Raw genomic sequence first — 144,179 nt, 5'->3', positions numbered from 1 at the left:
ATACAACCCTTGGTTGTTGAGGTAGCATAGGTACCCAACCACTTGATGTAATTCCAGTATAACCTGAATACTGTTGTGAACTCCCGTATGGATACCCTCCCGGAGGGGGTAATGAAAGGGCATACTGCCCCCCATATAGTAGCAATCCGGAACTCAAGGGGATTGTTTGTCATTGGGGACTGGATTGCCCAAATTGACCTCCAAATGGATCAATCTGGCGAGTCTCAACATAAGAGTTGCCGGTATTATTCCGGATGAACAAACTGGAATGGACCACACTGTCGAAATAGTCCCTTGGTGGACTCCTTCTAGCGGTTGTGAGCTAGTCGGGACAGATGGTATGCCGGCAAACATTTTCGGAGTGACGGCAGGGGCTTCTGTTGTCGCTGTGTCGTTCGACACAGTCCTAGATGTTGACGATTGTTCAGACATTTTGAGTCTATCCAATAGATTTCCTAGCGATTCTACAGGAACTTCCACTTGTGGTGGACTAACTTCTGATGAAGGAAATAGAGTGACCCCGACTCCAAAATGGGTTGGAGTACTTGCTTGCGGATCCTCTACAATTTCCTCTATCGCAATCAAACTAGGTGGAAGAGGAAGACCGTCAGGTCCGTAAAATATTTCTGGTGCTGAAGAAGGGGTTGAATCGACAGCGACAGTTGTTTGAGGAGCAAGACTCTCCGAACCGGTCACAGATGGGACTGGTTCAGTAAGGCAAGTATTTGCCCCCAGACTAGGATCAGTGTTACTGTCCCTCTGTGGCTGTTGAACTTCTTCTATAGAGGCAGGGATTCCAGAAATGTTTGGAGTAACCGGAATCTCAGATGTTGTTGGAACACTTGTTCTAAATTTGATAGGAGATTTCGAACCGGTTAAATGAGTTCGCTTTGTCCGTACTGTTTTTGATTCCGGAGACAAAGACGGTTGACTCGTAAGCCTCCGCGAACGACGGGGTTTCAATTGACTTTCTTCCACGATTGTGGATTACTCGATCAACCAAAATACAAAAGGGGAAAGTGTGTTTCTGAATTAAATGAATTTTTTAGACGCTTTTAGACACAACTTGCTTTTTCAGTTTTAAAGAGTCGAGAAAAAGCTAAAGATGACTCTAGTCTCCTTCGATGTTTTAACGAGCCCGAAGTGACAAATGCTCGGATGGACTTTTTTCGTTATAGAGTCTGAAAAAGGCCAAAAGGAACTGCTCTGGAGTTCTAGGCAGAGGGTGTGCCAAACTTTTTGCAAAACCGCAGAATACTTTTTAGGGTACGGGCGGTCGATCTTCCTGAATGTTGTGTTCAGTGCATTGCAATCAATAGGGTGGCCGACACGGCTTCCTAAGGATAAAGGTTTTATGCCTATAGGGGTCTCCCAATATATACGCGACGGTACGTGGGAGCACAATCCATACTGGCGCTATCGTCCCTCAGGAGGAATCACCCACCATCCACGAGATCGACAGTCACCAGGCTTAACGACGCCGGAACACGTCTCTAGCCTAGACCTCTATGTTGTGTGTTATGTTGCAAAGCGTTGTTAAGTTCATTCAATTTATTTTAGGTTGATCTTTTTAGAAGTTTGCCTTTCAAGGTTCACCACGAGATGTATGATACAATTCCTAAATGCAGTCTAAAGATGATAAGCAAGCTTTATATCTTTTCAACTTTGAAAATCCTAGCTACTAAGGGAAAAGAAAGACACCATCTTTTCTCAAAGAGCAATCAGCACACTCTAATGCACTTTTTCTAAATCAAACATGCAAACTATCAAAATGCAAATGCACAATGCAGGTGTTTGTTTTCCGCTTTCTTAGTATTGATGCCTACACAGAAAGCTTTTTGTACAACTTTGAATTTGCTTTTAAATGACAAATACAAGCAAGTTTACTTTTTCGAAATCAGAGAGGGTAGAAGAGATTACAACACTTAACGATTTTCGAAATGAATACTTGTTTCGACACTTAAAAGAGACAAACTCAAACCAATAAGCAAGAGTAAATGTATAATCAATCTACAAACAGCCAATGAACTCTCTTCTAAGATCACAATCAACAGATCTGAATCAAGGGCTACAGGATGATTATTTCACTCATGCAAAGGAAAACTGTAAATGACGCCACAAACACATAAAAACACTCACAGTCTTTTTGTACAAAAGGAGGCGGAATTTAAGCAGAGAAAAGGAGTTATCAGACTAGTACCTATGTTGGTTACATGCTGCAAAAATCAGAGATCAAAACAAGGCAAAACAGAGCAGAGAACCCGAGCTGCACAAGGGCAAACTGGTTCAGCGCAACCTCAACACAAGGGTTTTGACATTCAGCGCAGGTAGCCTTCACGGGACCTGCGTTGAAATGCAGAATGCCTTCACTGCGTCTGCGCTGAAGGAGAAACTCTCGTTTCCCACAGGTTCTGGGTCACAGATTGCTATTTAATTCACTGTTTTAGGCCAAATAAAAGCAACAAGCAAGGTGCAATCAAAGGGATGCTTTGAGGGGGTACTAAGATATATCACAAAGGATCATCAAATCATTTTTGAGTCCATTGTTCAGATCATAGACAAGTCCAGTGATTGGATCAAAGCAGCAACTGTCTACTTTGCACCCGGGAATAGCAGATGCAGTTCGATTGTTGTTGTCAAGTCTATGAAACAAACAATGATAGAAACACAAATAAAATGACTAAAAAAATGTCCCCAGCGGAGTCGCCAATTTGTTGTGGGGAAAACTGCCTATGGAGGACGATCCTATCCACCTAAGGTGTGACAGTGCCTTAGCAACAAACAGAGACAGCTATTCTAGTTTCTTCCTTTATGAAATGTGAAAGAAGAGAGATAAAGAGACTTACCGATGTCTTCCGTTCGTCCCTCAATCCGGTCTCTCTTCTCTTTGGGAGTTCACAGCTACTTGCCTTCTTGCTTGTCCAGCTTCAACGGGTTCCTGCAAGATCACAAGAGAACAACTACTTGCGACAAGAGAAGAACACTACACAAAGACAGATATTCACATTCATAACTATTTTAGGATTAGAAATAAACCAAACATACTAATGCATTCGTACATCAAAAATACATCAGCATATAGGAGAAACCAAGATAGCTTTATTGATGAATAACAAGGTTCAGGAAGAGATACAACCCAGAGGGCTCCAATCCAGCATCTCCTTCCCAGCAAATGGAATTCCTATCTTCACCCCCTTCAAAGCATTAAGCACCCAATGATTCCAATCTCAAACCAACAACAATTCTTTGCAATAACAAAATTCCCGCCTCTAGATCTCATGGAGGAGAGATCCATATATAGATGTTTGGAGAGAGGATGAGTCAGCTTGAGATCTGACTAGTGTCCTCTCCCTCTGTCAGTTCTTGATTCCACTTGGAGGTTCTTGCTTCCACTTGGAGATTTGGAACCTCTTACTCATCACCAGTCGAATTCCCTAAGGAAAGTGTCATTTTGGAAGCTTCCTGGGTTTTGACACCTTGAGAAATGAGCTTGCCACATGTCCATTCTCGTTCAGCGCAGGTAGCCAGTGTTCCCTTTGACATTCAACGCAAGTAGCTAGTGTTGGCTTTGACATTCAGCACAAACAGCTAGTGTAGCCACTGAAATGATCCTGAATTGACTTGTTTTTTAGCAGTTTCAGGTGGAGAACTTCTGTGAATTGCTGTGGTTTGTTAGCCTTGTTCCTCTAGGGGTAGGAACAACATGTTTAGGGACTTTGGATCCCTTAGATTATGGACATTTCATGCTCAATGCTGTAAGGCACAAAAATGTCTATAACATGCACCTAATTTTGCTGACCTGCAGTTGACCAAAATCTGAAGCTGATCAAAAAGAGAAAGGACCGAGATTACTTTGGCAAAATCTTCAGCATTTCTTGCCACCAATCTTCTTTAGGCAGCTGATGTCTTTGTGTCTTTATTAATGTCTCATCTGCCTTGGTATATCTGTAAAAATTGGGCGGGACCTCAAACAAGTGATTGATCTCATGCTCAATGTAAAATAAGTTTTCCAGCTTGTCATAAAGGCTCTGTCCAGATGGAGGTCCTGTTTCCTCTGAGGTACTTGTGGATGCTGTAATCTGATTTGAAATATAATTATTCATCTTGGTAGCATACTGTTCACGGGTCAACAGTCTTCTAGCGCTGGTCAATAGGCTGGGCAATCCTCTGCTCTACAATGCTGCAAGCTTTAGCTTGAAATCATCTACTTCTGCCTGCATTTCATGACACTTTCTTTCTAGACTTTGGACAAAATTTCTTAGGGTCAGAACCTTTTTTGTTGTTAGAACAGTATCTGTCTTGTTACTAATGTCTAATGCTGCCAACTCTTCTTTGGTATGAGTGTTCAGGAAATTAATCATTTTACTAGCTTGTTCAGGCATATTTCCCAATGCTGCCCTAGCTCTTTGATTCTCAAATTGAGCTAGACCTATCAATTATATCTGTTCATGCATGGTTTGGATCGATTTCCATTGGTGACTGATTGATTGGCCAATTTTGACCCACAAAATCTTCTTTATTTCAGCTAGAGTCTTGTCCAAAGTCAGCTCCTTCTCCAAGGCTTTTATTTTGTCATTCAAGGCCTTAATTTCCCTTGTTTTTTCAGCTACTGTCATCTTGGACTTATCGTAGCTTACTTCCAGTTTGGCCAACTTTTCCTTGGCCTCTTTCACCTCTGACACCTGACCTTCTAGCTCTTTGACAGCTTTCATCATTTCTTCCATGCTCATGCTAGATTCAGGTGTTGTTGTTGTTGCTGCTGTAGCATCTGTAGTTGTTGTAGTTGCTGGGATAATAGGAGGGGTCACCGCTGCTTGTGTAGGAGGAATAGTAGCAACAGTTGGAGTTGTTTGAGGTGGCTGGGAGGTCGACTCTCCCTGCTTGCCTTGCAGTGCTCTCTCCAACTCTCCCTCCATCTGAATTATTCTCTGGTTCATTTGCATCAGCAGATCCATTGTATCCTCAGCTTCTTTCTCTTGCACAAGTTCTGTTGTTTGTGGGTGCATAGTTGAGGATAGCCTCAATTATTTTTTCAGTGCAACAATATCATCCTCTTTTTTCTTCATAAGGGCCTTGATGGCTTTGGCATCCTTCTTGGGATCATGCCCTAGATCCACAATGATTTCCTCCAATGTCTTTATCCTATTATCTTTGGTAGAGGAAGACATTCTTTCCAAATCCAACTGAGTGTTTGTGTTTTTCAATGATTCCTTCAGTTGATGAGCCAGTGTGGCCTTGTCTGCTAGTGTGGCATAGACCATTTCACCCGTTTGCTTGTGCAGCTCTATTTGGTCCATCGGGTGTATGTCCTTGGAGAGGAACTCTAAGATTGTCTTTACATAATCTGCAGCTGTCTGGGGCTGTGGTATCTTGGGCTTCAAATGACTCAAAATCATCTTTTCCTCCTTGAGGTCATAAGCTGCCATTAATCTCTGTTGTTTGGAGGGTGTTGCCTTAAGAAACTGATCATATAATTGTACTCTTAACAGTTCATTCTGAGCCTTGATATCCATAAAAGTTGATTTGATGCTACGTGGTTGTTTGGTTTGCTACCTTGAAGAAGAGACCTCCATACCATGTTGCCTCTCTTGTTCTTGTTGGAATGAGCTGGTAGCTGTTTGCTGGCTTGTTTCTCTTCTCAGGCTTTCTATGACATCTTCAGTGATTTCCTCCTCAACTTGAGGATCAACTCTTTGTCTTTTGGCTTCCCGTTGTGTTGTTGAGCCACTAGCTGGTGTAGTTTCTTCCCTATCTTGCGTCTTGCCTCTTTCTTCATTGGCATGAGTTTGCAATGCTGGAATTTGTGGAGGCTCAGTCTGCTGTGGAGGGGCTTGCCCTTGACTCTGATTCTTTGAGGTAGCAGGTTGTTCTGTCACTGTTTCCTGTTCTGCATCCATTGGCTCCTTGCCTTTTGCTGTACCTGTTGCTGGTGTAGACCTTTGTTGGGCAGCTTGTGAAGCTGCAGCTGTAGATGGGCCTTCTCCGACTTGTTGTGGCAGTTTGAAAGTCACCTAGTCAAAAGAATCCAAGTCAAGAGTTTTTTCTAGATCTTTGACATTTCGCTCCATAATTTCTTCTTGGGTAAATTCCTCAACTAGTGTCCCTGCCACCCACTCATCTTGGTTGGCATATTGTTCAATTTGTGGGATTTTACAATGCTCATAGGCTGTCAGCCTATATTTTACTTTTCTGGCACTGATAAAGCCATCTGGGTCATAAGGAACCCACCAGAAACTCCTTTTCAACTTGAGCTTTTGCCCCAATATTTGATCAGCATCTTGCCAACCTTCTTTCTTGTTCATAATAAAGGGGCCTAGATGGTCTTTAAATTTCAGGCGAGCTTTCTTCTTGGCACTATGAAAATGAGTGAGATCTGAATTAATGAGTTGCCTATAGTATTCCAAGGCAAACAGTCTCATTGGTACATATTTTGGGAGCCTGTAAGGACAGAGCTCACAACCATAGATTCTAATGACAGTGTGATTTTGGTAGAGATACCAATCACCTATTTTGTAATTCTTGGATAGCTGCAATATTTTCTGCATGTCATAGGATAGCCTAGGAGGAGGAGTTCTCATTAGGAGACAAGAGACTGGATAAACAAATTGGTCAATGAACTCACAGTAGGAATATGGGGAGTTTTGAACCTCATGAAAAAATGATGACCAAAAGATAACAAACCTTCTTTCACCCTTTGAATCCAACTTTTTGATGGGGCATTGTAAGCAGTCTGGCTGATAATACATGAATAGATGATATATATAGGATGAATATTTAAAGACTCCCTCCCTATCTAGTTTCACTAGCTGGTCATGTATTCTGTTGGAGATGAATTTGGCATAATTATACTTGACAGCAGGGGGCTGTCCTGGATTATATGCAGACAATAAGACTAGAATGGTTTCATCAATGTGCTCACTTGTTTTGAAACCTAGTACATAGGGGATCATATCAACTAGCAACTTGCCCACTTCATTGAAGCACACATTCAGAAAAGGAGGTGGTCATGTAGGCTGGCAATCTACTCTCATGAATATTTTGGCAATTCTAGCTATCTCAGAGCTGGAGAGCTTGGAACCTTCATCCAACAGGTATTTCATAGAAAAAGGGACTAGAAGCTGAGTCTGCTTGAAATTTAGCATTTGGTTAATGGAATCAGGAGTGATATGGAAGAGTATGCTCCCAAATGGAGACTTGATAGCTCTTTGGATTGGATCATAGTTCTCAGCACATAGATGTATTATCTCAGGAAAGATGTTAACAGAAGGGAGGAAGTAAAAAGGCAAATTAGACTCCCATATGCCATACATGTCACAGATGCTTAAAAAACCATTTCTCAACTGGCAAAAGGTCTGCAAGTGATTTTTGTCCCCAACCAAATCCTGAATGAGGTAGTCCTTATCAGCTAGAGGCATTTCTTCAAGCTCTTTATTGGGTGGATTGATAGGAGTAATGTTTAAAGTTGCTGGAGTGGCCATCTTGAAGTCTTTCTGTGCTTATATTTTGAATGAAGATTAGAGCAACAACAGACTGATAAAGCTTGCTTGTGAGGATTTACAAAGGAGCTGGAAAATGAGTTGAAATGAGGCAGTTCTTCACTGTCTGTAGCTTATGACAAAAAATACAAATTTACAGGGTTCAAACAGGCTTTTCTTCTGTTTGATGAATTCACTGGGTTAATAAGCTTGGGGGCAAATTGCAGAGGGAATGAGAAAGTCCTTTTTGAGCCAAATAGGAGGAATTTTGCAGAGGAATTTAGGCAAAAGGGGACAATGCACGACAGTATGAAAATTCTGCCGGCAACACGAACTTTAAAAACGATTTTTAATTGTGAAATTGCAAGTGGGCGCGGGTTCACAGGATTTTCTTCGAACAAGGGGTTAATCAGTGAATTTTAGGCAGAATTTAGGTGTATGACTGCCTTTAGTTTGGGAATTTGTAGAGTTTCAAGCAAGTGAAATGGAGAAAACGACAAACACAAGGGTAAACAGGTGAAATTTGGGAAAATACCTGGTTTTTATGGCGCCGAGGGTGTTGAGCTGGTTCAATGGCGAACAATGGAGTCAAAATTCTAGGCGGCAGCGGCTCGGATGATTAAATTTGAACTTGGGCGGAAGAACGATGTAAAACAACGAACTCAGAGCTCTCAATCTGACCAATGAAAATGAACAAAAATGGTCGAATTGACATATTTTATGAAAATTCGAGACTTTTGGCGCTTTTTCGGGATGAAGTCAACATGGCATCATTTGGTGGGTAGCGGGTACGGCACAGCGATGTGGCTGCTGACTCAGGCGATGACGTGGCAGAGGACATGCTGGCGGGGAGGTGACGCAAGCAGGTGAGGTGGTAGTGACATGGGGCAGCGGCAGGCCGATGCGGACATGACATCACAGATGATGTGGTGCTGATGTCAGGGGCGGAGAGCGGTTTGTGGTTTTCTCCCGCACCACCTTTGGCCCTGGGCGTTATTGGGGAGGGGGCCTCTGATCACAGTTGGGAGAGCGACGCGTGGCGGGGGTACGGTAGCAAAACCGCACATCCCCCGGACGCTAACCTCCAGCGGATCAGGATTTGAAATCAACAGCCCACCATTAGATCTGCGGCATGGAACATCGGACGGTGGACGGGGCAAGTGGAGCAACGGACGGTTAGGCGCGGGACTCGCCTGGACATAATATTTAAATATAAGCAGGGGGAGGGTTGAAAACTTTGGTTAGTGAGGGTTAATGTGGTTATGCGCGGGGATATCGTTTAATATTTAATTTAAACATTTGAACAAAACCTTAGGAATATGAATGCGAAGGGTATTTTGAAGGTAAGTTATGAGTGAAAAGGGGCAGGATGGTTATTAATTTAACCAGAGGTTAAATTAACTCCAGGGTTAGGACGCGGAAGGGTTAAAATTAGTCCCAAATGGACTAATATTTCCCAAAACTGTATTATATAGCTATAGTGCTATAGGGTAGGATATTTAATATTTTTTTGGGTTTTTATATGATTTTTTTGTAGAAATAGGGGTGGGAAAGTAACTTAGGGAGCTATACAATAAGTCAGAGTGTTAATATGGCTTTGTGGAGTGAAACTGTAAGGAGAGATGCTAAGTTTATTAAGTGAAACTTAGACATAAGAAATGAATGGAGTTTGGAATGAGGATTTTTACACAAGAAATGTGGCTTCTTTCTCTAAGTGGAGTCAAGACTCAACTTAGCATTTAGCATGAAACAAAGTGAAACAGGACCCTTGGGCAGATCCCAAGCTCCTTGAGGGGATGTTAGTAAATGATTTATGGGGGAATGAAGGGGAATTAGACGTGCTTCCATTGTTATGCAACCAAACAACTGCTATGGTACCAATGTCATTGATGAGATGAATCTTTCTTTGACAAGACAAAAACTGATCATGACCTTGCTTCTGCAACCTCAAGCTACCTACCCAGCCTAATACACCTAGCATTTTTTCTTCGTTTGATTGGGGGCACTTGAACTGGAAAACCCTGATTGTCCTCTTTTCTTTTGACTACCCTCCTATCTAAATTTACCCTTATCTCTTCCAAGGGCCCAGATTAAGCAGTTGGGCTCCTTAATTTCTCTACCTAGCTACTCATCTACCAAGCTTAAGCTGTTTGGATAGACATTCTTTCTCTATTCTACAACAACAATTTAAACATGGCATGGTCCAGATTGAACTGTTAGGACACCCATCAAGTGATAAATAAGAATAGTTACACATCTATCTGTATACCAAATATGGAACCTTTGCAGCATCAAATATGAACATATTTAGCACTTCCACTGTCAATCATGAAAAATGAAACTTATTGGTATAGGAACCTAACAAACTTTACACCTACAGGAATAGGAACCTTCATTGGTTTACTATCCTGCATATTAAACCTATGCAATATTATCTCGACATACTTCCTTTGGTTTAAACAGAGCTTCCTCTTTTCCCAATCTCATTTAATTTCCATGCCCAAAATATAGCTTGCAACACCAAGATCTTTCATGTCAAATTTGGAGGATAATTGGGTCTTCAAATCTTGGATAATTTCTTTATCATTTCCAACCAGCAACATATCATCCACATACAAGACTAGATAAATAACACGGTCACCAATTAATTTAAAATACACAAAGTGATCTTCTTCGCTTTTGGTGAAGCCAAGTCCCCGTATAAGTGTATAAAATTTCTGATACCACATCCTTGGTGATTGTTTTAACCCACACAGAGACTTTTTTAACTTTCATACTAGTTCTTTCTTACCGTTCATCGCAAAGCCTTTAGGTTGCTTCATGTAGATCTCTTCTTCCAGATCCCTGTGAAGAAATGATGTCTTCACATCCATATGTTCTACCTCAAAATCAAAAGCAAAAACAATAGATAAAAGTAATCTAATATAATCTACCTTGGCAACAAGAGAAAAAATATCACCAAAATCAATTCCCCACACTTGGAAATAACCTTTTGCTACCAACAGAGATTTGTATTTCTGCACCTTGCCTTCTACATTCATCTTCTTCTTAAACACCCATTTGTTGCCAATGGGTTTCCTTCCATCTGACAACTCCAGAGTTCTGGGATCATCATCAGTAATAGATAAATCAAAATTTGAACGAAAAGTAGATGGACTATACCTTTCTAGTTTCCTTCTTTCTCGAACTGGTCTTCTCATAGTTGGAGTTCGTGGCTCTTAATCTTCTAATTCCTCTTCTCCTGTAGAGTCTAATTCTTCCTCCTTTAGCTCAAACTCTTATCTTCTTAGGTTCCTTTAGTATGAATTCATGTTTAATAACATCTTTCACCTCTCTAAAAAGCACGTCTCAGTTGTACACAACCTTCCTTGTTTCTAGGTTCCAAAACTTATATCCTTTTAAAACATCCTTATACCAAATAAAGATGCACCTTTCAAATTTACTATCCATCTTTGTTCTTTTCTCCTCTGGAACATGTACATATGCATCATGTCCAAATACCATCAGATGTAAAAGAGATGGTTTCTTACTAGTCCATACTAATTGTGGAGTCCTATCCTCCAACTCTGATGAAGGTGATCTGTTCACCAGGTAACATGCAGTCTCCCCCGCCTCTACCCAGAATTCATGTCCTAACCTGGCTCAAATGAGCATGTTTCTTGCTTTTTCCATCAATGTCCTGTTCATTCTTTTTGCCACTCCATTTTGATGAGGTGTGTATGGAGTAGCATTTTGTTGTGATATAACAAACTTCTTACATAACTCTTCAAATTCCTTCTTACAAAACTCTCCACTATTATCTATCCTCAAAACATTTATCTTCTTCTCTATTTGGTTTTCCACCAGAGCCTTAAATTCTTTAAACCTGTCAAAGACTTCAAATTTCTTCCTGAGGAAATATATCCATGTATTCCTTGAGAAGTCATCTATAAATGATACATATTACACATACTTACCTAGTGATGGAATTGACACAACTCCAAACACATCATTGTGCACAAGCTCTAATATCTGTTTCACCATCTTAGCACTAGAGGGGAAACTCACCCGATTCTACTTCACATATGCACAAATTTCATACAAATCAAAATCCAGAGAGAAATTAGACATGACGTCTACAATACCATTACTTCTACTTCCACTTTTAGGAACCACAAAACTGTTGCACCCATTAGTAACATTGCTACCCTGAAGCTTATATAGAGTTCCAATTCAAACTCCCTACATCAATACCAATGCTTCTTGAACCATCTTATAGGTATCTTTCTCGAACACAATTTTTACACCTACATCATCCATCATGCTTACAGAAATCCTTCCACCTTCCACCTTGCAACTTCAACTTGACTTTTCCACGGCCGACAATTCTAGACTTCCTCTCATCCCCTAAGAAGACATCACCACCATCATATTTATCATACTCGCAGAACCACTCTCTATGGGGAGTGAAGTGAAAGCATGCGCCTGAGTCAATCAACCATGCCTCATGATCTACATGTGTACTTGAAGAAGAAGCCAAGTACACATCCCCACCTTCATCTGAGGTGGTTTTCACAACTACAGAAGGAGCATCATCAGATCCCTTTCCTTTCTTAGGAGCTTTATATTTACAGTCCCTTTTGAAGTGCCCTTCCTTTCTGCATTTCCAACACACTTTTACAAGTTTTCCTAGAGATTTAGATCTCCCACTTGAGGACTTATTTTTGCTTCTATTATGGGACCATCCTCATATAGAGGAGACATCACCATTATGGCCCTCCATATTTTTCCATCTCATCTCCTATGACAGCAAGGATGAGACTATTTCATCAAACTGCAAGGCGGCTACATTGCTACCTAATACAACAACCAGACTATCCCACAAATCTGGTAGAGAACACAACAAACTGATGCACTTATCTTCATTTGAAATTTTAATATGAACAGATAATAACTAACTTACGACAATATTAAAGGCATTTAGATTCTCTTTCCCTGAGTCTCCATCTTTCATCCTTAGGTTATACAACTTTTTCCGTAGGAACAATTTATTAACCAGAAACTTAGATTGGTACAAAGTCCCTAACTTGTCCCACAAAGCCTTCATTGAACCTTCCCCTGATACATTCAACAATACTGAATCTGAGACACATAATCATATTGTGCTCTTTTTCTTCTGATTTAAATTTTCCTAGTCCTCAGCTGACATTGTCATTAGTTTTGTATCGAGGTCTACTGTTATCGACTAATATTTATCCACCAGAATATCCTCCATCTTGAGTTTCCACAACTCAAAACTTTGACCATTAAATTTCTTGATCTCTGTCTTTCCACTGCTTTCCATCTTCTTTCACCACAAGGATCAATCCATTCAATCTCCCACTCAACAAGATCTACCATAGGCTCAAGAAAAATCCCCCAGTAGCAAAGGCATCCCCTTGAAGCCAAAACAAATCTGATACCAAATGTAGATTTAACTCTGTACAAAAATTATCTGCATACGAATTCTATAAACAAAAAATAAACAATAGAGAGAGCATAAAATTTAAAATAGATATACACAGATATTTTCCCCTAGATCCTAAAACCGGGACTACCAGATTGATTTTTCATCATATTCCTTTCAATGTTCCAATACATATATATACATGCTAAAGCATCCATAAACCCCAATCCATTAAACCTGGATTAGAACATAACCCTAGTTCCCTTGACCCAATCTACAAAATACCATGGACAAAAAACCATCATGCCCAAAACCATGTGCGAAATCCATGCACAAAATAATAGGTAGGTATGTCTACCTAATATAGGGTCCAAAAAACACACCCAATATTGCCAAGGTAGTCATGGAAGGAATATTACACACACCCAACATTGCCAAGGTAGCTTCTATTAGATTACTTTTATCTGTTGCTGCTGCTTTTGATTTTGAGGTAGAACAGATGGATGTGAAGACAACATTTCTTCACAAGGATCTAGAAGAAGAGATCTACATGAAGCAACCTAAAGACTTTCTGGTGAAAGGTAATAAAGAACTGGTATCCAGGTTAAAAAATACGCTATATGGTTACAACAATCACCAACGATGTGGAATTAGAAATTTGATAGATATATTCGGGGACTTGGCTTCTCCAAAAGCAAAGTAGATCACTGTGTGCATTTTAAATTAATTGGTGACCATGTTATTTATTTTATCTTGTACGGGGATGATATGTTGTTGATTGGAAATAACAAAGAAATTATCCAGGAATTAAATATCCAATTGTCCTCCAAATCTAACATGAAAGGTATTGGTGCTGCAAGCTATATTTTGGGCATGGGAATTAAATGAGATTGGGAAAAGAGGAAGCTCTAGTTAAACCAGAGGAAGTATGTCTAGGCAATACTGCAGAAGTTTAATATGTAGGATGGTAAACCAGTCAAGGTTCATGTTAGGGTCCTATAATAATAGGATTCATAATTTTGAATTGGCTATGGTTAGTCTTGTAATATTATACATACTTTTGCTTTCTGGAAAATGTTTTCCATATTAAAAATTAAAAAATGAAAAGAGGGTATGTCTTAAAAGAATAATCAAAGGAAAAAAAGAAAGAAAAAGATAAAAAAAAAGTAAAAAATATGAACACCAAAAAAGAGATAAAAATAGATCATGAAGCGTGCAAATTCAAATGCCACTCCTTTTACTTTACTTTTCAAAATAAGATTGTCTGCAACTGGTCAAAAATGACATAATCCATGATGGTTAAATAGTTTAATCTTGACTCATTCATGCTTTAAATTTCATGTTGATAGATAGAGAATAAAGATCTAGCCAAACTGTTTAATCTTGACAGATCAGTAGTTAGGTAGAGAATAATAATGAGCTCATCAATTTAATCTGAGCCATTGTAGGTTATAAGGTTAGAATTAGATAGTTTTCTTATAAAAGTAAAAGGAAATAAAGGGTTAGCAAGCTCAAATGCACCCATTAAATGAAGAGAAAATGCTAGGGTAAATAAAGGGTAGGTAGAAGAAGTTTTGCAAGTGCAAAAGGTTGCTACATCAAAAGGCACATTGATCATGCTTGATCCTATGTTTCATGTGCAGGAAAAATTGTGAAAGAGAAAGGATATTCACCAAGGCTTATTTACTAATTCCCCCTCATTTCACTAGACCCCCACATACTTAGTGTGCTAATTTCCCCTCATTATCACTTCATTACTTATAAATACCCTTTCCCCTCATTTTGACCTTTTACCCCTTGGTTTCACACATTTCCCTAGATATTACCCTTCAAGAAATCATTTCCCCTTCTCAAAACCTTATTCCCTAGTGTAAAACCCATTCCCATTACAAATATTACATTCACCCTTTATTAATTTCCCTTTTCCCCTTAAAAACCCACAAAAACCCTTTATTATAAGTTTTTCCTAGAGTTCCGCTTTATAAATATCCATGTTATAATTTCTCGACACCCTTTTTAACCCACCAACCCTTGGTGCAGTTAAAAAACCCCGCCACATAACCCATGGTCCCCACCTTTATGTTGGGTGTGGAGCCTGATTATCTTCTATAGTACCGGCATATTGGACCCCAGTTCAAAATGGGGCGGCAACGCCGCCCGTAAAATAATCGCTGCCACCCCCCCCCCCCCCTGGCGGGGGGTTTCGGGGGCAGCGCCCCCGAAGCTAAAAACAGCTGTAAAATTGCCTTGTAAAAGTATAGTAATTTCTAGTCAATCTGGGCCGTTCATTAGGCGGATGATCTGACGGTAGAACTTATGTTTAGTTTAGGGTTTTTTGCCCTAGAAGGCAACCCCTCTCTTTATATGAGGGCATTGTATTTGAGGTTGTGATATATATGTGTATTCGGTGAGCGAGAAACATAGAGGTGAGACTGTGAGAGAAAACAGAGGATATTACAGCGGTTTTGCTGTAGGTTGTATCTCTTCATTTTGCTGGATAATAGAAAGGAAGGACTAGCTGTTCGGGGTGGACGTAGCCCAAACTGGGTGAACCACGTATATCTGTGTCTTTCTTGTTTTGTGTGTTTTCTGTGTTTATATTTCTGCAATATTTTATGTGTTCCATTGCTCCGTAATATATAATTTTCTAACACTTTATTAACCAACAACTTATATTAAAAATCCCAACATTATTCATTAATTAATTACAATTCTTTTTAATTAAACCCCGAGCCCCACCAATCACTTTCCCAACTCTGTCCGTGAAACTTCACTACGTGATATCCCTCTGATCTCCCATCCCTAGATCTAATGATGCATAGCCATATCACGTAGATTCATCCTCTGATAGTTAATAGCCCAAGAGCATGCAAGATTCACAGTTTTGGTTAGGCACTGTTCTGCTACATGGCGACACTAGGTTATTGTTATCGGGAAATCTAGTGTCTATGCAGAGCTGCTAGTCCCACTAAGATGGGTAGCTATCTTAGAAACAAATAGATTAAAGTTACTTTCGTTTTTCTTTATGAGAAGTAGATAGGAGAGGATCAAAGAATACCAACCTTGATCTTTCGCTCGGTTCTTTGCTTGTTCCTTCTCCTCACCAACAGGTCCTTGCCGCTTCTCCCTTGACCACTCCACTTCAAAGAGTATCTGCAAAAGTCAAAGCAGCATAATACCTTCAAAGTGCAGATATCTACAATCATAAGCAATATAGGACCAGATATATATTGACCACACAAAGGCATATACTATTAGACATACAAGAATGTAGAGGAAAACTTGAATAGTTTTATTGATGTAAAGATTAGAAGAGAGGATTACAACCCATTGATCTGACCCAGCATCATCCTCCCAACATGAAAGCCCTTCTTCACCTCATGAAAATTTTATATCACCCAACACTATGATATTCCACCAGGAAACCAACAACACTTCCTTACAAGATACAAAATTCCAGCCTCTGGATCTTTGGGATGAGGGATCCATATATAGATGATTGCAGGGAGGTGAGTCAGCTTCTGGGATTTTGATTAGTGTCTTCTCTTTGATAGTTCTTGATTCCACTTGGAGATTGATGATCTCTTAATCATCCCTGGGTGAATTCAAAGAGGCAAGTGTCACAGGAGGAGTTTCTGGAAGATTCCATGATCATCCACCTTGCAAACTGTCTCTGCCATTTGTCCATTCTCGCCCATCGCACCCTACAGAGTGGATTTCCAGTATGCATCGCACCTTTTACACTGGGCAGGTGATATGCATCGCACCCTTAGAATTGAGCAGCCTGTATGGTCTAGTTTTGATCAGTTCTGAGCAGTTTTGTGTGGAGAAATTCTGGGAGATGATGTAATCAACTGACCTTGTTCCTTTAGGGCACGAAACAACACTTTTAGGGACTCAGAAGCCCTTGGTTTATGGACATATATGATTGCGGTTGTAGTGCCCAAAAATGTCTATAATAGTTTCCCCCTAAAACATGAGGTCATTAATCTTTTGATGTCAGGTGAAATGCTTTATCATGAGGATCCGAGGTTTTTCGAACTGGAAGGTGACCTATAATAAGATAAAATACAATACATTATCTTCATAACATTTTCATGATCTAGCTGAGGTGGGCATTCCCATGCTCAGCGTTATAAATTCATTTTCATGTACATATGACAGACAATCGTCTGTGTGGCAGACTGATGATTCTGATAGAGCCATCATCCTTTGATTCGGATGATCATCTGTGCACCAATGATGTACATTTGATGTCTCTATTTTCCTGAATATATCGTAGCCTGGATGGATGAAACTAGATCTAAGGTCTTCAGACTCATACAATCTTCGCCAGAAGTACAAGTCGATCCATGTGAAAAATGTTCTGGAGTCGAACATGGAAAGACATCGCCTGATTACCAGCCAATGATGTAAGTTGTTAATAGGCACAAGAGGAATCAGCGATAATGATGATGACCCTCAAGGTACGACAGTACAATTCGCATGGTGTGAAAATGAGACTTGGCGCCAAACACGATGCAAAACCTCTCGGTCGAAGGCCATTGATGTAAACCTGTCGCCGAAAGTGAGAAACTTGCTATTGAGGCATGCAAGCTTCAAAGTACTAAAAGGGTTGTTCTTAGGTCGACTTCTTGGATAATGAGCTGATGTCGATAAGAAGTAACTCGTCGTAGGAGGGCCTTAATGAATCCCACATCTATGACACGGAATGGAGCAAATTTCTTTTGGAGGTGAAAACGATCTGATGATACAGGGTTCAGGGTGGCGGTCATGAAAGAATAAAGCGTAAAGGTATTGCAGTGGATGAGACACAATATGGGTTGGTGAATTCTCTGATCGACTTCTCTTGAACATATTGGCGACACTCAAATGGATTGGTAGTGTTAACCCCAAAGATGGATGGTACAGTGGACCAATGGTAATATGACTGGTGAACAGAATAACCCAACCCGACTCAATCATGGTGATGGAGTGAAAGTGTCATGTTCAAGAGCGACTCGCTATCAATAAAGTTTCTTCAAGTTTTCTTCCCAATTTTTCCCCAGTCATTGCTGACTAGTACCTCTTTATTTTTATCAAGCTTGAGGAGGATAACATATGCTTGTTCTATAATTTGCCCTTCGGGCAAACCTGTCACTATGTTTTAATGATCCTAGCAACAGTCAAACTCGTTCTTGTCTGCATGGACACGTTTGTCGTTATTGGTTTTAACGAGTTTAACGACAAAGACAACTCGGTCCTTTTCCAATTTTAGAGAGTCTGAAAAGGGACGAAAAGGAAACTCCAGTGATCCTTTTTCGTCATGTAATCCCTTAAGTCCGAAAAAGTATAAAATAATACAAAAGGGATCAATTTTCGATAGTTTTAACAAGTCGAACAAGACAAGCGCTCGATATTTTTGTGTAATAACCCCTCAGGTCCAAAAACATTAAAAGCTAGAGGAGGGATAGCACTCCCGTAGATTTAACGAGCTGGAGAGGTCAACTGCTCGGCAATCTTTTCATATTTTATGAGTCAGACAAAATGAGCTTAAAGGAGACTCGCCTCTTGAGGAACGCGTGATATTTCTAGGTAGCAGCTGATTCCAGGTAAAGTTTGGAATTTTCCAATCATGGCAGTGTCACAAGGATGGCTAACAGAATCACTCTTCACAGCTATTCCTCAAAAGGGGTAAACAATCAAATGGAAGCGAATGATTAGCTAAAATAGAGTGGAGGTGATGGTAAGAACACGACCAGGGCTCAACAAGCTGATGATAATGCGTTCGCAATGGTTATTTATCGGAGGTTGGTTCATTTTTTAATGAGTTTAAACTCTGGGGGGAACATTTACTCATTGCTTAGGTTTAATTTTTAACGAGCTTGAACTTCACATAAAAACTGTTCATGCCAGTCGTATAATAAAGATGTCTCATTGATAGGTTCAATTTTTAGGGAGCTTGCACCATTCAAAACTTTGCTCTGCTGCCTCTTGCATGCAAGCTAGGAATGACCATCTATTGTCCTAGGGGTTAGTTAACTACTAAGGTCGGGTAGAATTTTTTTTCCTTTATTTCATCGGTGCCATTTGGCCCCTGCGAAGGCGAATGATCAATTCAACCACTCACCCAACTTAAGCAATTGACGTTAGCGAAACTATGGAGTTAGCGTTACGTTGGCCACTTTTCACTTGCGCACAAAAGGTTTGCATGACCCCAGGTATAGCGAAGTAGAGATTCCCAAGTTACCCCTCAATTTGCAGACAAAACAATTGTTCTATTGGAAAAGGCCTACCTTTTCTAGGTTACCCTTCAATTTGCAGACAAAACATTCGTTCTATCAGGAAAGGCCTACCTTCTAATAGAGGTAACTTATTCTGGTCTAATCCCATTTTCCTATATGGACAGGTGTGTCAGACTAGTCATATATCCTCCACAGAAACCTACCCTATACCTGAAATTTTTCTGCCGAAGTAGACCAGGGTGCATGCCCCCTGGGTTTCAGTCATGGCCACCGAATTACTTGCGTTATTTAGGTGGACGAACTGGAGATCGATGAGACATTTCTTGCATGAAAAGACCATTTAGCGATGGTATTTGACTATTAGCTATGTGCGAGCTGGGGAACGAAAGCTGGTCTACGAGCTAGACCACTCGACCTTCATGTGGAAAACACATTACTCGAAAGAGTGAGGAGACAATGGCTCCCATGCTATAAATATAGTCGCACCCAAGGAGAAGATTATAATCTAATGGTCCTTGGACTACCATTACGTTTAGATACACGGTTTTCCCTCTCAAGGTTATAGGCAAACTTGGAAGGATCCCTAACGGTTGACTGGTTCCTTTATCAAAGCCTGTTAGATTCCACATCTCAGAAAAAACTGATGGCGAACCAAGCACTTCCCAAGTAGTTGAGGAAAGGATACTCACAGAAGCCCCCTCATCTATGATGGTACCGACCATGACCATTCTGTAGGTTCGAACAATGATTCGGAATGGTACACTAGCTGGTAAACAGGGTCTACCTAGTAGATTCCAATCGAAGGAAATGACTAGGTTGCTCGGAGGTGGGACCGAATAAACGGTCGAGTATGACTCTGACGAACTTCCTTCCTATGGTAAAGGAATGGGTAGATTTCCCCCATGTTCAATGGGGTCTGTGTTTACGAAAATAATTTGAACAATGTCGTTCTAATTCTCTTCGGTGATTGTATCATCTAAAGATGGACCTTCAGAAGACAAGACTGGGTCAACTGCAACCTCAACGTTTTGACTTTACTCTAGTATGGATTCAGCGAGTTTATCTTCAATGATAGATGATTTGATCAACCACAAAGTTGTGTTAGTCATATTTTCAATTGAAGATGGACTCGGCAAGAGTTTCTTGTATCCAGGAGGAAGCGGCAATGGTGAAGCGGGACGGTTATACAAGACTCTTTTAGCTTCGTCCAGGAAGGGACAACGGTGGACGGCATGATTGCCCTCACACAGTTTGCAAGGAAATTTACATCTTCTTTTCTATCCAGTGACTTAATTTTCACTAGTTAATGGTGTGCTTTCAACATGATCGTCAGAGGTTGATGACACTGGATTGTGCAAACGAGGAGACCAGTCCCTTAATATCTGAGGGATACAAGGACAATCTCGATGATAGTGGTCCCCTTTGCAAATGACACATGGAGATTTAGGTCTGGACGTTGCCGTGTGTGAATTCTCCCTAGATGATGCCTAGTTACCCCTTTTTTCCTTTGGCTCCTTCTCCTTCTTTTCCTTCTTCTCCTTCCCCTTATTCTCCTTCTTAGTTACTTGATTTTTTGCTTTACCAGCTTCATCAAGTGAAGAGGAAGGAGGAGAGGGAGAAACGGATGAAGTAGAAGGTTGGGGGGTAACTCTAGTATCATCTAGTTGCTGACTTTATTGTTCAGGAATCACGGTATTCTGAATGACGGAGGTCGAGAAGAGCCATATTGGCAAGCCAATCGTCAATCCTGGAAGTGGCAATGTGGCCATATGACATGCACCAACATCTCCCCAAGAGGACAAAGGACCGGGATTTCCTCCAAGGGGAAATCCTTGGTTGGAGGACTCCATTTTCTCAACCTAAGACCAACAAGGGAACAATGATGTTATTCCGATTAAAATAAATTTTAGATGCTTTGACACAACTTGTTTTTTCAATTTTTAAGAGTTGAGAAAAAACAAAAGATGACTCTAGTTGCCTTCGATTTTTAATGAGCCTGAAGTGACAAGTGCTCAGATGGACCTTTTCCTTTAAGGAGTCTGAAAAGGAATGAAAGAGACTACTCTGGAAATCTAGACAGAGGGATTACCAAACCAATCACAAAACTGCAGAATACTTTTTATGGTACGACAGTCAGTCTTCCTGAATGTTGTGTTCAGTGCATTGCAATCGATGGGGCGGCAAACACGACTTCCTATGGATAAAGGATATATCCTATTGTAGTCTCCCAATATATACTCAACGGTACGTGGGAGCACAAGTCCATACTGGCACTTGTCGTCTCAAAGAGGAGGAATCACCCAACCTATGATGAAAGAAATAGTTACCAAGCTTTACGATGTCGGAATACGTCTCTAGCCTAGACTTCTAGATGTTGTGCGTTAGGTTCCAAAGTGTTTTTATGTTCATTGAATTTATTTCATAGTTGATCTTTCTTAAGAAATTTGCATTTCAGGTTCACCACGTGATGTAGATATATAATTCCTAAAATGCAATCTAAGATAATAAACAATTGTTTAATCTTCTTTTTGCAATGAAAATCCTAGCTACTAAGGAAAGAGAAATGAGATTCTTTCAACATAGAGCAAAGAGAACACACTAGATGCACTGTCCTAAATCAACAAGCAGTCTAAATGCAAATGCACATGCATGTATTTGTTTTCAGCCTTCTTAATGTGTGAATGACAAGAAGAATGCTAAGTACAAATCTGAATTATCTTTTCAAAGCGACAATACTAACAATTTTTCTTCAAAACACGAAAGGAAGATAATGACAACACTTTGCGATCTTGAGTTGAAAACTACTTTCGACACTTGAAAAACCACTAATTCAAATCAAATACAAGAGTAACTATATAATCGACCATCAAGAATGATAGGATTCTTTTCTTTGACTGAAAACGACACTTGCGACACTTCCAAATCAAAAGACGACAGTTTGATTACGCTACTTTTTTGTAAAAGAGAACTGTAAATGGTGCACAATACATAAAAAACATTCACAATTCTTTGTACTATGGAGGCGGAATCATGCAAAGGAAGGGAGTTTCCATAGTGGTATACTGATCACAGACAGCAAAACTCCTGAATAAAGCTGAAGAGAGTGAACAAAGAAACCAAAATCTAGAAGCAGAAGAGGTCTTATCTAATCAGCGCACCTGTAACACAGGGAAAGTGCGATGCAACACACCTACTGCACACGGGAGGTGCGATGCATCCAGATTCCCAAGAGGAGAAAGTGCGATGGTCCAGGGATGAGACTTCAACTTGGTTCTTGGTCACAGTTTGCAGCTTAGTTCAGGGATTTAGGCCGAGCAAATGATAGTCAGTAAATAGAAATCACAAGGGCTGATCTAATGAGGTTACTAGAGCCACCACTAGGGAAATTAGGATGTTTGCAAATTGATTGTTCAGTTTATAAACAAAACCTGGAGATAGACTGAAGCAACATTGATCTACTTTTCACTTGCATAGAAAATGCAGTTCGAAGGCTAGCTGGCTTAACTTCAGGCTCCGTCTGTAAGTTTATAAAGCAAACAAGTATAGACAAGCAAACAAGCTATTCGCTCCCCAGTGGAGTCACCATTTTGTTATCGGGAAATCTAGTGTCTATGCAGAGCTTCTAGTCCCACTAAGATGGGTAGCTATCTTAGAAACAAATAGATTAAAGTTACTTTGATTTTCCTTTATGAGAAGTAGATAGGAGAGGATCAAAGAATACCAACCTCGATCTTTCGCTCGGTTCTTTGCTTGTTCCTTCTCCTCACCGACAGGTCTTTGCCGCTTCTCCCTTGACCACTGCGCTTCAAAGAGTATTTGTAAAGTCAAAGCATCATAATACCTTCAAAATGCAGAGATCTACAATCATAAGCAATATAGGACCAAATATATATTGACCACACAAATGCATATACTATCAGACATATAAGAATGTAGAGGAAAAATTGAATAGCTTTATTGATGTAAAGATGAGAAGAGAGGATTACAACCCATTGATCTAACCCAGCATCATCCTCCCAGCATGAAAGCCCTTATTCACCTCATGAAAAGCTTAGATCACCCAACACTATGATATTCCACCAGGAAACCAACAGCACTTCCTTACAAGATACAAAATTCCAGCCTCTGGAGCTCCGGGATGAGGGATCCATATATAGATGATTGTAGGGAGGTGAGTCAGCTTCTGGGATTTTGATTAGTGTCTTCTCTCTGATAGTTCTTGATTCCACTTGGAGATTCATGATATCTTACTCATCCCTGGGCGAATTCAGAGAGGTAAGTGTCACAAGAGAAGTTTCTGGAAGATTCCATCATCATCCACCTCACAAACTGTCTCTGCCATTTGTCCATTCTTGCCCACGCACCCTACAGAAGGGCTTTCCAGTATGCATCGCACCTTTTACACTGGGCAAGTGAGATGCATCGCACCCTTAGCACTGAGCAACCTGTATGGTCCAGTTTTGACCAGTTCTGAGTAGTTTTATCTGGAGAAGTTCTGGGAGATGATGTAATCAGTTGACCTTGTTCCTTTAGGGCATGAAACAACACTTTTAGGGACTCAGAAGCCCTTGGTTTATGGACATATATGACTGGGGTTATAGTGCCCAAAAATTTCTATAATAGTTATATCACATGCTCACGAAAAATACTGCCCGCCATTCAAAAGCAGTGCGATATCACAAAACCACCTTCCCACCTAAAACCAAAACTACCCACTTTTCATTCAATAATACTCATGGAAAAATCTAACTATTATGGGTTAAAAGGCTAAAAAAACCCTAATTTGTTATTTTCACTCATTTTCACTGTAAACCTCTGCTAAACCAATTCTGACACCCTAAGCCTTTGAGTGACCAATTTAGCCACCTTTTTCCACCTGAAGACGATGTGGACACGAAGCTGAAGTAGCAAATAACCAGTTGAAGCCTTGGTACCTTCTGCAGCTGCCACATAAACCCATCCGCACACCAAACCATTAAATTCCAAGTATTCTTGATATAACAAAAACGACCCTGTAATTTGAAGTTATACACAGTAATTATCCAAGGTTAATTAATTAAATTAATTAAAAAACCTTCCTAAACTCAAAGAAAAACTTACTGTGCACCCAAACCCATTTTTACAGACTTTTATTACTCTCCCCATGGTTCTATACCTTCAAATCTTACCCCTGAAAGCCAGTGAAAGATAATTCATTTGAAGAAACTAAATTATGGCTTCCCAAACCTCTCTGGATGTAAGACCTCTGAAAACCCCTCACCTGGACATTGACCACCTTCCATTAGCCAACAAAGAATTTCAAATCAAGGACACTGCTTCCCCTACCTATTTATTGAAACTGCACTGCTAGAGTAAATACATGTTTTTGAGCCAGAATGATGACATTCACCTATGGGAGTCCAATTTTCCCATGTACTTATTCCTAGAAGTACACCCATTCCCAGAAATCATCCATTTCTGCAAAGCTTGCTATATTCCTAGTCAAACAACCATATTCACCCCTGACCAGCAATTTTTATTGGCCATTGTTGTAGAATCAACTAATCAAATGCTGCAAATCCAGCCAAGTCCCAATGAGACCCCACTCTCCATTGAAGGCTGACTTGAAATCTACATCAAGCTAGACCTTCCCGAGAAGGCTCAAATTTTCCAAACCTTCATCATAGAGGAGTCTCATACTCCAACAGATAGTCCTCCATATGTGACCACCATTTTTTTCAAGAAAGGTGGTGGGCTCCAGTATTATAGAAATAATGCTACAACTCCTGGAGCTTCCTATCTCTAATTTTATCAACCCAGTAGTTCGTACAAACTTGGAAGTGACGGTGCTGTATGCACAAGTACTAGCTCTTGTCGCAGCTGTCACTTGGTCAGCTGGCACAAGTCTGCTAGGGCTCAAGCCAACTTCTATATGCTCTCAGAAGAAGCTTGCTAAATGATGGACGAAGGCTATCTTAAAGGAAATTAATCTATTTTGCAACAATGAACTGAAAGCCAACCAAAGCATGGAAACCCTAGTAAACCCTAATCTGACTAGTTTAACCTCTATGATGCAATGGGTGGAGTGCAAGTGTCTGGAAATGATGCCATTACTTCTAATGATGTGAAATGCATGAACTTAAACTACTTTGATTGAAAAGAACATGTTTTTGGATTTTTGCTTAAATGGATGGAGTGATTGTGAATTTGTTTCTTATTAGGGTTTGGCTGTGCAGAGGTGGTGTGAATGGAAGGAAAGCATGGGCAATGTCAGGATGGCTAGGAGAGGTCCAAGAGGGTCCCTAGCATTGGTCCACAAAAGTCTACAACGTTCGGATGCTCGGCAACCAAGTTTGCAGGCTCCTACAGGATGTCTGCAGGGGATCCTATAGGAAACTAAGGAATTTCTACAGGAAGTCTGCTACCTTCTACAGGATGTGCTGTAGGTGGAAGTTTTGTGTGTTGGTGAAGTGATGGAACGGCTTGGGTGGATAGGTAAGGTGGAGATGGAACTTGTGATGGCTCAGGGGCAGAGAAATAAGGTAGAGAAAGAATGCATGAAGTCGGTTGGTGGATGGGAGAATGGGATCAACGAAAGGTCAAGAAGATGAAGCTACGTGGCAATGGATGAGTTGGAGGGTAAATGAGCTGGACAGAGGCCGAGTAGGTGGCTTGAGGAGAGATCAAGAAGAAGAAGAAGGAAGTGGAATGATATGGAGCAGTGTAAATGAAACAAATGACTTATGTCTTGCACCAACAACGAGGATTCATTAACCTATGATACCTGTTCCATTAAACCTATGAACAACAATGGAAAACCGAGAAAAGAAGCCGTGCATGGAATGAAAAATGTAGAAGTATGGTTCAATATCAAAAGTGCATGGATGGATCTTCAACGAAAATGACTATGTTGCAGCTTGCATGGAAGTAAAAGACTGCGTTTCTTTTTGGTGGTTGATATGGACTGCACCCCAATCCCTAAGCAGAGATAGCAGTGATCTCTAACAACCTTTTTCTTGGAGCTCCAATGAATTATAACTATCCTCTTCTAACCTAAGCAACTGGAAGCAAATTCACCATAAACTAATCCTATTCAATCTCATAAAAACTAAATCAGCAGACTGTAAATTCGAATTGCATGTCAAAGTAAAGAAACGAAGTGCTGGAACGAAAGGAAAATAACATTACAACACAGAGGAGGTCTATTGCTCTCAGGTTGGGCCCTAACCTGAGAGCTATAGCTCCCTTAGAAACTCAGAATGAGATCAAAATCTGCCTGCCTTTATTCATAACCAAAAATCTGATGTCATGCCAAAACTGGCTTACAAAAAGAACCAACACCGAGCTGTAGCTCGTACTTCGAAATTACAATAGTAATGCAAAAGTTCAAAAAGCTCCCATCAGAGGCTACGGCCTCAGTATTTATGAAAAATGATAATCCAACAGGTTTCCTTGATTTGTGGATCTCGGCTGTCCAACTGAAGGTTAAACTGCTGATCCTGTAGAACAATTGTAACTGTTGTTCTTGTAGAACGGTTGGCTGCCTCTAAGCTCGGTGGGGAGATTGGTTGGAGCTCGGAGCTATGGTGGGAATCACGAGGAAGGTCCCCAAGACTGTGGACATCCTCTCCTAAAAACCAGCAGTGCCACCTTACTGTCTCCTTGTCTCCTTTTTCGTGGTCTTTGCTCCCTTTTAATGCCAAAAACCTGAAATCATCATGTATTAATCACGTAGATAGAATGCCTACCCTTCTTCCTACAAACAACACGAATAAACCAAGAAATGAATGCGTAAGAAATAAAAGATGAATGGTTTGAGCAAAGCAAGTAGGCCAAATGAGCCCAAATTGTACCAAAAATTGGGGCTCATCATCACCCCCCAGCTAAACTATTTGCTCATCCTTGAGCAACTTTGCTCTGGCTCCTCGTCTTTGGCCGAGAACTAGAGCCCGGAGCATGCTCTTCCTTTCCTGTTTTTGGTGGCCCTACCTTTTCTGTCCCTGGTGGTGACGAGGGTGGCGCTTCTTCCCCCTTTTCCATTTCCTGTAGCCGGGCCAGAGTGTCCTGTAGAACATTTTCAGCTTCCTGTAGCTGAGTTTTTTCAGTCAACAGGTCTAACCTTGCTTGCCACGTATTTTTCTTTGGACTCCCCTTCTCGTAGGTGACTGTGATCCTGGAGGGTGACTTTTCCTTGGGAGAAGCAGGTGTATCCTCGATGACAATCGGGCTGCTGGACTGAGGCTGTGGCTTGCCCGTCTTTATCCTAACACTTCTTCGAGCTTTAAAGTATAGAGGGGTCTCCCTCTTCCTCTTTTCTTTTGGCTTAGGTGCCGTGTTGAGGCCAGCTAATACAGCTGCTGCCTCCCGTGCCAGAATATCCACCTTCTTCTCTTTGGGTTTCACCTTTTCGGGGCTTCCTGTAGAAGCCCCTGTTTTGGTAATTTTCGGGCTTCCTGTAGAAGACCCTTTCTCTGTCTTCGGGCTTCCTGTAGAAGCCTGTTTCTCAATGATTTTCGGGCTTCCTATAGAAGCCCCTTTTTCCAATTTCGGGCTTCCTGTAGAAGCCTTTGTCTCTGTTTTCGGGCTTCCTGTAGAAGCCTGTTTCTGCTTTCCTCTAGACACAGGTGTCTCCACCTTTGCTTGCTTAGCTACCTGAGTTTTGCTTTTTGCTTTGGTTGCAGGTGCTGATGAGGTACTTGGGCTGCTGTGGACCACCTCAGCTTTATCCATTCTGCTCTTCAGCCTCTTTTCTCTTGCTGACAAGATAGGTGTGCCACCTTTTTCTTTGTCATTCTTTTCCTCATGCTTCTTCTTTTGTTCTTTCTTCTGCACTGTGGTTGGGGTCTTCTGGCCTTTTTCTCTCTTTTCCTCGGCCACTGCTTCTTGTTCCTCACTGCTGGAAGAACCCGTTTCTTCAATCAACATTTTAATGTCTCCATCTCTTGTCAAATTCCGTAAGGATTCCCATGAGAGGGGAACCTTATATGAATGCAGCGCATCCTCCACAAGAAGCTTTATCAGCCCATGGTGGGTTATCTGATCTGGTATGCCCTCTTTTAGCTTTGTGGCACACTCAATTAGAGATTGCAACAAGAAATAAGGGATGCTCAGTTTTTGTTCTACAGGAAGATCAATCCGGTGCCTCAATTCAGTGAGCAACCGAAAGTGATATGCATACACGATGCTAAAACGGCCTTCACAAGTTATATATTTCATGATTTGCAAACTGACTTCATTCCATGGTGGCAACAGACTCGTTCTTCGCACCCCATTTTTGTCCTCCGAGAATTCCTCCTCAGGTGGAAAGAATTCTTTCTTGGCCTGCTGGCTCAACTTCCGTTCTTCCTTATCCCACGGCAAACCCATCGGAAGTTCAGTGATCCGACTGATATATTGCGGGGTGAGCTTGAGGCTTAGACCTCTGAAGTTCACTGTGGCCAGTGTCTTGGATTTCGGCCTCAGAGCCTGCAAGAATTCTTCGGCCACTTCATCATCGTAACCCTGCAGCTTATCACAAAAAGACATCCATTGAACCCGTGTGAAGAGTTCTACCACCTCCTGGTTTTCCCTTAACTTGATTGAATCAGTGGGTTCCCATCTAATAAACCCACCCGACATGATGAACACGGTTGTTTTAACTAAAGGTGGCAAATGTGAAAGAGATTTGGTCTATTGAGACAGAGCATGCACATAATCCACAAAATTCAACACAGTCTAATTACACTGACATCCTGTAGAACGACAGTATAGGCACAGCAAACAACAATTTCACCGATATCTTTATGACCAGACTGTGGACGATGATCCTGCCACCTTTGAAAACCAATTGCATGAAGAGTTTCAGGGTTACCTTTTTCTGTCACCTTTTTTTACGTGGGGAACCCGCCTTCTTGTAGAACTACGTCCCTATAGAAACTGTGTTCCTGTAGGAGCAGTGCGCAAATTTCGGGAAGGACTGTAGTTGGCCTGCGCTCGAGGTGTGCTTCACCGACATTCTGGTAGCCAAAAGCTCGGCGTATCAAAGTGCAGAAGAGATCAGAATAGCCACTCGAGTTTGAAGTGGTGGTTGATAAATGCATGCGCACAATCTAGCCGATTAGATTTTGAATCGGCGCAATCCGTGGCGCGAGGGGTGAGCTGTCCCCGCCGAACCGTTGGGCGACATCATCCATCATTCACCTGCATATTCACTTGCTGCCGCATCCATTCCCATAGATCTGCCACCGCCTCTTTCTGTTAAACTCATTGCTTCCGACGGGATTGTTCTCACGTGCGTGCTGCTCATTCTCTTTGTCGTGGCCGCCACCCAAACATCCAACTATACCGTAACTAGCCGACGTGGCCAGTCGACTGGCCATACAGCCGCTCAACCATTCACTTTTACGCTGTGTAAACAATTCAAAGTAGAATTCATGCGATTTGATGGAAGGAAGGGTCGAGACACTTACCTGCGTGGCTGCACACGATTTTTCCAGTTTTTGGACGATGGTGAGTGGATCTACCTGCTGCATGCGAACTTACACAGACCCGGAGGCTCATGGTTACAGGTTGGTGATGATGGAGTGGATGCTTTGGTTGCATGCGCCCGCGTTTCATTGCAGATGGCGGTGCTGTGAATGGTATCCACTCTAGCAGGTTTAACTGTTACAGGATTCCCGCGGGGTGTCTCGTAACAGTTCTTCCTCCTTGGGTGCATGCTGCACGACGGAGGATCTGGCCTTTCGATCACGCTCCCGGAGCTTCTGATGCCTGTGGTATGAGATCTTAGCACTTGTTTATCTTTGAAAATGGCTTTTCCCGCGAGAACTCATCGATCTGCTTTGCTGGTGCAGGGAACTTGGTTTCATGTCAACAAGGATGGTGGAGCAAGGTAACAACAATGTGCAAGGGTGCCAACAGAGGCTTGCATGCGTCCAAACCGATCCTTAGTCACTAGATCTCCTTTTAAAATGAATTCTGGGCCGTCCCAAACTTCTACAGGAAGTTTCCTGTAGAACACAGAGCTTCCTGTAGAAAGTTCGGGCTTCCTGTAGAAAGTCTGCACTTTCCTGTAGAAAATCCACGTCTTCTTGTAGAAAGACTGCATCTTCCTGTAGAAGATTCAAACCATGATAAAATTGCACATACCTTGAAAAAACATGGGTATCCTTGGAGGAGGTGCTGGTGAGGTCCCTTGACAGCATGATAAGGACTCTTGGCTTTGAGTTGAGAGGCTTCCTCTCCTCCATAGAACATCTGCAACCTGCATGCAATTTTACCATATTTTGCTTATTGTTTTTTGTTTTCCTCTTTTTTTTCTCTCTTTTTTTTTTTTTTGAAAGATAACAGGGGCGCCTCAAAGAGGTTTTCACCCGTGCCATCTGCCCTGAGTGCCTCAGAGAGGTTTTCACTCAAGGATCTTTTTCAAACCTTTTCCTTTTTTTTTTGAAAGACAATAGGGGCGCCTCAACGAGGTTTTCACCCCTACCACCTGCCTTGGGCGCCTCAGAGAGGTTTTCACCCAAGGATCTTTATTATTATTTTTCTCTTTTTTTTTGTTTTTTTTTTTTCTTTTTTTTAGATTCTTCAGGGTATGCCCAAAGCAGAGGCAGAACCCTTCTCTATGACCAACACTGCCTTCTCCATAGTTTTGATGAACTCTTGTCTTGAGGGAGGCTTCCTGTAGATCTTCAATCGATGCCCATTGACAAGAATGGGGATGGCTTCCTCATCAATGGTCCTAATAAGCACAGATCCATTGTCATGACATTTCTCCACTGAATATGGCCCTAGCCATCTGGTTCTCAGCTTCCCTTTGAAATCTTTGTATCTGGAGTCATACAACAAAGCCCAATCTCCCAGCTGAAATTGCTTGTCATGGAGATGTTGGTCATGCCATACCTTTCTCCGAAGTTGAACCACTTCTGAGTGAAGGAGGGCCTGCATTCGGTGCTCATCTAGGCCATTCAGCTGCAATAGCCTTTCTTGTTGTGCATGGCTGAGATCTAGGTCCAGCTGAGCTGCCATCCTCAAAGTGTTGTATTCAAACTCAATGGACAGCAAAGCTTTCTTCCCATAGACCAACTCATAAGGTGTGAAGCCGGTGGTGGTCTTCCAAGTGGTGTTGTAAGCCCATGTGGCTTCAACCAGGCAATCTGCCCAGTCCTTTCTGCTGCTGCTCACCACCTTAGTCAAGATCCCCTCCAATGCTCTATTGGTGACTTCCACCTGCCCATTTTCTTGAGGGTGATAAGGGGTGGAAGTCCTATGCTTGATCTTGTGATGAGCTAGTAGATCTTCAACCAGGTTGGAGGTGAACTGGCTCCCTTGATCGGTGACCAGCTCTCTTGGATAGCCAAACTTATAGAAGATGTTTTCTCTTAGGAACTCGGCCACCTTTTCTTCTGTTGCTGCTTTGATTGCTTTAGTCTCTGCCCACTTTGTCAAATAGTCAGTACACACAATGATGTAAGACCTTTGCCTCGAAGGAGGGTTGATTGGGCTCACAAAGTCCATGCCCCACTTCTCAAATGGCTCAAGAGTCACTTGAGGTTGGAGAGGCATCTCATCCCTTTGGGTTGGTTTCCCCATTCTTTGGCATTGGTCACACTGGCTGACATATCTTCTGACATCTTGATGAAGTGTGGGCCAATAGTAGCCTACCTGCAGGATCTTGAAGGCAGTTCTCTTTGCTGCAAAATGTCCTCCACAAGGCCCATCATGACAAGTGAGGAGGATATCAAACACTTCCTCCTCCCTTACACAACGCCTTAAGATCTGATCGGGGCCAAGCTTGAACAGATTTCCCCCGATCCAAGTAAATGAGGCACTTTTTCTGATGATTCTGCTCTTCTCTCTGGAAGATAGGTGCGGAGGGAACTGTGCTGAAACAAGGTAGTTTGCTATATCAGCAAACCATGGAGAGAGTACTGAAATAGCAAACAGATGTTCATCGGGCATCTGGTCATCCACTGTTCCATCCTCATCTGCAGACAAATCCAATCTAGATAAAAAGTCAGCAACAACATTTTCTCTACCTGGTTTGTCAACAATGGTCAAATCAAACTGCTGCAATAAAAGTAACCATCTAATAATACAAGCATTCACATCTGGTTTATTCATTAAATATCTAATTGCAGCATGGTTTGTATGTACAAAGGTCTGGTAACCAGTAATATAATGTCGGAACTTGTTCAGTGCATGGACCACAGCCAAGAATTCTTTCTCGGTTACAATGTAATTCAGCTCAGCTTTGGACAAGTTTTTGCTAACGAAGTAAATGGCATATGGAAGTTTTTGCTCAACCTGTCCTAAAGCTGCACCTATGGCTTTGTTCGAGGCATCAGTGTGGATGTGGAAAGGTAGGGCCCAGTTTGGACCTCTCAGGATTGGGGCTGACACCAACTTGTCCTTTAATTCATTTAAAGCCCTCTAACAATCGTCAGTCCATTTAAACTCCACATCTTTTGCCAACAGGCCAAACAATGGCGAGGCTAGCTTGCTGAAATCTTTAATGAATCTCCGGTAATATCCTACTAATCCCAAGAAACTCCGGACATCCCTTACCTTTTGAGGAGGTGGAACCTTCTTGATGAGAGCAATTTTGTTAGGATCCACCTGCAACCCCTGGCAAGAAATGGTATGGCCTAGCACGGTCCCTTCAGTCATCAGGAATTCACATTTTTCAGGACTAAGGGACAAGTTCATCTCAATGCATTTGGTTAGGACTTTTCCCAGGTTGGACAATGCTTCCTGGAAGTTGGCCCCATAAGGAGTAAAGTCATCCATATAGATTTCTACTGCATCATGGACCAGCTCTGAGAAGATGCTCAAGACAGCTCTCTGGAAGGTAGCAGGAGCATTGCATAGCCCAAAGGGAAGGACTCGGTAGGCAAAGGTACCCCAAGGACAAGTGAAGGTAGTCTTATCTTGGTCTTCCGGGCTGATTTGGATTTGGTTGTACCCGCTAAACCCATCTAGGAAAGAGAAGAACTTCTTTCCTGCCAGTCCATCCAACACTTGATCTATGAAAGCTAGAGGGAAATGGTCTTTCTTGGTAGCTTTGTTCAATTCTCGGTAGTCCACACAGATTCTCCACTTCCCATTTTTCTGGGGAACCAACACTAGAGGGGACACCCATTCACTATCTAAGATGGGGTAGATGAATCCGGCATCCAACAGTTTTTGCAATTCTTCCTTGACAATGTCCTTAAGGGCTAGATTCATTCTCCTCTGAGGTTGCCTAACCGGTTTACAATCCTCTTTGATGTATATGTGATGAGTACAAACCGAAGGATGAACTCCTTTCATCTCCTTATAGCTCCAAGCAAAAGCATCTAAGTGGCTAGCCAACAGGCTACACAGCTCCTTTTCCTGGGAAGGAGATAGGGAGGAGCTGATCTTTAATGCTCTCTCAGGGCCAAACTCCACATTCTTAACTCTGGGAGTGACAGGGTTGGTTGTACAAAGATCCACTAAGGTGCTAGCTTGGGCATCCTCCACCAATTTCTCTAAGGGCAGTGCACTGGAAGGTGGATTCTGGATCAAGGTCTCGATCAAGTCATCCCTGGAAACGACGCCAAAAATATGGTGGGCTCCAGTATTGTAGCAATAATGCTACAACTCCTGGAGCTTCCTATCTCTAATTTTATCAACCCGGTAGTTCGTACAAACTTGGAAGCGACGGTGCTGTATGCACAAGTACTAGCTCTTGTCGCAGCTGTCACTTGGTCAGCTGGCACAAGTCTGCTAGGGCTCAAGCCAACTTCTATATGCTCTCAGAAGAAGCTTGCTAAATGATGGACGAAGGCTATCTTAAAGGAAATTAATCTATTTTGCAACAATGAACTGAAAGCCAACCAAAGCATGGAAACCCTAGTAAACCCTAATCTGACTAGTTTAACCTCTATGATGCAATGGGTGGAGTGCAAGTGTCTGGAAATGATGCCATTACTTCTAATGATGTGAAATGCATGAACTTAAACTACTTTGATTGAAAAGAACATGTTTTTGGATTTTTGCTTAAGTGGATGGAGTGATTGTGAATTTGTTTCTTATTAGGGTTTGGCTGTGCAGAGGTGGTGCGAATGGAAGGAAAGCATGGGCAAGGTCAGGATGGCTAGGAGAGGTCCTAGAGGGTCCCTAGCATTGGTCCACAGAAGTCTACAACGTTCGGATGCTCGGCAACCAAGTTTGCAGGCTCCTACAGGATGTCTGCAGGGGATCCTACAGGAAACTAAGGAATTTCTACAGGAAGTCTGCTACCTTCTACAGGATGTGTTGTAGGTGGAAGTTTTGTGTGTTGGTGAAGTGATGGAATGGCTTGGGTGGATAGGTAAGGTGGAGATGGAACTTGTGATGGCTTAGGGGCAGAGAAATAAGGTAGAGAAAGAATGCATGAAGTCGGTTGGTGGATGGGAGAATGGGATCAACGAAAGGTCAAGAAGATGAAGCTACATGGCAATGGATGAGTTGGAGGGTAAATGAGCTAGACAGAGGCCGAGTAGGTGGCTTGAGGAGAGATCAAGAAGAAGAAGAAGGAAGTGGAATGATATGGAGCAGTGTAAATGAAACAAATGACCTATGTCTTGCACCAACAACGAGGATTCATTAACCTATGATACCTGTGCCATTAAACCTATGAAAAGCAATGGAAAACCGAGAAAAGAAGCCGTGCATGGAATGAAAAATGTAGAAGTATGGTTCAATATCAAAAGTGCATGGATGGATCTTCAACGGAAATGACTATGTTGCAGCTTGCATGGAAGTAAAAGACTGCGTTTCTTTTTGGTGGTTGATATGGACTGCACCCCAATCCCTAAGCAGAGATGGCAGTGATCTCTAACAACCGTTTTCTTGGAGCTCCAATGAATTATAACTATCCTCTTCTAACCTAAGCAACTGGAAGCAAATTCACCATAAACTAATCCTATTCAATCTCATAAAATCTAAATCAGCAGACTGTAAATTCGAATTGCATGTCAAAGTAAAGAAACGAAGTGCTGGAACGAAAGGAAAATAACATTACAACACAGAGGAGGTCTATTGCTCTCAGGTTGGGCCCTAACCTGAGAGTTATAGCTCCCTTAGAAACTCAGAATGAGATCAAAATCTGCCTGCCTTTATTCATAACCAAAAATCTGATGTCATGCCAAAATTGGCTTACAAAAAGAACCAACACCGAGCTGTAGCTCGTACTTAGAAATTACAATAGTAATGCAAAAGTTCAAAAAGCTCCCATCAGAGGCTACGGCCTCAGTATTTATGCAAAATGATAATCCAACAGGTTTCCTTGATTTGTGGAGCTCAGCTGTCCAACTGAAGGTTAAACTGCTGATCCTGTAGAACAGTTGTAACTGCTGTTCCTGTAGAACGGTTGGCTGCCTCTAAGCTCGGTGGGGAGATTGGTTGGAGCTCGGAGCTATGGTGGGAATCACGAGGAAGGTCCCCAAGACTGTGGACATCCTCTCCTAAAAACCAGCAGTGCCACCTTACTGTCTCCTTGTCTCCTTTTTCGTGGTCTTTGCTCCCTTTTAATGCCAAAAACCTGAAATCATCATGTATTAGTCACGTAGATAGAATGCCTACCCTTCTTCCTACGAACAACACGAATAAACCAAGAAATGAATGCGTAAGCAATAAAAGATGAATGGTTTGAGCAAAGAAAGTAGGCCAAATGAGCCCAAATTGTACCAAAAATTGGGGCTCATCAAAAGGCAGAAAAATTATAACCATGCTCTCATGCATTATAGGGTACACCACAAATGAAAATGTGGATGAGGTTGACCTTGCATTCCTTTCTATCATTTTCCCAGGCAAGCCTCCTACTACAATTTACAACTATGCTCAGTTCATAGCAGATACAATCCATGAACAGTTCATCAGACTACCAAATGAGAGAGTCTTCAAATATTCATTAGTGTTATTTCATACGTTCTTATACTTTCAGTTAGACAAATTTCCAGTCAGAATTCAGAAGTTAGACACCAAAGGAAATCCAAGATCTATCATTTGTTGGACACCATTGATCCAAAAATACTCCACTGTGTTTTCCTATAAAGACTTCATTGATTCATTTTCCCATCTAGTTATAAATATGATAATCAGTAGTTATCAGCCCAGGCTCAGTTAGGAGATTACGAGATTTTTACAATTGGCAAAGAATAGTATAGTGGGAGAATGGTATATATACCAGGATCACATAGAAATCAGAATATATGGATGCCAACTTACTCCCTACAAACTTCCCAAATACCTCCCCATGAGGATATTTGCATTAGAGTACATTAGGCAGAATATAAAAGCTGATGAAGTTAATTTCCTATCAGTTAGGAAGAAGACCCAATTTAAAATGAAAAACCAATTGGGCCCATTTATTTGTTATAATAGGGAAGTTGGACCAGAGGTAGATAAAATTTTGCAGCATATGAATTTCAAGAACAATTTTATGTGGCAATATGACCCTCATGGAGTCATAAATAAAATAAGGCTCAAAGTCAAATTGGGTCCTTTCATACATGACCCTAGGCCAGACATTGAGAGATATGCCATCCAGTCAGAATGGTTGGAAAACACTTTGATAGATGTGGAGAATACTGTAGTAGATGTGGAGAATACATTGATAGATGTGGAAAAGAAGATTGATACTAGTTCCTTTCTGCAAGTTACAGCCCTAGAAAAACATATGAATATTCCTCCTATTTTACAGACTCCAGCCAATGAAGATAGAAATGCAAAAGGAACCAGGGAAGAAGGTTCTAGGTCAGCAATGGACACTACAGATGACCAATTTGAGGTCAGTTACAGGAAGAGGCCCAAGCTTAATCCTGTAACTGAACAAGAAGACACCATTGACATAGTGGAAATCATTAACACTGAAACGATGGTGGGAAGGAATAAAGGCCCAACAATTTCAGAAGAAACACACCATCCTTCTACCTCAAACACCCAACTTATTGAGAAATAACTTAGCATTGAGGTCTCTTCATCTAGCAAGCCTATGGATAAAGAGAAAGATATTAAAGAGAAATACAAAGAAATTAAGTTGAGGAATGAGGCACTGAAGGCTAAAACTTATGCCCAGTACTTCAAGCAAACACTTACCAATAAAAATAGGTTAATGTCAGCCTTTGACATTAAGACTGGGAAGATGCAAATGACATTCATGCAACCTATAGTCTAGCAACCCAAATCATCCGCTAACTACAAGAAAATAGATTTTGAGGTTTTGGCAAGGGATGTTCACCCTATTTACCAAATCAAATTCCATAAGCAGGCAGGTGAGATGATCTATTCCACCATGAAAAACAAAGCTACCACTATGCACAAACTCCAAAGCTCACTGGATAATATCATAGGCCAGTATAAGCTAGAAAAGGCATCCTCACAAGCCAGGGACAATAGAATCAAGTCACTGGAAGACTTGGTGATTGAGCTTGGGTATAATCCCAATGATGTCAAAGCTGCAGAGAAATTGATAAAGAAGAAGAATGAGGATATCACTGCTTTGAAGAAGCAATTAAAGCTACCTCATTCAGAGCATCCACAGGCCAAGGAGGTCCTTGAAAGTCAATCTTAGCAGGAGGAGATGATGGACCTCATTCTTCAGTTGAATGATCAATTGAAAGAAATGGAGAAGGATTTGGATATCTTAATACAACTGAAATAGGCCAGCCTTGAGATAGCCACTGCCACTGCCATTCCAACAGTCACTACAGTAGTACCATCAACCTTGGCAGCTTCATTGGCTCCCACAGCTCCACTGGCTACAACACTTCCAGTTGCAACAATAGCAGCAACTCAGCCAAGTGATGAGGCAAGAAAATTGATCGAAGAAATGGAGGACATGTCCATTTAGACCACAGAGATAAATAAACTTAAGAACAAATAACAAGTTTGGAGGATGAGAAGAAACCTGCCCAAATAATGCACGAGAATGAAGTATAGAAGTCAACCAGTTTGACTGAAAGAATGAAGAATTTGGAGAAATATCTAACATTGAAGGAGCCACTTGGCCAAGCTAAAGAATAGCTATGAGCCAATATCATTGACTCTATCAATGATATTTTACCATCTATACGAATCATCTTTGAACAAAATGATTTAGTCAAAGAGGCCATAGAAGCAATCTAGAGAGTTAAGGCTGAACTCAGAGACATGCCAGAAGAAGCCACCAAAATAATCCACTTCCTTAACTCTAAAAATAAATATGAATTGCAGGAGATGGACATAGCTGACAGGACTGACACCATATTAGAAGTGAAAGAAGTGCTCACCAAGAGGAATTTGATGATAAATCTTGAGGACAAATGCCAAACCATGCAACTGGCTATAGACAGGTTCATGGTTAAGTTTGATGCTTTAAGGCAGAAAGGTCTACCAAATCCCTTGGTGATAAATGACATATGGATGCCACAGGAAGACTACAACAGGAAAATCAGAGAGGTGGCAAGAGATCAAGCCAATAGTTCCTCTATGAAGGGGATGTCTACAGGAAAGGTTTTGTACCAAAGATTTGAGAACCTATTTTACCTCCAGCATGAGGTAAAACACATTTTTGTGAATAGGCCAACCTTTGATAAGTACATAGAAGCAGATGAAATATATAGAAATATGGTAAATATCAAATTACTAGATGCAAATACGTGGGAAAAGTTAAATGACTTACTATAAAAATGCATAGTAAAAGTGAAAAAAGCACAGTAAAGAAAAGTGTCAGAGCAACCAGATCAAAGAGTATCAGGTGAAAGTGTATCAATTAAAAGACAAAGTAAAAAGAATAGTCAGCATGAAATACAAACAATAAAGGAGAATAAACAACAAAAGATCAAAGAATAAGATAACAGAGCCTAATAAACATGGACAGATTGCAGCAGTTGAATATATGTCTCTATCTTCTTGCATGAAGATATTTCTTTTTCCTATATTAATTCCCAAGACAGTTTGGGATATTTTGTAAACTATTTTTGTATAAATACATCATAATTCGAAGTATAGGGGTGGATTTCCAGATATTTCTATAGTTATATTGATCTAAAACCCGAGGGTTCATTGTACCAATTTGTTCAAGTCAATGGACTGGATTGAGTAATAAAGAGATTGCATTACAGGATTCATGTGTTGAGCTACTTCAGTGAAGTATTTTCTCTTTTTCAAATTGTTATTTTCTTATGTATTTCACAAACTTGCATGTTATCTAAATTGAATGAATTAACTAGAATTATATTATAGAATTTGTTTAAGTACACTCTGTCTTGAATAGGTAATCATTTTAATGTTTTCTTCTGATATATAGATTAGTGAATCCTTCATTGCTCCCTAGTTTTGATTGACCCATACCACTTCCTTCATTATTCGGTTTAAGGAACCCTTAATTTCTCCTTGGATCCAATTTAAAACTATGTCACCATCCAACCTTAATATCTAAATTTACTCAGCTACCTTGACGTGTAAACAATATCTTTAGAACTTGATCCGGTCCTGTTTGCTTAACATTCGACCCCATAGCCCAATGGTAAAAGACAACCCTCTATCCAACTAAGTTAGTGATCCCACCACCAAATCTAAATCAAACCCAAGTACAGTCATAACTAGCCTAAAATCAATTAACCAAAAAAAAGTTAAATCATAAAGAGAGAGCCCTCTCTGAGCATTAGGAAGGCTAGATCCTAATCTCCAAAGTAGGTTTGTGGTTGCCTCTATAATTTCTTTCACAACAACTCTAAAGAAATTTTGGAGTGATAACATATTGGTGACCATACCGTGGATTCGATCCTCAGTGTAACAAAGCTTTGAGGAAATCTTAAATCTCATATTTTTCAGATTAGGCCAGAAAGGGATTCTTTTTTTAAATATTTGTTTATTAATATAGATAATTCGATTTCTGAGTTTGTGTGGTGTGACTTGAGTGATTAATTGTAAATTGTACGAGAATTAGGTTATTTCCACATAGTATGTGTATGCAGGTGGAGTTCGAGCAGAACACAGAGAAGAACAGGAAAAACCTAACACAGAAAAGTATTACAGTGGTCAGATTGTAGTGAAATCAATTGAAGAATCAAGCTGAAGCTCAGGAGAAATAGTGGTTAAAGAGTGTGCAGAAGTAAGTTGAGGAGGAAATCATGCACAAAACATCCAAGACAAAGGAGCAAAGTGAGAAATACATAGAGTCAGAGATCGGGATTAGAACAATTGAAAACTGTAAGGTGAGAATCAATACACAGACAGAGAAGCCGAGAAGACTATTACATAGTGAAGACAAGATGCAAAAGAACGTAGCAGCAAAGCACAGTCATTGGATCAATCAGATCAATAGATGAGATTGAGGGAGATAGATAGCTAAGATTAAGTCGCGCAAAATGAAGTCAAGAAGTGAATGGATCAGATTGAGCCACGTGACAACAGAATAATGGAGCGGTCTACAAAGGTGGTAAGTAGTATCTTGCGTGGTCTCAAAGTGGTAAATGGTATTTTACAATTTCACACAATTAACCTGAGGGGTTGACACGTAGCATGGGAAAACCACTTTTCGCATGTGCTCTCAATCTGATAGTGACCATGCTAGTAATCACACGAGATTACACGATCACCGTTGGATTGAGGTAGGATAAATTAATAGTGGAGATTGGTCAGGCTAGTTGGTGCGAGTTATTACACAATAGCCATTGGATCAAATGAGACAGATCAACGATGGAGATTTGGGGTGCACAAAAGTCAAACATTGAAATAAATACGTCAGTTGTGCAACACGCGGTTGATGGTGATTGGTCAGATTTGTTGTGGATCGGATGGTAAGAAAATCCACGGGTACAATCTGATTAACATGTGATTAAATAACTTCCGCTTAAGCATTTAATTAAGAGCATTAAACCTTGATTTAAGAAGGTTTTACTAGGCGGGAATATTAAAATTCATGAGACATGTATATGACATGCATTTTATATGCATACTGTGGGTATGTGCGACTTAGGCGGCATCATTTGGTAAGAAAGAAAATGTTCTTTGAAACTGAGTAACAAACACAAATTATTTTCCTCATTTAGATGGAGATTGATAGTTCCAATAGTGAATTTAGTGAGTTGCATAGAGGATGATTATAGTAAAGCAAGTTTTATCTAGTAAAAGGAAGAACAAGTATGATGAAGATTGATCACAAGTGGTAGGCTATCATAACAAAGGAATTTTGTTTTCTACTTGGAAGGGAACTTTTGAGGAAGTTTGAAGTTATCTTTATACTATATTTACGCAAATTGCATGAGGAAGAGATGACTTGTTATGTTTGTAGGGTATTTGTTATAGACATTTTTGGGCACTGCAACCCGAAGCATGAAATGTACATAAACCAAGGGCTCCTAAGTCCCTAAAAAGTGTTGTTCTAACCCCTAAAGGAACAAGATGAACTGATTACAGCTTCTCCCAGAAGTTCTCCATGAAAAACTGCTCATAATTGGTCAAAACAGGATCATTTTAGCTGCTCCATAGGAAAAGTGCGTTGCATCTCACCTAAACACACTGTGTGGGTGCGTTGCATTTCAAAAAACCCTTCTATGGGGTGCGATGGGCGAGAAATGACAAATGGCAGTGTCATTCCGCGAGGTGGAGAGGCAATGGAAGCTTCCAGAAACTTCTCCTATGACACTTGCCTCTCTGAATTCAACCAAGGATGAGTAAGAGATCATCAATCTCCAAGTGGAAGCAAGAACTATCAGAGGGAAGACACTAATCAAATCACAAGCTGACTCATCTCCCTTACAGATATCTATATATGGATCCCTCATCCCAGAGATCCAGAGGCTGGAATTTTGCATATTGTAAGGAATTGTTGTCGGTTTCTTGAGACAAACATCAGATTGTTGGCTGATTTAAGCTTTGTATGAGGTGAAGAGGGGCTTCGTTGTTGAGAGGATGATGCTGGGTCAGAACAACTGGTTGTAACTCCCCTTGGCTATTTCTTGTTTATCAATAAAAGCTATTCAAGTTTTCCTCCATACTCTTGTGTAATTTATGTTTGCTGCATTTGTATGGTCAATTTACATCTGATCCTAGATTTTTTATGATTATAGATCCATGTTCTCGTATAGTGTTATGCTACTGTGATCTTACAGGTACTTTGTGAAGCTGGGCGTGCAAGGGAACAAGTAGCAAAAGACTATCAAGAAAGAGAGGAATCGAACCAGGAGATTAGTGCAAGACAAAGGTTGGTCTTCTTTGTTCTTATCTATCTATACTTCATAAAGGAAAAACAAAAGTAGCTTTACTTTGTTTTTTTCTAAGGTAGCTATCACACCTTAGTGGGATAAGCAGTTCTGAGTAGACACTTTTCCCTGTAACAAAATGGTGACTCCGCTGGGGACGAATTAGTTTGTTTGTTTATATTCCTTGTTGTCTATTTCATAAACTTACAGACGGAGTCTGAAGTCATGCCAGGTAGCTTTCGAACTGCATTTGCTATGCAAATGCAAAGTAGATAAATGTCGCTTCAGTCAATCTCCGGGATCTGTTTATGATTTAAACAACTGATTCACAAACTCTCTTATTGCCCCTTGTGGTAGCTCTTAGATCCTCCTTAGATCTACCCATGATTGTTGCATTACTGATTACCATTTGCTCTGCCAAAACCCATGAACTGAACTGCAAACTGTGACCCAGAACCCAAGCAAAGTCTCGTCTCTGGCCCAGCGTAGACACTGTTCTGAGAATCTGAAATTCAGCACACTTCCCGAGTGTAGTAGGTGCGCTGCATTTCAAATTCCCTGTGTTACGAGTGCGCTGATCAGACTAGGCATTGTGCAGTTTTGGTTTCTGTGATTCATTCTTTCTAGTTCTATTCATGAATTGTGCTACCTGTGATCAGTATATCTTTGTTTGAAACCCCTTTTCCTTGCTGTTATTTCGCCTCCTTTATACAAAAGAACTGTAAATGTTTTTGTGTGTTTGTTGAGTCATTTTCAGTTCTCCTTTGCAAAAAGTAACATAATCGCACTGTCATCCTTTGATTTCAAAGTGTCGCAAGTGTCGTTTTCAATCATAGGAAAGAGTTTGATTGCTGTAGATAGTCGATTATCATGTTACTATTGTTTTTGGTCTGAATTTGTAATTTTCCTAGTGTCGAAAACAAATATTCATTTCCAAATCGTAAGGTGTTGTGATTGTCTCCATTTTCGATTTTGAAAAGAAACTTGTTGATAACTGTCGCTTGAAAAGTAATTCAGATTTATGCATCAACTTTCTTTTTAACATTTACATACTAAGAAAGTCGAAAACAAATACATGCATGTGCATTTGCATTTGGACAGTCTGATTGGTTTGATTTAGGAAAGTGCACTTAGAGTGTGCTCTTTGCACTTTGTGAAAGGATATTGTCTTTCTTTCCTTAGTAGCTAGGATTTTCATTGCACAAAGAAGATAAAAAGATTGTTTATCATCTTAGATTGCATTTTAGGAATTATGCTACATCTCACGGTGAACCTGAAAGGCAAACTTCATAAACAAGATCAACTATAAAATAAATTCAATGAATCTAACAACGCTTTGGAACCTAACGCACAACATTTAGAAGTCTAGGCTAGAGACGTATTCCAGCGTCGTAAAGCCTGGTAACTGTTGTTCTCACTGATGGTTGGGTGATTCCTCCACTTTGAGACGATAAGTGCCAGTACGGACTTGTGCTCCCACGTACCGTCGAGTATATTTTGGGAGACCCCAATAGGCTTAATCCTTTATCCATAGGAAGCCGTGTCTACCGCCCTATCGATCGCAATGCACTGAACACAGCATTCGGGAAGATTGATTGCCGTACCGTAAAAAGTATTCTGCAGTTTTGCGATTGGTTTGGTAATCCCTCTACCTAGATTTCCAGAGCAGTCCCTTCCGTTCCTTTTCAGACTCTTTAACGGAAAAGGTCCATCTGAGCACTTGTCACTTCAGGCTCATTAAAAATCGAAGGCGACTAGAGTCATCTTTTGTTTTTTCTCGACTCTTAAAAATTGAAAAAAACAAGTTGTGTCAAAGCGTCTAAAATTTATTTTAAACGGAATAGTCATCACCTTTTCCTACGTTGATCTTAGGTTGAAGAAAATGGAGTTCACCAACCAAGGAGTTCCCCTTGGAGGAAATCCTAGTCCCTTCTCCTCTTGGGGAGATGTTGGTGCACCCCATATGGCCACATTGTCACTTCCAGGATTGACAATTGGCTTGCCCGTATGGCTCTTCTCAACCTCTGTCGTTCAGAACACCACAATTCCTGAACAGTTGAGTCAGCAACTAGACGAATCCAGAGTTACCCACCAACCTTCTACTGCCTCCAATTCTTCCTCTCCTCCTTCTTCTTCACTTGATGGGGTTGGTAAAGCCAAAAATCAAGTACCTGAGAAGAAGAAGGAAAAGAAGAAGAAAGAGAAGAAGAAGAAGGAGCCAAAAGCGAAAGGGGGCAACCGAGCGTCGTCTAGCAAAAATCCACACACTACACCGACCAGGCCTAAATCGCCATGTGTCATTTGCAAAGGAGACCACTATCATAGAGATTGTCCTTGCATCCCTTGAATCTTAAGGGACTGGTCTCCTCGTTTGCACAACCTGGTGTCGTCAACCTCTGATGATCATGTTGAAAACACACCGTCGACTAGTGAAAATGAAGCCCCAGGACAAAAAGGAAAATATAGATTTCCTTGTAAATTGTGCGAAGGCGACCATGCTGTCCACTATTGTCCCTTCTTAGATGAGGCGAAAAGAGTTTTGGACGATCGTCCGGTTTCACCGTTACGACTTCCTCCTGGATATAAAAAACTCTTGCCGAGTCCGTCACTAGTTGAAAAACTGGCTGACCCACCCAGATGGTCGGCTGAAGCATCTATCATTGAAGACAAACCATCTGAACCCATACCAGACGAAAGTCAAAAGGTCGAGGCGGCAGTTGACCTGGTCTTGCCTTCAGAGGTTCCATCTTCAGATGATACAATCACCGAAGAGAATAAGGATGACACCGTCCAAATTCTTTTCGTAAGAACAGACTCCGATGAACATGAGGGAAATTTACCCGTTCCTTTACCGCAGGAAGGAAGTTCATCAAAGTCATACCCGGCCATCTATTCAGTCCCATCTCCAAGCAACCTAGCTGTCTCCTTCGATTGGAACCAACTAGGCAGACCCCATTTACCGGCTAGTGTACCATTCCGTATCATTGTTAAAATATATAGGATGGTTATCGCCGGTACCATCATAGATGAAGGGGCTTCTGTGAGTATCCTTTCCTCGACTGCTTGGAAAGCGCTTGGTTCACCATCGCTTTTGCCTGCGATGAGAAATCTAACAGGATTTGACAAATGAACCAGTCGACCATTAGGGATCCTTCCCAATGTACCCATAACATTGAGAGGGAAAACCGTTCAAATGAACGTAATGGTAGTTCAAGGACCCTTGGATTATAATCTACTCCTTGGACGAGACTATATTTATTGCATGGGAGCGATTGTCTCCTCACTCTTTAGAGTAATGTGTTTTCCGCACGAAGGAAGAGTGGTCAAGCTCATGGACCAGCTTTCATTTCCTGGATCACACAGAGCAAATAGTCATATACCATCCCTGAATGGTCTTTTCACACAACGAATGTCTCATCAATCTCCAGTCCGTCCGCCTGATGAGTGCGAGTGATTCGGGGGACATGACTGAAACCCAAGGGGCATGCACCCTAGTCTGCTTCGGCAGGAAAACTTTGGGTATAGGGTAGGTTTCCGCGAGATAATATGACTAGTCTGTACTCCCGTCTGTGATTGGAAGAGGGGGTTATTCTGGAATAAGATTCTCTTGTCAAAGTTATGTGAGTTGGCAAGCATCGCCACTCACCTTTGTTTATTTCGATAAACATCGCCGAAGAAGTGTTTTGTTTACGCCGTGAATAGAACAATCTTTGGTAACCTGTAAGAGGTAGACCTCTCTCGGTAAAACAAATGTTTTAACGGAAAGAAGAAGGGGTAACCTTGAAATTCTGTTTTATACCTGGGGGCATGCAAACCTTTTGGCGTGCAAGCAAAGAGCGACTATTTATTTTTTTAAATTTGTAGGTCCTCTAACCCTTTAAACTCGTAGGATTGGTCGTTTCCTAACTTTCATAAAGGAAGGATGTGGGGCAAAACTCTAAAAATTGCCGTTTTAAATGGGACATTCTTATTATACGACTGGATTAATCGAGAAGTTTTAGCGCGGACTTCATTCTCGTTAAAAAATAAACATAAGCAATGAGCACATGTTCCTCCAGAGTTTAATCTCATTAAAAAATGAACCAATTTCCGGTAAATAACCATCGTGAATGTAATACTTCAGCCTTTAAAGCCTTGGTCGTGTTTGCACCGTCACCTCCACTTTTACATTGGCCAATCATTCACCTCCATTTGATTGTTTACCCATTTTGAGGAACAGCTGCGAAGAGTGATCATGTTAGCCATCCTTGTAACACTGCTGTGATTGGAAAATTCCAAACCTTACCTAGAATCAATTGCTACCCATTTTATCACTCGTTCCTTAAAAGACGAGTCTCCTTTAAGCTCTTTTCAATTGACTCATAAAATATGAAAATATTTCCGAGCCATTGGCCTCTCCAGCTCGTTAAAGGGACCAGAAGTGCTATCCCTCCTCTAAATTTTAATCTTTTTGGACCTGAGGGATTATTACAAAAAAAGATCGAGCGCTTGTTTTGTTCGGCTCGTTAAAAGTATCGAAAACTCATCCCTTCTGTATTGTTTTATACTTTTTTGGACTTAAGGGATTAGATGACGAAAAAGGAATTTTGGATTTTCCTTTACGTTCCTTTTCAGACTCTCTAAAATTGAAAAGGACCGAGTTATCTTTGTCGTTAAACTCGTTAAAATTTTAATAGCGACAAACTTGTCTATAGACGAGAACGAGTTTCACTATCGCTAGGCTCGTTAAAACATAGCAATGGGTTTGCCTGAAGGGAAAATTATAGAACAAGCATATGTTATCCTCCTCAAGCTTGATAAAAATAAAAAGGTACTAGTCAGCAATGACTGGGGAAAAATTGGGAAGAAAACTTCAAGAAACTTTGTTGGTAGCAAGTCGCTCTTGAACATGACACTTTCACTCCGCATCCAAGTCGGGTTGGGTTGTTTCATTCACCGATCACATCGCCATAGTCCCATCACACCATCCACATTTGGGGTTAATGCTACCAATCCATCATGTCAGTGTCGCTGATATGTTCAAGAGAAGTCATTCAGAGAATTCACCTGTGTATCACCCGCTACAATACATTTACACTCCATTCTTTCATGACCGCCACCTTGAACCTTATGTCACCAGATCGTTTTCACATCCATTAAAATCATTTGCTCTGTTCCGTGTCATTGATGTGGGATTCATTAATGCCCTCCTATGACGGATCGCTTCTTGTCGACATCAGCTCATTATCCAAGAAGTTGATCTAGGAACACCCCATTCAGTACTTTGAAGCTTGCATTCCTCAATGGCAAGTTTCTCACTTCCGGCCACAGGTTTACATCAATGACCTTCGACCGAAAGATTTTGCGTGGTGTTCGATGCCAGGTCCTTTATTCACACCACGTGAATTGTACTGCAGTACCTTGAGGGTCATTATCATTATCGAATTGTTAACAACTTACATCATTGGCTGGTAATCAAGCGATGTCTTTCCATGTTCGACTCCAGAACATCTCTCACATGGATAGACTTGTACTTCGAGTGAAGATCGAACGAGATTGAAGACCCCGGATCTAGTTTCATCCATCCGGGCTGCGATATATATTCAGGGAAATAAAGACATCAAATGTACATCATTGCTGCATAGATAATCATCCAATCAAAGGGATGATGGCTCTATCGGAATCATCAGTCTACACTTAGACGATTGTCTGTCCTATGTACATGAAAATGAATTTATAAAGCTGAGCATGGGAATGCCTGCCTCAGCTAGATCATGAAAATATTATGAAGATAATGTATTGTATTATATCTTATTACAGGTCTTCTCCCAGCTTGAAAGAACTTCAGATCCTCATAATAAAGCATTTCACCCGACATCAAAAGATTAACGACCTCATGCTTTAGGGGGCAACTGTTATAGACATTTTTGGGCACTGCAACTCGAAGCATTAAATGTCCATAAACCAAGGGCTCCTAAGTCCCTAAAAGGTGTTGTTCTATCCCCTAAAGGAACAAGGTCAACTGATTACAGCGTCTCCCAGAAGTTCTCCATGAAAAACTGCTCAGAATTGGTCAAAACAGGATCATTTCAGCTGCTCCATAGGCAAAGTGCGTTGCATCTCACCTAAACACACTGTGTGGGTGCATTGCATTTCAAAAAGCCCTTCTATGGGGTACGATGGGTGAGAAATGACAAATGGCAGTGTCATTCCGCGAGGTGGAGAGGCAATGGAAGCTTCCAGAAACTTCTCCTGTGACACTTGCCTCTCTGAATTCGACCAAGGATGAGTAAGAGATCATCAATCTCCAAGTGGAAGCAAGAACTATCAGAGGGAAGACACTAATCAAATCACAAGCTGACTCATCTCCCTTACAGATATCTATATATGGATCCCTCATCCTAGAGATCCAGAGGCTGGAATTTTTCATATTGTAAGGAATTGTTGTTGGTTCCTTGAGACAAACATCAGATTGTTGGGTGATTTAAGCTTTGTATGAGGTGAAGAGGGGCTTCCTTGCTGAGAGGATGATGCTGGGTCAGAACAACTAGTTGTAACTCCCCTTGGCTATTTCTTGTTTATCAATAAAAGCTATTCAAGTTTTCCTCCATACTCTTGTGTAATTTATGTTTGCTGCATTTGTATGGTCAATTTACATCTGATCCTAGATTGTTTATGATTATAGATCCATGTTCTCATATAGTGCTATGCTACTATGATCTTACAGGTACTTTGTGAAGCTGGGCGTGCAAGGGAACAAGTAGCGAAAGACTATCAAGAAAGAGAGGAATCGAACCAGGAGAATAGCGCAAGACAGAGGTTGGTCTTCTTTGTTCTTCTCTATCTATACTTCATAAAGGAAAAACGAAAGTAGCTTTACTTTGTTTGTTTCTAAGGTAGCTATCACACCTTAGTGGGATAAGCAGTTCTGAGTAGACACTTTTCCCTGTAACAGTATTGTATTGGTGAAATTCAAACCATTAATGTAGAATTATGAACTATGTTAGGATTGGATATTGCTGGTGAAATAGATGCTTAGAAAAAAAATAAAGTTCTATGTAAATTATAATTTGTTGAGGTTCAGATTCTAAGAAGTATTCAAAGACAAGGACACATTTTGATCATTCTAGGAATGAAATCGAAATTGATGTGGATTGAAGTCTTGTTCATGATATGGAGAAGCTCTACTCAGGATTGATTGTGGTGGCAACAATTGTATGTTGAAAGAATGCACAGTGGAAGCATGGAGATCAAAGCTAGAAAAAGATCTTCTTAATTAAAACAAAATTGTGAAAGAATGCAAGCATAATTGCAGATGAAAAACAAGATCAGAATTTAAATCTAACAAACAACAGGCACACAAAGATGAAGTGTAGCAGAATAATGGGAGAATTTGCAAAGGCAAAGAAAAAAGGAACAATCCATTCAAAGTGCAGACAAGATCATGCAGAGATATGGAAAATGAGTTGATATGTTTTATTTTAATTCTGGTTTGAGGATTATGTTTGATTTCAGGTTGCAGATGAAGGAGTAATATCTCAGCAAAGGAACAACAAGAGGAGCTGTAAAAATAAGGACCAATTGTGTTCTTGAAGACAGAGTAAGTGGATACTCTAAAGGAAAGTGGTGAAGAACCTGAAGAATCCAGCTGAAGGTTGGACAAGAAAGGACAAGAGTGTTCTCAAAGGAAGTGGAAGCTGCAGAAGCAAAGAAGAGCAAGAGAGTTGCTCAGGAGATGGTTCTAGAGGTAGAGAACCATAGATCAAGTTTAAGGAGGAAAGCTTGATGAGTGGCAGGTACAGAGACTTGCTAAAAAGGGAAGCTTAGGTGTAGTTCACAAGTGAACAGATAAAAGTTCACAGAACAAGAAAGGATGACTACTGAAGGTCATTGCAGAAGAGAGAAAGCTGAGATAAATTTCCATCTTGAGTTATTGATGGAGATGTTACAGATGAATAAGGAAGACTAGAGGCATGGATGGATTATGAAAAGGAGAGTCAAATGGCATAGATTGCAAGTAAAATGGGAGCAAAGAGTGAATGCTCAATTAGAGGAAGAGTTACTCAGATTAAATGAGTATGTATGTGAACCCGAATATGGTCAATTACTTTTTAAAAGTAATGAAGAGATAGAGGAGGAATCTACAGAGGAGCTAAATCATATGAAGGATTCAAAGCATCAAGGAGATATGATGACTGAAGCATCAAGTGAGACCACAAGGTCTTATGTTTTTAAAACTAATAATTTTTGTATGATTGCAGGTATTAGAGGAGAAAAGCAACCTTTTGAAGACATCTTTATGATGGATGAAGATCTTGAAGTGAAATGTGACAAAGAAATTTTCTCAGAAGAAAAATAATTTGACTGGTTATAGCAGAAAGAGTCTATGGATGAGTTACTTAATGAGAGAAGACAATCATTTGAAGCTGTCATAGAGATGGAAGATCAAGATCTTATTCTGATGAAGAATGAAAGAATATTGTCTCAGGGAGGTAATCTATTTGATTGATGTTATTGATGTTGAAAAAATGCAAGAGAATACTAATGCAGATGATGGGGAAAGGATAGCTCTTGAAGAAGGTTTACAGAGAGACAATGAGGCAAAGTGCATTGAAGAAGAAGGGGAGGCATATTTGTCTCAAGACAAAGAAAAGACAATCACAGAATTGAAGGAAGAAGAAGGACATCGATTGAAAGATGTTAAGAAAGAAGAAGTCTATGAAAATATTTAGCAAAGGGAGAAAGGATATTTGATGATTGGTCAATAACAAGTGAAGATATGGAAAATTGTGTAAAATTCCCAAATTCTATTCCAATTGAAATTATTGAGTTATATAGAAAATTAGACTTTCAAAGAAGAAAGTTGGAAACACAGAGGATATATACTCAGGATAAATTGCTGAAAAAGGAAGACAAAGAAATTATCATGAATGACAATCATAAGGAAAAGAGAATGATAATAAAAGTTCAACAAATTGACATTATATGGATGACTTCATTATTGTGAACTAGAGCAAAAGGATATCTTGAAACAGATGATATGGAGGAGAGTTTAAACCAACATACTGATGTGTTTCCAAAGGAATTGGAGGAAAACTCAGAGTAGCATACTGAGATGTTGACAGAGAAGGAAAAGGTAATGAGGCCTTATATTTTTAATTATGATAATTGTTTTATGATTACAGGATTTAATGAAGATGAGACAGACATGTTTCAAGTTGAATAGCCAGTTTTAGAACTAAAGAAGACTAGAAGTTGCCAGGATAGACATAATGATGAGGGAAATGAAAATCATGAAAATACCATGCTTGAAGAAATTAAATTGACTGTCAAAATCAGTCATGGAAGTAAAGGACAATTACTGAGGGTTGTTAAAGAAGAGGAAGGAAAATATGCTGGAATTGATGAACATCATAGTGGTGTATTTGAGAGGAATCAAGTACAAGGGGAATTGGACGACAATTTATTTTTTGAAAGTAAATATATAGATATTTAACAGAGGTTGTTTGAAAGTCACAAAAGGGTAAGGGTGAAAGGACGGTGGTAAGAATCCGACAACTTCAAATAGAATATAATAAATAGTAGTTTGAAGATGAGTGGACAGAGTACAACAACAAATGGCAGAGTAATTATCAGTCAAAAGATAAATTGGACATAGATATTGAAAGAATAATAATATTGATGATGAAGGTGCGTGAGAAGAAAGTGACAGCAAGAAGGCCAAGCAGCAACAAGAGAAAGACAACAACAGACTGTGAAATCATAGTTGGTGGGGCAAAGAAACATAAAGTGTGGAAACCTGGAGAACAATAACAAACAACAACAACCAAAGACAAATTACAGAATAAAGTATGGGATCTACGAGGACAAAGTTTGGGAGCACATGATCTGGAGATCGTGATTATTTTAACCTTGGAAGTCTAAAGCAGGAGCATCTAGCTCAGCAATTTCATTGTATTCTAGTTAACTTAGGGGGTCTTGTGTTTTCAAGGAAGTTTGTAATATTCCTAATTAGCCATGGCTAATTAGAATATTCGATTTTACCCAATTTTTGCCTTCTATATTTATTTATAAATAAAAAAGTGAGGACGGGGGACATAACTCACTTTAAGAATAAAAAGTCACTTCCTAGTAGCACAACATTGTGACTTAAGGAGGAGCCAAGGGGGCCAAAGGGGGACGCAGAAATGGGCCCCACGCAAACACATGGAGGGACTGTGCAGGAGGGAAGAACACATGGCAAGAGGGGAAGCACGCAAGACGAGGTGAGCCTAGGGATTGTGAGAGGCAGAGGCTATAAAATAGAGAGGATCCCCCTCATTTTAGATCATTTTGGTTATGAGCATTTGTGATAGTCATTTCGACTTAAAGCACGCTCGCTGTTTAACTAGTCTACAGCACTGTTTAGTGCATTGAGTGTCTCCGTTCGAAGATTTCACCCTTAGCCTCGGGGGACTTCTAGTGACTGCTTAGGTAAGGTATTTCCATTGGCATTCCAGCAGTATATTCATCAGCATTTCAGCAACAGTTTCATCAGCGTCTTTGAAGAACCACGCAGAACCCGAAGCGGGTGATTTTCGGGGGTCAGCCATTTTGGAAAAGCTTTCTGGGTTTTTCTGGGTTTTTTGAGTAGAGTTTGATTCCAAAGTTTCATCCTTTTCTGAGGAGGGGAGCAACCCAAAATCCTCATTTGATTTCCAATAGCAATAACACAGCACTTTCCCAGTAGCTAGGACGCAAATCAGTGTGAGACCATTCCAAGAAATATTTCTGGGTTTTTCTGGGTTTCTTGAGTAGAGCTCAAATCCAGAGTTTTAGCTTTTTTCAAGGAGGGGAGCAGCCCCAAATCATCATTTGTTTTCTAGCAGCAGCAGTAACACATCAACAACATCCATGCAGAGATGCCATTCTTGTCATTCTGAGAGTATTTCTTCACTTGCCTTGTGCAAGTCAAGGTGCCATCTGGGTAATTGTTGGGCCATGAATACAACCACTTTTTAACACTTATTTCATCTATTTTTATTCTTCTTTACCATCTCATTTATTATAATTTATTATTTAAATCCATTTTATAATGATTTATGCTCTTATGAATGAATATTATTTATTCTCCTTTATTTCTAATAAATTGATGATTATGCATGATTTTATCAATGATAGTTTTAATAAATCAGTTGTAACATTATTCACCATTTTTAGCCTCCAAGATAATTTCCAGATTGAAGATTTGATCATTAAAAGTGCCAACTCAGAAATCCGCTGGAATAAGAAGTGACAGTTTTGCGGTTGAGATTTTGAGCAAATGAAGAAGAATCTGGAAAATCCGGAATATGAGTTTTGTCCAGAATGGACCAAATTAACTTTACTAAAGAACGGTTTGCCCAAGTTCAACTTGTATTGAGAGAAACGCAGGGTTCTTTGAGTGCGATTTTCTCAGATTTGTTGTTGTGGCCGTCCTCCAAATCTCAGCTACAAAGCAAATTCGTCTTGCTCTTCTTGATCAATTGGTTAGAAGCAATCCAATTTTTTAATAGAAATCATGTTGTAATTATCTCTATTGTAACTTCTCTCTGATCTCTCTCTATTTAAATCAAAACAAAGATCAAAGATGGGGATGGAAAAATGATGAAGGATTAGAGATTTAGAATTGAGGATGGCTGAGAGAATGTAGAATTGGGAATGATGGATTCAGAATTATGATTTGAGAATTAGAAATTCAGAATTAAGGATTCATGATTCATGATAGGATAGGAGAAAAAAGGGATTGTTGCATGTTGTAATTCTCAAAGCTTCAGCTGTTGTAATGATTTCAAGTTTGATGATTAATATATGATTTGGGAGTTGTTGTTCATTCTTCTCGTCTGAAGTAGCCCAGTAGCATCCGCTGGCGACTAAGGGCCCAGCCTGTGGTGGATTGTGCTGCTGTTGTATATTATATCTTTAGTTCATGCATGGTTTTCATTATCAGCTTTTTTTGGTAATCTGGTATGTCCTGTTATTTTACATCACGGTTCTGTTATATTTGATTTATGTTCAACTGAGTAATATCATTCTCAATGCCGGGAATGTCATATTGATTCATCTTGACTTGGTAACGCAGTGCTGTTCTTTTAATCATTGATATAACATTGTTGATCCTTACAGAATGTTATTGCTATTCCATTACAGCGTAACCGTGTTGTAACTCTCTTTAATTGGTATTACTGAATTCAACTTAGAGATTATATTTCCTTGCGATTGTTGAATCTATTGACATTGTTGTTCCATTATAAAATACAATCGTATTCTTTATAACTAAGACTGATAAGTGGATTACCAAGATCAGATTACCATTAAGGTGTGCTGTGTGTTACGTTGTTGTGTATTTCTGTTTGGATTTCAAGTGCTATTCCGTATTTCATCATTAATCAATGTTGTTCTATTTTTGTGTGCTATTCGATTCATCCTTCAAGATAGAAGATTGCTATTTGATTTCTGTAAGACATGATTGTTGCATTTATTTTTGTAGATTAAGGTGGTGTTGTTTATAAAAATTAGTTGTCGTTACATTTCCTAGCTGCTGTTCCATTTCTTTCTATTCGCATTATCTTTGCTTTGGTGTGCAGAAGGTCTGAGACTGTAGTGAACATTGACATATGCTGTCTAATTCCTATTTTGATGATCTTTCTTTTGAGTGCCTTTTCAATTGTACCAATATCTAGAGGAATGAGTTATTGCTACTGTATCCTCGATTGATGGTTGTTTGAGTGAATGATTTAGTTTAGAACATTTCAGTTGCTTTCTGTTCCAATTAGATTTTGTTTCCAGTATTCATTTACTTTTGGATTTTAAGCACTATACTTCAAAACATTACTCTTGAGTAAATAGGCGCCTCAGACTGAGTACACTCTTGGAATAAAAATTCGTCCATGGGTTGACAATTAATGTGAAGGTAATTAAGAGTTAAAAGGACACATTTTTATCGCTCAACATTTTGGCACCGTTGCCGGGGAGAGTGTAGCCATTTTTAAAAGAGTAGTGTGCATATGATGAGTGCCTGTTAGGAAAGAATTGGGTATTAAAGATGGAAGGTAAGAACCTATGTACGGAGCATGTAGAAGCCCTGCTCCCCCGCCCGCTTTCCAACAGATCTGTTAAAGAACTTAGGGTAGAAATAAATGTTTGAATTTTTGTGTGAATGACTAAAAAAAAACAAAAATAGAAATTTTCAAAAAACAAATCACATGACTTCACTCAAGTGGTGATGTAAGCACCACCCATTTCACTAACCGATTGATAGAAACATTTGAAGGAGCCTTGAAGAAACACATGAAGAACATCTTCTATTATGGTAAGAAATGACTCTCATTCTTACTTTTGAATTCCCTATCAAAGATCTAGGAGGAGTGACACAAATGCACATAATTCCCCCATCTTCTCTACCAAATTTTTATGGTTTAGCGAATGAAGACCCAGATACATTTTTATTTGAGTTTGAAATACTTTGTAGAGAATATGATTATTGTGCTAATGATCAAAGATTGAAGGTGTTTCCTCTTACTCTAAAAGGAGCAGCTCTCCGATGGTTCATGAGCCTAGGTGGGAATTGCATCCAAACATGGGAGGACATGAAGAACATATTCTTGAAGAAGTACCAAGACTATTGCAAGGCCAATGAAGATATTTTCAATATGATACAAGGGGAAAATGAAAGCTTGGAGGACTATGTAGATCGATTTCAATACAACCTTCAAAAATCAAAGCATAAGCATTTGGAAAAAGAAATCTTAAAAACACTTCTTCTTAAAGGAATCAAAGATGAATTTTTAGAACTCTTAAATCTGATAGGAAAAGGTGATGTTTTTCAGTTATCATATGATGATGTTTGTGAGTTGTGCATAAGGTATTCAAGAGGAATCTCCAAGGCTGGTAAGAATTTTAGAGATGTTTGTTCCTTCTTTTCCAAATCTGCTACAAGAATAGGACACATAAGCGCTGAAATCAATGCTTTATTTGAAGATTTTAAAGTTGATTTTATTAGCTCTCTAAATGCAAAATTGGATGCTTTGCAGGTTCATAAAAATCAAGAATTTGATGAAGTGTTTTTCACTCATGACCGAAAGGAGCATACCATAGATGGTTGTTCTTCCTTATCTAATTTGGAAGTGGCATATCAAAGAGATGGGGAAGTTGCAACAAGGTCAATAGGTATGGTTCAAAACACTTCCTCTTCATTCTCTTACTTGCATAATCCATTATGGAATACTAATGTGTTAGGGCAGCCATGTCAATTTCAATATAACCACCAATCTTGTCTACAAGTTGGGCATGGTTCACCTTATGATTGCATGACTACTCTCCCTCATCTTGTAGCACAAACACATTCTCCATATTCTTCACCAGCTCTTCCACAACATCTTGCTTGCCCATCAAAACCTTCCACATAACCCAATCATCTACATCGTAAAATTGCTCCATTCCTTACACATTTTCTTGCTCAACTAATTCCACACCCTCACCACAATAAACTAGTACAACATGATTACAATGTTGAACTACCAAATTTAGCCACCCTTCCCACCCATTCTATCTCACATGCACCATTAGAGAAAATTTACAATGAGATTCAGAATGTTTTAAATTCAAAAATTGTAGAAGCTATGGAAGAAAATGAGCTTTCTTTTAGTTTGCATCAACAAGCCATTTTAAAAGCTCAAGAACTTCATGATACAATGGCTATGAGAAATCAAGAAAGTAACGAATACATTGAAGATTGGTTTCACTCCATCATTTGTTTGCAACATCACTCTATACTTCAACAATTTTTGACACCATTTTTTCAAGGGAAGTTGGTTTCTCATACCCTAATTTTTATCAACATGCATTTTTCAAATTTGGGTATGTCCAGACATGAAGCCCTATTTTGAAGATGGCTCCACTGGAAATACTCATATACGTAGTCATATTAATTTTTCAAATCAAAATAGCTTAGTGTAGAAAATAAAATAAATAAGGGCATAAATAAATGCATTTTGTTTTTTTATGTAAAACTAGTTGTTCTTTGTTGCAACATGTTGTGGAAATCAACATCGGTGATAATTTTTTTAATTAATTTATATATGTAGATGAATTACAATGGAAATAATAGTTCTACAAACATTCATATTCATTTTTATCACCAATTTGAAAAAATGCTTGAATATCATATTTTTTGGCTTGCAGGCTTGATGAAATTTTTGAAAACACAGTCGGGACAGTCATGTTTTGAGGGACTAAAATGAAATATTTTTAAAACCTATTTATATTCTAAGTAAAACTTGATGTCTACTTTTCAACCCAATTTGAATCACTCAATTTTGATTTGAAATGAAAAAGTTAGAACCGAAACATTGACAGGGTGTCTAGCGGGCAGTTCAGGAACAGAGTTGGGACAGTCGGTTTTTAGAGGCCTAAATGAATGAATTTTTAAAGCATGTTTCCGTGGTATATTCCCCTATGAATATAGTTTACAATGCAATTGGAATCACTCATTTTAGATATCGTATGGGGAAGTTATGATCAAAATACTAACTGTCTATCGTAAATTAGCGCTCTTAAAACTCTGTCTTTTCGGCTGTTCCTTACAGTATTTGACCTATCAATTATTCTTGTGTTTAAAACCTATTTCTATTGGAGATAAATAAATAAATCTAATTTCATTTCCAATTTGAATCATTTGAATCCGGCATCAAACGAAAAAATTATGTTTGAAATATCAACTGTTGGTCTAAGCTGGATAATCGAAAATGACTTTGTTATGCAGGTTGTTCTAACTAAAATAGACATATCATATCATTGAATCTTTAAACCATGTTTCTATTGGAGATATACTTTTGAATTATCTCTCATATGGCTTTGGAATCACTCAATTTGGACAAAAAACAAAGAAGTTGTGATTACAACACTGCAGGTTAGCATGATTGGCCACTGCTCTCCCGCAGGTGACAAATAAATTTTACTTTGTTATTTTCTCAGTGGATTTGTTATACAGAGTAACTACTTGTTGTTTTTTTGCATAATTCTTGGATTAGGAGAGCCCAATCACCTCTCTTTCTCCATGATTTAATGTTTTATTGCAGGTAGACACTCATTTTTTGCAGGTCTTGGGAAATAAAGAAGGTCAATTTATGGACGAGTGATTTTTGAAAGAACTTTTATGAAACAAAGAGATTTCATCCAACTCATTACCTAACGGATTCATAATAGAACAAATAAAGAATTGATTTCAATTTGAAGATTCATGTCTTATCACTGCTGCCAAAACATTTTTCAAAGAGATTATTTTTTTTACATAATATCATAGCTGTTTTAACTTAATTTATTTACATATTGTTTTTGTTGTTTCTTTTTTGATCTCTCTTATATTTTGTGTTTCAGGTGTTGCTTCATCTAAACTGTAACCCATCCTTAGCATTAATACAGTGAATAGCCAATCCATTCTTTGCGTGCTTGCATTTTATGCTCGTGCATTTTGCTGTTCTTTTTCTGAAGGGACAACATTTGTGTGCACTTTTGTTGTTTCTGCTATTCATTTTCCAAAGGGACAACATTTTCGTTTTATTGTTCCTTTTTCAAAAGAATAGCACCTTTTGGGTCAGCAGTTCATTTTGTTGTTCCCTTTTCATGGTTCATTTTGTTGTTCCTTTTCCATGGTTCATTTTGTCATTCCTTTTCCACAGTTCATTTTGCCGTTCCTTTTCCACGGCTCATTTTGCTGTTCCTTTTTCATTTTTTGCTGTTCCTTTCCGAATGGAACAGCACTTCTGCACTTTCACGTTTTGCTGTTCCTTTTCGAAATGGAACAACACTTATGCACTTTCACGTTTTGTTGTTTCTTTTCGAAATGGAACAGCACTTATGCACTTTCACATTTTGTTGTTCCTTTTCGAAATGGAAAAATACTTCTGCACTTTCACATTTTGTTGTTCCTTTTCGAATGGAACAACACTTCTACATTTTCATGTTTTGTTGTTCCTTTTCGAAATGGAACAACACTTCTGCACTTTCACGTTTTTCTATTCCTTTTCGAATGGAATAGCACTTCTGCACTTTCACGTTTTGTTGTTCCTTTTCGAAATGGAACAACACTTCTGCACTTTCACATTTTTCTTGTTCCTTTCCGAAGAAACAACACTTTCACATTTTTGTTGGCCCTTTTCAAAGGAACAACTTTTTTGCATTTTTTGTTCCTCTTAAGGAACAACACTTTTTCACATGCATTTTTTTCGTTGTTCCCTACAGGGAACAATACATTTTCTGTGTGTATTTTTGGTTTTTGGTGTGCATTTCCTTTGCTGTTTCCTACAAAGAACAACACTTTTTTTGAATGTTTTTTCTGTTCATTAAAAAAAAACAACACTTTCAGAGTATTTTCGAGAGTAATCCTTTCTTCCTTTTGTGGGATTATTCCTAGTTCATCTCAACCACATTTTACTGATTCTCTTTCATGGCGTGAAGTACACTACTTTTATGAAGACAAGAATTATGGATTCTTTTGAAGCGAGTTAATATCATTCACGTTATGATCTTTAACAGGACAACTCCTTGATGATAGATTATTTTCAAAATGGACACAATTATTTATATGCTACTTTACTACATTGTTTTCTGTTGTACATGATACTGATTGATCATCTTAATACCATGTTGGTTCCACCCTTCCTGATTATAATCTTCTCTGTCTGTAATAAATGAGATTATAGGTATATTTTTTTTTCTCTATTGACATGTTCAACTTCTTCCACCATCCCTACTCTTAAGGAGTACTGAGCCTTCCTCTTTTTATCATAAAAATGTGTAATAACAACAAAATTTTGTTTGCAGATGGAGGATAGGGGGTCTCATTACGAGCCAGCCTACCATGTTCATAAGGCTGTAACAAAGTGATATTCCCATTATGGCCACCACACCAGGGTTATGATCCATTGGATAGCCAAATTATCCTTGGAACAGGAGGTCTCATCACGAGTCGGCCTGATCACTTTTGCTACATTCAGTGAATGGCAGTGTGGTTATCTGGTTACCACGCTAGCACACTGATCTCTTCTATAGAACAACAATGTAACTCTCCATTTATAAATTGAAGATCTTGGCTCCTATGGGTTAAAGAGCAACCCTGCCGAGGCTATGGACGCCTGCTAGCAGTAGAGGCTCTACTTGTGGTATTGAAGTTATATTTTATCGTCAATTATCACTATAATACCATTTTCTTATTTTTTTCTTTTTATCAGAGAAGTTATTTCCTTAAATTTTTTTCCCTATTTTGAACCTTTACGCATGAGAAATTATTTTCTGATCAATCACATCATTTTTCAGCTAGAATATCGTCAGAAAAACATCTTTTTGTCATATTGTTGTCCCTTTTCTCTTTTTCATAACTTATCATCAATCAAAAGCATCCTATCTCTTATTCATAACTATCTTTATACACTTTTCTCTCATTATAACCATAAATCTCGCTGTCCTATCATTGATATGTGTACTCTACTTCATGCACTGCCGTATTGTTCATTCCCTTGCCTTGCCATCAGCACAACACCTCTCATATGCTTTATGGTCATGGAATTCCTTTTTCAATTGAAGGGGGAATGTATGCATTATGGGATTGCATGCGATATGATTACTGCACTCTGCCATCACTTGTTGAATTGACCAAATATTAATATTGCATGCATACAAAAGTTTTTCTGATTGAAAGTTTTGCATGCATCTTATCTATTTCTATTCAAAACTAACACTTTGGATTTAAGAACATTGTATACAAAATAGTGATTTGTTTACGGGAATACAACAAGTATGGGATAACTCTATTCATAGCATGACCACACTGTTGCAACTAAAGCAGTTCGAGCAATGTGCGAACGTGAACACTTCTTCCGACATGATGTGCTTACCTGGATTCTACCTTTTGTATCACTTTCAGCACCAACTTTATTTACATTAGCTTCAACAAATGTCAGTCTATATATGTCATTCTGGAGGTAAAACTTCAGGTAAAATAGCATAATTTTACGATTTATTACGAATTTAGGAGAATTTAATGAAAATCCATTTTGAGCATTATTTATCATCCTTCATTCCACATCTTTACCACTTCCCTTTTTCCAGCAGCATATTATCTTTACGTTTGGGGGAGTGTTTCTTTCATTCATTTCTTTCTTATGACCATTTCATTCATAATCTTTATCATCCATTGCTATTCTTATTCATTCTCAACACCTCCCTTATTCCATGTTGTTTTACACCAAGCATAGCATTTAACAGATGGTAGCAACAACCTCAATTTTTTTTCTAGCATCGCATGAGGGCATGCTAATTTTTCAGAGAGAGGGAGGAATTGTTACGCACGATGGATGTTTTCTATTTTTTTCTTAAGGCATACAATTTTAGTGCAAAAATTGATTTCCACATATTTTTAAAACTATGAACTCAGTTCTTGTGATTTCTGGAAAACACAGACGTATCATTAAAATATACAAACCTAGACAATTTCAAGTAATATTGGTTCATAAAATTTCGGAAATCATGCACTATCATCGACAACCATTTTGTTTATATCTCATGATCCGTGCATCAAAACAATCTAATTTTTGGATCATAGAGGCATTCATATAGTAGAAATCTACTTGCCACATTTCAACAAAATCTGGTTTGTAGTTTTGAAAAAATGGTTAATGAAGTTTGTTGTTACTTATATCATATTTCGCTACAACTTCATATAATTGAACGTCAATGTAAAAATTGTTATGCCTTCATCAAGATTAATAAAAGTGAATATTCATTAATTAAGGAAGAATTCATTTGTTCTATCCATTTCATGACCTGGGATGAAAAAAAAAAAATTATTACTTGGTTAACACATGGGTTTTGTCTTTGGGTTGCATGAGGACATGCAATATATTCAGTTTTTGTTGTATGAGGACATGCAATATATTCGGTGTGGGGGTGTGTTGGGCCGTGAATACGACCACTTTTTAACACTTATTTCATCTATTTTTATTCTTCTTTACCATGTCATTTATTATAATTTATTATTTAAATCCATTTTATAATAATTTATGCTCTTATGAATGAATATTATTTATTCTCCTTTATTTCTAATAAATTGATGATTATGCATGATTTTATCAATGATAGTTTTAATAAAACAGTTGTAACATTATTCATCATTTTTGGCCTCCAAGATCATTTCCAGATTGAAGATTTGATCATTAAAAATGCCAACTCAGAAATTCGCTGGAATAAGAAGTGACAATTTTGCGGTTGAGATTCTGAGCAAATGAAGAAGAATTTGGAAAATCCGGAACATGGGTTTTGTCCAGAACGGACCAAATTAACTTTACCTAAAGATGGTTTGCCCAAATTCGACTTGTATTGAGAGAAACGTAGGATTCTTTGAGCATGATTTTCTCAGATTTGTTGTTGCGTCCGTCCTCCAAATCTCAGCTGCAAAGCCAAATTCGCCTTGCTCTTGTTGATCATTTGGTTTAAAACATTCCAATTTTGTAATAGAAATCATGTTGTAATTATCTCTATTGTAACTTCTCTCTGATATCTTTCTATTTAAATGAAAACACAGATTAGAGATGGGGATGGAAAAATGATGAAGGATTAGAGATTTGGAATTGAGGATGGCTGAGAGAATGTAGAATTGGGAATGATGGATTCAGAATTATGATTTCAGAATTAAGGATTCATGATTCATGATAGGATAGGAGGAAAAAGGTATTGTTGCATGTTGTAATTCTCAAAGCTTCAGCTATTGTAATGATTTCAAGTTTGATGATTAATATATGATTTGGGAGTTGTTGTTCATTCTTCTCGTCTGAAGTAGCCCAGCAGCATCCGCTGGCAGCTAAGGGCCCAGCCTCTAGTGGATTGTGTTGCTACTGTATATTATATCTTTATTCCATGCGTGGTTTTCATTATTAGCTTTATTTGGTAATCTGGTATGTTCTGTTATTTTACATCACGGTTCTGTTATATTTGATTTATGTTCAACTGAGTAATATCGTTCTCAATGCCGGGAATGTCGTATTGATTCATCTTGATTTGGTAATGCATTGTTGTTTTTTTAATCATTGATATAACGTTGCTGATCCTTACAGAATGTTATTGCTATTCAATTACAGCGTAACCGTGTTGTCACACTCTTTAATTGGTATTACTGAATTCATCTTAGAGATTATATTTCCTTGCGATTGTTGAATCTATTGACGTTGTTGTTCCATTATAAAAGACAATTGTATTCTTTATAACTAAGACTGATAAGTGGATTACCAAGATCAGATTACCATTAAGGTGTGTTGTGTGTTACGTTGCTATGTATTTTTGTTTGGCTTTCAAATGCTATTCCATATTTCATCATTAATCAATGCTGTTCTATTTCTGTGTGCTATTCGATTCATCCTTCAAGATAGAAGATTGCTATTTGATTTCTGTAAGACATGATTGTTTCATTTAATTTTGTAGATTAAGGTGGTGTTGTTTATAAGAATTAGTTTTCGTTACATTTCCTAGCTGTTGTTCCATTTCTTGTTATTCGCATTATCTTTGCTCTGGTGTAAAGAAGGTCTGAGACTGTAGTGAACATTGGCATATGTTGTCTAGTTCCCAGTTTGATGATCTTTCTTTTGAGTGCCTTTTCAATTGTATCAATCTCTAGAGGAATGAGTTACTGCTACTGTATCCTCGATTGATGGTTGTTTGAGTGAATGATTTAGTTTAGAACATTTCAGTTGCTTGTTGTTCCAATTAGATTTTGTTTCCAGCATTCATTTACTTTTGGATTTTAAGCACTATACTACAAAACATTACTCTTGAGTAAATAGCCGCCTCAGACTGAGTACACTCTTGCAATAAAAAGTTATCCCTGGGTTGACAATTAATGTGAAAGTAATTAGGAGTTAAAAAGACACCTTTTTATCGCTCAACACTAATCATCTCTTATACTCATTTATTGTTCGGTATAATAAAATGGCTTAGCATTTCTCGCTGCATTTCTTGTGTATCTGTTTATGGTTTATTTGATATATATAGTATCATTGTTACTTGTATCTATATGATCATTCTTGGCTATTATACCACTTGTGTGTTTCTATTATACTCTTAGACAAAGTCTGGAAAGGCCCAGGTAGCCTCTGGATCTTGTCCTCTTTTTAGAGGCGACATATCTAGTAAATGCCCTCCCAGTCCATCTCTAGTTAGAGTTTGCTTGTGTTTGGGGTATATTCCTGATATGGGATATTACAGTGGTATCAGAGCATAGATTTGGCTCAGCCTGTGGAGCTAGCTATCTTTGACACCAGGGGAAAAACTATATATTTGTTACAAAGGTTAGAGATACAGAGACACTGGGCATAGGTTGGAGAATACCTACAGAGAGGGAGATTGTGTTCCTGTGGCAGATGTAGAACAAGAGGAACCTGTGGTAGACATAGAAAAGAGAGAGCCGGTAGTGGACGCAGAACAGATGGCAGACGAGGATGGAAAGAGATTTGCAGATATGCTCCTCAAATCAGTGCAGGATCTATTGAGGGAGATTGAGGTGATGGGACACAGATTCATGGCAGTAGAGGCCAGACAGCGTGAGAGGCCATGAGTTTCCCAGATTGGTGAGGGATCAGGTGCATCCCATCACTTGCCAGAGCAGCATGATACTGTGCAACAAGTTGCCTCGCATGCCCCTACATGCTCTACCATGCCCACTTTCTTAGGAGTAGACACGGGGGCCATAGCCCAGCAGGAGGCAGAGCCCGAACATATGGGCTATTATTTTGTAGAGTACCATGCCTATGGGTAGGAGTTCAGGGAAGCCCTCTCATTCAGAGATTTTGTTCAACTCCAATGAGATAGTAGACCCCACAACCATCACAGAGGGTACCAGCATTACCATGATGGTGACACCCACCATGCAGCGAGTAGATTCCACTTGCCTATGTTTGATGGCTCATCAAACAGTTCGGCAAAGTCTTGGGTGGAGAAGCTAGACATTAATTTCCATCTTAACTAGATGTCAGAGGCAAAGGCCATCAAGGTGGCAACATTACATTTGGATGGCGAGGCCCAGGATTGGTGGTTTCATGGGATGGTTACACTGGGGCACTCCACAGTGACGACATATACCGAGTTTACTGGGAGACTGATGGAGCAATTTGATCGAAGGGATCTAGAGCAACATTTTGTTGAGTTGACAAGGCTCAAACAGACAGGGAGCCCAGAGACCTACATTGCATATTTCTTGAGGGTCTCTGTGATGGTGCCAGACCTATCCGTGGCACAGAGGGTTTATATGTATGTTGAGGGGTTAGCAGAGCCACTTCAGGGTCTAGTCCGATCCACTAGACCAACTATGCTCCAGGACGCTATCAGCAAGACCCAAAACTTACAGGATGTCTTACCCAGGACTCAGACACCTTACCCCCAAAGACAAACTTTCCAATCTAAGGGGAAGGATGTGAGAATTCCACCTCCAAAGGGGAATCCAGGATGAGTACAACTTGACAATGATGCTAGGAGGGAGCTGAAGAAGAAGCAGTTGTGCTTCATTTGTCAGGAGCCATGGGCACCATGACATAGATGTGCTACTGGTAAAGAACATTTTATTGAGGTCTTCTCTGAGAGTAGTGGAGAAGAGGATGATGAGGAGGATGTGGAGGCAGGAGATAGCCATGCCATACAAGGACCTTTGCCACCTCCACCACCAGCAGCAAGTGGTGCATCTTTTTCACCCACCGGAGGGGCCCTTGCAGTGTTGCGGGGAATTCCCATGTGTCTAACGCTACGCATACGAGGGACAGTACGTGGCCAGTGCGTATCAGTTTTGGTTAACAGTGGGGAAACCCACAACTTCATCGATGCCTAGATGGTTGAGCGGAGAGGTATACAGATAGAGAGCTTCGATGGGTTTTTAGTATTGGTACCAGGAGATCAAACTATGATGTGTGCTCATTATGTTCCAAAGTTATCAGTGACAATGGGCACCTACACATTGACTAACGACTTTTTCATGGTCGATATTCCAGACACCAACATGATACTGGGTTTTCAGTGGCTCATCACTCTAGGGAAGGTCACGACAAATTGGAAGACCCTGGAGATGGATTGGGATGATGAGAAGACAGGGAGGCATGAGAAGATATGGGGACAGCACACATATCCGCCTCTGATTATTTTGGCTCATCGGATGGAGGCAGGCTTTTGAAAGGGAGACATAGAGTGGGTAGTAGAGCTGCATGCATCAGAGGCAGGGACTACAGGGCGGATGATACATCAAGAGATACAGTCCATCCTTGACCGGTATGCCATAGTGTTTTGGGAGATTCCACCAGGAAAGCCATCGGACTGGGGGTTTGAGCACACTATCGAGCTTGAGCAAGGCATCCAAGCAGTGATCACCACCCCCTATAGGCACCCCAAGGCCTATCGAGATGAGATCGAGTGGGCCATCTAGGAGTTGCTGGCTCTTGGAAACATTCGACCGAGCACGAGTTCTTTTGCTTCTTCTCTGGTGTTGGTGAAGAAGAAGGATGATACATTGAGGATGTGCATCAACTACAGGGCCCTGAACAAGAAGACCCTAAAGAACAGGTACCCTATACCCAGGATCGATGAGTTGATGGACGAGTTGAGGGGAGCACGATTCTTCTCAAATATTGATTTGAGATTTGGGTACCATCAGATTCGCGTGAGGGAGCAGGATATTCCCAAGATTGCCTTCAGGTGTCATTATGGGCACTTTGAGTTGTTGGTGATGCCTTTTGGGCTAACCAACACCCCAGCTACATTTCAGTCCTGCATGAATCACATCTTCCGTAGTCATTTGAGGAAGTTTGTGTTGGTATTCTTCGATGATATTCTCATTTACAGCAGGACTTGGGAAGAGCATCTCTAACACATTGAGACAATACTACGTATCTTACAGGAGCAGCGGTTCTATGCCAAACTCTCTAAGTGTGAGTTTGGGTTGATGGAGATCTTGTATCTGGGACACATCATAGGGGTGGATGGAGTGAGGGTCCATGAGGAGAAGATCAGGACCATTAGGGAATGGCCAGAGCCGAGAAACGTGACAGAACTTCGAGTATTCATTAGCATTTGCACTTATTACTGGGTGTTCGTGAAAGGTTTCTCACAGCTTGCTGCACCCCTGACAGATTTGACGAAGAAGGGGGCATTCAATTGGTCAGATATAGTGCAGCGAGCCTTTGACAGGCTCAAGGAGGTTATGAGCAGCTGCCAAGTGCTTGTGTTGCCAGATTTTACGCAGCCATTTGTCTTGGAGTGTGATGCATTGAGAGAGGGGATCGGCGCAATATTGATGCAGGGAGGTCACCCGATAGCATTTGAGAGCCGGAAGCTCCTTCCGCACGAGAGGTTGTATTACATATATGACAAGGAGATGTTGGCCATCATGCATGCTTTGGCTAAGTACCGGCAGTGTTTGGTAGGCAACAGGTTCAGGGTGAGGACTGATCACAATAGCCTCAAGTTTTTTTTGGAGCAGAAGCAGCTACAGGAGAGGTAGCAGAAGTAGATCAGTAAGATCCAAGCATATGACTTTGACATTGAGTATGTCAAAGGTAGGAACAACATGGTAGCAGATTCCCTTTCACATAGACTAGCCATGTTGTCTCTTATGAGCTTGGATACAGATTGGAGGGCTCAACTCTTAGTAGAGTACTCCAAGGACAGGTTTGCATGTGAGGTTCTGGATGGGTAGGTGGCAGATGACAGGTACAAGGTGGTCAATGAGATCATCTACAATAGGGACTGGATCTTCCTGACTGAGGGGTCTTAGCTCAAGAAGAAGATACTCCAGGCATCACATGATTCCCCATTGGTAGGAAATCAGGGTTTTACCAAAACCTATAGGGCCATTAGGGAGAGGTTCTCATGGAAGGGCCTCAAGGAGGACATACTCCAACACATCCGGGAGTGCGATGTTTGCCAGAGGAACAAGGGAGAGATGAGCCATCCTGCAGGATTATTGCAGCCTCTTCCCATTCCGGAGAGGAAATGGGAGAGTATTTTGATGGATTTCATCATAGGGTTGCCCATGGTGCAGGGCAAGGATTGCATCTTTGTCATCGTTGATCGACTGACGAAGTATGCACATTTCTTTGCCATATCCGCACACTATACAGTAGCACAAGTGGCCGAGCTGTTCTTCAGGGAGATCTTCAGGCTACATGGTCTTCCTAAAACCATCGTTAGTGATAGGGATAGCCATTTCATGGGTGGGTTTTTGGCAGGAGCTTTTTTGATTGGTGGAGACAGAGTTGACATCGAGTACCAGTTATCACCCACAGACAGATGGGCAGACAGAGATAGTTAACAAGTGGCTAGAGAGCTACTTGCATAACTATGTCAGTGGGCAGCAGCGAGCATGGTTGAGGTGGCTGCATCTAGGGGAGTACTGCTACAATACTTCACATCACATGTCCATTGGTATGTCACCATTCTATGCTTTATATGGGTATCATCCTTTATCTTTTGTTGACATGATGTTTGGTGATAGAAAGGCTCCTAGAGCCAAGATATGGATCCAAGAGCGTCAGGATATTCTCTGAGCTCTCAAGGATAACATGGCTACAACACAGAACCAGCAGAAGCTGTATGCCGATAGGGGTTGGGTGGAGAGACAATTCGTGGTAGGGGACATGGTCTACCTAGGGTTACAGCCATACAGACAGTTGTCACTAAAGCAGAAGGGGGCTGAGAAGCTTAAGCCCCACTTTTATGGGCCGTATAGGGTGATACGCAGGGTTGGACAGGTTGCATATGAGTTGGAGTTGCCCCAAGGCAACAAGATTCATAACAGTTTCCATGTATCATGCCTAAAAATAGCGTTGGGGCAGCAGGTGATAGTGACAGATGAGCTACCACCCATGGATGACAAGGGGCATTTGGTATTGCAGCCAGAGGCTATCATTGATACCAGGGAGAGGCAGATGCGGAGAAGGACAGTCTGGGAATTCTTGGTGAGGTGGATGAATTTGTCGGATGAGCATGCCACTTGGGAGAGTGAGAAGATCTTGCAGCATCCATCACTTCAGTTTCTTGAGGACAAGCAACATTTTGCCAAGGGAGACTGTAATATTCCTAATTAGCCATGGCTAATTGGAATATTCAATTTTGCCCAATTTTTTCTTTCTATAGTTATTTATAAATAAAAAAGTGAGGGCAGGGGACATAACTCACTTTAAGAATAAAAAGTCACTTCCTAGTAGCACAATGTTGTGACTTAAGGAGGAGCCAAGGGGGCCAAAGGGGAACGCAGAAATGGGGCCCATGCAGACACATGGAGGGACTACGCAGGAGGGAAGAACACATGGAAAGAGGGGAATCACGCGGGAGGAGATGAGCCTAGGGATTGTGAGAGGTAGAGGCTATAAAATAGAGAGGAGCCCTCTCATTTTGGATCATTCTGGTTATTAGCATTTGTGATAGTCAATTCAACATAGAGCATGCTGGCTGTTTAGCTAGTCTGTAGCACTGTTTAGTGCATTGAGTGTCTCCGTTCGGAGATCTCACCTTTAGCCCAGGGGAATTTGAGTGCCTGCTTGGGCAAGGTATTTCCATTGGCATTCCAGCAGTAGATTCATCAGCATTTCAGCAACAGTTTCATCAGCGTCTTTGAGGAATTTAGCAGAACCCCGAGGGGTGGATTTTGGGGGTCGGCCATTTCAGAAAAGCTTTCTGGGTTTTTTTGGGTTTCTTGAGTAGAGTCTAATTCCAGAGTTTTAGCCTTTTCTAAGGAGGAGAGTAGCACCAAATCCTCATTTGATTTCCAACAACAGCAATAGCACGGCAGTTTCCCAGCAGCTGGGACGCAGAGCAGTGTAAGGCCATTCCAGAAAAGCTTTTTGGGTTTTTCTAGGTTTCTTGAATAGAGCCCGAATATAGAGTTTCAGCTTTTTCTGAGGAGGAGAGCAGCCCAAAATCATCATTTGTTTTGTAGTAGTAGCAGCAACACAACAACAACATCCACACAAAGAGGCCATTCTTGTCATTCTGAGACTATTTCTTCACTTGCCTTGTGCAAGTTGAGGTGCCATCTGCCTAATCACTTCTTGTACTCATTTATTTCTCAGTACAATAAAATGGCTTAGCATTTCTCATTGCATTTCTTGTGTATTGTTTATGTTTTATTTGATATATATAGTATCATTGTTACTTGTATGTCTATGAGCATTCTCAGCTATTATACCACTTGTGTGTTTCTATTATACTCTTAGACAGAGTTTGGAAAGGGCCAAGTAGCCTCCAGATCTCACCCTCTTTTTAGAGGAGACATATCTAGTAAATGCCCTCCTAGTCCATCTCTGGTTGGAGTTTGCTTGTGTTTGGGGTATATTCCTGATATGGGATATTACAAAGTTGGATTCCTATGTATCAAATTAATGTAGTTATTAATGTCTTGAGTGATTTGGAATATGAATTAATTAAATATTGGGAGGATTTTGTAAATGTTCTCGAATGTTAGAGAACGTGAGAGAGTTAGGACAGTTGGGAGTTCATAAGGATTGATAAAGCTTAGATTATGAATTAGTTGATGATTTTGTGGATTAGAGAGGATCCTTAGAGATAAAGAAGAGATTTTAGAAGTTTTTTAAGAAGGTTATAGATCTAAACAAGGAAATGGGTTACAAAACCTTTGGTATAAATGTAAGCCTAAAAGGCATAGAGTTAGTTAGTTAGAGAGTTAGAGAGTCAGAGAGAGTGAGTTAGAGAGTTAGTGAGTTAGGGAATTATAGTTCAAAGATTAGATAGGGTTTGAATGTAAGCCTACGGGCAAGAAAGGAAAAGGCCATTGATGTTGAAGATCAGGCCAAAAAGGAATTCTTTTTGTAAATATTTGTTTATTAATACAGATAACTCAATTTCTGAGTTTGTGTGGTGTGACTTGAGTGATTAATTGTAAATTGTACAAGAATTAGGTTATTTCCACATAGTGTTATATACCTAGGGGGGATAATATGGGGTACTAAGGGAGGTACCCAAGGTAATAATGTAATAATGGGATGGGCCATAGTAATAAATAAGGTGGTTAACCCATATCTTGTAAGGGACCACAAGTAGTTAGTAATAATGTAATGGGCCCATGGTATTAATCGATGGTATGAGGGAACAATGGTAATGATCCATGGTGTTGTATGTATGAGGCCTATATAGAGGCTAGAGACTCTATATGGAAGATAGTCAAGGAATAGTCAAGGATTATTGTATGAATATGCATATGGCTTGTCGAGTGCTCTCCTTCCTTAAGGAGTGAATGTATGGTGTTGCCCTACCTTAAGGGTTTGATCAATAAAGAATCATTTCATATTATTTCTAGGTTTATTTGCATTGTATTATATTTTCATATTAGATCTATAATATTTCTGGGTTAGGTCTATAACAAGTGGTATCAGAGCACTTTCTTGGGCAAAAAAAGTGGAGAAATTTTTTTTTGCAGGATTTCGGGGCAGCGAGTTTGCAGAACAGATCTATTTGTTTTGGTGCATGATCTACAAAATATAATTGTAGATCTGGATTATTTATGAGAAAATAGCCGATTTCAAAAAAAAAATCGGTTGAATCGGAGTCCGGATGAAGAAGATATCACTGATCTAAAAATCAGTGGGGTTGTAGAAAATTTTTCAGGGCAGCGAGTTTGTGGCACAGATCTGGATATCCTAGTGCAAGATATGCCAAATCTAATGGTATATATGGAATATTTGTGAAAAAATACCTAATTTCAAAAAAAAAAAACAGTCGAATCGGAGTCCGGATGAGGGAGATATCGCTGATTTAAAATCAGCATTTTTTGCAGAAATTTTGGTGACGGCAGCAGAGTTGCAGTGCAGATCTAAAATTCTAGTGCCTGTATCAAGATTTCTATCACATGGGTAGATGCAGAATGATTGTTCTATTTCCGAAAATAGGTCATAATACGAATTCTGAGCAATATTGACTAAACTGTGACAATTTCAAATTTTCGCCAAGTAAGTAAATTTTTTCCAAACCTTCATGACTTCTAGCAAGGAATTTTTGACAGGGAATGGTAAGGGTCCTACTATTGAAGAATTTATAGAATATCACAAATCGCGATGCAAACAATTTTGGGTAATTTTCCTGCTAGTTAATCTAAAAGATGAAGCTGCCAAATTGTGGGACTCAGTTGCCGATTCAGTGACGCAACTTCCTCATGAAAAACTAGAAGAACTTCTTTTAGAAAAATGATCCCAAGCTAGAAAACAAGATAAGGGGAAACATGTGGGGTTATTTTTTGCTGGTATCTCCTTATTGCAGGTTCATGGATTGATGTAGAAAGAGAAGATCATTGTTTCTATAAATCCTAGTTGCAAGCATAATTTCATCAATGTTAATTTGGCAAAAAAATTGCAAGTTCCAGCAAAACAAATTGAAAATACACAAGTTGATGATGAGGATGTTCAAATTTATAAGGAGCTTTCTACGGATAAGTATGTGTTGCATGGTGATTTTTATACTTCAGAGATGGATAATATGGATGTTGTTTTGGGATATCCTTGGATGGAATCTGCGGGTACTATCAATATTAATGTGCAGAAGAAATTCCTGAAGCTCTGGTATAAAAGGAAGAAAATCACATTACAGGATATTTCCATCAATAAATAGGTAGAGTACATGGAGGTTGAAGCAGAAGATGTTCGAGGGACTGACATATCAGATGATGAGTTTTTGATGATCGACAATCAAACACAAACAGAGGCTGAAGTAGAAAAGGTTACAGGTACATTAGATGAGGGCTCAGTGGTTGAAGTCATATTGGAAAAGAAGACACCACAACAGGCACCACAGCAGGGTGAATTAAAGAAAAAGACACCGTGGGTTAAAACTTCAACATATCATCACCCACATCACCCCGCAAGAAAACAACCAACAAGATGGCAACCAATTAGGCACAAGGACAACAACCCCGATATGACAGATAGCGAGGAGCGAAGATCCACCTACTACACATCAACACAGAAGAGCTGCCATGGTCAACTTCCATCTCAAGTGAGCGAGGCACCAACGAGATCGAAGGTTCACCTTTCTCTTGGATGGCTAGATGCACGTGCATGGTACCAGTGGACTACTCTTTTGAGTAGATCTTATTATTTGTGTTCTTCCCATGTTTCGGGGACGAAACATGCTAAGGGGGGTGGAATGTTATATACCTAGGGGGGATAATATGGGGTACCAAGGGAGGTACCCAAGGTAATAATATAATAATGGGATGGGCCATAGTAATAAATAAGGTGGTTAACCCATATCATGTAAGGGACCACAAGTAGTTAGTAATAATGTAATGGGCCCATGGTATTAGTCGATGGTATGAGGGAATCTTGGTAATGATCCATGGTATTGTATGTATGAGGCCAATATAGAGGCTAGAGACTCCACATGGAAGATAGTCGAGTAATAGTCAAGGATTATTGTATGAACATGCATATGGCTTGTGGAGTGCTCTCCTTCCTTAATGAGTGAATGTATGGTGTTGCCCTACCTTAAAGGTTTGATCAATAAATAATCATTTCATATTATTTCTGGGTTTATTTGCATTGTCTTATATTTTCATATCAGATCTATAATATTTTTGGGTTAGATCTATAACACATACTATGTGTATGCAGATGGAGTTCGAGTAGAACACAGAAAAGAACATGAAAAACCTAACACAGAAAGGTATTACAGTGGTCAGATTATTGTGAAATCAATTGAAGAAATAAGTTGAAGCTCAGGAGAAATAGTGGTTAAAGAGTGTGCGGAAGTAAGCTGAGGAGGAAATCACACATAGAACATCCAAGAAAAAGGAGCAAAGTGAGAAATACACAGAGTCAGAGATCGGGATTAGAACAATTGAAGACTATAAGGCGTGAATCAGTACACAGATAGAGAAGTCGAGAAGACTATTACATAGTGAATATAAAGATGGAAAAGAACATAGCAGCAAAGCATAGTCATTGGATCAGTCAGATCAATGGACGAGATTGAGGGAGATAGACAGCTAAGATTAAGTAGCGCAAAATGAAGTCAAGAAGTGAATGGATCAGATTTAGCCATGTGACAACAGAATAATGGAGCAGTCTGCGAAGGCAGTAAGTAGTATCTCGCGTGGTCTCAAAGTGGTAAATGATATTTTACAATTTCACGCGATTAACCTAAGGGGTTGACACATAGCACGGGAAAACCATTTTTCTCACGTGCTCTCGATTTGATAGCGATCATGCTAGTAATCACGCGACATTACGCGATCACCGTTGGATTGAGGTAGGAGAAATTAACGGTGGAGATAGGTCAGGCTAGTTGGTGTGAGCTATTGCACGACAGCCTTTGGATCTGATGAGACAGGTTGACAGTGGATATTTGGGGTGCCAAAAAGTCAAACATTGAAATAAATACGTCAGTTGTGCGACACGCGGTTGACAGTGATTGGTCAGATTTGTTGTGGATCGGACGGTAAGAAAATCCACGGGTACAATCTGATTAACGTGTGATTAAATAGCTTCCGCTTAAGCATTTAATTAAGAGCATTAAACCTTGATTTAAGAATATTTTACTAGGCAAGAATATTAAAATTCTTGAGACATGTATATGACATGCATTTTATATGCATATTGTGGGTATGTGTGGCTTAGGTGGCATCACTATCAAAGTAAAATTTATTTGTTTGATGCTACTGGTTAGTATACTGCCCAACAACATGTGAATAAAATGACTGATTACTTTGCATTGTATGAGATTGATGAGTCTAATGTCCAAATGAGGCTATTTTCCCAAACAGTGACAGGGGATGTTAAAAAATGGTTCAAAGTTTTACCTGCTAATAATATTGCAGATTTAGCTGCTTTCCTTAGATTGTTTATTGATAGATGGGAAAGAAAGAAACCCCCCTTACAAATATTGTCTGAATATGATAACATTAAAAGAGCTCCTAATGAATCTGTTTAGAATTATTGTACTAGGTTCAACAGTATCTATAATGCAATCCTTGCTAATATTAAACCTCCACGAGACTTAGCACTAATCAAATTTCTTGATGGTTTTGACACTAATATGTCTTACCAATTGAGGGAAAGAAACCCTGAAGCATTAGAACAGATGCAAAGCAATGTTGTTAGTGTAGAAGAAAATGTATTAGCTAAGAAAGCTAGGATAAGAAATGAGAAAAGAGTTGTCATTAAAGAGGAAACCTCCACTTCAGACGGTAAAATAGATAGTCTAGCCAAAAGTGTAGAAAGGATAATGGATAGATTAGAAAAAATGGAAATAAAATGTCGGTGGGAGAATCAACAAGCACCCCTGACCCAAAATGGATCCTAAAAAAACTCTGAGTCTTCATATACATAACTATCAGAAACACTATCACATGGGAAAAACATTAAGAAATGGCGAAAAAGAGAGTAAAGTGAAGGTTCAAACAGGATGCATAGGAGTCATCAGATCGGACTGATCAATGGTCCAGATCTAATCGGAATATCGCAATCAGGAGAAGTCAGCAGAATACATCGGAGACAGCCCTATGGAAATTGCGATAGCGATCAACGCGATTTAACGAGGACTGTTGATCAAGCACATAGATCAACGACCCAGATCAAATCACAATATCGCATTGCTAAAACACAAGGGAAGACTTACCGAAGGCCTGAAGACCATGCAATATGTGATTGCGATATATCGCATCACAGTGATACAAAGAAGCATGGTCGATACAATATGTGACTTGCGATAAGATGGACTCGACGGGATTTATGGATGCGAATTAATATATTTTTAGTTCTAGTAAAAAGAGTTTTCCTATGTATTTAAGCACTTCCGTTATAAAACCGAAATACAAAGGAAACACACCCAAAGCAATAAAACTGGACCCGAAAGGTTTATAAATGTAGCGCTATATTATTTGAGTTATGTGGAAAGCAGGATTCCAAGCAGGCCTCAAGTGGTAAGTGGTATTGGACTGGCTCCACCTGATCACATACACTATCCGACATGTGGCTTGGCACCGGAGAGAGAAAACCACCTTTTCAAGTGGGTAATCTCCGTATGCATAAGCCACCCAAAATGAATATCAACCATTGGATCAAAGATCACAGAGATCAATGGTGGGCATGTGATATCAACCAAAGGCAGACCCAATAGGATTATAAGGTAGATTTAATATTATTTGAAGTCCGATAGAAAGAGTTTTGTTCAAATTGTTTAGTGTTTTTTGTGTATTTATCTATGTAAATAGAGATTCAACTTTTTGGGGATTTCAACCGCACCGGTGGTCCTTTCCATTTAAAAATAGGTGGCCACCATACCTAAAGGTGTTTCACAATTATTGTTTAATGCTTAGAGGGGATTTGAATGGACAGAGGTCGGGAGCCAAAGAGCTCGAAAGGGGAGACGAACAGACAAGCGTTGATAGGCTTAAAAGCCACTCAATGTGAAAGACAGAGGGGAGGCAGTTGCAGAGACAAAGAGAAAGCAGAAGATGGAGAGCGAAAGGGGGAGTCTGTGTACTCCTGTAGGCTTAAGGATTTCAAGTAAATCCCTATTGTTTGGTCAATATTGTGTTGAGACTCGATTTGATCTCACACTTGTAATAATATGCTCTTGAAGACATAATAGAGAGGTCACCACTGAAAGCTGGACCAGGAGACGTAGCCAGGAAGTTTGGTGAACTCCTTGATTATTTTTTGTGTTGATGTGCATGCCTGTTATGTTTTTCTAACTACTCATTGTCTATATTATTCACAATATCTTTCGATCCGCTGCACTAACTAATATAGGAATTCCTACACATGAGTCTGTAATACCTTAATATTGTTTTAAGATCTCATTTACAGATCAAGTGGTATCAGAGCATTTGGTTTTGTTAAGGTTAGACAAGCTTGAGTTGGATTGTGAATGCTACCTAGATTAAATCTCAGACTAGGAGAAGGAGAACTTGTTGAGGCTAATCTAGAGATTGGAAGAGTCTATCCTCAGAAGAGAATGGCAGAAGAAGCTCCATTCGAAACAGAATCTCAGTTCATGGACAATTTTATGGCCATGCGAGCCATGGTGGAAGAGATGGATCGGGAATTTAAGAAGGGTCAAGGTGAAAGCACTTCAATACCCAAACCAGACAAAGGAGCAGAGGAACCTTCTCTAGTTTCCCCTCCAGAGGCAAAGGGAAAGTGAAAATTCCTCCTCTATCATTTCCTCCACCATCACCTTCATCATCCTCATCTCCTAGCCCTGATAAGAAAAAGAAGAAAACATCTTTGATTAAATTAGATGTGAAGTTTGATTTTCCAATTTATGATGGAGAACTAAATGCAGAAAATCTAGATAACTAGATAAGACAGATTGATGTATATTGTAGGGTGTAGAACACTGATTTAGAAAGAAGAAAGATTCAGCTAGCTAGCCTTCAACTTGGAGGAACTGCACTAGTGTGGTGGGAAGGCAAGACACAAGCTGATCTGAAAAAACATGGTAAAATCCTTTCTACCTGGAATGAATTTGTTTCTACCATCAAAAAACATTTCTATCCTTTAGCTTATATGCAGTAGGCAATGAGTTGGCAAACTCTTCACCAGCTAAAGGGTCAAAGTGTACAAAGTTATACTCAGGAATTTAGAAAAGGAGATTTAACTTTAGGCATATCTCTAGACTCATCTGAAACTTTGTTGAAGTATATAGGTGGTTTGCATAGCTATTTGAAGCATACCATTCTCATGTTTAATCCCACTAGCTTAGATGATGTATCAGTTCAGGCTACATATCTAGAAGCTAGAGGCAAGAATGTGAACCCAAAGGTTGGGGGATCATCTAAACCTTTAGTAAGAAATTTTTACTAATGGTTGTAAAGAAAAAGAACCCTGATAAAACCAATATATTTGAAGGTTGTGATACTAAATAGAAAGCTAATTTAGTTAAAGTTGTTTCATAATATGATATCCTATTTCAAGAACCTAAAGGACTACCACCCAAAAGGGAAATAGTACATGATATTCATTTGCAGCAAGATGCTCCATTACCTAACATCAGAATGTATAGGTTATCCGCTTTAGAGAATGTAGAGATAAAGAAGCAGGTATAGGAGTTACTCGATAAAGGATTCATGAGACCAAGCACATCATCATGTGGATCTCCAATCATGCTGGTGAGAAAGAAAGATGGTTTGTGGAGAATGTGCATTGATTATAGAGCACTGAATAAAATAATGATCAAGAATCATTATCCTCTTCCTCGTATTAATGATCTATTAGATAAGTTGAAAGAAGCAGTGTACTTTTCTAAGTTAGACTTACGAAGTGGCTATCATCAGGTCAGAGTTGCAGAACAAGATGCATGGAAGACTGCTTTCAAGACAAAGCAAGGGTTGTATGAATGGTTGGTTATGCCTTTTGGCTTAACTAATGATCTTGCTACATTCATGAGAGTGATGAATGATGTACTCAGACATTTTATTGATGATTTTGTAATTGTTTATTTAGATGACATTCTTGTTTTCAGTAAGACATGGGAAGACCATGTAAAGCATGTAAAGTAGACTTTAGATGTTTTAAAAAGAGAAAATCTCTATGTGAAGCTGTCAAAATGTGAATTTGGCAAGACATATTTAAATTATTTGGGTCATATTGTAGGGGGTAGTGAATTGAAGATAGATCCCTCTAAGGTTGAAGTCATTGTGAACTGGCCTAAACCCAAATCTGCTATAGAGGTTAGGAGTTTCCTAGGAGTAGCGCAATACTGGAGAAAGTTTATTGCTAACTTTTCTTTGATTGTAGCTCCATTACATGCTTTAACAGGATTGAAACAGGTGTTTCAGTGGGGAGGAAAACAACATAAATCCTTCGACACCTTAAAAGAAAAAATTATTACAACACTAGTACTAGCACTGCCAGATCTTCAACATCCATTTGAGATTGAAACAGATGCCAATGACTATGCCATGTGAGTAGTGTTGATGCAACATGGTAAACCCATATGTTATCATTCTGAGACATTTACTATTGCAGTAGTTAATTATCCCACATATGATAAAGAATTGTATTCATTAGTACAAAGTGTGAAACATTGGAAACATTACCTAATGGGAAAAGAAACAATCATACATACATATCATCAACCACTTCAATATTTGCACTCACAAACTAAATTGCAGCAATCAAGACATTATAGGTGGATGGGGTTTCTACAACAATTTCATCTTTTCATCAGATATAAGAAGGGCATACACAATAAGGTTGCAGATATGTTATCAAGACCAATCATCAATGCATCTACTATAATTAAGCATAACTCAATAATGCATGAAAGTTACATTGAACAATATGCTCAAGATGTAGATTTTAAATATGTATATGCAACATTAAGTCATAGAAAGCAAGTAGAAGAATTGGATTATTATGTTAAGGACCAACTCTTATATCATTTGGGAAAGTTATGCATTCCAAAAACTGAAAGAGTTAACATAATCTGAGAAGCACATACTTCTCTCATATCAGATCATTTTGGTGTAAGTAAAACAGTTGAAAAGATTCTGTTTTTGGCCGAGAATGCATGAAACAATTTCTAGATATATTAAAGGGTGTACTATGTTTGCTACAAGCAAGCCCAGTAATAGAAAATTAGGCTTGTACACTCCACTTCCAGTTCCTTCTTGTCCTTGGGAAAGTGTTTCCATGGACTTTGTTGGGGGATCACCAAAATCTAGAAAAGGTCATGATTATTTGTATGTTATTGTGGATAGGTTCAGTAAAATGTGTATTTTGATACCTTGTAAAAGTAGGTTACAGCTAAACAAATAACAAAGTTTTTCTTTCAGAATGTATGGGTTCATTTTAGTTTACCCACTTCTATTGTATCTAATGGAGATTCTCGATTTGTTGGGATGTTTTGGTCAAGTTTATGGGAGTTGAAAAACACCAGACTGAAGAAGAGAACAAGATTTCATCGACATATAGATTGTCAGACAGAGGTGGTTAACAGGATAGTGATCCAGTTGCTCAGAGGCTATTGCAGCAACCATCCCAAGCTTTGGGATGAGCATTTGTGTTATGTGCAACATGCTTACAACCGTGCCAAGCACTCTTCTACTCAGAGATATCATTTTGAGACTTGTTTTGGTTTTATACCAAATTCTCCCTGGATTTTGTCTTTGGTAAAGACATAGCAGTTGATGGACACAGTGATGTGGACAAAGCAACCAAGTTCATTGAACAAATCCAAGAAATTCACCAACAGTGCAGGAACAGCTGGAAAGAAGTCAGGCCAAGTACAAGGCAAGGCATGACAAGCATCGAGTTGAGCATAGTTTCCAAGTTGGTGATTAAGTTTCGCTGTACATCAGCAAAGACAGAATGCAAGTTGAAGGTAAGAAGCTAAAACCAATAAGGTATGGACTTTCCAAGATACTTGATAAAATTGGTGAAAATGCTTTTCGCCTTGATTTGCCAGCTTATATACAGATCTATTCAGTCGTTAATGCAGAAAACTTGAGATTGTATGAACCTTCATTGATTGAAGATCCTAAAGAGAAAATTCAGTTGCCTTCTATTGAGGATCTATTGCCTGAATATCTCAATGAATTACAAGAAGATACATTTTTGGATAGGAAAGTGAGAACTATGCGTCAAGGGGAGGTTGAGTACCTGAGAATGGGGCTCAAAGGTTCAAATCCAAGCTAAGCACAATGGATAGAAGTTAAAAAAGTGAGGGATCTATATCCTCACTTGATCGATGCCTAAAAACCAACTTTTGGTTGTCCAAAAGCTTTTCAGTGGAAAGGCGTGATCCAAAATGGATCCTAAAAAACCTCTAAGTCTTCATATACATAACTATCGGAAACACTATAGCATGGGAAAAACATTAAGGAATGGTGAAAAATAGAGTAAAGAAAAGGTTCAAAAAGGATGCATAGGAGTCGTCGGATTGGACTGATCAATGGTTTAGATCTAATCAAAATATCAAAATCAGGAGAAGTCGACAGAATACATCAGAGACAACCCTATGGAAATCGTGATGGCGATCAGTGCGATTTAATGATGACCGTTGATCAAGCGCACAAATCAATGACCCAGATCAAAGCACAATATCGCATCGCTAAAACACAAAGGGAAGACTTATCGGAGGCCTGAAGACCATGTGATATGAAATTATGATATATTGCATCGCAATATCGCATCACAGCCATATAAAGGAGCAGGACCGATACAATATGTGACTTGTTATAAGTCAGACCCAATGGGGTTTATGGATGTGAATTAATATAGTTTGAGTTCCAGTAAAAAGGGTTTTTCTATGTATTTACGCATTTCCTTTATAAAACCGAAATACAAAGGAAACGCGCCCAAAGCAATAAAACTGGACCCAAAAGGTTTATAAAAGCAGCACTATATTATTTAAGTTCCATGGAAAGTAATATTTCGGGCAGGCCTTAGGCGGTAAGTGGTATTGGATGGGCTCCGCCCGATACCATACGCTGGCCGACACGTGGCTTCGCACTAGATAGAGAAAATCGCCTTTTTAGCAGGTAATCTTCATACACATAAGCCGATCGAAATGATTATTAACCATTGGATCAAAGATCACACAAATCAATGGTGGACTTTTGATAGCGACCAAAGGTGGACTCGATAGGATTATAAGGTGGATTTAATATTATTTGAAGTCCGATAGAAAGCATTTTGTTAGATTTTTCAATTTTTCTGTGTATTTCTTTATGTAAACAAAGAATTGACTTTTTGGGGATTTCAATCGTGCCGGTGGTCCTTTCCATTTAAAAATAAGTGGCCACCATACCTAAAGGCATTTTACAATGATTGTTTAACGCTCAAAGGGGATTTGAACAAAAAGAGTTCGGGAGCCAGAGAGCCCAAAAGGGGAGACAAATAGATAAGTGTCGATAGGCTTAAAAGCCACTCAATGTCAAACACAAAGGGGAGGTAGTTGCTGAGACAGAGAGAAATTAGAAGGTAGAGAGCAAGAGGGAGAGTCTGTGTACTCCTGTAGACTTGAGGATTTCAAGTAAATCCCTATTGTTTTGTCATTGTTGTGTTGAGACTTGATTTGAGCTCACACTTGTAATAATATGCTCTTGAACACATAATAGAGATGTCACCACTCAAAGCTGGACTAGGATACGTAGCCAGGAAGTCTGGTGAACTCCTTGATTATTTCTTGTGCTGATGTGTGTGCCTGTTATGTTTTTCTAACTACTCATTGTCTATATTATTCGCAATATTTGTGATCCGTTGCACTAAGAAATATAGGCATTCTTGCACATGAGTCTGTAATATCTTAATATTGTTTTAAGATCTCATTTACAGATCAACTCCCAATAAGAAACCCCAACTTTAGGAAAAATCCTAACACTAGAAAAAATACTATACCAGATGAGCATATTAGACCTCACTTCTAGGAAAACTATGCTGACGGTTCACAAAACCATGAAAAAGAGGAAGACACCTAGATAAACATATTAGGGATTAAAAATGAAGATGTTGCTTTTCTTACTCAGGAAGAATAGGAAATGTACATGTTACAACAATTGAAGTTAGAATCTGGGAAGTCCTTTGACTACAAAAAAAGGCTATGAGTCTACTATCTATGAAGTTCACAAACAATATGGCCTTAGAAGCAAAAAGAATATTGAAATTCCCACTAAGAAATCAATGCAAACCCAAACTAAAAGGATAATAGAAGCTACTGTGACCAAATTTCTACAAATTCTACCTAGAGGAACTCAGGATACTTCCAACCAAAAAATTGTAGATATAACTTCAACTCAAACTTTTACTCAAACTATCCCAAATAAGAGAAATCAAAACAAAACTGCTGAAACACACACTAAATTGCCAAATGCTGAAAAAGAAGATAAAGGTACACAAACCACATTTTATAAGGAAGATCTCATATAATCAGGAAAAACTCAATTGCCATTCAACACTAAGGCTGAGATAGCCAAGTTGAAAATATCAGTTCCTTTGACAAAGTTGGTGAAAATGAATCATACAGAGAAAAAATCACTGAAACACTAAACATAGGTGAAGGAGAAGATGTTGCAAACCTTAATGATGATCAACCTGAGTTATTGTTTGGTCTAGAAGTAAATGGAAAGCATCAACAAGGGGGTATCCCTTCGATCTACATTAGCTTAAATGTTGATGATAAAATCTTACATAATTCTATGCTAGATTCAAGGGCATCCCATAACTTAATGCCTAAAGCAATCATGAAGAGATTGAACATAGATATCACCAGACCATACAAGGACCTATTTTCCCTTGATTCTAGCCAAGCCAAATGCCTTGGCCTGATTAAAGATTTGTGCATGACTCTAGTCCAGTGCCCAACAAAGAGTATTGTAATGGACATAGTAGTTGTTGATTTCCCACCTAAGTATGGAATGTTATTATCTTGCTCATGGGGAGAAAAATTGCAGGGATCTCTACAATTAGACATGCCATATGCCACCATCCCTATTTTTTGTCAAAAAAGGAAACTTTACAGAGAAACATTGATGAAATACATGGTAAGTAGTGCAGAGAAACCACATAATTACCCCGTATACTCCATGCATTCTGATATGGACTCTGTTACACAAAAATATCGCTATCATGATTATTTGCAGTCAGTATGGGTCTATCATTACTTGTATTGTCCTCCTAAGCAAGTCTCAGACCTCAGATCTTCAAATCAAGCTTTGGAAATGAGAGAAAGACATTAAAAATCAATGTAACTCTGGTTCCGCACTTTCTCTCGTGGTCACCTGCGGTCCCGCACCTTCTGTGTACAAAAGTTGCGTACCTACCTGCTCTGTCCCTAACGGTGTAGGTGCGGACCCCTGTGAAAGTCAAAAGGCGCAAGTTTTATCTTAAAAAACTCACTTTGGGTTAATTCTAGAGGTTTCTAGAAGGAATTTTGACGTGGATTGTTCGCTCTGAGGTGGTTCATGCATCCCAAAAGAGAAGGAGCTAATCCCTTGATGAGAGGAGTTATCCCTTTGAAGGAGGGCTTTATCCCTTTGAAGGAGGACCTAGTAACCTCCCTCCATTACACTATAAATACAGGCATTGGGATGGTTGCTGGAGAGGTTAGAAGCTGAACATTTTTTAGGGTAAATGCTGGTGAAATCAAGACTTCCTAGTTAAGCCTAAAGAGGAGAGATCACATACCTTTTTGGTTTCATTGGAGAGTGAGTGAAACTTGTCAAAGTAGAGGAGACTTCTTGCTGGACCCTGGGAGGAGCTTGTACAACGTCAAGGCAAAGGTTGTAAGGTTCTTCTTCTTTTGAATTAATACAATCAAACTCATTTTTCTCAACAAGTATCTTATGTTATTTGTTTCATGGACTCCTTGACTTTCATGTTAAATATGTTTTATGCAATTGGCTTTTCAGGTGCTATTTAATTTGTTTGCCTTGTTTGTGTTTGCAGATCCGCGAAAAGGAGCTCATTTGGATCGAAGGAGCGAGGGCATCCACAAGCTAGCGTTGGACCTAAGGTAGGCCCTAAAAACACTTGTTTGCTATTGTTTATTAAACAATATTTAGAGAAAGATAGTGTCTAGTTGGTTTGCTTGTCATTAGGTCTTCTTTAGATTCTAGGAAGGTCTATCTTGTCCGCAAGATCGACTTATTCTGTGTGACAAAATGGAAACTCCACTGGGGACTTGATTATTTTCCTTGTTCCCAGGTCAAAGTCGTAGGCCCAGCCAAGTAGGTGAGCAGAGTAGGGCAAGTGGGCGAGCAAGGCCAAGCCAAGTGGGTGAGCAGGAGTGTAGCTGGTCAAGTCCTTCCTGTCCAGTCCTGTTGTTTGTTGGCCTGTTGGAAGTTATACTTTGACCTGAGAAACTATATTTTTGTTTCTGTTTTTGGCTTGATGATTGTGGGATTGGGTGACTTTAGTCAATCTTGAGTTAGTTTTTATTTTTCATAGTTTTGGGAGAAGTAAGCACCCTCTGAGTTAAGCACAGTGCGTACCTATACGCGCTTTTGCTTTGTGCACAGAGCGTGAACGCACCTGTGTAAACAGGTTGCCTGCGTACCCTGTCAAAGTTTTGAGAAATTTTAAATTTTTCTCTTTTTTATCAGTTTAGAATTTGTTTATAGGTTTTAGCCATTGCCCAGACCTGCGTGTACCCTGTCAAAAACTTTCCTTGGATTGATTTCATTAGTGTTAGGGTTTTAGGTGAAATTCCTAGGAGTTTTGCTTGTTGGGTTTGTTTTTCGTTTTGGTTGTGTAGTGGCTCTGAGCTTAGAGGCTGTAGGGACTTCAGATCACCTTAGTGTCTACCAGCCTTCTTATGAGTCTGACCATGTATGAAATCTCCCCTTGTTGAGGAATCCGCTTTGTATTTTCTCATTTCAAAACTTCGAAAAGCTTGTGTTTGAGAGTTTGGATTTTCATTTTCAAAAAGAAAACGAAATTGGTTGTTCTTGACTGATTTGTGATTCTGCATAAATTAGTCCTTAGCTTGCATCTAGCTGAGTAAAACATCCTTAAAAAAGACTTTTAGTAGGCTTTGACTTCAAATAGGTTTTTATAGTTTGTAGCTCTCAAAGTTAGTCATTTTCATTAGTTTTGAGTGTTTTATTTACAAAATATAAAAATCTCTTTTGAGAAAAAGTTTGTTTTTTGTAGTGATTGAGTGCTTTGAAACGAAAAGGGGAAATTTTTGTGAAATAATTAGTTGTCTTGTTTTGAGTGCTTTGGAAAGGAAAAGCTCTTCTTTTAATTTTTTAAATTGAGAAAGATTTGTGTTTACAAAGTATTTGCATTCTCAAACTCTTTCTTAGTTTTAGAAGTTCATCGAAGAGAAAAAGATTGTTTAGATCATCTTAGGTGCATTTTTAGTGATTTTGAGTCGAGTCTTCATACCACGAGTTTCATCTCCGCACCTTTGGACTTAAACAAAAAACCACTAAAATTAATGCTTAAAGTAAAATTCACCTAGTAACATTTTTATTTCTAGGGCTTTGATACACCAACTCAGCTTAGGCTAGTGTCTTGGAGTAGGAGAGTAATTAACTCTCCAAGACAGTAAAAACAAACAAGTAGTTGTATCTTGTGGTAGGGAAGAAATCCAATTGTTGCATTTATGCTCTGGGAAAGCTCCTCTTAAAGGAGAAGCATGAGATCGTGTCCGAACCAGTGTGGGAATCAATCCTTCCTCATTGGGAATGACGCCAGATATTCACGTATTAAAAACGGTAAACCTCGGATTAACCATTGTCGAGGAGCCTGGGGTCACTTGTTGGTAAACCTTGGATTATGTCAAGGAGCCTTCAAGGGGATTGAGCTTGCTACTCTGCCCTTGCGTGCGTATTGGATCGTAGACTGTTCCCCCAGGTGTATTTGTCTCAGTTGGTAACCTTAGTGGCCATATTCTTTAGGACTCTTCCTGAGGTGACAGTGGTGGGAAGATCCCACTGTACCTGGAGCAGACGTCGGCTAGACTCACTTGGATTTTCTCGGGGGTTCACTTCACTCCAGACGGTTAAGTGGAGGAACTTGTGCCAGTCTATTCATTAAGCAGGTTGCCGGGGTAACTGTTCCAACTGCCATTTCTGTACTGAACTCTGCGACGTTGGATTTCATCACCAACTAGTGTTTTCGGTCCGGAAAGTTACTGTTTGTGTGTGTTTGATCTCCTAGATCCTTTAGGCGTGTGATTCAAATTTGTTTGGTTCTTTAGAGACCTTAGGTGCTTTTCATTCAGATTTTACTTTGTTTGCGTGTGAAGTAGTTAAAAGTCTTTAACTGTGGCTGAATTACCAAGACAGTCCCGTAGACTTCGGGGCCAGTCTCCTGAGATTATAAACGTGGCTGAGTTACTGAGGAAGTCCCGTAGACTTCGGGGCCAACCTCCTGAGGAAGTACCAAGCCAACTTGAAGGCTTAAAAGTCCTCGTAACTCCTAGAGACAGTAGAGTTGGATCACCGGAAGAAGGAGAATTTTCTTTGATAGTACATCCTGATTTTCAAACGCCAGTAGCAGAATATAATCCACAGTCAGTGTCTGTCTCCGAAATCGCTGGTAGTTTTTCATCTACTAGTGGTATAGGTGAAGAACCCAAAATATCCGAGCCTGAAAGTGAATTTGTTGCTACTCCAACATCGGGGTTTGTTTCTCCAACTTTTAGTGGTCCTGGTTTACCTAGGGTAGAAAGAGTCATCACTCAAGATCTTCCTTCTGGACTTATTTCTATTGAAGAACTTGCTCCGGAAGAAGAAGAAGTAGGCATCCCTATCCCTGAAAATCAACCTGTCATTGAACTAAGGGAGCGTGAATCAATATTTTACAGTCCACCTAGGAGTAGTTCTTGGTATCTTTCTTTGACTAATTATTTAGAAAACTCAGGGTTAAGTTTTTCACCACCTCGTGCTCCTTATCACTCAACACCTAGAGGTTTTTATACTCCCATAAATATGTCAGGACAGTCGTCCATGTTTACTCAATCGCCCGAATCCTTTTTGTACGGTGGTCCATCTGTTCCCTCTAGGTATCAGTCTCTTTCTGGTACTTTTCTGGGAGCATCTCCTCAACCCATTGAGCAAGGGTTATTAACTGGAAGCAATGGTAATAAACCATTGAGCGTAGAAGACATTCTTATAATGTCAGGTTCTATTCCCAATCCTCAACCTCAAGGTGGCCAGTTACTGCCTGGGGGGCAGCCTCAATTAACACGTGGGGGGCAACCTCAAGGTACACAATTTTCATCTGGGGGGCAACCTCAAGGACAGTACATACCTACGAGACAGTACGTTCCTCAAGGTCAACCCCAGACTCAATATGTACCCCAAGGTCAACCCCAGTATCTATTTATACCTCAAGGTCAACCCCAGTATCAGTATGTGCCTCAAGGGTATCAACCCCAAGGTCAATACTCGAACCAAGGTTTCCAACCACCACAAGGTCAAACATTTGTTCAAGGAACGGGAAATGTACCTTTCAATTATCAATCCTACCCTCAACCCGGTTATGGTCCTCAATATTCTCAACCAGTTATGGGTCAGTACCCCAGAATGAATATAGTGTGGGATCCATCGTAAACCCAACAGGTGTTGCAGCCAAGTGTACAGTTGTCATCTCAAACTGGACAACCCTTAGTTTCTGGTACATCCCAGCAACCGGTCCAGTCTAACATTCAAACTTCTATACCTTCGGTAGTTTCTCAGCCTGGGCCTAGTACACCTCGTACTCCGCCTCAAACGACTGCTACAACTACCGCTACATCTGTTCAATCTACCCCACCTACTTCTGGAGTATCGACAGCTCCAGTTTCTACTGTTCCCGTATCTACTCCTCATACATCTTTACCACCGTCTGGATCTACGATTCAGACTTCGGTTCAGATGCCTGTAGGACAACCTGGTTTAAGTACGGTTGTCACAAGTCAACCACAATTCACCTATCAACCGTACAAGGGACAGTAGCAATTTGGTCCTTCTGTCCAGCAGCCAGTTTATCAGTATCAACCGTATCCTGGGTACACTTATCAACAACCTCAACAACCCCAGTACGGTCCGGTTAATCCTAGTTTTCCGGGAGGATACAATATCCCGAATGCGATTCCTATTCCTAGTTATCTTGGATATCCTCCTCCTAGGGCTGGTCTCATGACCCAGAGGTTTAGGGATCCTAATCGGCAGTTACCGTTTATCGCAACTTTGGACTTACCTGACTTGTCGCGCCTAACGAACGATCCCATTAATTATCTTCCGTTTTGGCCGCCAATGCCGAATAAGTTGCCCAGTGACATTCCCAAGTTCGAAGGTAAATCAGGAGAGGACCCGTCGAACCATGTGATGACTTACCACCTCTGGTGTGCGTCTAACTCCATCACAGATGATTCGACCCATCTTAGACTTTTCCAGCGCACTCTAATTGGTCTCGCAGCCAAGTGGTACATTGAGTTACCGCGAGGCACTTTTTATAATTTTAGTCAGTTAGCTACCTCATTTTTAACTCATTTCCAGTTGCCAGTCCGATATGACAATGGCACGGAATTGTTAACTTCGCTAAAACAATCGACATCCACGTACATTTCAGATCATATTCATGAGTGGAGACGTCAACGTCGTTTAGTGAAGGTATTTATTCTGGATCAGATCTTGGCTGAGTGGTTTGTAAAATCTTTGTTGCCAAAGATCACTGAAGATGTTGCTAAAGCCGGAGTGGTTACTGAGGAGCAAGTCATTGCTCAAGCACAGTACCTTGACTTGGTCTATACTCAGTCAGGTATGTTACACGAAAAAATCTCCAATCTTCCGAAGTCAAATCAAATCGCTGCAGCTCCTTCGGGATCTCATGCCACTGACGGTATGATTGGTACGGTTAACACTAAAAGTAAGAAGAAGTCTTCCAAGAATTCTTCTCCTATCATAACCTTGCCTGATTCCCCAACAGGAGATTCTTCTGCAGAGATTTTTGCCGATATTCACGTTGTAGAGTCATCTACAGCCAAATCAAAATCCGGTGGGAAGAAGAAAGGAAAGAAGAAGAATAAAATGGACAAAAGTTCAAAGGAGAAACCTGAAAAGGCGGAATCCAATGACGAAAAACACAAATCTCGTTATCCTTGTCTCATTTGTGACGATGAACATTTTACAAGAGACTGCCCTCATCGTGCAGAGGTTGCAAAAATTGTCAAGGGTTCCCAAACTCCTGCTGTTTTGAAGGACCCTTTTCCGGCTCAAGACAGCAAGATGATAGGTTCATCCTCGAGTGCCAATGAAGAACCCATACTGATGATGTCCCATGTTAGGATTGTGACCCGATCGCAAGATTATGGTAGTAAGAGTCCTGTTGATGGTAAAGAAGCAGAATCTTCTCATTCTAATCCATCAACCTCAGCTCCCGGTTCCGATCCACTACAGATCAAGAAACCTAATCCAGACTTGGTAATCAAACCGCCCACCAAGGGTATACTTCGAAAGTCAGCTTTCAATTCACATGCGAGAGCGGCTCAGAATTATAACATTGTTGAGGATTTAGCTGTTTCACCCTCAGCAATGTCGTCTTTGGAAGTGCTGCAATCATGCCCAGCACAACGTAAATTAATTTTGTCGGCTATAGGAGCTGTTGATGTTCAGGACCCGAACCTAATAATTTTCGATCTAGAAAATAGTACGCCGCGTTTGCCTCATCAAATGGCTTTCCAGATTCCAGTGATAGTCTAAAACAGGCCTATTCATCGGACTGTAATTGATGAGGGAGCCTCAACGTGTATTATGTCGATACAGTGTTGGAGATCACTTGGTTCTCCTTCACTAAATCAATCCCTGACGATTCTAAAGGCCTTTGATGGCCGTGGGTTTCATCCTTTCGGCATTCTACAGGATTTGCCTATAGGGGTTGAAGGAAAAACCGTTAGTCTAGATGTGGAGGTGGTTGATGCCCCTCTAGACTACAACCTTCTCTTGGGTCGAAGTTGGTCTTACGCTATGACAGCGGTCGTTTCATCGGTCTTTCGAGTAATAAAGTTTCCACATAATGGAAAGATTGTAACAATAGACCAGCTGGCTTACTTTTCATCCGACCCAGCCTCTTCGAAGAGTATTCAGCATGTTGGTAAAATGACTATCCCATATAAGGATGTTGGAGTAGGATTAGTTAAAGATGCCGGTTTACTGGGAACTTTTCCTTTTACTCCAATCAACACATCATCTTCATTTGCAACCATTCATATGATTACATTAGACACCATTATGTATGATGATCCTTGGATCATCCCTTCTGAATCTGAGATAGAATCATTTGGTAATTCCATGCCTTTGAGTCCATACGAAATTGCCTATGAAGCCATGCAGTCTTTTGCCGACTCGTGTTCAACCAAAAATGACTTAATGAATGTGGTCCGTGAGGAATCACTTTTCACATCAACCTCGGATTTAACTACGTTTTCTGAACTTGTTCACTCTGATGAGCAAATTCGTGAAATCCTATGTGTAGATGATTTACCATGGGAAGATCTCCATCACAGATCTTCGTTTTTACCTGAGGATGATCGTTTTGAAAATGATTTCTCATCAATTTTTACAACTGAATTTGTCAAGGAACGTCAGAATCCAATGAAACATACCGATTCAGAGTTAAATTTGGGAAACATCTCTCGAACTATTCCTATTGACATTTCGGTTAAGCCCGGAATTGTTGAGAACATTCATATAGGTGCCTCGTGTTCAGATAACGAAATTCAATTATATAAGGCCCTATTTCAAGAATTCAGCGACGTGTTTACCTGGTCCTATGAGGAAATGCCAGGAATTGATCCCGCGATTGTTGTTCATGAGATCAAGACTTACCCGGACGCTAAACCCAGTCGGTAACGTTTGCGTCAGATTCACCCACGCAAAGCTGCTGCAATTAAAGCAGAAGTTGAAAAACTATTGAAAGCAGGTTTCATTTATCCGATCCCGTTAACGGATTGGGTATCGAATATTGTTCCAGTTAATAAAAAGCAGGGAACAATAAGAATATGCATCGACTATAGGGACATTAATCGAGCCTGTCCAAAGGACAATTACCCAACTCCCTATATCGATAAAATCATTGATGATTGTGCCGGCAGCGAAATATTTTCCTTTATGGACGGTTTTTCCGGATACAATCAAATCAACATTCTACCTGCCAATCAACCAAAAATGGCTTTCATTTGTCCATGGGGGACATTTGCTTATTGCAAATTACCTTTTGGGCTTAAGAATGCCGGAGCAACTTTTCAAAGGGCGATGTCTTATGCGTTTCATGACATCAAGCACATTGTGCAACCGTATCTCGATGATTTGCCTGCTCATTCATTACATCGAGCTGATCACCTCGTCCATTTACGAGCAATATTTATGAGGTGTAGGCATTATCGTATTCGGTTGAACCCACAAAAATGTGTCTTCTGTATAGAAACAGGTCGACTACTGGGATTTGTAGTTTCGAAAGCCGGCATTCGCGTTTATCCCTCGAAGGTCGAAGCTATCATCAAATTTCCTCCTCCTTCGAGTCTTCGCCAACTCCAAAGTTTGCAGGGGAAAGCAAAATTTTTATGACAATTCATTCCTAACTACACCGAGGTTACAAAGGGTTTTACCCGGTTGTTGAAGCAAAACACTCAATTCCATTAGGATGAGATAGCTCAGAAATCTTTTGATGCACTGAAACACGCGTTGACCCATGCACCGTTGTTGCATCCTCCCAACTACAACCAGGATTACTTCTTGTATCTCGCCGCTTCTCATTCCACCGTTGGAATGGTCTTAGTTCAGGAAGGCGAATTTGCAATGGAACATGTGATATATTACCTTAGTCGAACATTAAATCCAACTGAGCTAAAATACTCATATGTGGAGAAATTGGCATTGGCAGCCATTCAAGCTATCCAACGTTCTCGTCACTACATTCTACTACGTAAAACTACAGTCATTTCGGATTGCAACCCTATGATCTACATTTTGACCAAGCAATTGCTGGGGGCAAGTACTCTAAATGGATCGTTATCCTGCAAGAGTTCGACTTGGAATTTGAGAAATCTAAGTCTAAGAAATATTTAGTTTTTGCGGAGTTAATGTGTGACTTCCCGCGTGATGACACGGAAACTGTGGCGGAGGAGCCCATTGCAGACGAATCCTTGTTTCTAATCAGCACTTTAGATCCATGGTATGGGGATATCATCGTTTATCTCCAGACCCAATCCTTTCGGCTGGAAATTTCAAGGCCAGAACGTCGGAAAATTCGATTCCAGTCCCAACAATTCAGAATTATTGGAGATACTCTTTATCGCCATGGGGCGCACTCTGTTTTTCGACGTTGCTTAACTCACGAGGAAGCTGAAAGGGTTCTAAATGACTGCCACTCTGGAGCGTGTGGCGGTCATATGTCTGGGTATGCCACGGCCCAAAAGATATTGCGCGCTGGCTACTTTTGGCCGTCCTTATTTAAAGATTGTATTATGACAGTCCGAAAATGCCACAACTGCCAGATTTTTGATCGTAAGATATGCGCTCCACCTGCTCCTCTCCACCCTATAATTGCCGTTGGTCCTTTTGCCAAATGGGGTATCGATTTTATTACATGTAACCCTCACTCGGCCGGGGGGCATGCGTATATCATCCTTGCGGTAGATTACTTTACTAAGTGGGCCGAGGTGATGCCTACATTCGAGGTAGATGGCAAAACAGCTGCAATTTTCATGTTCAATCATATAATTGCTAGGTTTGGTGTCCCGCAAGCGATAATCACCGATCATGGGCATCATTTTTGGAACGTTATGATGACCGAACTTACAGGCTAGCTTGGTTTACGTCACGATAGTTCAACCCCTTATTATCCACAAGCGAATGGTCTGGTTGAGTCCATCAACAAAGTTTTAGTTATCATGATCCGACGAATCATTAGGATTCATCGGTCGAATTGGCACAACATTCTATTTTCAGCGCTTTGGGCGTACCGAACTTCAGTAAAAACATCAACAGGGTTCACTCCTTTCCAACTAGTCTATGGTTTGGAAGCCGTGTTACCCATTGAATGCGAAATCCCGTCACTACAAATGGCCATCAAGTTACTTCCAGCCACTTCCGAAGAGGAAAAGCGTTTGTTATACTTGTCTCAATTAGATGAGAATCAACGTGATGCTGCATTGGCAATCGAGACTCACGCAAAACGGATAAAAGCTCAGTATGATCGAAATGTGTCCCCTTGAAATTTTTCGGAAGGAGATCTAGTCTTAGTTTATGATCAAGCTAATGATAAATTAGGCACTGAAAAATTCATTCCTATGTGGCATGGTCCCTATGTTTTCAAGCGAAAGATAGCCAAAGGGGCTTATGAATTGGTAGACTTTGATGGGGACTCTTTGGGTAAACCCAGAAATGGCCTTTACTCGAAGAGGTATTATGCTTAAAAGAATGGGTATGGAGATTTTTTAGTTAGGATAGTTTTTTCTTTCTAGCTGGTGTGTTTTAGTTTAAATAGTGTTCTTAGCTTAGAGAGTGTTTTTCGTCATTATTCTTGCTTATCTTGGTTTTACTCTTGATATTGCAGATGTCGATGCCTCTCCAAACATACATTGGTTTCGCTGATGATGCTTGTCATAATACATGGAACATCTCTTCCGCAGCTTGGGTTATCTATTCGCCCTCTGACGAGTTGGTATCTATGCATGGGGTAAGCCTCGATCAAACAACGAACAACATTTCCGAGTACAGTGCAGTGATTGAGTTATTGTCTGAATCTATTTCATTTGGGATTCGGCGTTTGATAGTGAGGTTAGATTCTGAACTTGTTGTATTACAACTTAATAGAGTGTATGCCATTAGAAATCTAGTGTTATTAAGATTATTTTTTAGAGTGCGTCTCTTGGAACGTGAATTTTATTATATTGAATATCAGCATATTCCAAGGTCTTTAAATACATTAGCAGATGCAATTGCTTCTTGAATGTTAAATAGAAATTTGCAATAATCATACATGTGAATTTAAAATTATTCCATAACATGATTTACAGGATAAGCCGATAATAGTGATATATATATATATATATATAGGAGTGTGTCAAAAAATACATCGTCCTCGATCATAGGTTGAAAAACACTTTATGATCAGCAAAAATGATAAGTACAAGAAACAAAAATGTCACATGTGCCCACAATAGGCGATCATCCTATCACTGGTGATGATCTCTATAACAAACCACTGCACGGGCCACCTTGCAAAGGAACCTCCTAAAAGGTCCCGGGACTCCAATCACATAGCGCTGAAGTCGACAAGGAATGTCGTCTATAGTGGTCTCAGGAATATCTCCTATCAAGCGCTCGAGATGACCCTCCAACTTGGCCAAAACCTCTGCTGATTCATCTTGTGGGGCTGGAGCGGGTGCAACTGGTTGCCTCCTCTCGAAAGGCCAAAGAGCGGCTGGTCGCTGTGGACCCACATCTGCATTTGAAATTTTTACTATCAGTTTTGAGACGATGGAAAAATAACAAAAAAAATTAAAATAGGAAAAAGTTGAAAAGGATTTTACCTGACTCGTCCCACTGCTCTCCTGGTGGAAGAACCATGTCTGGGTCACCACGAAAATCTATCCCAGCATAAGGGAAGTCTTGAATAGAAAAGACCTGGTTTTCCAGCCATTGGAAATACTCAGGTTTGAATCGAGCAACCTCTGTCCTCTCGTCCGGGTGACGGGCCATGACTGCGACCCATCGCATCAGTTTGGGCTCTCGAGGAAGCCCAGCTCCAACAGTAAGGTGCTGTGGGATCAGCATAGGAACCCTCTCTAGGCCAAAACTCATGACCAAAACCCCATAACCAAAGGTCTTTAGTCGTCCGTTCTTGGCCCTGGTCAGTTGGCCTTTCACATTGGCCAACACGACATCGCACCAATTGAAGATGGTGCCTCGAAAGCAATCAACTGTCATACGCATCTGGGATCCGGTGGCAATATGTAATGCGGAAGCTCCGCAAAGTATGGTGACAGTAAATGCAATCACCATGAGTTCAGGATGGGATATGGTCTTTATGTCTATCCCTTTGTCTCTAGCCTGGCTGTTGCAGTACTCTAGCCGGAGGCTATCGACAGACTGGCCACCTGGCCTAGTCCCGTGCAGAGTCAAGTCTTCGCCTCTCTTAGGCAAACCAGTCAAGAAATATATGTCTACCGGCTCGATTTCGAGCTAGTGGCCACCAATGAAGAAGCACTGGTCCTGTATGCTCCATCTGTCAACCAGCCACTATAAGAAATCCACCTGAGCCCTCATGCCAGGAATGGCCCAGAATTTGTATAGTCCACACACCCTCAAAGCATCAAGTGAAGGCTGATGATTCCATGTGGCAGCATCCATGTCCTCATGCTCTCATTCACGCCAATCTAGCATGATGTACTCTCTGCATCAAGTATAAAGATTAATTAAATTGCTAGAAAATATTTTGATTGGTCCATTTTTTAGAATCTTTGGGTTCAAAACCCTTGCGGCGGGGTACGCACCCTCCGGGTTAGACACAGTGCATGGGACCGCACTTTGTCTACATGGAAGGTGCGGACCCCGAGCTTTTTCCCAATGGAGAAAAAGTCGGGGTCCGCGGGTCCGCAATGGTAAACCTGCGGGCCCCCGCGCGCGGGTTTTGCGCCTAAAAACCCTCCCAAAAATAAAATGAAGGACTAAAACAAAAAACTAAACGGTTGAAAATGAAGAGTAGGATGATGTGGATTACCTGGAGAAGACGGCGCTCGATTCCGACGGTTGGATTTTCCGCAATCTTCACGGGAAGTTTTCTAAGCAAAAGCACTATTTTCTCACCCAAACTCAAACGGTAAAAATGAATCGACAAAGGCCCTTTTTATAAGTTTTTTGAGTAAATAAATCACAAATTTGTTTATGTTTCACTTTGAAAAGGTATTTTGCGACGTTTTTATCCATTTCAAACAGGTATGAGTAATGTTTGTGTTTTTGTGCAGAATAAAGGATTATTCAGGCGAAATCTACCATTTTCGAAAGAAAAACATGTAGAGTCATCTTTAAGCTCTTTTCTGACTCCTAAAACATGAAAAGATTTCCGAGTGTTTCTTTTAAACTCATTAAAACGGAATTAAAAGACGGTCTGCTTACAGCTCTTTTCCGACAGTAAAAATATGAAAAGATTGCCGGATTTTTGTCGTTTCAAATTCGATATTGGTTATAAAATGACGTGTCATTGATCGCTTTTTTACTTTTTTGGGTCAAAGGCACTAATGACGAAAAGTACTCCTTGGTTGTAAAAGATCAAGCGATTCTCTCAAGTATTATTTTATACTTTTTCGGGCTTGAGAGACACAAATTTACGAAAAAGGTCAACCCTGGAGTCTTCTTAAGTCTTTTCAGACTCTCTAAAATTGAAAAAACGCCGAGTTTCTCCTATACTGGACTCGTTAAAATTTCACAGTAAAGGACCTGTTCAATTACAAACAGGAACGAACCACTCCTTCTTAGGGTTCGAATTTAAACTAAGTTGGACTCATCCGAAGGATGAGCTTATAATCAAGCAAATGTTATCCTCCTCAAGCTTGTAAAAAATAAAGAGGTACTTGCCAGAAATGGTGGGGGAAAAGAGAGAAAAATGAGCCTGTTTGTTATACTTTGTAACCACTCTTGAACACGACACTTTTATTCACCTGGGCTGGGAAATCCTTTGCCTAACAGTTGATCAAACCACATTGAAAGTCTTCAGCCAGTTTCTGGGTATTAACTTTGGGTCAATTGTCACCAAACCATCTGTTGTGTCGTTATGTGTTCAAGAGGTCACTGCCAATAAGCCATTCATCTGCAAAATATCTGTCATCCATCTTGACCATCCCTGAGTCAGTTCTTGCAATTAAATTTCTTCAACTTGATCTATGATTTCGTGTTGTGGGCTTACCTACGACGGATCGCTTTCTATCAACATCAACTCATTATCTAGAAAGGTGATCTAGGAATCGTCAGTACCTTGAGATCTGCATGCATCAATGGCAGGTTTCTCGCCTTTGACGACAGTTTACATCATTGACTTTTGATCAAAAGATTCCGTGACATGCTCGACATCAGCACATTTATTCGCATCTCATGGATTGTACTGGGTACTTTGAGAGCCATTGACATCACTGGTGGTTTCTCTCACACTTGTTAACGGTTTACATCATTGACTGTTAATCAAGTGGTTTCTACCATGTTTGACATCAGCACATTCATTCGCATGGATGGAATCGTACTGTTTCGGGAAGTAGAAATGAAGACCCTAGATCTAGTTTCCACAATCCAGGCTGCGAGGAATTTTGTATTCATTATATAATGGACTATTCATAAATAGATGGTTGCATCCATACTGTGTCCACATGAGTCTATACTTGTGATGTTTTACAAGATCATTCCTGTATCAGAGCAGTAGTTAGTTTTTCTAGTCAGTTTTGATCTGAGTATGGGAATGCCTACCTCAGCAATGATATGATCTCATATATATATTTTGCATTGAATGTTTTTATAGGTTCCAACCGGGTTCTCCACAAGATGATCCTCGAAATGATAAAGTACTTCACTCTTCCTAAATGATAAGAAATCCTCATCTACTACAGACTTCGCACTTTAGGGGGCAATCTGTTACACAAAAATATCGTCATCATGATTATTTGCAGTTAGTATGGGTCTATCATTACTTGTATTGTCCACCTAAGCAAGTCTCTGACCTCAACTCTTCAAATCAAGCTTTGGAAATGAGAGAAAGACATTAAAAATCAATGTAACTCTGGTTCCGCACTTTCTCTCATGGTCACCTACGGTCCCGCACCTTCTGTGTACAAAAGTTGCGTACCTACCCGCTCTGTCCCTAATGGTGTAGGTGTGGACCCCTGTGAAAGTCAAAAGGCGCAAGTTTTATCTTAAAAAACTCACTTTGGGTTAATTCTAGAGGTTTCTAGAAGTAATTTTGACGTGGATTGTTCGCTCTGAGGTGGTTCATGCATCCCAAAAGAGAAGGAGCTAATCCCTTGATGAGAGGAGTTATCCCTTTGAAGGAGGGCTTTATCCCTTTGAAGGAGGACCTAGTAACCTCCCTCCATTGCACTATAAATACAGGCATTGGGCTGGTTGCTGGAGAGCTTAGAAGCTGAACATTTTTTAGGGTAAATGCTGGTGAAATCAAGACTTCCTAGTTAAGCCTAAAGAGGAGAGATCACATACCTTTTTGGTTTCATTGGGGAGTGAGTGAAACTTGTCAAAGTAGAGGAGACTTCTTGCTGGACCCTGGGAGGAGCTTGTACAACATCAAGGCAAAGGTTGTAAGGTTCTTCTTCTTTTGAATTAATATAATCAAACTCATTTTTCTCAACAAGTGTCTTATGTTATTTGTTTCATGGACTCCTTGACTTTCATGTTAAATATGTTTTATGCAATTGGCTTTTTAGGTGCTATTTAATTTGTTTGCCTTGTTTGTGTTTGCAGATCCGCGAAAAGGAGCTCATTTGGATCGAAGGAGCGAGGGCATCCACAAGCTAGCGTTGGACCTAAGGTAGGCCCTAAAAAAACTTGTTTGCTATTGTTTATTAAAGCATATTTAGAGAAAGATAGTGTCTGGTTGGTTTGCTTGTCATTAGGTCTTCTTTAGATTCTAGGAAGGTCTATCTTGTTCGCAATATCAACTTATTCTGTGTGACAGACTCATTTATCTTGTACAATTCAGACAATGACAAAAATGAAATCACAGTTGTAGAAGAAAAATACAAAGAACCTGATAGTGAAAACATATTTCATGAGTCTCTATGGCATTTAGATTTTGATGGTTTTGCGAATAGATTAGGAGCAGGTGTAGGAGTTTGGATTCACAACACAGAAAATAATCATTCCAAAGGTCATGCCTTTAGATTAAACTTCAAATGCACAAACAACATGGAAGAATATGAAGCTCTAATCTTAGGACTACAAATTGTTAGAAAACTAGGAGCCAAGAGTGTTTCTATCATGGGAGATTCAGAATTGATTATAAAACAAATCAAAGGAGAATACTCTGTGAATAAGCACAAACTTAGCCAATATAGTGAGACTATCCTAGATTTGATTAGGGACCTTCTTGAAACTTATTTTGTTGCTATTCCTAGGAAATAGAACATGAAATCTCACAGTTTGGCTACTTTTGCTAGCACTTGCAAACTACCTTTTCATCCCAACCACAAGTACACTATAGAAGTAAGACACAGACCTATTATACCTGATAATTTGAAATATTGGCAGATTTTTTCACAAGATTCTTAAAACGAAGATTTCATGAATGTTGAAGGAGAGTTTCAAAACTATAACATAGATACTGAATGTACAATAGATAACATCATACACAGTGAAATAGATATAAATGTTTTATATGTAGATAAACCCACTAAATTCACTAAAATAGAAATAGATAACTTAGAAAATGTAGAAATAGAACAAATAATCAGTGATGATTTTGAGACTTTAAACCTTAAAAATAATTTTTTTCCTAAGGGATTAGTCCCATTAGAAGATTTCTTTGATTCAAATGATGTAACTAGGAAGCCAAAAATGGAGCCTTTAAGCGTAGACATAGAAGAATGTAACATAGGAACTAAAGAAAAACCCAAGCTTATCAAAATATCCAAAGAATTACCTCCAGATGAAAAACGGAAATACATAAGTCTATTCAAAGAGTTTCAAGATGTCTTTTCCTAGAGTTACGAAGACCTTAAATCTTATAACAACATTATTCAACATAAGATACCCATTAAAGAAGACCAGAAACCCTTTAAACAAAATCTTAGGAGAATTAATCCAATTCTTATGCCATTAATTGAAAAAGAAGTAAAAAGGATGTATGAGGCAAAAATCATAGCACCAATTAGATATTCAAATTGGGTCTCTAATTTGGTCACTACTAGAAAGAAAATAGGAGAAATCAAACTCTGTGTTGATTTCAGGAACTTGAATAAAGTGTCATTAAAAGATAACTACCGTTTACCAAAAGTGGATCACATTCTCCAGAGGGTACTAAGCTCATCCAGAATTTCATTTCTTAATGGATTCTCTGGATACAACCAAATCTTAATTCAACTAGATGATCAAGAAAAGATTGCATTTACCACTCCTTGGGGTACTTTCATGTATTTGAAAATTCCCTTTGGATTAATGAATGCTGGAGCTACATTCCAAAGAGTAATGGACATAGACTTTGCAAAATAAATCCATGACTTTCTAGTGGTTTACCAAGATGACATCACAGTGTTTTTCAAATCAGATAATGAACATCTAGATCACCTAAGAAGAGTTTTCATTAAATGTAGAAAATTTGCTATTTCCTTAAATCCAAAAAAAACACTCTTTGGTTTAGAAGAAGGTAAACTATTGGGTCACATAATATCGAAAGATGGAATTAGAATAGATCCAACTAGAATAGAGGCAATCCTAAACATCACTCATCCTAGAAACATCAAGGAGTTACAATCATTTTTAGGAAAAATAAATTTTCTTATGAGATTCATTTCTAACTTAGCAGAATTAATCAGAGAACTAAATAACATGTTAAAGAAAGACTCACCACTTAAGTGGACAGTAGAGGCTAAAAAATATTTTGAGGCAATCAAAGAAGTCCCTACTAAAACACCATTCCTCATAAGTCCTGATTTCAAAAAAGATTTTATAATTTTTTCTTTTACTTCAGAACATACTATTGCAGTGGTTTTGTTACAAAAGAGTGATCAAGGTTATGAGCAACCTATTGCATTTTTTAGCAAATCTTTGAGAGATGCTACACTAAAGTACAAAATAATGGAATAACACGCACTTGCTTTAGTGAAAGCTATTAAAGATTTCAGAGTATACATCTTGTATTCACACATCATTTCTTATGTTCCAAATTCAGTAGTAAATGAAATTTTGACACAAAATGGGCCTGAAGGAAAGAGAGGCAAATGTATTGCCACTATTTTGGAATATGACATAGAAATAAAGCCTACAAATCTTATTAAAGGCCAAGGTTTAGCTAAACTCATCTTTGAATCGAATTGTCACGCCTTAGATATAAAATTCTTTGGAGACTTAGGTGATTAGCAAGAGATGGCGACTCCACAGATCAGTGAAGATTTCATAGATTCACCATGGTATGCAGATATTATATTTGTTTTACTAAACTTACAAGCTCCTCCTAGTTTATCTAGAACTAAAATTAGATTTTTGAAAATGAAATCAATGAAATATTATATCATAGCTAAGGCTTTGTTTTGGAAAGATAATGGTGGAATTCTATTAAATTATTTATTAAAAGATGAAGCTGACAAAGTTATGCAATAATTTCATGAAAGAGATTGTGGAGGACACCTATATTGGAAAACTACTGCTGATAAGATTTTAAGAGCAGGTTTCTACTGGCCCACCCTTTTTGTAGATGTCTAGAAACATGTGACCTCCTTTTACAAGTACCAAATATTTGAGGGCAAAAAGAAACTCTTACCATTACCTCTCAAACCCATCTCCATAGAAATACCTTTTCAAAAATGGGGTTTAGACTTCATTAGGGAAATTCATCTATCCTCCTCAGGCCAATATAAATGGATTTTGACAGCCACTGATTACTTTACTAAATGGATAGAAGCCATCCCTTCTAAACAAGCCACAGACTCTGTCATCATCTCATTCCTTGATAACAATATCCTTTCGAGATTTGGATGCCCCCAAAATCTCATTACTGATAATGCAACTACTTTCAAATCCAAGAAAATGGTAAACTTTTGTAATAGATATCACATTACCCTTGGCCATTCCACTGCCTATTACCCTCAAGGTAATGGACTTGCAAAATCCTCTAAAAAAGGCCTTGTTAATATCATCAAGAAACTTCTAGAAGACAATAAGAAGACCTGGAACAAAAAGGTGGTTAATGCTTTATGGGTAGATAGATTAACTACCAAAAATTCCATTGGTACATCTCCTTACCAGCTAGTATATGGAATGGATGATGTTTTTCCATCCTCTTTAGGAGTACCAGTGATGAAAATGATACAAGAGTTGCAAGTAGAACAAAATGATGTCCAAAGGAGGATAAATCAAACAATACACTTGCATCAAACTAGAGAAGAAGTCTATTTCAAATCACAAGTGATCCAGGATAAAATCAAAAGTATTTTTGACAAAAAGACCAAAGTTGATGATTTTTACATAGTTGACAAAGTACTCAAATGGGATTCTAGAAGAGAAGAAAAGGGTAAACATGGTAAATTTGATTTCCTATGGCAAGGACCTTATGTCATTTATGGTTAGAGAGGTAACAATGAATTTTTCTTGAGACAGTTAGATGGAACAAATCTACCAGGAGGACCAGTCAATGGTAGAATGTTGAAGCATTACTTATCCACATATTAACACTAGTTCATTTTGCTTTGCTCATTTTATATAACACTGTAAAGATTAGATTGGATTAGATCGTGATCTTTTGAGGTTGAAGCCCGGAGAGAAGGCCCTGAGCTTTGAAAGGTGTACCATCATAAGTATGTATAAAGCAGATTACAAAGGAGCAGTTACAAGGCAACGACAGCCAAAGTTTCAAAGGCTACTGATCTTAAAGTTCTTGACATTTCACCAGCAAATGCCATCCCCATGTGGAGCCACTATTAGGGTCTTATAATAATAGGATTCATAATTTTGAATTGGCTATGGTTAGTCTTGTAATATTGTACATACTTTTTCTTTCTGCAAAATGTTTTCTATATTAAAAATAAAAAAATGAAAAGAGGGTATGTCCTAAAAGAATAATCAAAGGACAAAAAGAAAGAAAAAGATCAAAAAAGTAAAAAATATGAACCCCAAAAAAGAGATAAAAATAGATCATGAAAGTGTGCAAATTCAAATGCCACTCCTTTTACTTTACTTTGAAAAATAAGATTGTGTGTAGCTGGTCCAAAATGCCACAATCCATGATGGTCAAATAGTTTAATCTTGACTCATTCATGCTTTCAATTTCATGTTGATAGATAGAGAATAAATATCTAGACAAAAGATCAGTAGTTAGGTAGAGAATAATAATGAGCTCATCAGTTTAATCTGAGCCATTTGAAGTTATAAGGTTAGAATTAGATAGTTTGATTTTAAAAAGAAAAGGAAATGAAGGCCAACAAGCTCAAATGCTCAGATTGTCACGACAATGCTCAGACTGGGCGCTGTCACCCTGATCCTCGATCTCTTCGTTTAAGCCTATCTCCCGCAGCTAAGGGGGGTAGACCCTATGGGACAATGGATGACCAACTATGGACCAGTTAGGTTGGGAGACACGAGGGGAAACAAGCACTTAATTGATTTTATTAAGTTAATGGACCAGTGCCTTATGTAGTTGATTAAATGATTATTTATTAGATGTTGTAGAAGATATGAACTTTGTAAAACAATCATTTATCATCAAACCCAAGCAATGCAAGATATCTAGTAAATTCACAATGCTTTAACGATGATCCAGCAATAAAACTTCAAGAAAAATTAAATTCTTTAAATGATCATAAAATTTGAATGTTGATCAGTTACCACTTTCACATAGCTAACTTTAAATAAACATTTAAGTGCATTTATCTCTAGAGAAATGGAACATAAATACTGCAAAAGTCGCCAAGAAATGAATTTTCAATTTTTTGTTAAGCCTTTTCAAAAAAAAAAAAAAATTTAAATATTTTTTATGATTCTAAGTTTAAAAAAAATCAAAATAGAACAAAAAAAAATTAAAATCCTAAATTAAAATCTAATCTAAACTAAAATCTAATAAAAATAAAAAGGAGCTTTTTAAGCTTTAATGAAATTTTTTATTTGATTTTCTAAAAGTAAATTAAAACTAGACTAAAATATAACAAAAATGAAAACTAAGTCTAAATTCTAAAAATAAAACTCAGACCTAAACTAAACTATGGGCTAAACTAATAAAACAAAATCTAATCTTAAACTTTTTTTTTTTTTTTTTTAAGTATGCGCTGTCCAAGCTTCCAAATTTGCATTTTTCTGGCTATTCTCTCTTGAGGTTTTTTCACGCTATATTTTTCTTCATAGCCCTCACATTGCCACTTCCATCATCCTCCCTGCGCAGCCATCTCCATGCTGGCCATCCCTTGCCCTTCGCTCGAGCTTTCTCCTTGTTGCCACCATCTTGCTTGTTCCCTACCTCTTGCATGAAGTTCTCCAAACACTTTCTGTCCCATCGCTCAGCTCCTTCACCTGCCAAAAACAACCCACACTTCCAACTCATAAAAAGCCGTTGCATGTACTATCCTATGCAGCCCCTTCCACCATCATGCAGCCATTGAGTTTTTTTTTTCCCCTATATACAGCCCAATCCTACACCTCAGTCAAGTTGTTGCTACCATTCCCACGCAACCATACGTACATCGCTGCTCCACTTCTCTCGGCTGCCTATATTCTAAATGCAACATCTTCCTAACCTGCGAAAACTTCATGCTGCTGTAACTTCAACCCTCACGTACGCGCAGACCTGCAATCAATCAACTCTCGATTTCTTTCATCTTATCTTGTATGCGTAAGGTAAGTTTAGATTTAGGTTTGATTTTTTATTTTATTTTATTTTGATTATAATTTGATTTTTGCTTATTTTGTTCTATTTAGATTATATTTAAGCTTTGTATAGTTAAATTTTAGGTTAGATTTTATAGTTTATGTGCTGGTTAAGTTAGCGTATTTTTTTTAGCATTAGATTTTCATTAGTTTTAGTTTTAAATTTATTAAATTTTAAATTTTTTTGTTTAGCTTTAGATTTCTTAAATTAGATTTAATTTTGTTTAACATTAGATTTAGATATATATATATAAATCATAAATTTTGAAAATTAAAAAAGAAATATATTGAGTTTCATTTTTTTTAAGTTTAGTTGTTAGTTTGGTTTTACTTTATAGAAAAAAAAAAAAAAATCTCAATAACATAAAAAGGTTTAGAATTTAGATTCTATATTGTTTCATTTTATGTATATAGCTTAGGGTTTAGTTCTGGAATTAGAATTAAGTTTCATTTTGTATTAATCAAAAGCATAAAAAAAGGAAAAAAAAAGTTTAAGCTTAGATTTTGTTTTATTAGTTTAGCCCATAGTTTAGTTTAGGTATGAGTTTTATTTTTAGAATTTAGACTTAGTTTTCATTTTTGTTATAGTTTAGTCTAGTTTTACTTTACTTTTAGGAAATCAAATAAAAAATAAAAAATTTCGTAAAAGCTTAAAAAGATCCTTTTCATTTTTATTAGATTTTAGTTAAGATTAGATTTTAATTTAGGATTTTAATTTTTTTTGTTCTATTTTGATTTTTCTTTAACTTAGAATCATAAAAAAAAAATTAAAAACTATTTTTTTTTTAAAAGGCTTAACAAAAAAAATGAAAAATTCATTTTTTGGCGACTTTTGCAGTATTTATGTTCCATTTCTCTATAGCTAAATGCACTTAAATGTTTAGTTAAAGTTAGCTATGTGAAAGTGGTAACTGATCAACATTTAAATTTTATGATCATTTAAAGCATTTAAATTTTCTTGAAGTTTAATTGCTGGATCATCGTTAAAGAATTGTGAATTTACTAGATATCTTGCACTGCTTGGGTTTGATGATAAATGATTGTTTTACAAAGTTCATATCTTCTGCAACATCTAATAAATAATCATTTAATCAACTCCATAGGTCATTGATCCATTAACTTAATAAAATCAATTAAGTGCTTGTTCCCCTTGTGTCTCCCAACCCAACCAGTCCACAGTTGGTCATCCATTGTCCCATAGGGTCTACCCCCCTTAGCCGCGGGAGACAGGCTTAAACGGAGAGATCGGGGATCAGGGTGACAGTGTTCGGTCTGAGCGTTGTCGTGACAATCTGTGCAACAACATTTTTTTGCGTCGTTGCTAGGGATACAATTTTTCTATCCCTGGTGTTTCAACAACACTCATCTTCTCATTTCTCATCATTCTTTCATCTTTCTCATCTCTCATTTGAGCTGGTAGATTCAATATTTTTTCGCATCATTTGGACCTTAACTTTCGTCATATCAGCAGCTACTCTTCAGTTCGTTTCTTGTTTGGGTGGCGACTCCATTTCTTTATTTTCCTGGACAAGAAGCCTCTCTCATATTAGCTTGTCTATTTCTTTTTGGATCCTAGACTTAGATTCATTGTTCAAGTGGCGACTCCACTTATTTCATCTCTTGATTTTCTTTAGCAGAGATCTCTTTCTATCATCCATTTGATCCCTCGTTATTCATCATGGATTATTCATTTAAACCATGTCATTTTATTGATGATCTCCATGATATTCCAAAAGTGGCTATTTCTAAATTACCTTTGTTCTCAAGTGGTGATTCGGTCATTGTTAAAAGACATCTAGGCTTGTTTACTCGTATAATGACCATATATTGTAGACCCCTTGAGTATAATCATGAAGATGTCAAAGTGCGTCTTTTTGTCCTTTCTTTAGAGGGTGATGCTTTGAATTGGTTTAACAATTGTCCTAAGATTTCTTTCACTTCTTTACAAGATATTGTCAATTCTTTGAAAGATAGATATGGTAATCCAGATAGCTCGCCTTGTTCCCCTAAAATTGTGCAACAGAATGAAAGTAATCTTATGAAAGGTTTAGTCGTCAGTGAAAGATTTGAAGACAATTCTTCATATAAGAATGTTCCATCCACCTGTACCATTGTGAATCAAATCCATGATAGTGGAAAAGCAGGGGCAAATTGTAAAAATAGTGCTAACAATGAAAAGGAAGATCAGAAGCAAATTATACAAGAACTAATGTTGCTGGTAAAAAATATGGAGATAAATCAAACTAATTATGCCAATGATGTGAGAAATTTATGCACCCACCCAGAAAAATGTAATAGGGAGATGGAGATCATGCAAAATCAACATACGAAGGAAATTGAGGCCATGAAAACTAATCATGACACAGAAATTAGTTTTATGCAAAGCAATTTATCAATCTTAGAGGAAAACATGATGACCATGAAAGCTAATCATGATAGGGAAATTAATTCTATGCAAAACAAGTTGTTAACTATGGATGAAGAAATGACTATCATGACAATTGATCATAATAATCAGTTAGCTACCATGCAAGCAAATCATAAGGAAGAGATAAACTCTATGCAGCATTGCATGATGACCATAAAGAAAAAGGACAATAAAATAATAAAAGATATGGAAGCTAATCAGATATGTCTTCAGAATAAGTTATTGACCATGGAAGAATACCATGCCACGGAAAAAAGTGATATGAAGGTTGAACACTCTAGTTAGACAGATACCATTAAAATACAGGTTTAGAAATTTCAACAATGGTTAGAAGATGAAAGAAACCAGGGAACATGAATAGATCAGAAGCCTCCTTATCTGTTTCAGCAAGCTCCATCGTATTATGAGGTCCTTTGTTCCATTGAAAAGTGGATAATATAAGGTGACTTGGATAAAAGGGAAATTAATAATCAGATTGATGCTCACATGGTCAATCCACCAGTTATCGAAGATCAAGTTATAACTCATGGCACCTGTGAGATTGATCCATCATCCTTGACAGGGCAGATGCAAAATGAAGAAATGCATGTCACGCATATCTTACATACTTCACATGAGATTTTTGAAGCAGAAAGTTCCACGTCATCAGCGATACAGTCTACCACTAAGAAAAAGTGCAAGAGGAATAAAATGAGAAGAAGATTTGATGCATTAGACGACCGCGAGTAGCTTGATTTTTGGATAGGAAAAAGTCCTACCATATGCAGAATTGGACATGGCACATCTGATAAGCAGCCAACAGATTTGCCTAAAAGCAGGAAAATGCTCAGTATACATTATATTGAACACATCTGATTCCATGGGGAATCCTTTGTGTTTCTAACCTTACTCCTTGTTTTTTCAGCATTTTCATTTCTGTTTTAGGATTAGACTTACTTTTCTAGATAGTTAATAAATGAAGAGCTTATATATTTCATGTGCTTAATGTTATATGATGATTTTTTGGACAGACACTACTTATATTTTGTTGTGTGTTGCATGGATGCAGATTCTGGATTCTCACATTCCTACGGTGCAGCAACGTGTCCCGAAGTGGAGCCAGATGTTGACCACTACGTGTCAACTACCCATAGTAGTACACCCCCTTTTCTTCGCAAAAGGGATAGCATTTGATCGACGTGTCCATGCCATTCAACAATCATCGTCAACCTGATCATGTTATGTTGTAAACCCAGTCTGCATGTGTAAATTGTAAATAATATTAGCAGATCTGAGTCTTGTATGTAAATTGCCTAGGTGGACCTAATTTTCTAGTGATAATCTACATTCCGAAAGGTTTTTTGTCTCACCGATCCATGATCGGCAGAGTTTTCCTTCAGCCTAACCCCAAAGACGAAATGAATTTTGTCATTAGAATCTTAGGGGAATCCTAGTGCGTTGATTTGCTAGATTATATTTGGTCGCAGAACTGGGTGGTCGATGAGGATCTATGTCAAAAGGGTTTTCCCCTTGAGATGTAAAATTTAAAAAAAACATGATGTAAAGTGTCTTGAGGGTTAGAAAATGTTTTAATCCCTTCATAAGTCCTAAGTCCTAGGTCCTAGGTAATTTTTCCAAAGGCTAAGTTCGAGGATCCATTTAAAAAGAAAAATTGAAAATTGAAAAAATAAAAAACAATAAAAAATAAAAGATATAAATAATTAATTAAAAAATAAAAAAATAATAATAAATAAATGAATAAATAAATAAAAATTAAAAAAATAATAAATAATAATGAAATAATAAAAAGTCAAATTTTTGAGTAAATAAATGAAGAATTTTAATTTTTTAATATATTAAAATGCATTTAAAAATTCGACGGATGAGATTAAAAGAAATCTTGATCCTCAATGACGGTCAAGATTAGTTTGACATGGATCACTCGAACTAGCCATTGAGAATTTTTCCTTTAAATAGGGTGCTAGGGGTCATTTGAGCTCAGATTGGATCTAAGAGTCTGGTGCTAAAGAAAGCTCTCTTGTAGTCATTTTTTGTGCAATAAAGAAAGACTCTGGGGTTAAAAATCTTGCTGGTGTTACTCTTCTGGAAGTGCTGTAACATGATTTATTTTTCTACATAATTTTATTTTCAGCCATTGATTATAGCTTGATGAAGATTGATTTAGGCACAGGTATCTTGTCTGATCTCTAGGGTCTGAATGATAGTTTAGATTCTGAAATATAATGGCAGGTATCTCCATTTGATCTGGATTTCACTATTGTTTTCTCCCTCTATGTTAATGGTTGATTTTAAGCTATGTACGAAATCTTATTTTTGAGTATACCGGACATTAGGGGAAGTTCTTGGCTGAACCAGCCAACTCCCGGATTGTGCTTTCTGAAAGAGCCCAGCCAGTTTTGATTTCGGGCTTATCATTTGAAATTTTTTATGAATGCATGAAGGGTTTTCTGAACTATCTCACATTAAAATTAAATTCTGATAATATTTCTATGATTATTGACAAATCTGGCTGCTTAAGAGTCGAAAATCTATAAATATTGTAAATTTTTAGCTAGTTTTAGGGTTTTCAGTTTTGTTTCTAGCACATTTCACTTCTCGGTGTTCTGTTTTTCCATTGTAGGTTGCAAGTACAGATTTTAAAAATTTTGCAGGGATATTCTTCAAAATATCTTCAAGTTTTCTAAAAAAAATTCGAGGGTTTGTTCAAGTTATCTATTTGTTGTTACCTGGGGTGTCCTTTTCACAAAACGATTTCACAATTTTTTTTTTTTAAAGTATGCGCTGTCCAAGCTTCCAGATCTACATTTTTCTGGCTGTTCTCTCTTGAGGTTTTTCACGCTGTATTTTTCTTCACAGCCCTCACATTGCCACTTCCATCATCCTCCCTATGCAGCCATCTCCACACTGGCCATCCCTTTCCCTTCACTCGAGCTTTCTCCTTGCTGTCATCGTCTTGCTTGTTCCCTGCCTCTTGCATGAAGTTCTCCAAATGCTTTCTATCCCATCGCTCAGCTCCTTCACCTGCCAAAAATAACCCACACTTCCAGCTCATAGAAAGCTCCATTTCCGCTACTTGTACTCTCCTACGCAGCCCCTTCCACCATCACGCGGTCATTGAGTTTTTTTTTCCTATCCGCAGCACAATCCTACCCCTCCATCGAGTTGTTGCAGCCATTCCCACACAGCCATACGTACATCGTTGCTCCACTTCTCTCGGCTGCCTGTCTTCTAAATGCAGCATCTTCCTAACCTACGAAAACTTCATGCTGTCGTAACTTCAACCCTCACGTACGCACAGACTTGCAATCAATCAACTCTAGATTTCTTTCGTCTTAGCTTGTATGCCTAAGGTAAGTTTAGATTTAGGTTTGATTTTTTTATTTTATTTTATTTTGATTATAGTTTGATTTTTGCTTTATTTTGTTCTATTTAGATTATATTTAAGCTTTGTATAGTTAAAGTTTAGGTTAGATTTTATAATTTATGTGCTAGTTAAGTTAGCGTATTTTGTTTAGAATTAGATTTTCATTAGTTTTAGTTTTAAATTTATTAAATTTTAATTTTTTTGTTTAGCTTTAGATTTCTTAAATTAGATTTAATTTTGTTTAAAGTTAGATTTAGATAAAATAAAGAAATAAAAAATAAAAAAATTATTCATAAATTTTGAGTTTCATTTTTTTAGTTTAGCTGTTAGTTTTGTTTTACTTTATAAAAATAAAAAATAAAAAACAAAATCTCAATAACATAAAAAAGTTTAGAATTTAGATTCTATATTGTTTCATTTTATGTATATAGCTTAGGGTTTAGTTCTAGAATTAGAATTAAGTTTCATTTTGTAGTACTTTAAATCAAATCAAAAGCATCAAAAAAAGGAGAAAAAAAGAAAAAAGTTTAAGCTTAGATTTTGTTTTATTAGTTTAGCCCATAGTTTATTTAGGTCTAAGTTTTATTTTTAGAATTTAGACTTAGTTTTCATTTTTGTTATGGTTTAGTCTAGCTTTACTTTACTTTTAGAAAATCAAATAAAAAATAAAAAATTTCATAAAAGGTTAAAAAGCTCCTTTTTATTTTTATTAGATTTTAGTTTAGATTATATTTTAATTTAGGATTTTAATTTTTTTTTTTTGTTCTATTTTGATTCTTATTAAATTAGAATCATAAAAATATCTAATTTTTTTTTTTTTTTTGAAAAGGCTTAACAAAAAATTGAAAATTCATTTTTTAGCGACTTTTGTAGTGTTTATGTTCCATTTCTCTATAGCTAAATGCACTTAAATGTTTAGTTAAAGTTAGCTATGTGAAAGTGATCAACATTCAAATTTTATGATCATTTAAAGCATTTAATTTTTCTTGAAGTTTAATTGTTGAATCATCGTTAAAGCATTGTGAATTTACTAGATATCTTGCATTGCTGGGGTTTGATGATAAATGATTGTTTTACAAAGTTCATATCTTCTGCAACATCTAATAAATAATCATTTAATCAACTCCATAAGGCACTGGTCCATTAACTTAATAAAATCAATTAAGTGCTTGTTTCCCCTCGTGTCTCCCAACCCAACTGGTCCACAGTTGGTCATCCATTGTCCCATAGGGTCTACCCCCCTTAGCCGCAGGAGACAGGCTTAAACAAAGAGATCGGGGATCAGGGAGACAACGCCCGGTCTGAGCGTTGTCGTGACAATCTCTGCGACAACACCCCAATTGAATGAAGAGAAAATGCTAGGGTAAATAAAGGGTAGGTAGAAGAAGTTTTGCAAGTGCAAAAGGTTCTTAAGTCAAAAGGCACATTCATCATGTTTAATCCTATGTTTCATGTGCAGGAAGAATTGTGAAAGAGAAAAGATATTCACCAAGGCTTATTTACTAATTCCCCCTAATTTCACTAGACCCCCATATACTTAGTTTACTAATTTCCCCTCGTTATCCCTTCATTACTTATAAATACCATTTCCCCTCATTTTGACCTTTTACCCCTTGGTTTCACACATTTCCCTACATATTACCCTTCAAAAAATCATTCCCCCTTTCCAAAACCCCTTCGCGTAGTGTGAAACCCATTCCCATTACAAATATTACATTCCCCCCTCATTAATTTCCCTTTTTCCCTTAAAAACCCACTTTATAAATCCTCACATTATAATTTCTTGACACCCTTTTTAACCCACCAACCCTTGGTGCAGTTAAAAAACCCTGCCACATAACCCATGGTCCCCACGTTTATTAACCAACAAATTATATTACAAATCCCGACATTATTCATTAAAAATCCCGCGGATTCATTGTCTGATAGTTAACAGCCCGAGAGCATGCGAGATTTGTGGTTTTGGCTGGGCATTGTTCTGCTACATGGCGGCATGAGGTTATATTGCGTGCTTGTGAAAAATACCACCCGCCATCCAAAAGCAGTGTGATATCGCACAAAACCACGTCCCCGCCTAAAACCAAAACTGCCCAGTCTTCATTCAATAATACTCGCGCCAAAATCTAACCATTATGGGTTAAAAGGCTGAAAAAGCCCCAATTTGTTCTTTTAGCTCTCTTCACTGTAAACCTCCGCTAAACCATTTCTTACACCCTAAGCCTCTCAGTGACCAATTTAGCCACCTTTTGCCACCTGAAGACAATGCGGACACCAAATTGGAGCAACAAATAGCCAGTTGAAGCCTCAGTACCTTTTGCAGCTACCACAGAAACCTGTCTACACACCAAACCGTTAAATTCTAGGTATTCTTGATATAACCAGAATGGCCCTATAATTTGAAGTTATACATAGTAATTATCCAAAGTTAATTAATTAAATTAATTAAAAAACCTTCCTAAACTCAAAGAAAAGCTTACTGTGTACCCAAACCTCTTTTTGCAAACTGTTATTACTCTCCCCACAGTTCCATACCTTCAGACCTTACCCCTAAATGCCAATGAAAGAGTAATTCAGTTGAATATAAGACCTCTGCAAACCCCTCACCTTGACATTGACCACCTTCCATTAGCCGATAGATAATTTCAAATCAAGGACACTACTTCCCTTGCCTACCTAATGAAACTCCACTATTGGAGTAAAGAAAAGTTTTTGAACTAGAATGATGAAATTCACCTACAGGAGTCCAATTTTTCTAAGTACTTATTCCCAGAAGTACACCCATTCCCAGAAATCATCCATTTTTTCCAAGCTTTCTATATTCCCAGTCAAAGATCCATAGTCACCCAGTGACCAAGAAGTTTTATTCACCATTACTGCAGAATCAATTAATCAAATGTTGCAAATCCAGCCAGGCCCTAATGGGACCCCACTCTCCATTGAAGGCTTACCTGAACTCTACATTAAGCTAGACCCTCCAAAGAAGGCTAAGATTTTTCAAACCTTCATCATAGAGGAGTCTCATACTCCAACAGATAGTCCTCCATATGTGCCACCATTTTTCTAAGAAAGGCAGACAAATTATAACCATGTTGTCTTTCATTCTAGGGTACACCACAGATGAACATGTGGATGAGGTTGTCCTTGCTTTCCTTTCTATCTTTTGCCCAAGCAAGCCTCCTGCTACAATTTACAACTATGCTCAGTTCATAGCAGACAGAATCCATGAATAGTTCATCAGACTACCAAATGAGAGAGTCTTCAAATAGTCATCAGTGTTATTTCATATATTCTTCTACTTTCTATCAAACAAATTTTGAGTCAGCATTCAAAAGTTAGACATCAAAGGAAATCCAAGATCTGTCATCTATTGGACACCATTGATCCAAAAATAATCCACTATTTTTTTCCTATAAAGACTTCATTGATTCATTTGTCCATCCAGTTATAAATATGCTAACCAGTAGCTATCAATCCAAGACTAGTCAGGAGATTAAGAGAGTTTTACAATTGACAAAGAATAGTAGAGTGGGAGACTGGTATCTATAATAGGACCACACAGAAATCAAAATATATGGATGCCAACTTACTCCCTAAAAATTTCCCAAATACCTCCCCATGAGGATATTTGCATTAGAGTACTTTAGGTAGACTATAAACTCTGATGAAGTTAATTTTCTATCAGCTAGGAAGAAGACCCAATTTAAAATGAAACACCAATTGGGCCCATTTATTTGTAATAATAGGGAAACTGGACCAGAAGAAGATAAAATTTTGCAGCAAATGAATTTCAAGAACAGTTTTATGTGGCAGTATGACCCTCATGGAGTCATAAATAAACTAAGGCTCAAAGTCAAATTGGATCCTTTCATATATGATTGTTAATTTTAGGTATGTTCTATGCTTAGAGCAATTTATTTCAATTTTCACAGTTAGCTCAATATCTTTTCTAGATTAGCAATCACATCAACATTAAAGTAAACTACATATAGAACATAAACATAAATTGCAAAAGACAAGCCAAGACAAGAGGACACAAGATGTGGCGCTAGCCAGGGACAAACCCCAAAATGGGGAAACCTTTGATCAATTCTTCTTATATGTTCTTCAATAGTTCAGTAGAGAGAGAGAGAGATAGTATGTTTACAACAGAAGTCAACACTTTGACTTATCTAGATAAGAGCATAGATCATCTCTAAGAAGATGATATATGAGTGTAGAACCTCTATTTTACACCTATTTGTCTACCATTTTCCTCCACTTTTCCTTATCTTTCCTTCACTTTTGCCTCATTTTCACCATAAAACCTCTCAGATCATTACATTCAGTGTCAATAAGCATGATCAAGCAAGTTTTGCTAATGGATGACTATTTGTTTAGTTTTTGACTTACTTGCAGGAATCCCGCAGCTATCTGATGATCCCGCAGCTATCTGAAGATCCTGCAGCCTTTTTGTTAAATACTATGATCCACGTGTCGGTTTGCTAGATGGGCCACATGGGCACTCAGGTATCAGTGTGCTCGAGGTTCCTGTCCCTTTGTTCCAGCCATCCACGTCACTTTCACCCATGGTCAAAGCTGGTTTAGCCACGGTCAACTCAAGGTGGTTTAAACAGTGTTTGAGAGCTGTTTGGTCACGGCACCTTAAATGGTGATCTGTCTATGATCTACGGGTGGCAGAGGACGCAATCCAACAGGGGATTTATTATCCATGTCGACAAGAACCACTGAACTCGTCCACGCAACCGTGATGTGTCCAAGGACCATTAATACGCATACTGTTTTATTGTTTTTCTGTTAACTAGTTGTACGCGTAGGATAACTTAGAAGCTCCTATAAATTGATGCGTCTGCGTACGCTCAAAGAACTTTTGATTAGTTGTATTTTGCTGCACTCGTGTTGAATTTAGAAGCGTTTGTGAACTCTGTTTTCTAGTGCTATTCCAGCACTCTGTTTTGTAAACTTTTTGCAAATGGAGAAATCAATATAGCATTGTTTTGAAGTTTCCAGATCTTTGAGTTCCCTTGTGGCTGAATGAACAGAGGGCCCCTGCTCATCTCAGCCTTTGTAAAGTATTTCATGTGCAGCATTTCATTATTTTCTCATTTGTTTCCTTAAGCATGTATAGTTTTATTTACTTGTTTTCCTTTATTTTCAGCTGATCAGTGTTATTTCTTTGCAGGTTTCTTTTAGCCCGGGATTTATTTTTATATGTGTTGTGTTTGCTTTACAGCTAATGGTATTTGAAGTTGACAATTCAAGTGCTGCCTTTGTCTTTATAGTTAGTTTTTAATCTTATTTCTCAAAGAGCTGTTAACATACATGAATGATCTTCATCATAAACTACTATCTTTTAAGATCAAAATATCACTAACTTGCAGCTTGTTTGGGTGCTTTTTGGACTGTTCTTAAGCTACTTTCTTTCCGTACTTTACACAGTACATGTGCTTTGAAGTATTGAGTTAGAAAGAGTAAATCATTACCACTAGTCTTTAAAGTAGAAGTTTTTGATTTTAAAGTGCTTCCTAGACTATTTCTTCACTACTTTCTAATCATGCTTTCCATAGTACATATGGCTGAAGTAGAGAATTAGAAATAGCAAATTATTATCATTAGTCTTTCAAGCATATTTTTCTCACTTTTATAATTCCACTTAAGCTACTTTCTTTCCGTGCTTTACACAGTACATGTGCTTTGAGGCATCGAGATAGAGAGAGATAATCTTTATTCTTGGGTTTTAAAAGTGATTCTCTTTTTCTTTTATTAGCAGCAACTTGAACGGTGTCTAGTGCCATTGGTAGTGGTCATTTGCTTTCAAAGTTTATTTCAAGTCATTTCAATTTCATTTATTCATTCCAAGCATTTCCTTTCAAGCAAATAGTTAGAGATCACTCAACACACACTTCCACTCATTTAGAATTCACTCTACCCACACACCATCACTCACTTGTTTATAAATTCTCATTCCATCTAGGAACATAATTAAACCGCAACAACACCCCCAACGATAAGAAAAACTCTAAGAGGATACTTAAGTACATATAGTACACCTTCACTTCATCAGCTTACGAGCCCCGGGTTGACAATAAATACTAGCAATTTAGATAACACTAAATTGACTAAACATTTTGGCGCCGTTGCCGGGGAAGTGAAATTAAGTAGCCATATTCTTAGAAGAAAAAAAATATAAAAAAAAAGACAACAACTTCAAGAAAAGAAGTTAATAACCTATCTAAGTATGCTCTCCTCTTGCACTTTGAAGTGATCTGGAGGATCAGAAAGGAGAAAGTTATTAATCTAATAGTTTCTTAAGTATGCTCTCTTCTTGCACCTAGAGTGAACTGGAAGATCAGAAAAAGAACTATTTAACTTGACTTGAGGATAAAATAAAAATGACATGCATAGAGCTAGAGATTCTAGGGGAAGGTTTTTAGCTAGAGCTCGAAGTTCAATTTTTACAAGTCCATCTGCTTCAAGAGATAGACAAGAGATACCTCCCTTATCTCTAACCGAAACTCCTAGTCCTGAAATTCAAGAACCAAGAGTTGACTCTCCTATACCTTCTATTGAGTTTGAACTAGGAAGAGACTCTTCTCTTTCTCCTACCAGACAACCAATTGTAATTGAGGAAATAGACTCACCTGAAGAGGAAGGAGAAATCTCTTCTCATTCACCCTTTGTAGAAGAACCAGAAGATTTTGAAATCCCTAGGAGAATCATCATGGCCGAAGAAGAAGGAGGAGGTAGAGGTAGAGGAGGAGGAGGAAATAACAATAACAATGGAGGAGGTAGAGGTCCCATTGGAGGAAATAGAGATGGGGATAACACATTTGGGTTTCCCATTGTTGATGAGGACTCCCGAGCCACTATGAAAAACATATCACCATCTGTTCTCCCAAATTTTCATGGATTAAGAACTGAGGACCCTGAAACATTCTTGTTTGAATTTGAAGTTGTGTGTCGAACTTATGACTATCTGGATGATACTCAGAAACTCAAACTGTTCCCATCAACGTTAAAGGATCAAGCTTTGAAATGGTTCATGGGGTTACTTACTCAGTCCATTAGGACCTGGGATGAAATGAAACAAACCTTTTTGGATAGGTATTTGGACTATTGTATGCCTACTAATCATAAGGATGAGGTTTTTAAAATGATGCAAAAAGAAGATGAGAGCTTAGAAGATTTACTTGAGAGATTTCAATATAATTTAAAAAGAGCAAAAATGAGCACCTTGGATGAAGAGACCTTAAAAGCCCTCTTATTAAAAGCCATTAGGGATGAGTGGATAGATATCTTAAACATGATGGGGAAAGGGGATATTTCTCAACTTCCTCTCAGTGATATAGCAGAACTATGTACCCATCTCTCAAGAGGCAAATCAAAAACTCAAAAAGGGCCTAGAGATCCTTCTCTCCTTAGGGCAAATAAATCTGCAACAGGATCAGTGAGTAGGGCTGAAATCGGTAATATGCTAGATGAATTTAAAACTGACATCTTAGGGAGTCTTAGTGAACAAATTGATACCCTTAAGATTCAGAATAAACAAAAGGCAGAAGCCGAGGCTATGACCATTTTTTGCCCGAAGTGTAGAAAGAAGCATGCTTTAAGGGAATGTCCCTTGGAAACACAAGTTGTGGAAACCTGTGTAATTTGCTCAGAAACTCATGAGACCAAGGAATGTCCTTCAATCCCTGGCCTCAAAGCAGTCTTTCAAGAAGATCCAAGTACGCTTGAATCTCTTTGTTTTGTTGCAAGGAAACCTTGGCAGGGGCAGCAAAATCAAGGGTTTAACAACTCTATGAATTTCCAGCCCCCACCAAATTGGAATCCTTGGCAACAACCTTGGTCACAACCACAAAATCCTTTCCAAGCATGGTTGCAAAGCATGCAAATACAAAATCCTTATGGGAGATTTGCCCAATTCTATCAATATCCTCAATCCTTTCAGAACCAGCAAGCTCCCCAACTTCCAAATCAAGGTCAACAATTGTCATTACCTTTCCCTCAACAACAACCTCCTCCACAAAATCAAAATTCTCAACTCTTGTTACAATCTCAGCAGAGGCCAAATCAACTTCCCTCTCAACCTCAACCAAACCCCAATAATAGGAATCCTCAAAATGCTTATGTAATGGAAGGTCAACCACTTATGGAAGGTCAACCATTCCCTACCTATATGGTTGTCCCTCTCAATGAGGTCCAACTCAGATCAGGTAGAATCTTAGACCAACCTTCTACAAGTACTCAACAACCAAGCATTTCTGAGGAAGAGTCTCTCAAAGCCAATAAAGGTTCTGAAGTATCCCTTCAAAACCCAAGCATTAAAGAAAAAGAAAAAGAATCAACTCCCTTAGTAGAGCAACCTACATCTTCAGCTATTCCTCCTTTTCCTGAAAGATTGCAAATTGATAAAGGAGTAGAGAAGCAGATTTGGTTGCCTGACTATAGCTTTCTAGATGAATTGAAAAATGTCTGTATCAAGATCCCCTTGTTAACAGCCATTAAGGAGATTCCCATTCTAGCAAAGACAATAAAGGAGATGAGTTTGAAAAAAACAATAAAAAGAACCAGAGACACAAAAAGGATACATCTAGTTGGAAAAATTGCAGACATTATGATGGGTAAAATTACCATGCAAAAATATGTAGATCCCGGTAGCCCTATTGTTAAAACTCATATTAATGGGGTTGAAATCCCAAATACTTTGATTGACTTAGGAGCCGCTATCAACATTATGAGTAGACAGACCATGGATCAGTTAAAACTTCCTAATCTTCTCTTTACACCTACTTTGCTGCAACTTGCAGACAGATCAATCATTAAACCTGATGGTGTATTGGAAGACATTCCAGTCTCACTAGACTCTTGGGAGTATCCAGTTGATTTTATGATTTTAACTCCCAAGAACAATCTAGGAGGACATCCTCTTATTCTAGGAAGACCTTGGCTGGCCAGAGCTGATGCTTTCATAAGTTGTAGGTCGGGAGACATGTATATATCAGATGGTAATTCTACCAAGAAATTCAACTTGTATCCTCCCGCAAAGGCAATAACAGAAATAGGAGAAGATGAGTGGATTAATGATGAGGAAACTCTTCAACCTGTTCTAACCATCTCTGAAATCAGTGAGGACAGTCAAATTCTAAATACATTAGAAAATTTTGAGGCACCTCTAGAATATGACTCTTCACAATTCCAGTTAGATGCAGATATTGAATATCTCTCCTCTAGACAAATGTCTCTCTTCTCAATGGAAGAGTTTGGTAGTTCTACAGTTGAAATCTTTCCAGGAAAAACATTAAACATTAACAAAAACTTGGAAAGACTACAACAAGAAGAATTAACTAAACTGTTGCAAAAACATTCCACTGCCTTTGCATGGGAATATACCGACATGAAAGGAATCAACCCTAAGACTTGTATTCATCATATTTACATTGAAGAAAACAACAGACCTATTAGGCAGCCACAAAGACGGATGAATCCAAATCTTAGGGAAATTGTGAAAGAAGAACTTCAGAAATTGCTCAAGGTAAACTTCATTTACCCCATTTCAGATAGCCAATGGGTTTCTCCCTTGGTTATAGTGCCCAAAAAGAATGGTAAATGGAGAGTTTGCATTGACTATCGAGAATTGAACAAGGCAACCTTAAAGGATCATTTTCCCCTACCTTTTATTGATCAGGTATTAGACACTTTAGCAGGTAAAAAGTATTTCTCATTCTTGGATGGTTTTAGTGGTTACAATCAGATTCAGGTAGCACCTGAAGATCAAGACAAAACCACCTTTACTTGTCCTTGGGGGACTTTTGCCTATCGAGTACTCCCTTTTGGTTTATGCAATGCACCAGCCACATTTCAAAGGGCTGTACTAGGAATTTTCTCAGATCTGATTCATGATTGTGTAGAGGTATACATGGACGATTTCACAGTCTATGGTAATACATTTGAAGAAGCTTTGGCAAATTTGGAAAAAGTACTGGTAAGATGTAAGGAAACAAATCTTTCTTTAAGTCATGAAAAGTGTTTTATGATGTTTACTGAAGGGATTGTTTTAGGACATCATATTTCAGGAGATGGAATCAAAGTTGATAGATCTAAAGTAGAAGTCATCTCTAAGTTACCTGTTCCAAATTGCCAAAGAGATGTTAGAAGTTTTCTTGGGTTTACTGGTTATTACAGAAGATTTATTGAAAACTTCACAAAGATAGCATCCCCTCTTTTCAAATTACTTACCAAAGATTGTGAATTTAAGTGGGATCCTGAATGTCAATCTGCCTTTGAAGCTTTAAAGTCTAGAATATCTGAAGCACCCATTTTAAGGGGTCCAAATTGGAAACTCCATTTCCACATTTCTACTGATGCTTCAGATACAGCTTTAGGAGCTGTTTTGGGACAAAAAGATTTGATCCCTTATGCCATTTATTACACGAGTAAGAATTTGACTCCTACTGAGTTAAATTATACTGTTACTGAAAAGGAGTTTCTAGCCGTTGTTCATGCTATAAACAAGTTTAGACACTATATAACCGGCTATGAAACCTTTGTCCACACTGATCACTCTGCCATTAGATACCTCATGAACAAACCAGTCACTAATGGTAGAGTTACAAAATGGCTTTTGCTTTTACAAGAATTCAACATAACTGTGTTAGATCGACCAGGTAAGCAGAACACAGTAGCTGACTTCTTGTCCAGAATCCAAAACACTAATGAGGACTCTCCGGTAGAGGACAAATTTCCAGATGAATATTTGTTTGCAGTAACTACCAAGACTCCTTGGTATGCTGATATTGCTAATTATTTAGTTACTGGAAAAATACCTTTACATTTATTTCCTAATGAGAAAAGGAAAATCATTCAGGATAGTTCACTTTATTCTTGGATTTCTAATGAATTGTTCAGAACAGGGCCAGATTTGATGATCAGAAGATGTGTACGAGAGGATGAGATGCCTGACATCCTTAAAGCATGTCATGACGAACCTTGTGGCGGACATTTTTCTGATAAGAGGACTGCCTATAAAATCCTTTCACCAGGATATTATTGGCCTTCTCTCTTTAAGGATGCAAAGCAATATGTTAAAAGGTGTGACAGTTGTCAGAGAACTGGGAGACCAACTCTTTCAAATGAAATGCCACTACAGCCACAGGTATGCATCGAACCTTTCGAGAAATGGGCTCTAGATTTTGTTGGACCAATTAATCCGCCATCCAAGCAAAATAGATATATACTGGTTTGTACTGATTATGTTACCAAGTGGGTAGAAGCTATAGCATTAACTTCTGCTACTGAAAATTCAGTTGTTCAATTTCTTTTCAAGGATATTTTCACTCGTTTTGGTGTCCCAAGAGAAATTGTAACAGATCAGGGAAGCCAGTTTACATCAAGGATGGTGGAAAAGCTGATGGAGGAATATAAGATTAAGCATAGAACATCTACTCCATACCATCCGCAAGCGAATGGTCAAGTAGAATCTACAAATAAAGTTCTTGAAAGCATCATCACAAAGACTGTTCATCTTCATAGAAGAGATTGGGCATAAAGGCTTCCTGAAGCCTTATGGGCCTATAGAACTACATGGAGGAACACTACAGGACATTCTCCCTATGAACTTGTTTATGGGAAGGAAGTCCTGTTCCCCATTGAGTTCCAAATCAAGACCTTCAAGACAGCAGTTCAATTGGGGATGAGCTTAACAGAAGCCCAGAAGCACAGAATGGACCAGTTAAATGAACTAGATGAAATGAGACAAGATGCAATTCTAAGAACCGATCTAGTTCAGCACCAAAGAAGCAAATGGCATGATCGACATATCAAAGAAAAGAAGTTTCAAAAGGGTGATTGGGCACTCTTGTTTGATTCAAAATTTAAAGACTTCAAAGGAAAATTTCAAACTCATTGGCTTGGGCCATATGAGATTGATGAAGTCTTTAACAATGGAGCAGTTAGAGTGAAGACTATTGATGAACTTCAAACTCCCTTTATTGTGAATGGCCACCGGTTAAAAGTCTATCACAAGCCACTCTCAAGAGAGGAGTTTGTTAAGTTATTCCAAGGCGATTCTGAAATGAGGCTGGTGGAGAAGAATTCTTCTCCTCCATCAGCCTAATCTCTGTTTCTTTCAATTTCAATTTCAAAAAAAAAAAAAAAAAAAAAAAAAAGAAAAAAAAAAAGAAAAAAAAGAAAAAAGAAAAAAGAAAAATGAATAAATGTATGAACCTGAAAACCAATCTCTGATTGGCAGTCTCATGCAGCAAACATAAGGTGAAAATCACGGTCACCTGACACCTCATGTTTTCCAAAAAAAAAATCTCTCTCTTTCTTTCATTTCCATTTCATTTATTTCATCTCACCATTTTCTTTCATCTTACCATCTTCACTTCACCTCACTGCTTTTCACTCATTCATTCATTCATTCATTCCATTTCACTTCATTAATAAAGTTTTTTTTAGGCAACTAAAGTATTTTATGCAGCTAGAAGACTTCATTACAGTTTCTGCAGCCATTTGACAATCCTGCAGCCGATTAGCTTTCCTGCAGCCTTCTGTACCTGCACAAGAAACACAGTTTGTCTGAAGAAAATATTTACAGTTCAAAATCATCAAAGACAAGGAGAAAAGATCATGTGCTAGCAATAAAGTTAACAAAAGGTCAGTAAATCATCAGAAGCCAAATCAAATGTGATCCGAGGTATGTTCAAAACTCTAAACCTATGGTTGTTTCATTATGCGAACTTTCTGGGTTATGTTTTGTTGGCCACTAAACGTAATGATTACCCATTTTCTTTTTCCCATGCGACTACAAATCTCCGAATCCTCCACGTCTACCAGCTCATAATAACCACGATTTTTGAAATTACATATGGCTGTTTCGGTCATTAAGGTCCTCTACCCTAATGACGTAACCTACCGCATTACGTCTCTCAGCTCTCGTCCCACAGCCATGTGTCACTCCATATCCGAAATTGGAGAATGTAGCCGTTCCGTTCGTCATTTCAAAACCCTCTATGTTCATAACACCCTATTCCTCGCCATTATCTCCCTTGTTTCGTTTTCACTCACTACGATTACCTCCATAAACCATCCTCTGTTTTCCCTCTGCCGTATAGCCGTAAACCTGTAATACAGTCGTATTACGACTGTTAGTCACTTTTTTACCGTGTCCACGCTAATTCCACCGCTTAACTCTAAATTCAAGCCGTGAATTCCCGGTGTCTAAGACTGTTTATGCACCGTATACCCTCTGTTCCACAGAGTCTGAACAGAGGCCGAGAAGTTACTGTGTGAAGTTACGGAGTTACTGTGTAAGGTCACCATCAAATTTGTGTTTAAACAAAGCTGAAGAGTCGATGGGAAAGCTTCTGAGGGCTGAACCGGAAGGTTCGAAATTCTTGGAGGCATATCCACAGGTTGAGGAGGCACTACAAAAAGCCAATTGGTTACAATGTATCAGAAAGTTTAAGGGCTACCATAAGGAAGTAACCAAAGCCTTTGCAAGATCGTTTACGGATAAGGACAGCCAGGCAAAGGTGGGAGATTTAACAGTTACAGTCAGCGAAGGATGCATAGCAAGGGCTACCTCTCTTCCACAAACCGGTGAACGTTGGTTCAAAAACCGGGCAGTCCAGGATCAACAATGGAAGCGGATTTTTAAAAACCCAGGTATGGACACAAGTGTTTTTACCAAAGGCATCCCAATTTCCCATGTTAAAGAAGAATGGAAAATTCTATTGTTATTAGTACAAAAGTTTTTCACCTGTGAAGGGAGATTTGGAGTGTTGTATGTCTATCATGGTAAAATTATGCTGCAGTTTCAAGGAGAACATGATATAAACCTTCCTTATTTCCTATTTCAAAGCCTTAGGAAAATGTGTTCCATGGCTCAACGAAATCCACGAAATGTAGAAGCTTACCTCTGTCACCATGGTCTTGTAAAGTTATTGATAGAAGAACAGTTAAAAGAAAAACAAGACACATGGGAAAAATTCCTTGTAAGGAATCATTTTGCAGAGCCTGGAGAGTCTTCTATACCTAGAAAGAGCAGAAGGAAGAGAAGGGAAAGTATCTCTGAGACTGATGTCTTAGAAGGACAAACTGTAGAAGAAATAGAAGTCCATCATCCTGAACCTGAGATTGAACCCACTGAAGACAGTGCTCAAGAGGTCATCTCGGAAACCCTCGCTGAACTTGCTAAGGAAGCTGCCAAAAAGAAAAAAAGAGGACAAAAAGAAACAAAAACAAGATAAGGGGAAATCCATAATCCGAGAAACTGACCAGACCCCAGAGCATTCTAGTGGTGAAGAAAGAGATAACCAGCCTTTAGCACAGAGGATAACTAAACTCCATGAGAAAATTGCCCTCTCTGAGAAAGTAAAAGCTCAAAAACCAAAGGAAAAGGCACAAAAAGAAACACATAGTGCTGCCACTGTAAGAAGGAGTAGTAGATTGCAGAATAAAAGGAAAGCCACGAGGACACTCTTCGTTGATCTTAGCACACCTGAGAAGGGTGCTACACAAGCAGACCTTGAGGATAGTCCATCATCACGTGAGGCAGCTACTCCTCCAAGAGAAGACAGTCCATTTCAGCCGGAGTTTGAAACTGAAATTGAACATGAATATAGTCCAAGGAAGTCACCAATTGTTGACCCAATTCAACAAGAGGTGTACAACTATTATGAGACATTAGAGCAAAACACTGCTGGCCCAAGTAATGTCATACCTCATGAGCAGCAAATAGATTTACTTAGACAAGAAATCTATGAACTGGAAGTGCTGAACCGTCACATTAAACAGAGAAATGAAGAAATGAAGCAGCAAGCTGATATTGCCAAGGCAATCCAAGATAATACCTATCTTCACATGAGCATGTGGCAGAAGAAACATAGCAGACTCAAGAAGAGATGCAGAAGGCTGAACAGAGCCTTAATTAATTTGAAATTCAGATGCATGTTCAAAAGGCCAAAGGTTAATGTTTCTACACAAAGAAAGAGAAGGAGGTTGGATGTCCTAGCTGAGGCATCCCAGCAGATGGACTGAATTGTGTTTTCATTGCATGAGGACATGCAATACCCTCGGAGTGGGGGTATGTAGAACCTCTATTTTACACCTATTTGTCTACCATTTTCCTCCACTTTTCCTTATCTTTCCTTCACTTTTGCCTCATTTTCACCATAAAACCTCTCAGATCATTACATTCAGTGTCAATAAGCATGATCAAGCAAGTTTTGCTAATGGATGACTATTTGTTTAGTTTTTGACTTACTTGCAGGAATCCCGCAGCTATCTGATGATCCCGCAGCTATCTGAAGATCCTGCAGCCTTTTTGTTAAATACTATGATCCACGTGTCGGTTTGCTAGATGGGCCACATGGGCACTCAGGTATCAGTGTGCTCGAGGTTCCTGTCCCTTTGTTCCAGCCATCCACGTCACTTTCACCCATGGTCAAAGCTGGTTTAGCCACGGTCAACTCAAGGTGGTTTAAACGGTGTTTGAGAGCTGTTTGGTCACGGCACCTTAAATGGTGATCTGTCTATGATCTACGGGTGGCAGAGGACGCAATCCAACAGGGGATTTATTATCCATGTCGACAAGAACCACTGAACTCGTCCACGCAACCGTGATGTGTCCAAGGACCATTAATACGCATACTGTTTTATTGTTTTTCTGTTAACTAGTTGTACGCGTAGGATAACTTAGAAGCTCCTATAAATTGATGCGTCTGCGTACGCTCAAAGAACTTTTGATTAGTTGTATTTTTCTGCACTCGTGTTGAATTTAGAAGCGTTTGTGAACTCTGTTTTCTAGTGCTATTCCAGCACTCTGTTTTGTAAACTTTTTGCAAATGGAGAAATCAATATAGCACTGTTTTGAAGTTTCCAGATCTTTGAGTTCCCTTGTGGCTGAATGAACAGAGGGCCCCTGCTCATCTCAGCCTTTGTAAAGTATTTCATGTGCAGCATTTCATTATTTTCTCATTTGTTTCCTTAAGCATGTATAGTTTTATTTACTTGTTTTCCTTTATTTTCAGCTGATCAGTGCTATTTCTTTGCAGGTTTCTTTTAGCCCGGGATTTATTTTTATATGTGTTGTGTTTGCTTTACAGCTAATGGTATTTGAAGTTGACAATTCAAGTGCTGCCTTTGTCTTTATAGTTAGTTTTTAATCTTATTTCTCAAAGAGCTGTTAACATACATGAATGATCTTCATCATAAACTACTATCTTTTAAGATCAAAATATCACTAACTTGCAGCTTGTTTGGGTGCTTTTTGGACTGTTCTTAAGCTACTTTCTTTCCGTACTTTACACAGTACATGTGCTTTGAAGTATTGAGTTAGAAAGAGTAAATCATTACCACTAGTCTTTAAAGTAGAAGTTTTTGATTTTAAAGTGCTTCCTAGACTATTTCTTCACTACTTTCTAATCATGCTTTCCATAGTACATATGGCTGAAGTAGAGAATTAGAAATAGCAAATTATTATCATTAGTCTTTCAAGCATATTTTTCTCACTTTTATAATTCCACTTAAGCTACTTTCTTTCCGTGCTTTACACAGTACATGTGCTTTGAGGCATCGAGATAGAGAGAGATAATCTTTATTCTTGGGTTTTAAAAGTGATTCTCTTTTTCTTTTATTAGCAGCAACTTGAACGGTGTCTAGTGCCATTGGTAGTGGTCATTTGCTTTCAAAGTTTATTTCAAGTCATTTCAATTTCATTTATTCATTCCAAGCATTTCCTTTCAAGCAAATAGTTAGAGATCACTCAACACACACTTCCACTCATTTAGAATTCACTCTACCCACACACCATCACTCACTTGTTTATAAATTCTCATTCCATCTAGGAACATAATTAAACCGCAACAACACCCCCAACGATAAGAAAAACTCTAAGAGGATACTTAAGTACATATAGTACACCTTCACTTCATCAGCTTACGAGCCCCGGGTTGACAATAAATACTAGCAATTTAGATAACACTAAATTGACTAAACAATGAGATCAATTGAAGACATGATGCTTCAACTGATTCTCCAAGGTGACTGCTTCACCTATCGTTGTGTTGCAATTCGTCATCATGCTACACCTCACCATGCTACACCATGCTGCACCCATCATCACTATGCTACATATCATCACGCTTCATTAATCATGACTGTACCCATCACTCTATTGCATTATGTGCCATTGCTACACCATGTTGCCATACTGACCTATGTGTTCACTGCATCTTGCTTTCTTGTTGTCCCTGGCTTGCTTGTTTTCCCTAGCATGCTTGTTGCCCCTAGCATGCTTATTGTCCTTTGCATGCTTGCTATTGCATGCTAGCTATCCCTTGCATGTTAGGTGTAACATTGCATGCTTGGTGTATTTGCTGCTAAGTACCATACAATTGTCTGGATGTTAGTTAGTTGTCCCTTGCATGCTGCTCTCCTTTGGAGATAGATGCTCTGGTTGCTCTAGCAGTTTCCGGTAGTTCCGATAGTTCTGGTTGTTCTTAGTAGTTTTGAAAATTCTAGTTTTTCCGACAATTCTGATAGTTCCAGCTTCTACCCTCTGCATTAGCTTTTTTTCCTATTCTAGCAGTTCTGGTAGTTTCAGCAGTTCTGGGAGTTCTGACTTTTCCCAGCAGTTCCGGTAGTTCCCGGTAGTTCTGGAAGTTCTGGATTTTCCTGGTAGTTTCGGCAGTTCCTAACAGTTTTGGCTTCTGCCTTCTGCGTTAGCTTTCCTAGCTATTCCGACAATTCCAACTGTTCTAGCTTCTGCCCTCTACTTCAGCTTTCTTGCCTATTATGGAAGTTCCAGTAGTTCCTGATAGTTCCAACAATTCTAGCTCTTCCCGATAGTTCCGACAATTCTGGCAATTCTCGAAAGTTCTAACAGTTCTGGCAATTCCAGCTATTCCCAGCAACTTTGGCTTCTACCCTCTTGATTGGGGCAGCGTATCCCTTATGATCTCTCCTCCTACTAGAACCCAAAGACAAGTAGAGAGGAAGAGATCCCAAGTGTGTTTAAATGACTTGAAGGCCACCTCTATATATACTAAAACGTTGAGCATAAGTGGGGTTTATTTGGTTACTGGCCTACCTTGACGAATTGTCCCATAACACAAATAAATTAATATCTCTATGAATACTTATCAAAATTAGATGATCTTTAGATCATTCCTACACCTTTCAATGAGAGGGATCCAAGAAAAATATTAGCTTCCATTAATAAGATGACCCACATGGAGTTTGGCCCTAGTTGCCAATTTTAACACTCCCTCTCAACTGGGATAACTCCATCCGCTGATCCATATGTCTGACTGTACTATCTCTGCCATCAGTGCCGTGCACTGTTATGATCTACTGAGCTCTTCTCTGCTATGCTTTACTCTACTCTGATGAACAGTGAAGAAGAAGAATTGATCGAGAATGTCTCATACCATTCTCTACTAACCCGAAGCCAGATTCATCTGAAGAGAGTGTGTCACATCACTCTTACTAGCTCGAAGTCAGTTTTATTGATCCTAGATCAATATCACAAGAGAGTGTCTCAAACCACTCATATTGATCCCAGATCAGTTTCATTGATCCCACATCAATGGAGGTCATCCTAGCATAGGGAGTACGGTAGATACATTGATGCATCCATCGATAGTACTACTATGGTCCCTAACCTCATTTCCCTGCTCATTGATCATATGAGAGGTACTTCCTATGAGACCTAGACTACATGGGTAGGATGCCTCGACAGGAGAACTAATCATCCTATCCACAGGAGAACTAATCATCCTGGCCCATAAGAGAACTAATCACCATGTTCCATTGTCGCCACAGGGTATCACAGGGGAAGGTTGAACCTGTCATCTTGTGCATAGCGCACCACCAGGGGAGGGTAAGTCGCCCTGTGGTCATATGTGTTAAAATTGGCAACTAGGGCCAAACTTCATGTGGGTCATATTATTCATGGCTGATAATATTTTTATTAGATTCTTCTCGTCGATAGGTGTAGGATTGATATAAATATCATACGATTCCAATAAGTATTCATGGAGATATGAATTTATTTTTATTATGGAATTATTATCAAGCCGACCTACAACTCATGTAGGCTCAAAAGCCTAATAGTCGCATCTATTCAAACAACAACATTGTGTATAAATACAGGAGGACTTTTCCTCATTTTGACTCACTCATCTCATCACAATTCTCTCTCTCTCTACTACGCAGAAAAGAGTCTCTTCTCTACTGCACAGAAAAGGGTCTCTCCCTCACACATGTGAAGCTGGAAGCTACTTAAATTGAAGCTGCAACTACAGAAGTAAAGTTTGACCTACATGGACAAAAATATATCCTCATTTCAACTGCACTGTAGGTTCATCTGAACCTCCTCTGAAAGCCACAATTTTTGGTGGTGGAATCAAGTCAATCCGACGGATAGTTTACAAGATATTAACCACCCTAGTTTGAAGGAAGCTGCTGAAACTGAAGTTGCAACTGCAGAAGTGAAGTTTCACCTGCGTAGAATAGAAGATCTCCTCATCTGAACTACATTGTAGGTTCATCTAAACATCCTCTAGAAGCCAAAACATTTGGTGGTGGAATCAAGTCGATCCGATGGTTGGTTTGTGAGATATCGTCTACCCTAGTATGATGATGAAGCTGCTAACGCTAATGCTGCTGATCTAGGGTTTGCTACTGTTGATATAAATCAGATTTATTGTACTATTTCTCTTTGCTGAATTATTGAATATGAAAGAATATTTGATCAAATGGTTTCCCCACACATTGTGAGGTTTGTCCCTAGCTAGCTGCCACATCTTATGTCTCTTTTCTTGGCTTGTTTTCTATCGATCATTTAATGTTCTATATGCACTTTACTTTATGTACATATGATTGCTAATTTGTGGAATATAATAAGAAAAAGAAGTAAATTGTTATAAGAATAGAACATACCATAACTTAACATGGTATCAGAGCTGAGGTGAAGACAAAGCCCGAGTAAGAGCAGGAGCAATCACCAAAGAGAAGATTGGCAAGGCTATCCTAAAAGAACTATGTGGTCCTCAACAATCTTTCCTACCAAAGACAAGCTCTGTGAGAAAGCTGACTATCATGGATGGAAGATGTTTATTGATCTAACCCTAGAAGATCAAGGAGTGTTGGACCATGTAAGAGGCAATATTGTTGAGCCTCTGTCAAATGCATCCGCTGCTGCCTGGAACAAATGGAAAAATGGAGAAGTCAAAACAAAGAAGATCATCTGGGACTCTATCGACAAGCACTTGGTGGCCTACATATCTGAACTGGACACCTCCAAGGAAATCTACGATAGGTTGGTGAGTTTATTTAAAGTTAATGATGCAAATCAAGTTTTGTTTCTTAGAAATATGCTGAGGGAAATCAAGAAGGGTAAAGATGAGAGTATGCAAGCATACTTCTTAAGAATCACTGAAATCAAGAACAATCTCCTATATATTGGGGAGACTATTACAGACAGAGAAATGGCACTCACGACTCTTGGAGGATTACCATCTGAATGGTATGTGTTCAAGATTACTCTTCTAAACAATCATGTAATTCTTGGTTTCAAGGAATTAATGGCTAGATGCATTCTAGAAGAAATAAGGGTAGAATAGAAAGAAATGCCCTTGCCTAAAGGTCCTCCTACTGATTTTTCTTCTCATGCTAAGAAAATAAATAATTCCAAGTCTAAATCGAAAATAAAGGTTGGACCTAAGGGTGGAAGAAAAGGACGATGTTACATTTGCAATAAAGCAAGTCACTATGCAAGGGAATGCCCTGATAGAAAGGACTCTCACCATCAAGATGATAAAAATCCCTCTCATGGTAGTCGAAGGGATGGAAAATTCAATAGGAAAGGTAAAAGGAATGCTAGAAATCAAGGAAGAGGACAACCATTCAAGAAGGCTAGAAATTCCAGGATGTATTAAATGCACCTGACCTCCGAAAGAACCTAGTGTCCATCTCGACAATGGAAGACAAAGGCTACAAGGTAACCTTCTGCAATGGCAAGGTATGTGTATCAAAAAACAATGTTAAAGGTGCCATTACTCTTGGGTTTCATGTTGATTCATTATATTAGGTCGATGAAAGTCAGGTAGGTGTCATGTCTTATGACACATCTCTTCAGTCTGAACTTTGGCATTGGAGGTTAGCCCACCTTCATTACAAAGATCTACTCGATGTAAGACACATGGTAATAGGGATGCCAAAATTCTGAGTAGAAAAAAAAGGTGTATGTTAAGGATGTGCTGAAGGAAAGCTCAAAAGGGGACCATTCCCCTGAAGCCTAAGCAAGATCTCTGATATATTACAGTTGGTTCACTCAGGCATACCTGAGGTTGGCATTAAGAGGGAGGCTACTACACCACATACTCCAGAGTAGAATGGTGTGGCACCGTACGATTGTGGAAGCTGTCTCTATGGGTAGATGATGTAACAATGCCTGATGTGGAAGAACCAATGGATCTTATTTATCCAACCGAGCCCTCCTCTTCCAGGAAGAGGCCTTCATGGCTTAGGGGGTACTTGATGATGCTGAAAGACATGCTGCACCCCAAGGAATTGATCTGATAATCACCTTATGAGTGACATCAGTTAAATATTTATTGATTAAAGGTATTACAGACTCATGTGCTGGTGCGTGTGTCTATGTTGTTTAAGCAACGGATCAATCAGATTTGCCAATACATAGAAATTTAAATGGAAAGACAGTAGAGGAATACAGTAAACAAATACAAGAAAACAAGCAATTAATAAGGAGTTCATCCTATTCTCCAGGGCTACATCTTTGGTCTAGCTCTCAGTGGTGGCCTTGTTTTACTATGTCTTAAGTAGATAATTACAATGCAGGAGCTCAATATGAGTCACTTAAAGCAGATTTGCTTGGCAGGGTGGTTCTTGGATTTCCCAAGCCACTGGAGTGCATAGAATCATTTTCCTACCAGCTTTTTGACCTTCTGGTGTAGAATGGAGAGAGCCCAATGTGGTACTCAGTCTGGACAGATCCTCTCTGGGATGGATTGAATCTCTCAAGTTCTCTGGTGCTCGACGCTACCTTTGGTTAGCTCGGCCCTCTGTCTTCTTCTACTTTTGCTTTACTATCTTCTTCACTTCTCTGTCTTTTGTCTTCCTCTTCCTTCCCATCTTCCTCTCTGGGTTCCAGTTCCTCTCTGTGTGTTTTCTATCTTTGTTCATGGCTTTGAAGCCATCCATTCCTAGTATGTTCGGTTCCTCTTCCGCCTCCATTGAATCACCTTCTGCAGCTGTGCTTGGAGTTCCCTGTTCGGCGTCATCATTAGGCTCATATGGATTGGCCACATGTCCTCCTGTAAACGGTGCCAGCTTGCTTCGTCAGTTGAATTCTTCAGTTTCTTCGTGGAATGAGTCTTCCTCCACCGTGGTGGTCAAAATTGACCTCAATTCCTTCTAAATCGCGGCTTCTTCCTTCGTCGATTCTGCTTCCCCATTGGGCCCAATCTCAGCCGTCCGATCTGGATCCCCTAGATCCAATTCCGTTTGTTCATTTTGTGCGGTTTACATGCTCGACTGTTAGTGCATGATCAATGGCGGTTTTCTCTCATCTTCGCCTGCCATGCATTGATCAATGAATAGGATCTCTCCAATTTCTCCAGAACTACTTACCGTTTGAGGGCGCCCTGATCACTATCGCCGGTTTTTCAGAGCGCGAGTCCTGCCTTGTCCTTTAGCCCTCTCACCCTTTGTCCCCATGATTCTCTAGCTCCCCACACAACCGAGTGCTCAAGGCTTCCCCATTTCGAGCCTTTTTTCCCAGCAATGCACGAGCGCTAATCACGCGTCAAAATCCACCTCCGTTTCCCAATCCAGGCCTCCCAGGGGCTAATTTGGCCTCCTGCGTAGTCTCCATGGGCCTCGGTTAGCGTGCTTTGATTGAGGTCCTCGTCGTTCCGCGCTGGCTACCATTGCCACTGGTTTAGGGTGTTTTTTATCATTGTTTTGAATTCTTAGAAGTTTGTCCTGACCTGATACAGTCATGGCTCCTTCGACGGTTCTTTATGGATCTAATTCGGATCACAGCCTTCCCAATGAAAAGGCTTTTGGACCACCAAAAGTTAGTTTTCAAGCATCAACTAAGTGAGGGTATTGCTTTCTCACTTGTCCAATCTCAATCCACTTTGCACTGCTTGGCTTTGAACCTTTAAGTCCAATCCTAAGGTACTCCACACCTCCCTTGCACATTATCCTCACCTTCCTGTCCAGCACTATGTCTTCCTACAACTCATTAAGATATTCAGGGAGCACATCATCAATAGAAGGCAATTGACTTTGCTCTTCAGGGTCCTCAATCATTGAAGGTTCAAACAATTTCAAGCAATCTGCATTTACGACTGAGTAGATGTGCATGTAAGCTAGTAGATCAAGGCGAAAAGAATTTTCACCAATCTTCTCAAGTAACCTAAAGGGTCCATACCTGATAGGCTTTAGATTTTTACCTTCACCTTGCATTCTGTCCTTGCTGATATACAGCCAGACTTGGTCACCAACTTGAAAATTATGCTCCATTCAATGCTTATCATGCCTAGCCTTATATTTGGTTTAGCTCCTTTCCAACTGTTCCTGTACTGCCTGGTGGATCTCCTGGATCTTTTCAATGAACCTAATTGCCTTGTCCACATCACTGTGTCCATCAACCATGGTATCTTTACCAAAGACAAAATCCAAAGGAGACCTTGGTATGAAACCAAAATAGGTCTCAGAAGGAAATCTCTGTGTAGAAGAATGCTTTTCTCTATTGTAATCATGCTGCACATAACACAAGTGTTCATTCCAAAGCTTAGGATGTTTGCTGTAATATCCTCTCAGTAATTGGATCATTGTCCTATTAACTACTTCTGTTTGGCCATCTGTTTGTGGATGAAAAGTTGTGCTTTTCTTCAGTTTGGTGTCCATCAGTTCCCATGGACTGGACCAAAACTTCCCCACAAATCGGGTGTCTCGATCAGATACAATGGAATTAGGTAATCCAAAATGAACCCATACATGTTCAAAGTACAATTTTGCAGATTGTTCAGCTGTAATCTGTTTATTACAAGGTATCAAAATACACATTTTGCTGAACCTATCGACAACAACATATAAATAATCATGACTTTTCCTAGATTTAGGTAGTCCTCCAACAAAATCCATGGAAACACATTCCCAAGGGTGAGAAGGAACTAGCAATGGACTATACAAGCCTAGTTTTCTATTGTTGGGCTTGCTCGCAGCACACATAGCACACCCTCTTACATATCTAGAAACTGTCTCATTCATTTTCGGCCAATAACAAAATCTTTGCAACTGTGCAACTGTTTTACTTACCCCAAAGTGACCTGATATCAAAGAAGTGTGTGCTTCCCTAATTATCTTTACTCTCTCAATTTGTGGAATGCAGAGTTTCCCACAATGATATAAGAGTCAGTCCATCACATGATAGTCCAATTCTTCTAATATTTTGCCCTGACTCAAAGTTGCATATACATCTTTAAAGTCCATGTCTTGAGCATATTGTTCAATGTAGCTTTCATGTAGTACAGAATTATGCTTAAGTATGGTAGATGCATTTATAATGGGTCTAGATAACATGTCTGCAACCTTGTTATGTATGCCCTTTTATATCTGGTGACTAAGTGAAACTGTTGTATAAAACTGTTGTGGGGAAAAGTATCCGACTCGGAATGACCCTATCCCTACTCTAAGGGTGATAGTTCCTTAGCAACAACTGAAAGTAAAGCTTTGATATTTTCCTTTATGAAAGTACAGAGAAGGAAGAAAAGATTGACCAACCGATATCCTTTGCTTTTGTCGATCTTGTCTTCTCTCTTCGTCCCTTGCTTCCAGCTCCTTGTTCTCTTGCCGGCCCAGCTACACAAAGATCCTGCACAAACAAGAGAGGGAAACTACAAGAAACATGTACTCATAACTAATGCATGGATTAGAGTGAATCAGATATACAAGTAAATACAATACATCAATGCAATACAAGTATATAGGAGAACATTCAAAGCTTTATTGATAGAAGTAAAAGGGTTCTGAGAAGGTTACAACCATCAATGGCTCCAATCCAGCAGCACCTCCCCAGCAGCAAGAAATCTCCTCTTCACCTCTATAAAAGCAATCACCCAATAACTCTAACTGTAAACCAACAACACTTCCTTGATTTGCACAAAATTCCAGCCTCCATAGACCTCATGAGAGAGCTCTATATATAGGAGATTTGGAGAAAGGATGAGTCAGCTTGAGGCTGGCTTCAAGCTGACTAGTGTCCTCTCCCACTTCAGTTATACTTCAGTTCTTGAGTCCACTTGGAGATCCTTGCTTCCACTTGGAGTTTAAGAACCTCTTACTCATCACTGGGCGAATTCCCTGATCCAAGTGTCATTTTGGAAGCTTCCTGGGCATTGACACCTTGAGAAATGAGCCTGCCACTTGTCCTTGACATTCAGTGCAGGTAGCCAGTGTAGCAGTTGACATGATCCAGAATTGCCTTGTTTTTGAGCGTTTTCAGGTGGAGAACTGATTTGAAGTGTTGTGGTTTGCTGACCTTGTTCCTCTAGGGGTAAGAACAACATGTTTAAGGACTTTGGATCCCTTTGATTATGGACATTTCATGCTTCATGTTGTAAGGCACAAAAATGTCTATAACAGTTGCCCCCTAAAGTATGAGGTCGTTTATCGGGTGAAATGCTTTATCCAGAGGATCCGAAGTTCATTCAAGTGCTGAGAGGTGCCCTGTAATACGATACAATACAATACATTATTTTTCATTCTGTTTTCATGATCTAGCTGAGGCGGGCATTCCCATGCTCAGCTTTATAAATACATTTTGGTACATAGAACAGACGATCGTCTGATGGTAGACTGATAATTCTCTGCCGAAATTATCATCCTTTGAATAGGATGATCATCTGCTGCAATGATGTACATGACAAATGTTTTTATATTTCCTGAATATATTTCGCAGCCCGGATGGATGAAACTAGATCCGGGGTCTTCAAACTCGCTCGATCTTCACTCTAAGTACAAGTCGATCCATGTGAGAATTGCACTGAAGTCGAACATGGAAAGACATCGCTTGATTACCGGTCAATGATGAAAACCGTTAACAAGCGCGAGAGGAATCACCGATAATGATAATGACCCTCAAGGTACTGCAGTACAATTCACGTGGCGTGAATAAAGGACTTGGCGTCGAACGCCACGCAAAATCTTCTGGTCGAAGGTCATTGATGTATACCTGTCGCCGGAAGTGAGAAACTTTCCATTGAGGCATGCAAGCTTCAAAGTACTGATGGGGTTGTTCCTAGATCAACTTCTTGGATAATGAGCTGAAGTCGACAAGAAGCGATCCGTCAAAGGAGGTCCTTAATGAATCCCACATCAATGACACGGAACGGAGCTAATGATTTTAGTGGAGGTGAAAACAAACTGTGACATATGATTCAGGGTGGCGATCATGAATGGATGAAGGATAATGTATGGCAGTGGATGGGACACGGTTGACACTTTCAGAATGACCTCTCTTGAACATATAACGACACTGATGCGATGGATTGGTAGCATTACCCCAAAATGTGGATGGTTTGGCGAAGACCATGGCGATGAGACCGGTGAATGAAACAACCCAACCCGATGTGGTACGGAGGAAAAAGTGTCATATTCAAGAGCGACTTGCTACCATTAAGCTTTGATGTTCTCCCAATTTTTCCCCAGTCATTTCTGATCAGTACCTCTTTATTTTTGTCAAGTTTGAGGAGGATAACATATGCTTGTTCTATAACCTGCCCTTCGGGCAAGCCCATCGCTATGTTTTAACGAGCCTAGCGATAGGGAAACTCGTTCTCGTCTAAAGACAAGTTTGTCGCTATTTAATCATTTTAACGAGTCTAACGACAAGGAAAACTCGGTCCTTTTCATTTTTAGAGAGTCTGAAAAGGTACAGAAAGTTAACTCCAAAATTCCTTTTTCGTCATCTAATCCCTTAAGTCCGAAAAAGTATAAAACAATACAGAAGGGATGAGTGTTTAGTACTTTTAACGAGCCGAACAAGACAAGCGCTCGATCTTTTTGTGCAATAATCCCTCAGGTCCAAAAAAGATTAAAATCTAGAGGAGGGATAGCTTTCCGATTGCTTTAACGAGCTGGAAGGCCAAAACTCGGCAAACTTTTCATATTTTACGAGTCAGTGAAAAGAGCTCAAAGAAGACTCGTCTTTTGAGGAACGAGTGATGAACTGGGATAGCAGCAGATTCCAGGTACAGGTTGGAAATCTCCAATCACGGCAGTGTCACAAGGATGGCTAAGTGAAATCACTCTTCGCAGCTGTTCCTCAAAAAGGGTAAACAAACATATGGAGGTGAACGATTGGCCAAATGAACGGATGGAGGTGATGGCATATAAACACGACCAAGGGCTTTTAATATGGCTTTCAAAGGTTACATTTCTCGAGGTTGTTTACCGGTTCATTTTTTGGATGAGCTTGAACTGCTAGGGAAAGATTGCTCACAAATTATGTTTATTTTTTAACGGGCATGAACTTTGCACAAAAACTGCTCGAATCTTGCATGCCCCCAGCATCATAATAACGCATGTCAAAGGAGGGTGCCCCCCAAGCTTCATTGCATTCAACTTGGTGATTGGAATGAAGGTTTACCTTTGAATTTTGAAAAGGGGATTTGTTTCATTTTTTAATGAGGTTGACATAGTAAAAGAACTATCCTCATAACTCCTTGTTTCATTTTTTAACGAGGTTGATGCGAGATAAGAACTGTCCTCGGAGCCGACAAAATATTTAGGAATCTTCCGAATCCAACCAGAAGATTGGATTAGATTTCATTTTGTAGGTTTCCACCGTGGCCACTCCCGCCAGATTACTTGGAGGCAGTAGGGCGAAAGTACCCATTAAGGCCGGGTCTTTTAGGAGACCTATTCCGATATTTTGAAGCAAATGATTCCTTCCATGGATCATTGGAATGCTTCCTGTAACTTGTGAACTGTTGGGGAGAAAAGTTTGTTGGTCGACGATTGTAATTCCTTCTTGGAAGGGAAATGCAATCTTCCTGAAGTAGGTCGACACAACCGTGGCCATGGCATAGATCCAGGGCCTTCCTAGTAGGATGTTGTAATCGAGGTTTCCATCAATTACTTCAACATCAATTCCTACTGTTTTGCCCCCCAGTTCAACTTGCAAGTTACTTAAAATCCCGTATGGAGTGTATGATCGTCCATCAAATGCTTTTAACGTCGTTGACGATTTCGACAAGGGTGGTGAGCCTAAATCTTTCCAGCAACTCATCGACATAAGACATGTAGATGCCCCCTCATCAATAATTGTTCGATGAACAGTTTTGTTGAGGGCTTTCACTTGAATAAGGAAAGCTAGTTGAGCTGGTAATTGAGGGTCATATCCTTTATGATCAAAGGCCACAAGATTGGAATCCATTGGGCCAATCCCACCTATTGCTGATAATAAAGCTTGCTCCTTGGAGGGGCAATTTTGTGGTACTTCAAGTGTCGACATAGTGGACGGCGATTGGGCCAGGTCCTTTACTATATTATAATTCTGTGCTCCTTTGGCACGAGGATTAAATGTCGATTTGTGTACTACTCCCTTTGGCGACTTTATCATTGGCACAGGAACGATGGGTGGCACAACTTCGGTCAAAGTTGTTGTTGAACTACTAGGTTGTTCATTAACCTTGTTGTTCGACAGCTTTGGATTCCCGTAATCTTTACTCCTTGTCAAAGCATTATTCTGTTGCTTTGAGGTAGACAACATAAGCACTTGGGATCTGGAAGCATTTTGATTAGCAACCAGATTTTGACTTGGATTAGGAAACGGATCAGTCAATACTGCTGGGGTTTTTGAACTCTTGAAGAGTTTCTTAACTTCAGCTATATGTGGACAATATTTCGTCCAATGATCCTCATCGCATATATGACACCCTGCCGGGGGTTTCCTTTTTCTTCCTGTCTTTTTCTTCTTGCCCCCTGGTTGCTTCAGCTGTTTGCCATTGTCGGTCGACATGGCATTTACTTCTGAGGCAAGAAGTTTTTCATTTGCATTTTGACTGTAAATTTTGTGCTTGCCAATCACGTCATTGCCGGCGTGAGAGTCATTGTTTGATTTAGGAGGAGGAGGAATCGAGAATTCCGGTCTAGGGGCGTCAGGTATTTTGTCGTAGAGCATGCCAGACTGAGTATAAACCAAGTCTAGATATTGCGCACGAGCTATAACTTGCTCTTCTGTTACGACTCCCCCCTTGGCCACATCTTCCGTTATGGCCGGAAGTAATGACTTTATAAACCATTCAGCTAATAGCTGATCGGGAACATATGTTTTTACCATCCTACGACGACGTCGCCATTCGTGTATATGATCAGATATATGAGTGGCCGTTGTCTGTTTGAAGTTGGTAAGGAGTTCTGTTCCCGTTTCATACCTTATCGGTAATTGAAAATGGGTTAAAAAGGTTGTAGCTAAGGTACTGAAGTTGTCGAACGAAGCTCTAGGCAATTCAATATACCATTTTGTCGCTGGACCCGTTAACGTCCTCTGAAAAAGGCGAAGTCTTATCGAATCATCATTCAGGGTGTTTGATGAACACCATAGATGGAATGTCATCACGTGATTCGATGGGTCTTCACCTGGATTTCCATTAAATTTAGGAATGTCTGATGGAAGTTTGTGTGGAATCGCTGGCCACCAAGGGGCATAAGCAATTGGATCATTCATCAGCCGGTTTAGATCTGGTAATTCTAGAGTTGCTACAAAGGGCAACTGTTGATTCAGGTTAGGCGAAGCATATCCAGGATAAGACGGAATCGCCTGAGAAGTGGGTCTTTGCATACCAGCATAATGTTGGCAACTTTGACAAGGTTGATGGGTATAACCATTATAGTATGGTTGTCCATTACTTACAAAGACTTGTTGCTCAGGTCCTTGATATGATTGCTGGAATTGCAGTTGTTGAGTTCTAACCAGCTCTGGTTGTTGGATCATTTGCTGATGCCCAATACTAGATGATTGACCGAGATGAGGAGTCATAGTACTTGTTTGATCCTGAGTCGCTCCAGATAAGGAGGCACTGACCTGAGGTTGCGATTGAGATGTCGAGACAAGAGGCTGTTGTATGGCAACCTGAGAAACTTGGGGTTGACATACAGTAGGCAGCGCTTGTACTTGCGACGCAATCACCATACCAGGTATAGTGGCAACATTCGACACAGGGCGGACTGGTTGCATAGAATATACAACTCCTGGTTGTTGAGGTAGTATTGGTACCCAACCGCTGGATGTAATTCCAGTTTGACCTGAACTTTGTTGTGAACTCACGGATGGGCATCCTCCCGGAGGAGGTAATGAAAGGGCATACTACCCCCCATATGGTATCAATCCGGAACTCAAGGGGATCGATTGCCCAGATTGACCTCCAAATGGATCAATTTGGCGAGTTTCAACATAAGAAATACCAGATGATAATCCGGATGAAGAAATAGGAACTAACCATGTCGTTGTCCCTGATTGGACTTCGGCTTGTTGTTGACAATTTGCCGGGACAGATGGTATACCAGCGAACATCATTGGAGTAGCAGCAAGAGGCTCTGCTGCAGCTGTGTCGGACGACGCAGTCCTAGATGTCGACGGTTGTTCAGACATATCTAGTCTATCCAAAAGATTTCTTAGCGATTCTACAGGAACTTCCACTTGTGGTGGACTAACTTCGAAGATCAACGAGGGAAGGGTGATGATTATTCCGCTTAAAATAAATTTTATAACGACGCCTTAGACACAACTTGCTTTTTCAGTTTTAAAGAGTCGAGAAAAAGCTAAAGATGACTCTAGTCTCCTTCGATGTTTTAACGAGCCCGAAGTGACAAATGCTCGGATGGACTTTTTCAGTTATAGAGTTTGAAAAAGGCCAAAAGAAACTGCTCTGGAGATCTAGGCAGAGGGTGTGCCAAACCTTTCGCAAAACCACGGAATACGTTTTACGGTACGTGTGGTCAATCTTCGTGAATGCTGTGTTCACTGCATTGCGATCAGTAGGGCGGCCGACACGGCTTCCTAAGGATAAAGGCTTTGTTCCTATAGGGGTCTCCCAATATATACGCGACGGTACGTGGGAGCACAAGTCCGTATTAGCGCCACCGACTCTCAGGAGGAATCACCCACCTTCGTAGAGATCGACAGTCACTATGTTTAACGACGCCGGAACACGTCTCTACCTAGACCTCTAGATGTTTGCGTTATGTTACAAAGCGTTGTTATGTAAATTGGATTTATTTTAATGTTGATCTTGCTTATCAGTTTGCCTTTAAGGATCACCACGAGATGTATGCAACAAATTCCTAAATGCAGTCTAAGATGAGAAGCAAACTTTTTTCAAATCTTTTTGACTGATGAAAATCTTAACTACTGAGGGAGAAGAAAGGCATATCTTTTCACACAGTTCATACAGCACAAACTAATGCACTTTTTCCTAAATCGTCAAGCACACAGTCAAATGCAAAATGCACAATGCATGTATTTTCTTTTCCCTTTCTTAATGTGGATGGATACAAAAAGAAAGTGGTTATATAACTTTGATTTCGATTTAAAGTGAAAGTAAACAAGTTTGTCCAAAATCAAAAGACACCTTAAGATTCACTTGCTTAATCACTGGAAATACATGAAATCAAACCATACTAACGAAAGTAAAATGACTAATCAGCTATGGACAGCAAGCAAGCTAACTCTTTAGACCAACAAAAATGCCTGACACAGGTTCAGATCTAAGAGGCCAAAAGCATGACTAGTTTACTTTTCGTTATGGGAAATTGTAAATGAGTAAGAAATACAAAGAACAAGTACAATTTCGTTATATAATAGAGGCGGAATGATGTCAAGGAAAGTTGGTTTACAGCAAGTACAAATGACAAGCAATCAGCAGCAAAATAACAGTGAAAACAGGGCCAAGACTCAGTGGGAAACCTCAGGAAGACATAGCCTAACTGGTTCAGCGCAGGCTCTAGTCTGTCAAACTAATTCTCAGCGCAGTTCCCGAAGGGAGTACCTGCACTGAAATGCAGATTGCCTTTGGACAGCCTGCACTGAGACACGAGAGTTGCGTTTACAAGGGTTTCCGGGTCATAAAAAGCTCAAAAATTCATTGTTTTTGCTGAAATAAAAAGCTATAGGTCAAGTACAAGCTAAGGGGTGATCAAGAGGATGAAAAGCTATCACAAAGAGCACAAGAGTCCTTGTGGATCAGCTCTTCAAATCATAAACTTGCTCAGAAACTGAGCCAGAGCAGCTGCCCTCTACTTTGCAATCGAAGGACTCAATTGCAGTTCGATTTGGTGCTCTCCTTGTTTATGAGATGAATAGCAAGAAACACAATAAACCAACAAGATACTAGGCTCCCCAGCGGAGTCGCCAGTTTGTTGTGGGGAAAAGTATCCGACTCGGAATGACCCTATCCCTACTCTAAGGGTGATAGTTCCTTAGCAACAACTGAAAGTAAAGCTTTGATATTTTCCTTTATGAAAGTACAGAGAAGGAAGAAAAGATTGACCAACCGATATCCTTTGCTTTTGTCGATCTTGTCTTCTCTCTTCGTCCCTTGCTTCCAGCTCCTTGTTCTCTTGCCGGCCCAGCTACACAAAGATCCTGCACAAACAAGAGAGGGAAACTACAAGAAACATGTACTCATAACTGATGCATGGATTAGAGTGAATCAGATATACAAGTAAATACAATACATTAATGCAATACAAGTATATAGGAGAACATTCAAAGCTTTATTGATAGAAGTAAAAGGGTTCTGAGAAGGTTACAACCATCAATGGCTCCAATCCAGCAGCACCTCCCCAGCAGCAAGAAATCTCCTCTTCACCTCTATAAAAGCAATCACCCAATAACTCTAACTGTAAACCAACAGCACTTCCTTGCTTTGCACAAAATTCCAGCCTCCATAGACCTCATGAGAGAGCTCTATATATAGGAGATTTGGAGAAAGGATGAGTCAGCTTGAGGCTGGCTTCAAGCTGACTAGTGTCCTCTCCC

The sequence above is a fragment of the Pinus tabuliformis genome, chromosome 1_2 (genome assembly GCF_031772625.1).
Source record: "Pinus tabuliformis cultivar Carrire ecotype Pingquan chromosome 1_2, CPIR1, whole genome shotgun sequence".
NCBI classification, from domain to species: Eukaryota; Viridiplantae; Streptophyta; class Pinopsida; order Pinales; family Pinaceae; genus Pinus; species Pinus tabuliformis.
Note: the sequence above shows the minus strand (reverse complement) of the source record.